Raw genomic sequence first — 143,658 nt, forward strand, 5'->3', positions numbered from 1 at the left:
TTTGACCTTATATATTGATCCAATAAATCTGAACTTTCAGGTGAATAGAGATTCTTGGGCACAAGATGGATCACAAGATGACCTTATTTAGAAGAATAAATAATGTAATCATATACAGCCCTGAAGAGAAAGACATCAACTCTGGACTGAAACAAGTTATTTAATACTTGAATTATTGGCAGGTTTAACACTCATCAGATGGACCAGAATAATGAGAAAGTATTATAGGGGTTATTTTATAAAGTACATTTCTAGCAGTTATCTGATCAATAATTGCTGTTGATGGAGTACCTACTAGGAAACAGTATCAAATAGAAAAAAGCATAGATGCTCTGCTTTCCACATTGAGACAACCTTCCAAGGTCACTTAAAGTATTTTAAACTAATATAAAACATATATGCATTGTCTTATAAACAGAGGATTTCATATGAAGGGCAAAATAATTAAAATGTTACTTATTTTTTAAAATGTTTTACTTACTTGAGAGAGAGGGGGCATGAGAGGGAGAGAGAGCATGAGTGTGTGGGGAGAGGCAAGGGGAGAAGCAGAGAGGAGAGAGAGAGAAGCAGACTCCCCACTGAGCAGGGAGCCTGACATGGAACTTCATCCCAGGACCCTGAGGTCATGACCTGAGCCAAAGGCAGCTGCCTAGCCAACTGAGCCACCAAGGCACCCCTAAAATTTTAAAATGAAAATCATAGACAGTGATATTTTATTCCATCCCAAATTACTGAGCTCCATTGTAGTGAACGCTGTCAATTCACTATTCAGAATAGGTCAAACATGGGGGTGAAGAGGTACCAAGGGAAAAGAAAGAGCTCTAAATAAATGCTTGTCCTTGCTAAAGAGTTACTCTGGTCTCTCTTTGGGGTGCTGAAATCCACCTGCCCCCACCATACTCTTTCCCTTAACTGCCATTTGTCTCTTACCTCGGTTTGAGTGCCTTGGTGAGAGAGTGAAGAGAAGTAACTCTGGGGATTAGCTGTGTGTTGTAAAGTACTTTTGCTAATAGTGTAGATAAGCACCTGGTTCAGAGGTGGTTAAATCAAGGCCATGGAGCATTCTTGCTTTGCGTGGCAAAATCTCCAAGTTGTTACTGAGCTTAAATGTAATGTAAACTGCTAAAAATCAATAATTAAACTTATGCCTTTAACTGTTAAGTGACTGATCTAAAAGCCCCACCCCTCTCTCTGAAAAAAAAACATAAATTAAATAGCCGAAGTCTGCTGTTGGCAACTGCAGTGAGTATATGGGACATGCAGTCTGGGAGTATTTGGATTAGGAGTAAATTGTATGCATGGAGTGTTCAACCACTGAGAAAATATTATGAGTCTTCTAGGACATGTTCACTATTAAATGATATGAATATATATCAGATAAAGCCAAAATCTCCCCAGAAAGGAAACAATTCACAATTCACAAGACTGTACATCCAAAACAGTAAGAAAAAATTAAATGTGCTTTCTTTTGGGTCTTAAAATAATAAAATTCTCTATTATAAAATTTCCTTTAATGCCACTTGGAAGGAAAATATTATCATAAAGGCCAAGTGGAGGGAAAGTCAAGATTCATATCCAATCTATATTGAACTGTATTCAAACTATACTAAACTGTATTAAAAAGTGTTAAGTTTTTCGTAATATGAAGGCAACAAACCTCACTAGAACACCTCAAGAAACCAAAGAAACAGAGACCTCATTTAATCCAAGGGAGAGACTGATGGCTAAAAACAGTCAGGTGTTCCATTCAGCACCTTCTGCTGAGGGTACAGAGTTGGTAAAGAAGAATCTATGGCCCTGTGTTTTTCCTTCAAATTCTGGCTAAATCGTACGTGTATGTTTGTGCACAATGAAGAATTTCTTTTTTTTTTTTTTAAAGATTTTATTTATTTATTTGACAGACAGAGATCACAAGTAGGCAGAGAAGCAGGCAGAGAGAGATGAGGAAGCAGGCTCCCCGCTGAGCAGAGAGCCCGATGCGGGGCTCGATCCCATGACCCTGGGATCATGACCTGAGCCGAAGGCAGAGGCTTTAACCCACTGAGCCACCCAGGCGCCCCGCAATGAAGAATTTCATTAGGCCTCAGATTCAGCTCCTGCCTCCTTCCTTTGTATGGATTTGTCTTTTAATGTAGATTATAAAATTCTCTCTGGCAGACACCCTAGAATTTTGTCTGCTGTGGTACACACTTCCATTGAGCACTCAGTACACCAGACCTGGCTATCCATGAGTACCTTCTCTCTGGAAGCAAGAGTGCCCTCTACTACTTGATCTTTCCTAGTGCACTAAAGAGTAATCTTCCTGGGAGAAGTGATTCTGCTCAACTAGGCAAGATGATTTTGCTGGGGAAGAGTTTGCCCTCCGTGCTTCTCCGCTGGCATGGCATTAACAGAATTCTTTGAAGGCCATGGCTTCACCAGGGCTCAGTCACCCCACGTTCTTTAGATAATACCACACAGTCATCTAGAGGCATCTCAACTAAGTGAGCATGACTATCCCAAGTAGGCAAGGGTCCTCCCTATTAAATATTATTAGATATAATTTGGTGCCCTGGGAAAGTCTTGAGGAAACCCATTCCACTAAGGACAGGGCATTGTAAAGGCACAAGAACATGCTCAGAAAACACCTCGACAGTCATGCTGAATAAGTCGCAAACAAGATCCTTTGGTGACATGGTCACTAGATATATAGAAACATGAACCATGACAGCCAGAAGGAACTTTGGCAATGTCATCACATCCGACCCAATGCCAGTTTACAGATGAGGAAATAAAAGTCCATGGTAGTGTGGTGGACTAGTTAGGAGAAATGAGGCTCGATTGTAGGCTTCCTGATTCTTCCCGCCCTGGGCTTTTTACACAACACCAGCATGCATCCTAAAACACACTGGTGATTGAAAGCACATCTCTAAAGCTGTGATCTCTGAATGTTGTTGTTGGCAGTGGAATTACAGTCCTTGGTTTTGCATTTCCTTTTTTTTTTTTTTTTTTTTTTTTTTAAAGATTTTATTTATTTATTTTACAGAGAGAGATCACAAGCAGGCAGAGAGGTAGGCAGAGAGAGAGGAGGAAGCAGGCTCCCTGCTGAGCAGAGAGCCCGATGCGGGGCTCGATCCCAGGACCCTGAGATCACGACCTGAGCCGAAGGCAGCGGCTTAACCCACTGAGCCACCCAGGCGCCCCTGGTTTTGCATTTCTAACCAGTGTTTTAACCTTGAGGAATTCAATCTGACTGAATCTCATTTTTAATTTTAAATTAGAGAGAATTCTGTCTATCTCAAGGAGTTGTGTAAAAACGTAACACATATTGCATGACAAGGTGCATTCTGTAAATATAATGTTAAAATGGAAATGAAAATTTTTCTTTGGAAGCTTATCTGTGGCTTGTGTTTCCAGAAGGTGGGTTGAATACATGTTTTGTTTTATGCAATGGGCAAGCCTGATAGCTCACTACTGTCTTCAGTATTAGTGGAATTTATCTTCTGTTCATGTGCTTATTAACCATTTGTATTTTTTATTCATATCTTTTAATTAAAATTATTTTCTTATTTAGCTGTTTGTGGTTTTCTTGCTGTTTTGTATTTTTTTTAATATCTTAGAAATTATTTTTAATATATGATATAAGTATTTTCACCCAGCCTGTTTGTCTTTTGTGTTTTTAATTTGTAAGTGTCACAAACTGCCTATGGATTATCAGAGAAGAAGTCATAGAGGGAAAAGAGCTGGTTTGTTATTTCTTAGAGTTATTTATTTATTTATTTATTTATTTATTTATTTTTAATTTTAATTTTAATTTTTATATATATATATATATTTTTTTTTTTAGCACATCACGGCCAGTGCTTTTTTGTGGGTCAGTCTGAAGGTACAGGAGTGGGCAGGCCCCACAGCCTCTTGCTGGTGCTGAGGCTCACATGGCACCCCCGCCACCTCAGATGGGAGCTCCAGGGCCAAGGCAGGAAAGTTCTTAATATTTTATACACATCAGTTTGCCTTGACTATTGAATTTTTACTATATATGAATACTATATGACTCACATCTCATCTGCAACTTCTTAGTATATATCACATTAAATTAAAAACAAAATTTAATAAAACTCTTTTCAGATTCAATTTCCCAAGCAAAAATTTTCAGAGGTTTTCAAGGATTTATCTTCTGCAAAATGAGAGATGAGACCCAAGAAAAAAGAAAAGCATGAAGTCAAGTGTATCAAAAAAAAGGAGAACAGTTGAAGGAAGACCCAGAAGGGCAACTGCCCAGCATTCTCACAGAGCAACCAGTACAGATGGAAGGAAGAAGGACCTTCTCCTGATGTATGATGTGATTTTTTTTAAAGTATATGCATGTATTATATTCACTAGAAATACTTGAGAAAAAGAGTGGTATGTTTAATGTTGCTAACTTTAAGCACACAAAGCCCTAACTCTGCATTTTTATTTTTATAACATTGCATTTTTTAAAAATTTAATTAAGTGTTGGAGTGCCTGGGTGGTTCAGTCGGTTTAGGGAAATGAATTTGGTTTTTACTCAGGTCATGATCTCAGGGTCTGAGAATTGAGCCTTGCATGGGGCTTTATTGTCAGCGTGGAGTCTGTTTGAGATTTTCTCTCTCTCTCTCTCTCTCTCTCTCTCTTTGTCTATCTCTCCCTCTATGCCTCCCACTCTTCCTCTCTCCCTCTAAATAAATAAATAAAATCCTCAAAAGAATTTAATTGAATGGCAATATCAGTCAATACAAAAGTAAGTATAGGTAAGTAAAATCAAAGTCTCTGGCCACCTCCTACCTGCTCAAGAGTCAGTAACTATTTTCATTATGCATCTTCTCAAACTCTACTGTGCATACTTTTTATTAAGATTATGTTTTACTAAAAAAAATCATACTATCTATATTCTTTCACAACTGTTGTTTTCCCACAAGGCCATGTCACAGATATACTTCCTTATCAATGAACACATGATCAGCTTAGTCTTTTATATAATTGTACAGATTTCTGCAGATGGACAGAACACAATTTATTTAACCTGCACCTTACTAATAGATATTTGGATTGCCTCCAATTTTTCACTAATGCAACAAATGCTGCCAGAGACATTCAGACACATGCTTCTTTGTACAAATATTTTCTTAAGATAAATTTCAAGATATAAAATTGCCAGTTCAAAGGATAGATGTGTTTTAAATTTTAATAGATTAGAAAGTGAAAGTTCCTTTCCCCAAAAAGGGCTGTACTGTTTTACACTCACACTAAAAATAGATAAGTAGTCATTGCCTCACATTTTACCAATTGCTGATATGACTAATCTTTTAAAGCTCTGTGTCATAAACCACAAATTTTTTTTATTATTAGTGGGGTTTATCTTCTTTTCATATGCTTATTAGCCATTGATATTTTTAAATTCATATCTTCCAATTATTATTATTTTACCATTGGGCTGTTTGTGATTTTCTTGTTATTTTATAGTTATTGGTTTCTTAGGTGTACTCCTTTTATTACATACTCTGCAAATATTTTCTTCCAGGCTATTGTTTTTCTTTTAAGTTTTTAAATTATAAGTGTCCTAATATCACCAATCCAGGGCTTGAAAAAACTCAATTAAAATATGATTTTTCTCTTTGTCTGCATTAAAAATAAATCAAAGCAAAATTAAGCTATTGAGAAAATTGTTATTGAAGGCCCAGTATATTCGGTAATCACAGAGGATACTAAGGTAGAAAGATGAGCCCTGATAATAAAGATCACCTATTACAAGGAGGAGATAGACCTGAAAATAGCACAAGTTCACTAAAATAAATTTAGAACATAATTTACATTGGAGACAGGGGAGAATGAATGCCAGAAACTACCTGTGGGTTATCATTATCACATAAGAACTCAGAGAGAGGAAAGAGCTAGTTTGTGATTTCTATGAGTTCTTAACTCTTTTGGACACATCAGTTTGCCTCAACTGTTGAATTCTTATTATATGCTAATAGTGTATGGATCGAATATATTTTGTAACACCTTAGCATATTTCATTTTTAAAAATTGTTTATTCTCAAAATTTTAGTAAGCAAATTCTTCAAATTGTATGTATCTTATTGCCATTAAATCATGTAGATTTTTTAAAGAACAATTAAAGAGTGAGTCATATGAATGTGAAACACAAAAACTATTTCACTTTTAAAATATTCATTCTAAATCAGAGAGGGAGACAAACCATGAAAGGCTCTGGACTCCAGGAATGAAACTGAGGGTCACAGAAGGGAGGGATGTGGGAGGATGGGTAAACAGGTGACGGGTATTAAGGAGGCACATGCAAGGTGATGAGGACTAGGTGTTATACACAACTAAGGAATCATTGAACACTACATCAAAAACTAATAATGTCCCATATGTTAGCTAATTGAACATAATAGAAAATAAAATACTCTAATATTTCAAATTTAATAATTTTTAATAATCTGAAATTCTTCACATTTACCAAAATATGACCCATCTAGCGATATTTTCTAGGAACAATTTATAAAATCATGTTATATGAAAAATAACTCTCCCTCCCAACACCCTACACAGTCCCTCCATCTAAACATTCCCACTTTAAAGGAGGAAAGTATGATAAAGTGTTTCTTTTAAATCACTGAAAGCTTTCTTTTATTGGTTCCCCTTCTCTGACTCTGGCATTTGCCTTGTCTTGCATGAACTATCCCACAACAAACTCATAAAATGATGACTCCAACTGCTCATAGTATCTCAAAACCTCTTCCATTATTCGAGGTGTGAAATACAATTGGAAGGCTAGCCTACCATCAACAACAAGAAACAACAAGGCACTGAAACACTTACCGCATGGCAATCCACAGCCCTGTTCTGCTCCTGTGACCTTTATAGCATTTTTCATTCTTCTCTACCTGATCCCCTGCTTGGTTCAGTTCTTTTCCAGTATTCATCTGAAAAAGATTTTCAAGGAAACTTCTGCTGCATGTAGAAGGTAAAGTGCTGACCTTGGCAAGTTTTCTTCTCTAAATATCTCTCTTTTACCCCATCCCTAGAAAGACGGAAAATAACCTTTGAATACCTTGAATTTTTTAATAATAACAATAAAAAGTCCAAGTAAACTTGCTCTACCTATACTTCTAAGCAATGAGAGATTTGTTTCTAAACAGCTCTGGGGGATTTCACCATATGACTCCTATTAATTGGAAATTGCTGAGCTAATCTCTCCATGTGACATTACAAATATTAGCTTCCCATCCAACTTTGTTTGAACTTTACTGTATTTCTTTTGCTGTTAGAACAAGAACTGTAAACCTGGAAAGAATTTTTAAGGTCAATCCATTTAGTCTTCTAATATTACATATGAAGGAATAGATGGCTAGAGGTTGTTGCTGATTATCAAATGGCTGTATGAGTTTGGGCAATTTGATCTGCTGACTTTATTTTTTTTTAAAGATTTTATTTATTTATTTGACAGAGAGAAATCACAAGTAGATGGAGAGGCAGGCAGAGAGAGAGAGAGAGAGAGGAGGAAGCAGGCTCCCCACTGAGCAGAGAGCCCAATGTGGGACTTGATCCCAGGACCCTGAGATCATGACCTGAGCTGAAGGCAGCGGCTTAACCCACTGAGCCACCCAGGCGCCCCTGATATGCTGACTTTAAAGACCAGCTTGGAATGGAGCAAGCTGTTTGTAGGCACCATCTACATAAAAGATAAGAAGTAAGGAAGCTTGAAGAACCATCTAGATGTTCAATTCTGTGTTGCAAGGGTTTTCTTTTATCCTACAAAGATTATTACTAATGATTGTGTCCATATTTGGAAGCAGTCCATATAAAAGACTGTATTGGGAGAACATGGTAAGGGTCACCAGGTCAGTCAACTAAAGGGTGATTATTATGAATAGGGAATAACCTTGTGGAATGATCTTTATAGAATATATTTTGCAATGGCTGCCTGAATTAAAAAAAAAAAAAACTGCACATTGCAGCAACATCATAAAAGCTTAGTTTTAGGGGCACCTGTGTGGCTCAGTCAGCTAAGCGTCTGCCTTCAGCTCAGGTTATGATCTCTAGGTCCAGCTCCCTGCCCAGTGGAGGGTCTGCTTCTCTCTCTCCCACTGCTTCCCTTCAATCTCTCTCTCTCTCTCTCTCTGTATCTCTCTGTCTCAAATGAATAAATTTTTTAAAAATCTTAAAAAATATTTTTTTAAAGCTAAATTTTAATAAGCTTTGGTTGGGTGGGCTCCTACAGCATGGGTCACTTTGTAAAGCTTTCAAATGCATGATGAACCATTCACTCCATGGTGTAAGATGCTCAGTGGGTATTTTGCCTGCCAATAATTCTCAGTCACATTGCAATCCCCCTTGCAGAAATGGAAATTCTTGCACATTTATAGGTTCAGTCCTTTTATTTAGAGCAAATGAGATGCCAGTTTTTCTTTCATGATATTCTGCTTCTACTTATTTATTTATTGGTTTTGGGTATGGAAGAAATAGGTTATCTTCTGGTGACCTTTTTACAACTGAATATTTTCATACATTAGTCAGATTACACAGGGCATATGGCATACTTTACAAGCTATTGTTGCCTATTCAAATGTCTCCTCAGGTGGAGAGAAAACATTTGGCGTTCATTCCTCTATGATTCATGATCTTGTTTTTTTTAATTTTTCAATTTATTTATTTTCAGAAAAACAGTATTCATTATTTTTTCACCACCCCCAGTGCTCCATGCAATCCGTGCCCTCTATAATACCCACCACCTGGTAGCCCAACCTCCCATCCCCCGCCACTTCAAACCCCTCAGATTGTTTTTCAGAGTCCATAGTCTCTCATGATTCACCTCCCCTTCCAATTTACCCCAACTCCCTTCTCATGATCTTCTGACCTTGTCTTTGTGGTGGTCATAGTGACCCAGGTGTGAAAAAAGGACAATTCAAATCTGACTCTTATGTTTGTCTCTTTAGTTTCTATTCCAATGAAAGTGGAATATTGTGAAAACCAATAATTCATGCAGTTAGTTTTTCCTCAGGGAGAGGCAAATGTCTGACTAATTAAAAGAGAGCCCATCAGTACTGGTGCTGGATGTTTAAACCTAACAGTTTCTAGAAAAGATATATTTCTTGTGCAGATATTTGTATCTGGAAAATTGTTTGTTCATCAAAATATTTCTTCTGAATAATGAGTGATCCCATACTTAAAGCCACAAATATCACAATGTTACATGTGGACGTTTTTTAGCTTTGTGTTTAGAGACCTTATTTTCTCTCACTGCATACAGAACTGATGATTTTTATTTTACCATATATGGGGCTTTATCACAGCGGAAACATGATTTAGCAACTGAAGCATAACTCTTCACTTATTTCTACTTTGTAGTTCCTTAGAAATGGCTCATGACATGACATCAAATGACATCAAAGCCAAATTCTGCAATTAGAAAAGGGTTTGCATCAACTGGACTTTGAAAACAGAAAACAACAAAACCACCCCCAAACTCTTGAAATAACAAAAGAAAAAAATGCAGCCAAAAAGGGGAAAAAATTAGTCTTGGCATTTGCTCATCTCTTTTAACCCTTGTTCCTTCATCAATAAAAACACACCAGAAAAATTGTTGTGAACAAATGGTCTTCAATTGCAAACAACTCTTTAGGAATGTTTGCAAAGAAATGGCAGAGTACATTTATTGAGCCTGGATCAAACCCACTTGTCTTCCATGATTTAGCTTTGATAGACTTAAATTTTCATTGAGAATTGACATTATGGGACTCTTTCACATAGGCTATGTGGAGACTAGCAGTGAACACGAGACACCAACCAACCAAAGAAAGAAGAGCATATTTAGAAGCACAAGCTGTGAGGCACATCTCACGCAAAGAGATTTCATCTCTAGGTATGTATGCCCTTGAAGGCAAGAATCAGCACCTGAAAGCCAGAACCGCTGTGCTGTTAGGAATGAGCCTGGCTTCTGGCAGTGCCAGAATTCTGTTTTCCCAAAGTAGTTACTTGGTGTAGAAACCTAGTTTCAAACACATCAGACATGTGGAAAATTGGGGTCTTCCCCTTCTTGAACTTCACAGGGTAAAAATCTCTGTCCTTCCACTGCATTCTGCAGGCATAGCTACAAAGCTGGTCTGAACAACTTAGAAAAGCCTTAGTTTCATCGGCACCTGTCTTAGGAAGACATGGGCATGTGACTTAGCTGGACTTATCAGGATATGAACTTGAGCACATATTACAAATGAAAATCAAATCACATTTTTTTTTCAGCCTAAAAGGCATGAACGTAAATTTCTAAGATGATTCCACATTAAACGACGTGGGATAACAGTAGTATGTCTTTCTATGGACCTGTTTCTCCTCCCATACAACTTAAAACTTCTTTACCTCTCTTGAACTTGTCAGCGCAAGCCCATATGCATTTACCTGTGTATCCTAACTAGATACAATACAATATAATTTGTATATAATAATTAATATAATATATAATAAATATAATCCTAATACATATAATAAATAAAATATCTTAATCCTTCCACAAGTAATTATATTGCGTATTATTCAACCCTTCACAAGAAATCCCTTTAAGATCTAAGGGATGACAGCCTCATCAAGTATTCATTGCCTACCTGGATGCATTTCCATTTTTGGAAGTATCCTCTCACTTTCTGCTTCACATACAGGAACACAAAAAGAAATACAAAGGAAGGCACCTTGAAAGAAGAACTTCACTAAATAGTTATCAAATGAGAAAATTACATATCCAGATATCCCACACATTCTAATAAGACGAGATATACATGTGTTTGCATGTCTAGATGGGATATACAGTCTCAGCATATAGAAATATGCATAATTTTCTCCTACAACATCATTAGAGCCAATTACATATCTAGCCAATTAGTCTTCAGAGCAATTTTCTTCATATTTTCTTTCTCGTCAGCTAAAATGGCCCTACAAGCACACGGCAACCTCCATGTTCAGCAATCTGACTCTTCCCCACTCCCCGCTGTCAGCTCTCCTCCACCATGCTTAATATTTTATGCCTTCCTTGCAGGGCCACCTTCCTCCTCCCTCTCTGGTTCTGTTCATTCTCCCACCCTCTTCTCGAGTCTCAGATACTGGGCAAGACTCCAGCTATTTGTAAGTGGACAAAACAGTTACATAGAAATTGTAATAGAAACAAAGAAGACTCCCTATCTGATGTCATGGATGGCCCCAGACCTCTGCTGGTTCTCTCCATCTGTTTGTCCCTCAGTTACAAAGAAGAGAATATGTCATCACTCAATGCAGAATTTGGTTACCAAAGTGTTCTTCCATTCCAGCCTGCTTCTCGAATCTCTCCCTACTCCATGAGAAGGGAGACTTACTGGTTCTGGAGAGAGAGAGCATTCATGGCTAAGCTCAGCATTGCACGTTTGTCCCCAAGTACAGAGTAATATCGGGGAAATTCAGCCCTGTCTTGTAAGCCTGAACTCTAATGCGGGCCCTGGGAAATTCCCACCTTTAAGTTGAACACACATTTGTAAGCTGGCGGAGCCTGCCCCTTCCTCATCCGAGGCTCAGCCAGCTCACTCCAGAGCCTGGGAAGACCTGGGTAGCTCATATCCTGCCCTCAGCTCTCTGAACACCTACCTCAGCCTTATCAGAGCAGATGCTAAGTATCAGGACAGCTCTGCCTTGGCTCAGAGGATAGAATCAATGTGGGCTTACAGATTTCCCTGTCTCCCGCTGTCCATTTCCACAGGGGCAAGTCTGAGGCTCCTATGCTTCTATGATAGTGCTTCTCAATCTTTTTTTCAACCTTGTTCTCCTAAGGTGCTTTGTAAGACATGTTTTTTATTTTCCTTAATAAATTAGTAAGTTAATTAAATTTCCCTCATGATACTTTAATACCACAGATATACCATTCTGTTTATACACCGTATGTGTTTCTGTGTTTTATACGTAACACAAATATGAGGCTTTTCCTTCCCAAGAACCAATCTTCACCCTTTGGAGGTGATATCATCCCCAATAGTTTGTACACTCTGTGGATTTGTGTCTCCAAGTTACGACTGGCTCTGAGTTTGATGTAAGCAAGGGTCTCTAGCCTTTAGATTTTCTACTTGACATATTCTCCTGTGTGCCTCACCCCACAGCCTTCTCAGCCATGGTGCATTTCACTTTATAACCTCTCAGCATTAGGAAGTACCAGGAATGTCCATGAGGTTTCTTGGCAGAGGTAGGGCTATGGGGAAACAATGAAATGTGGACAACATTTCTTGCAGTTAACCACTAGATTAGCCAGAAATCATCTGCTGATACCAGGCTAATTGTCTCCTGGTTCCTTATCTAAATGCCTGGGGATACAGATGTGTGGCCCAGCATATGCACTGTTTATGAAACCTTCCCATTAGAATAGAATCAATGTTGGAGGGGCTTATCTGGACAGCTAGCACAGGAAAATTGACTGGGGGGCCATTCAGAGTGAGGAAAGAAATGTGGGGCAACCTAGAGACTAAGGAGATGACAGTCCAGTCCAGTCCCCACATAGATCCTTCTGAAGATCACCTCCTCTTAACCCCCCACTTTGCACTTGCTGTAGACAATGTTCTTTGTGTTCAAGATACAATATGGTCAGGACTGCATTTTTATTTTTATTTTATTTTTGTTATATAAAATTTTGTTAAATTTATTTATTTTCAGCATAACAGTATCATTATTTTTTCACCACACCCAGTGCTCCATGCAATCCGTGCCCTCTATAATACCCACCACCTGGTACCCCGACCTCCCACCCGCTCCCCGCCACTTCAAACCCTTCAGATTGTTTTTCAGAGTCCATAGTCTCTCATGATTCACCTCCCCTTCCAATTAACCCCAATCCCCTTCTCTCTAACTCCCCAAGTCTCCATGCTTTTTGCTATGCTCCACAAATAAGTGAAACCATATGATAACTGACTCTTTCTGCTTGACTTATTTCACTCAGCATCATCTCTTCCAGTCCCGTCCATGTTGCTACAAAAGTTGGGTATTCATCCTTTCTGATGGAGGCATAATACTCCATCGTGTATATGGACCACATCTTCCTTATCCATTCATCCGTTGAAAGACATCTTGGTTCTTTCCACAGTTTGGCGACCGTAGCCATTGCTGCTATAAACACTGGGGTACAGATGGCCCTTCTTTTCACAACATCTGTATCTTTGGGGTAAATACCCAGGAGTGCAATGGCAGGGTCATAGGGAAGTTCTATTTTTAATTTCTTGAGGAATCTCCACACTGTTCTCTAAAGAGGCTGCACCAACTTGCATTCCCACCAACAGTGGAACAGGGTTCCCCTTTCTCCACATCCTCTCCAACACATGTTGTTCCCTGTCTTGCTAATTTGGGCCATTCTAACTGTAGTTAGAATTTGTAGTTAGAAAATATAGTTAGAAAATGTAGGTGTTTTTAAAAGATTTTATTTATTTATCAGAGAGAGAGAGGGGGAGAGACCGAACACAGGCACACAGAATGGCAGGCAGAGGCAGAGGGAGAAGCAGGCTCCCTGCTGAGCAAGGAGCAGCTGCTTAACCAACTGAGCCACCCAAGCATCCCAGAAAATGTAGTTTTAATTTGAATCTCCCTGACGGCTAGTGATGATGAACATTTTTTCTTGTGTCTGATAGCCATTTGTATGTATTGATTGGAGAAGTGTCTGTCCATATCTTCTGCCCATTTTTTGATGATTGTCTGTTTTGTGTGTGTTGAGTTTGAAGAGTTCATTATAGATCCTGGATATCAACCTTTTGTCTGTACTGTCATTTGCAATATATTTGACATTTGCAATGTCATTATAATGACATTTGCAATGTCATTTGCAAATATCTTCTCCCATTCCGTGGGTTGCCTCTTTGTTTTCTTGACTGTTTCCTTTGCTGTGCAGAAGCTTTTGATTTTGATGAAGTCCCAAAAGTTCATCTTCGCTTTTGTTTCCTTTGCCTTTGGAGACATATCTTGAAAGAAGCTCTTGTTTCTTTATTGATTTTCTGCTTCGATGATCTATTTCTGAGAGAGGCATGTTAAGATCTCCAACGATTAGTGTATTCATATCAATATGACTCTTTATCTTGATTAACAGTTTTCTTATGTAATTGGCTGCTCCCATATTGGGGGGCATAGATATTTACAATTGTTAGATCATCTTGGTGGATAGTCCCTTTAAGAATGATGTAGTGTCCTTCTGGATCTCTGACTACAGTCTTTAGTTTAAAATCTAATTTGTCTAATATGAGAATTGCTACCCCAGCCTTTTTTTGAGGCCCATTGGCATGAAAGATGCTTCTCCATCCCTTCACTTTCAGTCTGGGTGTATCTTTAGGTTCAAAATGGGTCTCTTGTAGACAATATATGGATGGGTCCTGTCGTTTTTTCCAGTCTGCAACCCTGTGCCGTTTTATGGGCGCATTTAGGCCATTCACATTGAGGGTGATTATTGATAGATACGTTTTTATTGACATCGTGTTACCTTTGAAATCTTTCTTTCTGTAGATTGTCTCTATATTTCTGTTCAATGCTATTCTTGGGATTTTTCCTCCTTTAAAGAAGCCCCCTTAATATTTCCTGCAATATCGGCTTGGTGGTTGCATAGTCTTTTAAGCCTTGCCGGTCCTGGAAACTCTTTACTCTCCATCCATTTTGAATGTCAGTCTTGCTGGATAAAGTATTCTTGGCTGCATGTTCTTCTCATTCAGTGCCCTGAATATATCTTGCCAGCCCTTTCTGGCTGCCAGGTCTCTGTGGACAGGTCTGACGTTATTCTGATGGGCTTTCCTCTGTACATAAGGATCTTCTTTGTCCTAGCTGCTTTCAAGAGGTTCTGCCTACAATTATAATTCTTCATTCTTACTATTAGGTGTCTCGAGGACTCTCGAGAATCTGTAATCTTGGGGGGAAACCTTTTGGCCTCTAGTACATGAACACTGGTTCCATTCACAAGATTTGGAAAATTTTCATGAAGAACTTGTTCCACTATATCTTCTAGACTTCTTTCTTTCTCCTCCCCTTCAGGGATTCCAATAATTCTGAGGTTGGAACGCTTCATGGCATCATTTATTTCCCTGATTCTGTTTTCGTGGTGTCTAAGCTGTTTGTTCCAGGCTTCCTCCTGATCCTTTCTCTCTATCTGTTTGTCCTCCAGATCACCAATTCTATCTTCTGTCTCAGTTACTCTAGCATTGAGAGAATTTAGATTAGATTGGAACTCATTGAGAGCATTGTGAAGCTCATCCCTGGTAGCTTTCAGCTCTTCCCTAATATTGAAAACATGATCTCTGGTCATTTTCAGTTCGGCCCTAATCAATTCCGTTTGGTCACCCATGGCTTTCTTCAACCTAGCTATTGCTTGGATAATTGTTAGCCTGAATTCTCTTTCCGACATATTGTCTATGTTGATAGCCATTAGCTCTGTTGCAGAAGTCCATCCTCTGTATTTTTTTTCTGTTGGGCATTCCTCCTCCTAGTCATTTTGGTGAGAGCTGATGAACGGGTGTAGCTGGGTGTATTGACTGTGGTGCAGTCAAGGTGCACCCTGGAATGCTTCTGAGCAATCAGGGTTCCCCACCCATTTGAGAGGAAAAAGAAAAGGAAAAGAAAAAAGAGAGAGGGAGAGAGACAGGAAAGAAAGGTGAGATAAAAGAGAAGATTTAGCCCAAATGGGCCCCAAGGTAAGATTTATGGAGTATACAAACAGACACAAACAAAAAGACTGATAAAAATATATGACAAGAGAAAAAAATATATATATATATATTTGCATATATATATATGCAAATAAAGGAAGCACCTCGTCAAAAAGTACCCTGAGTGTAAGATTTATATACTATCAGGACAAACACAAAACACAGAAATACTGATGGAAGAAAAAGATGGGAGAGTGGTTGTAATTTCTCAGTGTGGGTGAGGAAGGTTGTTTTGATTCTTCCTGGATGTATCTTGATATCTTTGTTAAAGGACTCAACTTTCCTAAGATAAGGGGGGGATTAGGAATTGGTTTACCTATGGGGTGGCATTTATTGGGGAAAGGGGATTACCTTGAAGTTTAACTCTATATGAATATTAGAAAATAAAAATTTAAAAAGGATTAACTAAACTAAACTAAAATTAAAAAAAAGAAATTTAAAAAATAGAAATGCAAAAGGAAAGCACAGGTGTATGTATCCAAAAGTTCAGGTTAGAAGTTTCTTATGGAATTTGATGTACTGGACATCTCACTGTGACGGTAAATAGGTTAAAAAATTATCTATATAATAATAAAAAATTAACTATATATAAAAAAATGAGCCAGAATAATGGGATCAAATTAATAATAAAAATTGTCCTATGAAGTAGTGGTGGTTGTTCTCTTGTCGTCTTTTTTTTTTTTTTTTCCCCTTTCCTGGTTGGTTTTCTGGGGGAGGGGCCTGCCACGTGGGTTTTCAGTCCCTGAAGTTCTCTCAGCTAAGTCCTGCCGCCCCCCCTCAAGGGGGTGGGCTCTGAGGAAACTGGTTTTTTCAGGCTTTTGTTCTCTGGAGGTTTTTATATTTGTTCACTTTTGTTTTTCTCTCTCGACTTGACCGCTTTTGATGGTTTTGTAGGTTTAGAGGAAAGCAAACTGCACCCTGACCTCCCTCTCAGAGAGAAGCCTCAGTCTGGCTGCAGAGCCCATATAAAACCCTCTTGGCCGCTGGCAGAGCAGGTTCCCAGTTGCGGTCCCCGGGGACTCAGGATATTTTGCTTGTACCCAAAACCACGGCAGCGGCGGCTGTCTGGGCAGCTCCAGACTACCAGACAAGTTCCAAGCAGTGATCAAACACTGAGATATTCCCGCTGGCCCGGGCTGGGAGTGCCTGGTCTTTCCGGTCCAAGAGCACCGGGCTGGCGTTTATGTGCACCTCTCTCAGGGGAGGGCGCGGGGCACAACTCAGACTCTGATTGCACAGCAGGGCACTTGCGTGGGGACTGCAAAAAGGCTGTGCTTCTGTTGGCTGGCGAGGCTCCAAGCGCCTCATGGGATTCAGAGGCACACATAGAAGGCCAGATGAATTGCAGGAAGGGGTGGGACGTGGCCTGGAGGAACACTCCGAGGAGGCCTGGGACCCGGCTTTGTGTCGTTTTGGAACCGTCCCTTTCCCTCTTGGCGTCATTATAATGGGGCACCATGATGGGGTGGAAATGCACGCAGATGCAGACTTGGTCATCCTCGGTAGTGAAATGGTTCAGTTGTTTCCCACATAGCTTTAGAATGAGACCTCTTTCCCTCGTTCTGGTATATGAGGGGAGCAGCCTTCACAGTGGCTCCCAGGGATCCTGACCTGTGGTGGAGGCATCACTCTCCAAGCTCTGGGTGGTTAGCAAGTGGCTTCTGAGCCACGCGATGTACTTACTCAACGTGATGAAATAGCATGCCTCGTGTTTCTCTAGATGTCAGGCAAGGAGTTTCGCACTTCCTAGTTTCTTTGCTCATGGTCCACTTCTCCCTTGTTCCCCTTTTCTTCTCGGACTCTGAAGCGAAAAGCATGCCCAGATGATTGGGGCTGCCATCCATCGAGGCTCACAGTGCCAGGAACGGAGGCAGTGGCAAGGCCAACATGCGCCCAGAAACTCAGATTCTGAGTTGAATGGCTCCCCGAATGATGGGTGCTAAGTTGGGGAAAATCCTCTGCTAGTCCAGCCTCAGTCACAACCACGGGCTCACAAGTATGGTGATGTGGAGGAAGCATGCGAAATTGTGCTTCCATTCCTCTTCTGCAACAACCATGGGGCATTCAGTCCGTGCATTTGAAGATGCAGGGTATTGGGGCAATGCCATTGCAGAGGGACAAGAGATCGCTACCTGTCTCCCAGGCCTGAGGCCCTGTCCCTGCCTTCCTCACTACCCTCTGCTCTGCTCCCAGTTGCTCTCCAGCCACACTGGATGCCTCTTTCATGTCCTCTGGCCAACCCAGCTTCTGGTAGTGAGGCTCTAAGGCAGAGGTGCCTTCCCTCTTCATGACACAGGGCAGCCAGACTTGTGCGGGACTAGCTCCCTTGTTTTCATTCTGTCCTCAGCGCTGTCCCCCTCAGTGAGGCCTTTCGGGCCTTTCTCTCCAATGACTCTGCAGCCTTCTTTCAGAGTATTCTTCGTTTGTCTCACGGAACGCTTGCTCTTTTCTTTCGCATGGCACTGTTTGGTGCGTTGGTCCATCTCTAGACTGTGGGACCCTCCATACTGTGTTGCATAGTGACTTGTCCCAGTGTGCATTCCCATGGACGGTGTCCAAGGGTTCCGTGTTATCCATGTCCTCATCCGGCATTTGTTAGCTCCTATGCTCCCAACCAACAATCTACCGTAGGATCCCAGAGTTCCACGCCTGGGAACATATTCCTAGACAGCCAAGGAATATGTCCAAGAACTCCCTACGCCCACCCCCATGATCAAGAATCCTTATGAACACCACTTATTCTGGTCATCCTTTTAGGGCTTAGGAAAATGAAGTCATTGTGTTGTGTAGCTGAGACGTGCACAGTGCTCGATGTCAGTTCTTTCAATCCAACTGGGGCCGAAAATATTTTACTATTCATAATGAGCCTCAGGAAAGTTGACTTGGTAAAGGAATGACGCGTAAGCAAAACTGGAAACAGCAGAAGCTAAAGTCAGTAGATGACGACAGGCATAGGAACACCCAAGGCCCTTGCATCAACAATGGGTTCTGAGTGGGGGGAAAAATCAGGGAAGGAAAAATCAAGCAGACGAAGGAGAATGTTCAGTTTGGGTTCTGTTTCAAAACATGATCAAGAAATTAACTCTTAAAAATACCTTCTCACATAAAGTTGTCCCGGGTGGGGCAATTCTGTTTTTCAACCTCGAAGTAGGCACAGAAGGACATTTTGTTGGCTCCATGTTGTCTCAAGGAAAATGGCAAAAGTCGAATGGCTGAGAGAGGACCTACCTGGAAAGGGTATAAAGGGCCAGATGAAATGGTCCTGTGTTCATTTCTCCATCTTTGCAGCTTTTCAGTGCAATTTATTTTTAGGTCGTGAAATCCATGAAGTTCACGGAGTACATTCTAAATGTCTTAAAAAGCATTAATGTCTTTGTCCAAGCTCCCTGGAACCCACCTTCCCATCTCCTTGGCATCTTGTCCATCTAAAGCTCTTTAGCATGCGTCAGACTCTTCCCGCGAGCGCCTCCTTCCAGCCCTTGGCAAACACCATTCTACTTTCTGTCCTTCGGAATCCACTCTAGGTAGGTCCTCAGAGTGGAGTCAAAGTTGGTTATCTTCATGCATACTCCTCTCACTTAGCATACCCTCCTCAACCTTCGCCCACGGGGTGGCGCATGTCAATGTTTTTGTCCTCTTTAGCGAATGAATACTATCCCAACGTCTGTATATACAACATCTGTTCCTCCCTGGACAGATACTTGGATTGCGTTCATGGGTTAGCTTTTAGGAACCATGCTGCCATGAGAAGGTGTGCTCAGATAAGTCTCCAGGACCACACTATCCTGTTCATGAATGTGGGTACCTAGCACAGAAGGGCAAGTACTAAAACACACGGTAGTGCGAAAGTTGATTTTTTAAAAACAGTTTATTCATTCATTTGTCAGCATGAGAAAGAGGCATGCAGAAGCAGGAGAAGTGGCAGGCAGAGCAGGCAGGGGAGAAGCAGGCTCCCGGCTGAGCAAGAAGCCCGATGCGGGACTCCATCCCCGGATCCTGAGACCGTGACCTGAGCCGAAGGCAGGCACTCAACAGACTGAGCCACCCAGGTGTCCCACTAAAGTTGATTTTGTGAAGAGCTGTCTTTCCGATTTCACAACCATACCCTTAAACATTCCTACCACACCCAATCAGCAAGGTTCCTAATTCTCTGTATCTTTGCCATGGCTTGGTCTTTTCCTTTCTCCCGAGTGTGTTGTTTTGTTTTGTTTTGCTTTATTGTGTTTTGTTTTGTTTTTCTTTTTCCATGGGGAGCCAACCTCATGGATGCATAAAGGTATCTCATCGCTTGCAATTTCGTTCCTTGCGTATAGCTTTGAGGTTAGGTCTCTTGCCCATGTGTACATTCACACATCACATTTGACTTGTTTTTCTCTTGTTGTTGATGTTGTTGAGTTCCTGGGATCTCTAGCTATTGTGGATATTGAGAACCTGCCAGATCCATGGTTTGCAAACATGCTCTCCCTACTTCTGGACTGTGCTTTCCCTTGGTTGATAACGTCATTCAAGTCACAAAGATTTTAAGTGTCCTGAATGTCCCGTGTGTGAGTTTCCTTTTCTTTTCCATCCTGTGCCTTGCAGGCCGTATCCATGAAATCATTGCGCAATCCTGTTTTGTGAAGGTGAGGAAGATGGATGCTGCTGCGCTCGGAATTCAGAGATGAAACAGGATCGCTGGTGGAGGCAGGCAGCAGCAGGAACTGGAGACGCACAGGCCTGATGCTGGGGACTGACCAGATGCAATGGCGCGATGATAGGAATAGGTACGGTGGGCGAGCAGGAGCCGTGTACTGGAAATTGAAAATCAAGGAAACACAGAACCTTGGATTGTATTTTGTTGTTGTTGTGGAAAGTCAGTAAGCCACCGTACAGTACCTCATCAGCTTCCGAGGTAGTGCCCAGCTGTTCCTCAGTTGCGTTTCGCCCCCAGTGCTCATCCCATCGCATGCCCTCCTTTAAGCTCCAGCCCGAATTGTCCCATACCCACACCCACCTCCCTTCCAGCAACCCTCTGCTTGTTTCTTTGCTTTTTTTTAAATTTAATTTTTCTTTATTTTCAGCATAACAGTATTCATTATTTTGCACCACACCCAGTGCTCCGTGCAATCCGTGCCCTCTATAATACCCACCACCTGGTACCCCAACCTCCCACGCCCCTGCCCCTTCAAAACCCTCAGATTGTTTTCCAGAGTCTATAGTCTCTCAAGGTTCACCTCCCCTTCCAGTTTTCCCCAACTCCCTTCTCCTCTCTAACTCCCCATGTGCTCCCTGCTATTTGTTAGGCTCCTCTGCTTGTTTCTTAGGGAAGAGCCTCGCATCATTTTTCTCCCTCTCTGGTGGGAGAGTTTTCCCTCCCTTCCCCTGTGATTATCAAATGGCTTCATGCATAGGTGGAACTTAAGACCCAGGGCAGGGGATCCCAGTGGGCTTTCTTTCAGTGAGGTTATTGTGTACCTTTCCATGTTTGGCCGCGTTTCGCTTTTCCTGGGAACTGACCCATTCCAGTGATATGTGTCCATTGTGTGTGGGAGGACGGGGGTTCTTCATTATTGCTCAGGGAGTTGGGATCCTGAAGCTGGTGTCAGGAGAACCTCCTCTGTGTTCCTGTTCCCCTGGTGCCCTTGTGGGGCCTCCCTTTCCTTCTCTGGAAGACGATGAGAGATCCAGTTGTGCAGTGTTTTCCAGAAGGCCCTCTAGCTCCAGTCTTCCAGGGGCTAGAAATAGCCAGCTTTGCCTTAGTCCACCAAACACAGGGTAGCAACATTTCCTTCAACTACTTCATGAAGACACACAACCAAGTAGAATGGAAATACCAGAGGAGCGTAGCTCCAAGGGGACGTGGGTGAAATGCTTTTACGACAGCCAATATCATAGGAAGGTGTGTTTTTTCTGTGATCACAGAGGTGGGCACTGGGCTTTCCATATCAACAGATGTCACTTTTGTCTTTGGGCTCTTTCACTGATCTTTAATGTGCATTCACGTACAGCCTGAGGAGACATGATTGGGAAACTCTCAGAGCGTAATCTGATCTTCGATTTCCCAATACCCACCTTTCAAAGACAATTTTGAAAATACAGTCTAATGGACCTACAGTATTTTTGTCATTTCAGTTGAAGAGTAGGGATTCAGGAGTTCTGTATGTGACTCCGTGCTCAGCACAGTAAGTGTCTTCTTAATCCCCACCCCCACTTCCACCCCTCCGCCCACCTGGTTCCCACCAGTATGTTCCCTATATTTGAGCCGGTGTTTTTGATCGCCTCTCTTTCCTGATTCCCTTTATTCTTTTCTGTTTCTGAAAAGTCACACATGAATCAAAGCCCATGTTAACAAAACACCCACGGATATTAAGTCTTCCGTCTGTATCTTGGTCTGTGTGAATTGTGGAGAAGAGACCACCAGGTTCGGTCCACAGTGGCTCCCAGGGTTCCCCATCCCTGCTCTGTACCTGCCTGTCTCTCCTCTGAGCGGTTGCTGAAAGGTTTCTGACCAAGGGAACATAGGGCAAGAGATGGTCTTTGACAGCTTCAAGCTTTCATGACCAAACCCGTTGTCACTTCCCTGGGACTCTCTTGTGTTCCATCGCTTTCTGCCCAGTATCCCGGAACTTGGCAAGCCAGCACTGGTGTTTCGAATGGCCTTGCACAGAGGCCACAGTGGAAGCAGCGTAGGAGTGCCCAGGCTACTAGGGAGAAAGGGACTCAAGCTCAGGATTTCGCTTCCACTGAACAAACTGTCTTTCCTGCCATCCTGCCTCCCTATACTCTGGAGGAGAAGAGGAGGAGAGGCCTGTGGGGGTGGACCAAGCCCTGCCTGGCTGTTGATCTTCCTGACAATCAAACACCTCTTTGTGGCTGCCAGACGGTTGCGCATCGATCTCTTCCTGGTGGTGAAAGAGAGGACGTTTTGTCCAGTGGTCCGCTGGCAAGTTGTCTCTCCGTGTGCTCCGGGGACAGGTGGCCGGGGCATTAGCTGCGAGCATGCTGGAAGTGCAGAGTGTCAGGTCCCTCCCAGGGGTACTCAGTCGGAATCTGCCCTTTGCCGAGAAACCCTGGGCATCAGAGCCTGAGAGGGTCGTCCCCCCAAAAGCACTGTGGAATGTTCCACAGAGGGAACGCTCATGGGCCACCTTGATCCACCAGCGGGGAAGGGGTGGTTGTTTCCTGGGCCCTTTGGGCCATTTCTCTCTGCCGAGAACCCCCTGAAGAGTTGATTCCCCAGTGGCCCTGGTGGGGATGGTTCTGGGAGAAAGGAAAGAACACCCCCAGGCTGGGACTTAGAGTCGAGATGGAAGCTAAGCCTGCACCCAACAGCAGGAGCCTCAACTCACCCAGGCTGAGCGACTGCTCAGGAGCTCTGTGTTGTGCTTTGTCTAGGTCCTTATGTGTCAGCTGATGGAATTGGGGAATTTTCTTGTGGTGCTGGTTCCTGTCTTCTTAGATTCCCTGGCACTGTATCTGCAAGGTTGGGGACCCTTGGCATGTCCTTTTGCTTCCATGTAATTTTGGACATCCTCTTTGGATTCCGGGTTGACCCAGTGCTGGTTGGGTAGCATGTAATTGAACTTCCATGGATTCGTGGTCTCTCCAGGGTTGCTCTTAGGGTTCATTTGGCGTTCCATAGCATCGTGCTGAGAAAAGATGCGTGGGATGATATCCATTGCTTGGAGTTTGTTGAGACTTGGGTTGTGCCCTAACGTGTGATCTACTCTGGAGAATGTTCCATGTGCACTGGAAAGCACTGCGGATGCTGCTGTTTCAGGCTGGAAGGTTCTGCATCTATGTGTTCAAACGGGTGCATCCCTCAAAGCCATAGATTCCTTGTTGATTGTCAGTTTGGATCCTGTGTCCTTTAGCAGATGTGGGGTGTTAGAGTCCCCCACTGCATGGTACTGCTGTCAAAGGTGACTTAATTTGTTATGCACTGTTGGATGCCTTTGGGTGCTCCCCTGGTGCGTGTCTACATATTTCGAGATGTTCTCTCCTATTACATGGCCTCCCTTGCGAGGAAGTAGTGTCCTTCTCTGTGGCTTCGTACCTCCCCCCTTTGGTTCAGAGTCTGTTGTGTCTGGAGAGAAGGATTCCTACCCTTGCTTCGTTTCGCATCCATTTGCATGACAGATAGTTCTCCCCTGCTCACATTCCCTGTGTGTGTTGGTCTACCGCGTCAGGCGAGTTCCCCATTTCAGACAAGTGAGTGGAACATGGGTTTGTCACCTGGTGGATGATGGAGACCAGCGACTTCAGAACCACCTGGACCTGACAGTGCCCTTGGCCAGCCAGGAGAGTGTGGGGTTTCTCTGGTCAAGGATCTGAACCTTTATCCTGGCAAGGGAGAACCAATCTCTGCTCCATCAGGCCCCAGCCAGGGAGCAGTGGCTACCATGGACCTGACCAAGACGGTCAGGGGCCTGAAGGGCCCCACGGCCTTGCCAAGAACTGCGTAAGGAAATGCAGGATGGCTGGACATCCTAGTTCCTAGGTCAGCATAGATGTGAATAGAGCCAGGGACACCTCCCAGTGTCTTTAGTTTTTCTCCAGCCTCACCCAAAAGAAGCAGGGAAAAGGAATCCAGAGATCCTGGATAAGGATCCCAGGGGGATTCCAGTCTTGGTAAACGGTGAACCTGGAGAGCCTATAGGGAAACTGAGGACGGGATGTCCTGCCTGCCCTTCTTCCATTTACAAAATATCTTGCTCAGATTTTGGAGCTTCCACAGGCAGGGTTGGATCTCTTTGCATGTGTTTTCCCTACATCGTGCTGATGCAATTCAGGAGACTGAACTCGACAACCGTCAGTCCCAAATACTGGGTCCAAACCCACACAAGCACACGCACACATAGCATATCCCCAAGGAAGCAAGACATCGTCCTCCTTGCTTTAGAGGGGAGAGAAGCAGCCCCTCTCCTGGGCAGCACATAGTTCTGGGGAGGGGAAGGAACTCTCCAGGACTCTCCTGGTCAGGGTTTGTTGCCTTCCTGGGGTGGGACCTGCAATGTCTCCATCTCAGAGGTCCTGAGGGCTGTCTCTGCTGTTTGCCCAGATGCCTGACACAGAAATGAACCTGTCCTCTGAGGAAATGGCATTTGGAGGTGCCACCAGTATTGAGTAGTGCCACCAGAAGTGAGGAGGGCTGGCTCCTCTGCTTTCTGCCCCATGGAATAGCTGCTGACTCTGTAAGATTTCTGGTTTCAGAAATGAAGAAGAGAGTCTGTACACGTTGTCCATTACCATAGGAAATAAAAGGAACCAAACGCACACGTGGGCAGGTAGAGGAGAAAATAAAAATCTTTATTATTATTATTATTATTATTATTATTATTACTATTATTATTTTGGTAAGAAAACTTTAATCCCAAGGGTTCTCATTCCTTTTTGTTGTTGTTGTGGTTAAATAACAACCCTTTAATTATATTCAATATTGCCCCCTCCAGAACAAGTAATTCTGTAGGGGAGAGGAAGGGGTGTTGAGCAGCGGATGGGGCTCGTGCACCACAAGTAGCCCAGGGGCCGAGGGGCAATCCTTGGCTCAGCCAGTATGCACGGGTTCAGGTCTGATGGTGGCTGTAGCCAGTGGTCCTGGTGCTTGTGTTCTGCTGGCCAGCTAGGACCGCGGCTCCAGCTGGCATGACAGGGTGTAGCTAAGGACAGAGGGACACCTGTGAGTTGAGCAGCAGCTGGCATTCAGGAGTCCCTCCCAGGGTTTTCCCACAGCTGGTGTCTGGCTGCCCAGGGAGCCCTAGAAGGAGGATCCCAGGCGGGGCCAGCAGAAAGAGTCCACCCCGACGTCACCTGACCCAGCTCCTGAGTGGGCCTCACCTGTCATCCTCGCTGAGCCGCTCCACAGCCCAGAACCAGGCCGTGAATGGATGCTGGGGCTCTAGGCAGTAATTCTCTGCCGCCGCCTGGAGCAGCATGATGTCCGTGAGGACTCGGTATTCCTGGGCCGGGAGAGAGGCACAGGATGCACCCCGAGCCTGGGTGGGGAAGCTACAGGGCCAGGTGAGGGCCGAGCAGCGGGACAGGGGACGGGTCCTGGGTCTTGGCACACATGACCACCCTCGTGCATGCAACTTCATCTGGTCCCAAACTGTTCTCAGAGGCTAGTAGAATTAGCCCCTCCTCCATCAAGGGAAGTTCTCCTTGATGCCCTTCTGGATCCCTACTGACTGACTCGATGGGTCCTGCACTTCATTCTTAGCAACCTGTCCCAGGAAATGGGAGATGGAGGGGAGTGGATGGAGCCAAGCAATGTTCTTCCCAGGGGCGTCTCTGATAGGGGTTGCCTGCCCTTCCCTACAGCCTGGGCTACGTATGCTCACCTTATTCTTTTTTTTGCGGTGGTTGATCTCATTGCCCTGGAAAGCAGACAACCGTTGTCCTTCAGAAAGAGGCCCCCGGTCAGTCCTAGCACCTTACACCCGCCCGTTCTGAGGCTGCGCGTAGGCCAGGACCCAGGAGGGGGCCGCCAAGCCACACACACAATGAGACTGGGGTTAGGGCAAGCCCTGGGGTCCAGAGGAAGGAAGACTGGGGGCTGGTGAAAGGGCTCCAGGTCAGCCCCCTGCAGCACAACAGTCTGTGGTGACTGAAGGGAGCGGCAGACGCCTCAGGCAGGCAGGGCCTGCTGGGCTCCTGAAGTGTGGCTGATGTGCAGGGTCCTGACTTCACTGTCCCCGACAGGCAAGGTCTGAGGGAGAGGCTGCAGCCCATGCACACAGAGCGCATGCAGCTTCACCTTCAGGATGCGCTGGTGCTTGCCCAGTCTTGGGCCACCCGTCTGGGTGCAGACTCCCTTCCCTCAGCACTGAGATGGGCAAGAGATGCCAGTTCTTAGGGGCGGCTGTGAGGCTGTGGGGAAGGGAGGTCTCCGAAGGACTCAGAGCTCAGGGCTCAGTCCGGGGACTCTCTGCTCCTTGTCCTCAGGACTCTGGTCCCTCCTCCACAATCCTCAGGCTCACCCACCTCCAGGTAGTCCTCCATTGCTGTATCCAGCACCACCAGGTCGCAGAGGAAAGTGCCAAGGTATGGGACGACACCCTGTGTCATGAGGGGTAGGTTTGGGATGGATGAGTCCCTGCTGTCTGGTGCTCACAGGGGCCCTCCCCGAAAAGACTTCAGCGTCCTGGCCCACCCCTCTTTCCCACATGGAAAAGGGCCTAGGACCCTTAGTTGCTTCCCCTGGATTCACTTTCCCCTCACCCTCCCAGAACATCAGACTCCTCCTATTCCCCTCCAGGGCCTGCTTTTTGAAATTCAAAAAACCCCTGGCTATGGAGCCCTGGGCCCCTCCCCAGCCTCAAATCCATTCTCTACCCAGCCTGCTAGACTACTTCCTCCTGGTCACGGGGGAAGAAGACATTGAGCAACTGTGGTGGCAGGAGGTGGAGCTGGAGTGGCAGGTCCCACCTGTCCTGATCTGGATGCTTCTAGCCCTCAGGGAGGAGCCCCTCTCCCCTGGCCTTGGAGGCCCTGTCCCTCAGGCACACTCACCTTCTTGGGCAGCCCCTTCCGCGCTCTCTGCAGCTGCCTCACCAGGCTGGCCAGTTTATTCGAGGGCCGCTTCTAGAGGGCCAAGGACAAGATCCTTGAGAGCAGAATAGCCTCAGTCCCCTTGCGCCCACCGTCTTTAACTGCAGACCCTAGACGTCTGACCTACGTCTGCTGATACTGACGCTCCATTCCCCTGAAGCATGCCACGAGTCCTTGTAGAACAATCTCAGCTCCCCCATTCAGTCCATGGGGGACCTGGAGCTTGGAGCCTGGCCTCCCTGAGCCTGTTTTCCCATGGGCAGAAGGGGGAACTCCACCTACCTCCTGTGGTCTCCTGAGCACTCAGGATCCTCTTAGGATCATCATTTTTGTGGCCCACAACCCATCCCCACCCCATCTGTGAGCAGGGGCCTGTCCTCTGGGCTGTCTGCGTTCATGTGGGCCCCCAGGTGGACCTTCTGGATGGACACAGAGAGACCTGAAATCTAGCCTAGGGAGTGTGGATGGGCAGCACCCGCTTGTCCCAGCCCCAGGGGGAATCTTCAGCCCAGGCTGTCAGCACATTCCTGCCAAAGGCTTCTGCTCCCCGAGGAATGCTTCAGGCCATTCCCTACTTCATCCACACAGGATCATGCCTCCTCACACCCCTCTCCTGTCCTTGGAGCCCTGCACCTCCCGTGCTACCTTGATGAGTAGTTCCCTGCCCTGGGGGTTGTCTTCTCTGCAGAGCTTTTGGAATGTTCGGAAGCTCTTCCTAGAAGAGAGGGAAAGAAGTTAGGCTCAGGGGAGTCCTAACGTGGCAGGGTAGAGTGCGAGTCCCTTTTCTTGGAGAAGCCCCGCATGTCCACGGGGCTGGCTGAGGGTTTGCTCTGGGCTGCTCTGAGCACTGGGGTCTTCGTAGGACATGGGAGGGAGTTCTCCTGGGCGTCCCCCTGGGCGTCCCTTCCCAGCTTAATTGAACAGCTCGGTTTGGGTGGGGTTCTGGCTGAACCATGGGCAGAGACTTCAGTGGCTGCCAAGTCACCACGTGGAAATATGGGATTCAGCTGAGGCCAGGGTGGGGCATGGAGGACATTGGATTTCTCAAGCAAGAGGCCTGGTGGCCTGTTCCCCAGGAAGGCTGAGAGGAGCAGCCCCGGGCCCAGGTCCTTTGGTCGGGGTTTGCTGCCTCCCAGGAGGTCCAAGCTGACTGAGGGGGGCAAAGGACAGGCCTGTGGGAGATCCCGCCTCCATCCTGGTCCCTCCTGCAGAGAAGCCTCCTCACCTGGAAACGTTGTCCCATGTCCTCTGTGCAGGCGGTGGATGGAGGCACTCTGCAGAGCCGCCAGGATGGCACGCAGGGAGGAGTAGTTCCCTAGGATCTGACAGGCCTGGGGGAGGGAAGAGAAGGAGCTGTCAGTGGGAGAGCAGGAGCCCCAGATGCTCGAGAGCTTTTGTGCCCCCCTCGGTTTAGGGCTCCCCCACGGGTGAAGCTGATGTCCAGGGAGCTGCAGAAGGGCACAGGTCAGCCCTAAAGAGGAACACTGCTGGCGAGAGGGAGGATTTTCCCTCACTGCAAAGGAGGAGTCACGTGGGAACTGAGCGTCCCAACGTTGGGCCATGCCCCCGGGAGGAAGAGCCTAGGGACCACAGGCCTTAGAGCAGGGCCTTCAGCCCTGAGAAGGGAGCAAGACAGAAGAGCAGTTCCTGAGGCTCAGGAGAGCCTCAGGGAGCTGGGCCTCCCACAGCATACCTTGGCCACCCGGATCCAGTGGCCCACCACCACGGCCCTGTCCCGGGCTGTCATGCTTGGGTCGCCAAGGCACGTGGTGACGATGCAGCTGGCCACAGCATTGAATTGGGTGATGGTGGCCCGGACTGTGGGTGCCAGGTGCTCATTGCCAGGCCTGTTCCTCCGGGACCAGACGGAGCCCAGGCACTGATGGGGCACCACCTTCTTGAACAGCTCCTAGGGGACAGGGGGAGGTGTGTTGAGCCCCACACATGTTCGCCCATGCAAGACTCATGTCCTCGGGAGGGGTCCCAGGTCAGAGCTGGAGCTCAGGAGGCTGCGAATGTGGCCGGAGCCTGCTAAGAGAGCCTGGATTTCATGCCCCTCTTCTTCTCCGAGGGAAGCCAGTGTGGGATGCCCCAGGAGCCAAGAGAGGCAAGGGAAGGGAGGAAGGCATGTGCACCCTGATCATTCCATGTCCAGGGGGCCGCTCCAGGTGGTGCTCCCAAGGGGGCATCTCCTCCTCCAAATGCTCCTCCCTGCGGTCTCTGTCTCCTTTCAGGTGCCCATTGTCACCTGGTGGCTGAAAGCATGGCTTTCCGTGTCTAGCCTGTCCTTCAGGACGCATCAGATGCCTAAGCCCGGTTGATGGTGCTCAGGCTCCCAGGCAGATGGGTGGGCGACCCATGGACGGGATTGCACACAGGGAGCTGCCCTCCTCCCCACGGGGGACCAGAGCCTTCCCATTTACAGGCTCTCGCTTCTGACTCATTGCATCTGCGTGGTACCTCTGCCTCAGTCCTTCTCAGTGCCTGTCTCCACAGTCCGCAGCTGGACAGTGAAAGCTCAGTTCTGTAAACCATGATGGGTTTCAGCAGTTTGTTAGGGCTGCAGCTGAGAATTGTCCCCATATCCTAGGAGTCCACATCCGGGAAAGGACGGCACAGTTGAGCTGAGAGCAGTAGAAATGTTTGACCTGCCCTTCATCCCGGAAGGCCCAGATGCTCACTGTATACATGCAGTTCAGTTGTTCTGCCACCAGTTTGGGATGGAATTCTGGAGGTCAGGCTTCTCTTTCAGCTCATTCTTGTTTTGGCTAGAAACCTCTAGTGTTGCCGTTGGCTCAGTGGCAACTGGGATAGCTGGAGTGAAAATTTCCATGCATACTGATGGCCTTGCTGCTGGGGTTAAGACCTGTCATCCATAGAGGACATGGTAACCCCTGTCCCAGTTCTGGAACAGCTGAGGAATGGGAGGCTGGTAATGACCCTGAAGTTGACTGCAGATGCAGAGCCAGGAATTCCTCTCATTTAATGGGATGCCCTTTCGCTGGCTCAGCTGCTTGAGTGAGTCACAGAGCTGTCACTGAGTCAGGAGAAAGGGAAATTTTCAGCGATATCACTGACATTACATGTGCCTTTCCCTAAACAGGACAGATCCCATGGCCTCTCCAGGAATACCCAGTGCATGAACTCCATCCCATATAGTCTTCTCTGTTTGCAATGCCCCTTACCCTCCACCTCTGCCTCCTTGAGCTGCAGAATTTCATGCTGCCTCAACAGAATGGGGGCATGGGTGTTCAGGTCTCAGTCATGCCACTTAAGGTACACATAGGCCCCTTGACCTGGACATGGGCACTGTGCCTGGACTGCCCAATACCCTGCAGTGTCTTCTTAGTCCAGGTTCCCATAATGGGACACAGAGTGCTAGGGAGAGTCATATGTGGAGCAGAGTCAGAGACCTGGCTTTTCCTTCCCCACACCATACCCACAAAACCATTCTTTCTGTCTGAGCCCCACAGAATGACCCCAGCCCTCTTCCAATCCCTCTGGAGCTGTCCTTGCTTACAGCTGACCAGGATGGATAAATGACCCCCCATAGGCAGATCTCTTTCCCCCTCAGTCATGCATCCTCCATGCAGACTAGTATCAAGGATATATTGGAGGCCAATTGGTAAGTGGTCTGGTCCCCACACCGTTTCTCCTTGGCCCCACTTGCTGTGGTCATTGGAGGCAGACATCCAAAGGGGCATGTAGAACAAGAATGAGCCACCCAAGGGATGGGTGTTTAAGGCACCAATTCAGCCCACAGTGGGCTGTGCTTCCCAGGGAGCTTGGCACCTCATCCTCAGCTCTCTTGGATTAATTGGCTTCTTCATAGGAAGCCACCCATTAAGCTCTCCCATGGAAATCAAGAGTTCTGGGAGATCCATGGTTCTGAACATTCCTCCCCAGCAACAACCCTTGTCATATCCCACACTGCTCTGTGGAGACAGCAGGCCCTCCTTTGGGATCCAAAGACCTATTGTGTTCTTCCTGATCTTACAGTGTATCCTCATGGTTCCAATAGAGGTGGATCCATTTATCACATAAGTAGGCTGCAGAGATGGCCCATCTGATGAACTCTAGACCTGCATTCTTTGGATGTGGAGAGTGCCTATCTGACCCTTGGACATAATTTAGACCCAGACATTGTGTCTACTTTACCCATACACTGCTCTTGGTGACTAGCGAGTGCCTGTATTCCTAGGTGTTTAAGACCCATGATTGAATGCAATCACCCAAAGAAGACTTTGCAAGTCCTGAGTGGCCCTTGGGCTGCTCTGCCTACTCCCAGTCTCCCCTGAACTGGACACTTAAAGGACCACAACCAGGACAAACTAGATGGAATCCCAGAAGTCCTTGGTAATAGAAAACCTGCTAGCTTTCCATTTCCTTTTCATACCCAGAAGGGCCTCAGACTTGTGAGGGTTGAGCCTGGATGCATTGTCCCTGGAGAGAGAATTGTTCAGAGGGAAGATGCCCAGCATGTCCAGCAGCCCTTTCTACAGAGCCGGGCCCCAGAGAAGCACATGCCATGTTTTCTCCCATGACTTCCCACAGTCGCCCTATGAGGTTCATCTTCTTAGCCCACCCCACTTTTCAGTAGAGGAAAGAGAGGTTCAGAGAGGTGCTTTAACATTCCTAAGACATACAACTAGTAGACAGAAAGCTCCCCCTTGTGCTGTGTATGGAGTGAGCACTCACCTATTGAACTGCTGATCCTGGACCTGCTCGGCCTACGTGACCATCTGGTAGATGGATCACATTGTTGCGATGTTTGAGAAGCTCCTATCCGGGAAGGATAGGAGCAGGGAACGTACGCAATTTTGCACTGTGCCTTCTCTGAGCGCCAGCATTGTGCAGGCCTCATCCAGGGACCAGAATTATTTCTTTTCCACCGGGCAGACGGGGGTGGGTTTCGGGGGCTATATAGTCAGCTTCAACACCATGAACCACCAGGAAGAGCAGGGTCTGGAGCTCAGACCGCATCCTCCCATCCCTTTGGGAACTTGGGCAAGACGACAAGGGACTTGAGTGCCTACCTAGAAAAAAGGTTCTAGGCTGAAAACATAAAACCAACCAATTGTAGGTTTCCAAAGGACCATCTAGGCTTAAATGTACTGGTGACTTCAACATGTTCTGTTAGCTGGACGACGATAGCATATCTGTCTCTTCATAACCTGTATGAAGAGACATGTGCCTTGGAGTCATGAGGAAAGATCCCTACTGTCGAGAGGAGAAAAGAGAGGCTGAGAATCTTCAAGTCTGCTCAAGATCATCAGCCCTGGTCCTGATAACTGTCCAAAGCATGGGCTGCATGGGCTTTCACCTATGCTGATGAGGCTTGGCCTGTTGATTTCAGGGGTTGAAAGATTCAGGGGAAAACCACCTTCCTTGGCAGGACCCCTTGCAGCCAGTTGTGTCTAGCCTGAGTTCTGGCCTTCCCCTTATCATCTCTCCTTCCACACTCCTTGGTCTGGGCTCCATCTTGCCACCCTGTGGCTTCTATTCCCTTCTAAAGACCCCAGGGCAGAGGGAAGAGCTCCCACAGGAACTCTCCTTAACTGTTGGTCTGGCATGCTGGGAGAGACCTCCCCCAACCTGGGGATGGCTTCATGGCACCTTCTCCTTTTGCTGAGGAGGATGGAGCCTTCAAGGAACCCCAGCCTGAGTACCCTAAACCCCAGGCTCCCAGGGATCATTGATGGCCTTGAGTAAGTCCTGGCCCCCCACTGGGCTTGACTCTAGCTCCTCTCACTGGTCTGGGGCCCCAGTTCCTTTTGGCCACAAATGTCAAACATGCCCATGGCATCCTCCCACAGACCACAAGCTGCAAGGCAGCGGTAACGGACAGCCCAGCCAGTGGCTCTTCTGCTAGGGCGCCTGTCATGCCTAAACTCTCAGGCCTCAGGCCTCACCATGGCCCAGTGACCACAGACTGGGAATTGTTCAGAGTTATATATGACACCCAGATGGCAGATCTCAACAGGGTCAGTCCTGGCCCTTAGCTTCACACTGCACCGCACTCCTGCCTCTGGTCCCTCCCCAACACCTGCACCTGGCCCCACCCTTGGGAGCCTGCATTTGCCTGGCAGCTCCCCCACGATATAAGGGCCCAGCCAGGATGCATTGCGAGCCTCTTTCCATGGAGTTGGGTGGTCTTGGGCTCCTCCCTCCTCACCTCCCCCACCCCCCACCTGCACTTGCCCCTCCTGGGCAGGGAAGGAAGTTAGAGACCTGTACCTCTGGGTGACTTCCTCATGCTGAACCTGGGTCACCAACTCACTCACACTTCCCCCAGGCTTCATCTGGACAAGGCTGGTGAGCAGGGGAGCCTCACTGCCTACCCATCTGCTGTGCCTTGACCTCACTGAGTCCTCACAGTGGAAATTTTGATTCACAATTGAGGTCTTTTGGGGGCTGAGGTGTCTTCCAGTTGGCACAAAGCTGATAATTAGGAAGATAAGTGGTCATAAGTAAGGCTTAAGGATACATTCATTCATTCAACAGATAGTATCCAGATCCTACTATGCGCTAGGCCTGAACCCTGATGCTGGCAATAAGTTTTATTTTTCTGTACACAGTAAACCTCCCACAGCCCTGGTCCTCTGGTCAGAAACCTCTCACAATGTTCTCTTCCATCTCTGCCTATGCCATGCATTATCCAGGGGTCTGGAGGAAGGTGTGTGGACGCCTCCAAGTCCAGGCAGCCCTCTTCATCCAAAGGCTCTTCCTTTTCTAAACCTCAGAATTTCCCTGCCTGGAGGCCCCTCAGAACCACCCAACTCGGGGTGCCATGGGAAAACTGTAGGCTGGGGGACCAGAGTGCAATAGGTGAGGCCCCGCTCAGCCCTGACCAGCTGGCGGACTTGCCAAGGTCATGTGGCATCTTGGGGCAGGGCAAGGGGAGGAGAGAGGCATGACCACCAACCATCCATTCCACACACTTGAGGGGCATGGCCCTTCCTGCAGAACAAATAAGCATTTCATCCCGGAGAGACCTCCGCGCCTCCATCTCCACCCATCACTGCAGATGGCTGCTGGCAACAGTGTGGTGTTCTCCAGAGCAGTGTCTGGCTTTCCAGCCTGGCTACAGATCCTAGAAAGCTGGGGCAAGCCACTGTCCAGGCACAGACTCCTGGGGCCTGGAAGACAGGATGGAGTGTGCAGTGGGGAGCCTACACCTCCCAGACCTATGGAGGGTGGCTGTTGGAGCAGCTGGAGGAGCCAAGGGTGGGGGCCAGACTGCTTGGCTTCAGTAGTCATGGTTTCTGTCATGTGGCCTTCTGCAAGCCACTCATCCTCTCAAGCTTCAGTCTCCTCCTCTGTACAACCCGCAAAGAGAAGCCAACCACCAGGCTGAGCAGGAACAGTAGGACTACATGAATAGCGTGGTGGGTTGGTGCTTATTCCCTCTGTAGTGGTCACCCATGCCACCTTGTCAGACCACCCCAGAATCTGGTTAGTTTGCAGAGTCTGAACGGCAGCATCCAGGTGGGTATTGCTGGGGTGGACACCCTCATTTGGGAAGAGATGGTAATAGGGAGATGAGAGGGTTGAGTTTGTGAGGGCCCTTGAATGTCTCTTGGGAAATGTTCATCCTGGAGGTAGCTGGGAGCAGCGAGGAGGGGGGTGAACAAGGGCACCGTCTATGTCCAACACCAGCGATGGTCTCCAAGGTTGCATAGGGATTCTAGAATCAGCTGCACCTTGCTGAGCTTCACTCCCCGGGGCCAGGTAGATGTGGGGGGAGACAGGAGGGCCTTCCCAACCCCCTCAGATCTGGGGCCTCCCACCAAGAGTGTCAATACACCACCCCCATCATCACTCAGGTGTCTTGGGCATCTTTCCTCACTACATGGACTGCCTGTGGAAGCCCAAGAGGAGCTGAAGGAGGTTGCTTGTGCTTCTTCTATGTTTTTGGCTCAGACATCCACTTGGGGTCCTGTCAGAGAGCTGAGGCAGGTTGGGTGGCCTCTGCTTCCTCCATATTCTGGGGGAAGTCCATGTGCCCTCTGAATGATGCTGTGGATAACTGCTCCTACATGCACACCCCCACCTGCTCTTCACAGATCCCACTCCATTCCCCCTCTCTCCAGGGACTGCATCACCCCAAGTCCTCCCATGAGCCCAAGGATGTGGAGCTCGATCCATTGGCATCTCCATCTTACAGATGAACAAACTAAGGCTTGAGGGGGTGGTGAATCTTGTGTGCAGGGCCTTCACCCCCCTGCAACCCCACCACAAGGGACAGGAGGTGAATCCACCATACCGTACAGCGGCCCAGAACAGGGCTCTGGACTTGGAGGGCCTGGGTTCAAATCATGCCTCTGTGCTTAGCTGCTGTGGGACCATTTGCTGGAAGGTCCCTCTGTCAGAGCCTCAGTCTCCTCTGCAATAGGTGCCAAGATGAAGGACTTGAACACATCCATGGTGGGTCCAGTGTGGGTGCCAGGCTGCCTGCTAGGGACCCAAGGACTTGGGTCCCTTGTACGGAAACCCCACAAGGCAAAGGGGTATCTGGGAGGATGGCCCAGGATCATAATTGGGAGCATAAATGGGGTGGGGATGGTGTGGATCTAGCAGCCCTTGGAGTAATATTGGGAGCGACTGGCTAGAGGGACCAAGGATTCGAGCAAGAAGGGAGTCTGGGAATTCCGGTTAGAGGGCAGGGCAGGGGCCAAGGTTCATTTGTGAGGAAAACCTCAGCTAGTTCTGTGAACCTGCAGAGACCTCAGGCCCAGTGACAGAGCCTCACATGTGGCCAGGAGGGGTGCCCCGCAGAGGATCATCATGTGTGGGAAGGAGCTGTCCCCCCGCTCCCCTCCATCCTCTGCACCCTCCTTGTGCATCTCCCATGTGGGACCTGACTCGCAGCTTCTAAGCCAGGCTTGCTTTCTGAGGGTGACAGCAAGAGCCAATGGGATGACGCCTTTAAAAACAAGGCTATTTGGAAATTTTCTTTGGGGTGTACAGTGGAGCCCCACCCCCAGGCACTCTGTTTCCTTCACACCTAGAGCCTTCCAGCCCTCTGGCCCCTCTGAAGATTTAGGAAGCCAGAGGCCACAGAGGATCCCCCTGGTTTTCCCCCAGCCCCAGCAAGGTCATGCATTCCCTAATGCTGAGGGTCTGTTTGTTTCATTGTAACTCATTTTTTCCCCAGCCAGTTACTTGGGATGCTCTGGGAATGAGTGCTTTGATTCTGGGCCAGATCCACCTGGGTTCTAGTGTTCCCTGTGAAATGGGGCAATGATAGAACGTCACAGGGTCACTAGGGCTTCTAGGGATGCTGTGGCAGAGGGTGGGCCACACAGACCACAATCCCAGGGCTCTGTTATGCTGACTGGCTGTGCAGGGATCCCTAATCTCTCAGAGCACGAGCATGGAATGGGACTTGCTTTGCTTAAAGGCTTTGGTAAGGAGAGCTCCGGGTATGGAGCCCTCATACAATGCTTTAGTGTGCTTCTCAAAGTCTTCTCATTACCCTCTAGTGAGCATCCTAGCTCATGTTTAAAAACAGAGCATATACTTGTCCTGGGGAACTCTAAGTTTCCAAACAGATAGGGACAGAAGACCACTGAGTGTGCTCCAAGACTCATTTCAGTGTTTCTTTGTCTTCATGCCTGTGAATGATGCATATTCCATTTCCTTTGCTTATAATTTATTTAAAATTCAGTATTACTCTTGTGATTTAAGCATTTCTTCTGTGCTCCAATAAAAGTTTTTTAATGGCTGTGTATGAGTCTCTCTGTTTAATCTCCCCTGTGATCAGATATCTACATGATGTCCATTTCACTATTGCAAATAACCCTGGTGAACATCTTTTTTACACTAGTCTTTGCCTGAATGTGGGGGTAACTGTCTAAGGATAGCTCCTTTCTATGAAGAGACCAAAGAGATCCTGCATGTCACACTTTTTTCTTTTCCTTCCTTATCTTCTGGAGCCACACCTCCTCTTGTGGATGATATTGTTGCTACTAGAACATCTGCCCCCCTGCATTCATCGAGTTTAACCTAGTGCAGGTAGGAAACCAGTAAGTGCACCTGCTAAAGCTGGGAGGAAGATGTCAGTTGATGGCTCTGGTGTGAGGGTCTGAGGGCCACTTCTTGCAGCCAAGTGCAGAGGCTTGTGATAGCTTTTCTGCTGGTTCCATCTCTGTGTTTTTGGCTGTCTTCTCTGGGCTGAAGTTGTGGGAAGCCTGACCTCCAGCTCTCCCACACTCCCCCTGCCTCTGTTTTTATTTATTTATTTGTTACTTTTAGATTATTGCTCAATTTCCAGAAGCAACAAGAAAACCCCAAATTCCAGGCATTGTTTCCAAAAAGTAAACACTCCCATGTCTGTGGTGAAGGAGGTAACCCTCCAAGGACTAAAGGCAGAAAGAATGAGGTTTCTGGTGGATTTCAGAAAACATTTGGGCTGATGGGAAGCTCTTTGGAAATAAATGGAGACTTTGCAATCTGCCTCTGCCCCAGGGGGATGGTCTGGCTCTGGTGGCTCAAACAGAGGCTGGAGACAAGGAGGATGGGAGGGAGGGTGGCAATTGGTCATGGGCTTCCAGACAGTGGAAAACATGCTGTGAGCCCTGGACCAGGGAGCCTCACCACTGAGCACCTGTCTCCTTATCTGCAAAATTCAAGTCACTGTGCAAGCTCGGCAGGTTGTGGGGCTCAGCTGTGGTAATGGGGTGAAGCAGCCAGGATGGCACAGGGCACCTGGGATGGCTCCAGTACAGGAGCAGCTATGAACAACATTTATTCATCCATTCAACAGATATTTATGGAGCTCCCATTTGGAGGCGGGGTGGGGAAGCCAGGGACAAAATGTGTATTTGGGAGACTAGATCCCCATATCTCGTAAGAAGAGACGCAAAAGGGTTTTTCAGAGCAAAGAGGCCTCTGGCCTCATCCTGTGACCACCTCCTATCTCCCTGCCCTTTGGACCTCAGTTCACCCCGCCTACCACCCAGGGATGGGCTGGAGGATCTGTAAGAATCCTGACACTGTGCTTATGACCCACCTGAGGTCTGCATCTGGTCATTGAATCATTTTCCTTGCAAGGAGATGGGGCTGGATTCGTGAGGTGACAGGTCTACCTGCCCCTCAAGACTGGGGATCTGCAAGGACAGGGATTATGGGCTGTCAGTCACTCTGGTGTGTCCAGGGCTCAGCATGGGGCTGGCATAGGAGTGGTTTCCACAGGTATCTGTACCTGCTACTACTTAGTAAGGCCTGGGAGGCTCAGAGGTCAGGCGTGAAGTCCCTCTGTGGGCTCTCAGAGGAGGCCCACATCTCCCCTCACATTGGCAGGCTGGCCAACATACTTTCTCTACACCATATTACTGGGGAGGTACCAAGAACTCCCCAAACAGACCCCAAACGGACAAAACCAGACAATTCTTTACAGCTAGCCATCACTGCCACTTACTCAGTCTCCAATCCTCACACAGCCTAGGAGATGGGGAAAGGCTTCTGCACACCATCAAGGACGGGTCAGCCAGTCCTGGGCCTGGAACTGAGCCGAGGGAGCTGATGGCACATGCTTGTCTTCCTCCAGCAACAGCTTGCAACAGCCCTCAAAGGAAAAACTGGGGTGAGAATCATTCTGGGGGTCTCAGGGTTCAGTCTGCATGGGGGAAGCTGGATGGCTTTGCCAAGGCAGTCAGCAGTGAGCAGCAGAGCTGGGATTCGCACGGGCCACCCTAACATAGTTGTCTCATTATTACGGAGGGGTGCTGGGAGGCACTGAGGTTCTCACAGATGAGGGGAGTGCAAGTGTCCACATAGCTTATCTCACTCCTATTTTTAATTCTTAGGCTCACTGATGGGCCCTGGGGAAGGGCTCTGGGCTGGGGCAGGGAGCTGCGGGTGGGTGGCAGGACAGGGGAGAGGGTGAGGAAAAGGCAGATAGAGGGTGTCATGTAAATCTGTGGGCCATAATGTTTTCATCTTTTGTTTTGTTTTGCTTCTGGATTCAGAACAATGGTCGCTAGTCATTGTGGGGTTTCAAAACCCTAAGACTCAGTATGACGGCTGGAGAGGACTTGGGAGAGTTGCCAGGAACACCATAAAGGTGGATTTATTAATTCTATTTGTTACATAGCTAATTAAGTCAGGCCTGAGGCAGTATGTACTCTTCTGTAGGTGTTATCTTAAAATAAACAGAGGAAGGTATATTGGGGTTTGAAGGAAACTCAGCATTTTTCCTTAAAACCACCCAGAAATGTAAGCATTTGTAAAAATGCTTATTTATTATGTATTATGCACCAAGTACTGTAAGAAGTGTTAATATAGTCTCTTAAGAGATTGCTTTTTTTTTTTTTTTTTTAGAATTTCTCACCCCTCCTGCCATCATAATTAGCAGGTGCTACGAGTTTTCTTTTCATTTCTTTTTCCTTAACTTTTTAAAAAATTTTATTTAACAGCACAAGTAGAGGGAGAGGATGAAGGAGAAGCAGGCTCTGCACTGAGCAGGGAGCCAGATGCAGGGCTAGATCCCAGGACCCTTGACAGATGCTGTACTGAGGGAGCCACCCAGGCACCCTGTAAGAGTTTTTAGACCTAGGATGCAGGTGGGAGAAGCAAGTCAGGGGTTCCTTGGCCCAACACTAATGACCATGGCTCAGACAAATCCATCTTCCACTGCAGGCTTCCAGATACTCTGCGAAGGAGACATTCCCCTTCCTGTCTCTGAATGCTCTGCCAGTTCAAGGCAGATCCATGTTTCTGACGGTTCCTCTTTGGTCATTCTGCCAGGGACAGCCAAGAGGGCTCCAAGCCTTGTGTGGACCCCAGGCCTGGGGTTCCCAGCCCTGAACTCTTTTCTCTGCCCTTGATGACCCCAGAATAGATCAATTCAGCGACTGTCAATCCATGCCAGGCCAGGGAACAAACACAGCAGTACACAAGATCAACTCGCTTTGGCCCCAGGAGCCTGGATTCCCCAAGGAGGGCTTCACCTGGTCTCTGAAGGGAATTCAGGGGTTCCAAGATGGCCATGGGTGGAGCCCACCAGGTAGAGAGGCCCCTGGACGGTGTCCACTGGGGCTGGGCAGACAGAAGATCCCCTCAGGCCTTCCCTCGCGGCTCCACTGTGCCCTGGGGAGAGAAAAGGGCTGGCCACGCCGCACCGGGGCAGGCGAGCCGCCCAGGAGCGGCAGCGGGGCGAGCGTGGAGCTCAAGCAGCGCTGGGGAGGCGGGGACTGGGCGGGGGACTGGGGTCCTGGAGTCAGCCGGGCAGAAGAGCGGCGGGAGCCGGCAGGGGGCGCGGCCAGCCCCCTCACCGGACAGGACAGAACAGGAGGCTGGGCGAGGGACCACGGGCCTGCGGAGGCGCGCGCCGCTGTTTGCCGCCCCCTACCCGCCTCAGAGTGCGCGCACCTGCCTGCCCCGCCCACCGACTTCCGTGGGCCTAGCGAACTCGCTGCGCAAGTAGCGCCTTCCGGGGAGGCAGGGGTTCTGCGCTGGCTGCGCAGGGCGCGGATGATTGCATCGCAGCCCCGCTGACTCAGGTAATGAGGGGCTGGGGAGGGGTAGGGGCGCTAGGGAGAGAGGGAAGCTGGGGCCCTCCTGCCCGCTGCCACCTGCTGCTTCGTCCAAGGGAGTGGGAGGGGGGCCTGGCGGACAGGTTCCTGGCGGCCTGGTGCTCCTACACCCCACAGCCCTTGCCCCACAGCCTTCGCTCCACTTCTCTGTATCCAGGGAACCCGTGGGGCCCTACTGACATCAAGGGGCCCAGCACCACTGGGCTCGTCTGACCCCCGGAGAGACACCTGTGCTGACAGGCTTCTTTTCCAGAACTTGATGGAAAATTTTGTCTCTCAGACTCGCCGGGCTCCCCAGCCCCAGAGGAGCTGGCTCTGCCGGCGCAGCCTGGGCCCCACTGGGCCCCCTCCACCTCTAGTGCCTTTTACCCAGGAGCCCCAGGATACCATTCCTTTCTGGCCCATGGACCCCTTCCCCCCACCCCTCCACTTTGGGGCTGCGACCATCCTGGGATCACTTCCATCTCTGGCCCCCTACCCCACAGGTCCTTGTCCACCTCCAGGCCTGACCCCGGGCCTCTCTCACCTCTGGAGTCACTGAAACCCTTCCACTAGGGGGCCACTGGCATCTGGGTCTCCCCTCCACCTTGGAGCTCCCTACCCTGTTTCCTCTAGGAACTGCTGTGCCTAGAAGCACAGAAACCCCACATTCTCAAGCCAGTTGTCTTCCGGCCAGGGACTCAGATATCCTCAGGGACCCTCCTTTCCGGGGCCACATACTCCTCTCTGTGCAGGACAGACCAGAGAGAGCCCGCTTGGGGATCCTTCCCTCCAGCTGGATGGAGGGGCAGAAGCTGGGGTGTGGGGGGGGGCTGCTCACAGGTGGCCTCCCTGGGTAAGGAGCTACCAGGAGGAAACTTCAGGGCGAGGCCATGATGTGGAAGCCTCAAGAAGCAGAAGGACTATCTGCACAGACTCCAGGCTCCTGGCTTGGGCAGTGGGCATTTAGTGGCCAGAGCCCTACAGGGCCAACCCCATCCAAACCCACCTTCACCCCCCCACCCCACCCTGGCCGGCTTTTTTGTCTTGAACTTGCACAGCACCCTTTTCTCCAGTACGAAATTGAAAGCTTTGCTTTGGTAAGTTTTGTGTCCAGGAGGCTCCTGGGCATCCACTTACATTATTTCCGGAGGCTAGTTGAGGAGGGTGGAGTCTTTGGGACCTTAACAGCAGGTCTCCTGATCCTTCCTGTCTTCCTTTTTGTTGTTGTTGTTTTTAGATTTATTTATTTGAGAGAGAGAGAGAGAGAAAGAGTGCACCACAGAACACATGCAGGCACAGGTGAATGGGCCAGGCAGAGGGACCGAGAATCTCAAGCAGACTCCCCACTGAGTGTGGAGTCAGGTGGGGCTTGATCCCAGGACCCTGAGATCATGACCTGTGCCAGAACGAAGAGTCAGATGCTCAACCAGCTTCAACCACCACCCCCCGCCCCCCTTTTACAGATGGGTTCCATCTAAACACAGTTAGGTGCTTTGCCTGGACTCAGCTAGTCTTACAGCAGTCTTAGGACACCGTCTCTTACCCAGTGTCTCTGGTCAGTACCAACCCATGCCTCAAGTGTGGGAATGACTTCTTCCTGACTCCTTCTTAACTCCCTGTCCAGCCCGCATTGCCCACCCCCCTCCAGGCTGTCCTAATTGTATATATTGGATCCCTGTAGATTGTGGGCACCATTGGATCCTCACCTGTCGTGGCCGGCGCAACAAATCAACCAGGAACTTGAGGGTAAGAGGATGAAGAGAAGAACTCGAGAAGCAAAGAGATGGGGGGCAGGAGGAGCACTGAGGAGGATGTCCAACAGTGCTAAGTTTATTCAAAGCATTAAGGCCATATATATAGTGACATTACATCTGTGTTTAGTTAAGCAACTACGGTTCCTCATGACGCCAAATGGCTGATGCCAGTACAAATACAGCAAACCTGACAGTAATTTATGGGCTGTACTAAGGCAGCAAGGACCAGCAATGAACTTTTTAGCCTAACCGAATTGTTCTCATTTGTTTAGTAAGCGTGTGGGAAGTCACGTAGGTGAGCGCACAACACATAGCACAGACTCTTTCCCAGTGCTACTCAACTTTTCCCGTCCTAAACCTTTTGTTAGGTTATTCAGACTTTAAAGGAGGCACAAGTCAGGGTCTGGTTTGGTTCTCGTCTCAAGCCTTATTGCGGCCTCCCACACTCACCCAAATGAGAACATGGCTCAGGGTTATGGAGTGAATATACCCTTTAGGAAACATTAAAGGATGTAGCATAACTGGTCCGGGGTCACACAGCCTGTGAGATGCATGGGTGAGATTCAGACTGCACTGGGTCCTGCAGCCATTTTCAGCTCACCTTAGTGTCCAACCTGGTCCCAGCAGGTTCCTGCTCAGGACTTTGCTTTGTGCTGAGCTGGGCTTGCTTCCTGCCTGTGAAGCCATTTTCACAGTGTGTCCCCAGCCCACCCTCTCACATTGAGCATCAGTGCTGCCTTGGCTGGCCTCTGTTGATTGTGCCGTTCCTCTCCATCCCTCTGTCACCCCTCCGGCCCACTGTCCTACTGCCCTCTGTCCAGTGGGCCAAGTTCTGAGTTTCTTGCCTGCACTTCCTCTTAACTGTGCTCTGTTGAAATCCTCTCTAACAGGGAGGACCTGCTTATCAGAGCAGCTTGATTTGGAATCCGTCTCCCCTGTGGGTCAGAGCTTCTGACCATCATGTCCCCAGCCTCAGCACTGGGGATGCCTGCCCAGCCTATTCTGGGTGCTCGTGGAGCTCTGGGATCTTGGAGAAGATTTGCCATGAAAATAAGCATTTATACATCATACAGAAGAGAAGATTTGAGGAAAATGAGTGGGTGTCATCTGGTAATGTTTGTGTTAGGATGGTTCTGAAATTTCTGGGCCCTGAGTTACCAAGAATCCTAGATTGCCCAGCTGGAAGGATCTCAGATAGATCAGCTGGGCTCCTCACCTCATTTGACAGATGGGAAGTTGAGGCCCAGAGCTTAGTGCCACAGAGCAGGAGTGAGGAGAGATGTTAGTGACAGGAAGAAACCATAGGGTGAGCACAAAGTGGCTGAGCCTGGGCTTTGTTTATGCAAATGAGTTGCTAAAAAAGTGGGCCTGAGGCTGCTGGCTCTATCTAGTGCCCAGCAGGAAGTAACACAAGCCCACACCTTCTGAGGTTTAACTCATGCCAGGAATGATTCTCAGTGTTTTATTTGTGGGCACCTGGGTGGCTCAGTTGTTCAGCTGAGGTTATGGTCCCAGGGTGCTGGGATCTAATCCTTACCAGGCTTCCTGCTCAGTGGGAAGCCTGCTTCTCCCTTTCACACTCCCCCTGTGTGTGTTCCCTCTCTCCCTGTCTCTCTCTCTCTCTGTCAAATAAATAATAAAATCTTAAAACAACAACAACAACAACACCAAAATGCTTTATCTGCCTGAGGAGATAGGGACTGTTATGGCTACCATTTTAATGCATGGAAATATGGGTACAGGGGAGCTAAAAGAGTCCAAGGTCACACAGCTTGTAAGTGGAGGAGCCAAGATTTGAACACTGGGCAGCCTGCCTCCAGAACCTGCATTATTTTTTCCCCTTGTGCATGTCATTTTTAAAAACCTTTCCCTGAACTATAACAGAGATGTGTAAACGTTGTTAAGCATGTAGTTTATTGATCATCAGAAAGCTTAGGTTCTGAAGCATTGCAGCAAGCTGGGGTGGGCTTTGATTTCAGACCTGGTTGGAATCCAGTTTCTGGTGCTGCATGACCTTAGGTGACTTACTCAGCCTCAGTTTCTGCACTGAGTTTGGCAGCCTTGTGATGAGTAGAGCGTGTGACAGTGCCTAGAGGGTTTGGTGCCTGGCGAATGTTTAATAAATGGTTTTCTCTTCTTAATAATGAAGATTCTAAGTTGTGCTGGTTTTGTTAAGTGGTCCAAATACCTTCCTCATCGGTCAGTTGCCTGTCAGTCGCCTTGTAGGTACTTGTGATGAGTCACTTTGGTAAGTCACTATATATAGCTGAAACATTTGGGGGTAGTGGGGGGACACCCCCCTGTCCCCACTGCCCCTGTATTGAAAGTCTATAATTTAAAGTGTTCCACCTGTGCCTATTTTTTTTTTTTAAACATAACCACTTTGGGACAGTGAAAGTTATATGTCTTCTCCTTAGGGTTGTGACGGAGCCTTTGGGGACCTGCAACAGCTTACTTCCAGTTTCTGTCTGGCATGCTGATGGGCCAGAACTTATTTTAACAACATTCCATTACATTCCAAGCACCTGGAAGGAGGAATATGTTGAACTTCTAGGAAATTATTTTTTGGGACTGTTTTTATCCTGAGGAATAACCCATTTAAAAATCGAATGACCTTTATGGTTGACTTTTCCACTCTACATAATGCAAACTGACCCGTTGTTTTCAGCTGCTTCTGCAGCAGTGGGAAGACAAGCCTATGGGAGTCCTCCCCAGGTTTGCCCCAGCACAGAGCTGCATCATTCTACACACCCCTCATGCCTTGTCTCCTTGTCTGTGAGGTGTAATGGTGGTGCAGGGAGCTCCGGGGGTTGTCGTGAAGGTTACAGAGATGGGGGGTGTAAACTTTGAATAGTGTGCCCCACATAAAATGCAGATCTGGTGAGCAGAGGCAGCTGCTCACATTAATTGTTGATGCCAAGGCACTGGAGTTCCACAACAGCCTATGCCTTTCTTTCCTGGGTCCTTTTTGTCTCCACCACCACCTTAGAGAAAGTGACTCAGCAAGGCTGGTGCTTGTGGAGCCCTATACAAAGCCAGCTAATTCACATGGGTGATGCCCTGGAGATAAGGGGGTTTTCCTGGGTGGTAGGACCCCATTTCAGAGGCTTAACTAGCCGGTTTCTCCTAACTGGTCCTGTCCTCCAGGGTCAAGATGAAGGCCTGCCAGGAGACTGGTGGTCTCACCAGAGTTTTCCACTGGAAGCATGAAGGACCCCATGGGGCCTCGTGTAGAATGACATGGGTGTTGGAGGGAGAACAGGGGGGACATCGCCTGTACCATCATGGGCAGGTCACTGTATCTGGCTCAAGCCGGCTTTCTTCCCATCTGGGAAATGGCAAAAGACCATGCTTTTTCACAGGAGGGATCAAGGTTTAGGGAGGTATTTGATGACTGTGTTGAGGCTGCATGTGTAGCAGAGTTGACCGAGGGGCCTTGGAGTCACAGACTTGGGGTCAGGCCTCCACTGCTGCCACATAAAAGTAGATTGCTTGGGTAAGCCATGGACCTCAGTGTCCTCCTCTGTGCTCTGGGGATAATACCTAGCATGTAGGTCTGTGAGGGGTACAAAATAGAAGGCCATATTAGGAGCTTAGAGCAGAGCCTGGTACTCACTAGATTGTAGTTTTATGGTGATACTCTGGCATCACTGATGTTGCAGACCTGTTCCTACCCTCTGGAAGCTTTGGCTGTGTGTCAGATGGCTTATGAGGCCGTGGCTGACAGAAAGAAGCGGTGTCTGTCTTTTCTTAAGATTAAGGGTACAGAGGGGTGCCTGGTGGCTCAGTCGTTGAAGCATCCAACTCTTGGTTTCAGCTAAGGTCATGATCTCAGGGTGGTGGGATTGAGCCCTGAGGGGTGCTCTGCTCTCAGTGTAGAATCTGCTGGAGGTTCTATCTCCCTGTATTTGTGTGTGTGTGCTCTCTCTGTATCTCTCTCTCTCTCTCCCTAAAATAAATAAATCTGTAAAAATAAATAAATACATACATGCATAAGTTAATTAATTATGGGTACAGAAATCAGTGATGGAGCTGGGTTGATGGGACGCTTGGCAGCAAAGACAGGTGCACCCTGCTTGAAGGCTTGGGGGTAGCTGTGGTGTCACCAGTGGTGATGGGGGTGTGAGGAAGTTGCCTTGTGCAGCATCCAGAGAGGAACTTAGATGGGGAGGGTTCCAGAGAGTAAATGCCCATGGGCAGGAAGCATCTTCAGTCAGATGAGTGTCAGAGGGTGTCCTCATGGGTGGGGAGCACCCTTTCTCCCTGAAGCTGCCCATGAGTGGAGGTGTGCCTGCGGGGGACATAACTAAATCATTGGGGTTTAGCTTCCTAAGCTTTTAATTTATGAAGATGTGGCCAAGAGCTTGTCTTACTGCTTTTTAAAGAGAAGTAAATTAAACTGTTGTTTGCGATGGTGTTGTCTTCCAAAGGCTCATTCAGAGTCAGTGGCAGAGCTGCTGTGGGCTTTCCAACTTGTCTTGAAAGCCTGGTCCAGGCAGGGTGAGGGATATTCCCATCTCTTGGGGTCTCTTGCCCTCTCTGCTTATGGCAGAGACTGTGACTGGTAAATAAACAGGCATCTTGTGCATATCCTTCAGCTCTTCATGTGGCTGCAGTAGAGGAAATTCCCATTCACTGGGCACAGACTGTGGCTGGACGGGCGGTGTGGCGGGGCTCTCACTGAGCATTCTCCTTTCACATAATCCCTGACCAGACATGAGTTTTGTGGTGTTGCCACTTTCCTGCTGGCCAAGAGGGAAGTTGAGGCCCAGGAAAGTTACACTTTCTCGCTGTGGTGAGCGGCAGAGCCATGTCAGCCGGTCCAGGCCCTGGCTTTCAGGTCTGTTTGCTGTGAGCATTTTCTCTGGTGTTTCCAGCTTTTGGCCTGTTTGACCTATCAAACTATTGATGGTGTAGTGATAATTCTAATACTCTTGACATTGTGAGAGATTAGCTCTTCACTTTGTGCTAGAAATGTTTCTTGCTGTATTTTCCTTTTAATTAAAAAAAAAAAAAAAAGTCGGGATGCCTGGGTGGCTCAGTTGGTTGGACGACTGCCTTCGGCTCAGGTCATGATCCTGGAGTCCCGGGATCGAGTCCCGCATCGTACTCCCAGCTCCACAGGGAGTCTGCTTCTCTCTCTAACCTTCTCCTCGTTCATGCTCTCTCTCACTGCCTCTCTCTCAAGTAAATAAATTAAAAAAAAAAACAGTCAAAATCCCACGTTTCTGCCCATTTGAATCTCCCTGAGTCTCCCTGTTGTGAAGTGGCTGGGGATTTCTAGGGCAGGGGCCCTGACATAGTTGGTGGTGGCATTGCCTGGAGGAACCCAGGGCTCAGGACTCAGAGTGGGGACTGGAGCAGTGTGAACTGTGGTCTGAAAATGTGTTCATGTGTCCTGAGGTGGTGCCCAGATTCTTTTGGAGGAGGAACTGAGGTTTTGATCAGTAGGTTAGAGAAACACTTGATGGAATAACACTGATAATTTTGTTTTTGTATTTAATCCTAATTTTGTGTTTTTGTTTTGGTGTAGTGCAGTGTGCTCTGTTCTAAGAAAAAAATTGGCAATAAATTCATACAGTATCATGATTTAATAATCCTTCCTCACTCACCGGGTCATATTTCAGGTTTTTATATGTAGTTTTTATATCTGTAGTTCTGTTTCTGAATTCTGCATTTTGATTCATTCCTTCATTTTTAAATTTCTTATTTTAAAGATTTTATTTATTTGAGAGGGAGAGAGAGAGAGAGAATGAGCTAGGAGCAGGGGCAGAGGGAGAAGGAAAGGGAGACTCCTCACTGAGCAGGGAGCCTGATGTGGGGCTCAGATCCTAGGTCCCTCAGATCAGGACCTGACCCAAAGGCAGATGCTTAACAGACTGAGCTACCCAGGTGCCCCCACATTCCTTCATATTTTTATTTTTCCTCCAGTGCTGCACTGTTTGGCTGGTTGCTTCAGTTTCTGGGAGGGAGGGAGATGAACACCTCCCCTGTTCTTCTAACAAGTTTGCTTTTGCTGCATTGACTGGAGAAGGGCCAGGCTTCCTGAAGATGAGTAGGATGATTCAGTGACACCCAAAAGGCAGTGGCTATCATTGTTCCCACTGTGCTTCAAAACCTTTGATGATGGCAGCCACCAGCAAATCTCCTGCAGAGGACTGCTGCCTTGGGATGCTTTTCTTGTGGTGCTGGACTTCATTCCCCCTGGCAGCCAGTACAGCTAGGATTAGAACCTAGGAAAAATCCCATTAGAACCCAAGAAAGTGGGGTGCCTGGGTGGCTTAATCGATTGTCTGCCTTTGGCTCAGTTTATGGTCTTAGGGTCCTGAGATCAAACCCTGCACTAGTGTCCATGCTGGCTGTGGAGCCTACTTAAAATCAAACGAACAGAAATCAGCCCAAGAAAGTACCATCCTTTGTGTTGTTCCATACTGTGGATCAGATTTTATTTTTCTTTTTTTCTTTCTTCTTTCTTTTTAAAGATTATTTATTTGTCAGTGAGAGAGCACAAGCAGGGGGAGCAACAGGCAGAGGGAGAGGCAGGCTCCTGGTTGGGTAAGGAGTCTGATGCCGGACTTGATCCCAGGACCCTGTGATCATGACCTGAGTCATGTTAGGCTGCTGCCTAACAGACTGAGCCAACCAGGCATCCCCCGGGATCAGACTTCAATAACCCTACCAGATTTCAGTTTTGACATTTTAAAGGACAATGAAAGGCAGCTAAACCCACACCAGGGTTCTCCATCTGCTGGTGCTGTGCTGTCCAGGCCTATGTGCCTCCTACCCCATCAATTCCACCCATGTTTTAGCCAGAGAACTGTAGGCAGGTGTGTGTGTGTCACTGAAAGCTTTGACTCATCATTCATATCTTTATTGTAAGCTTATAATCTTTATTTTTCCTTTTTTTGGGGTAAAATTTTACTGATTTGTTTGTTTATGAGAATGAATGGGGAGCAGAGGCAGAGGGAGAAGCAGACTCCCTGCTGAGCAGGAAGCCTGACATAGGGCAAGATCCCAGGACCCAAAATCCCAGGCTTATGACCTGAGCCCAACGCAGATGCTTAACCAACTGAGCCACCCAGGCACCTCTTTATTTTTCCTTTATTGATTATCTGCCTTTCTGAGGCAGCGTTCTACCTGGGTTTTCATAACTCCACACTAAGGTATTCTTCCACTAGTGTGGCCTGTTTTGAGGTAATTCCTATACATTCTGGCTGTGCTGCTAAATGATGCTATGATCTTGGACCCTTTTTTTTTTTTTTTAACCTCTCTAAGCCTTGGTTTCCTCTGTGCTAATGGGGATAATATACCCTCTCTTGCAGATGTGTGGAGGGCCATGGCTGAATTGGATGCAGGTGGGGTCATCTCACAGCACATGGAATACACAATTTATCTTGCTTCCTGTCTTGATAATGACATCTTGGTTTTCATGCTGTCTTAGAACAAGTAGAACTTGACTTACATGTAAGTTGTGAATTCACATACTTTTGACAGAGGTGTTATTTTAGTTTAGTTTAGCTTTAAGCAGGCTCCACACCCAGTGTGGAACTCAAACTCACCACCATGAGATCAAGATCCGAGCTGAGATCAAGAGTTGGTCGCTCAACCAGCCTAGTCACCCAGGCATCCCTTCTGTTTATTATTTTTCAAAAAATGTGACAAGTAACACTTTCTATGCCTGGACCTATCCTCACACCTGCTATGCTGGCCTGGGGGTCAGAAGTGTAACTGGTGTGGTGGTAGTGATGATGAGCAAGACAATTGTTAAGTCTTTTTACCCTAGCTGCTGTTGTCCTATTATTTCCCTTTTTTTAAAAAAGATTTTATTTTATATCGTGGTGATATATGCTAAAACTGTTGCTTTTGGTCCTGCATTAAAACTTGAATATGTAGGGCATTTTTCAAGGATTCATCCCTGGAGATACAGTATTTGTTTTTCTCTGTTTGACTTATTTTGCTTAGCATAATACCCTCTAGGTACATCCATACTGTTGTAAATATCAGGATATCGTCCTTTTTGATGGCTGAGTAATATAACATTGTGTGTATGTACAACTTTGTCTTCTGTTACTGGACACTTGGGCTCCTTCCATATCTCAGCTATGGAAAAAAAATGCTGCTGTAGGCTTAGGGGTGCCTCTGTGCTTTCAGAATGTTGAGTCTGATGTGTCAACTGCCATAACAGTCATGGCAACTCAGGAAGGGAGCCAGGTCCAGGAGGTAAGAGGAGGAGTGCAGCTTTAGGCAATCTGAGTTGAGGTGTCTGTGGGACCCGCAGGTGTAGGTTCTGGTTGGACAGTCAAAATGTAGGGATGGGTTCTTGGGGGAAGAGAGATGCAATCATGCTGTTGCCAAGGGATATATTCCTTGTAGAGAGAGTGACAGTTAAGGATTTAGGGTAATTCCTTCTTTTCTTGGGCAGATAAAGAGGACAAATAAAGGAGTAGTGGATGGGAGGGGAGGGATGTGGCTTTGATGCCAGGAAGGCATTTTTGCACAGATGTCTAGAGAAGAGAGATTTCAGAATGAAATGTCAGCAATGTTCGATGATGTTAAAAGTTGCAAAGCAGCTTGATTAGGGGGTGGGGGTAGATCGAGGAGGTTGTCACTGAGTACTGAAAGAAAAGGCGAGTGAGTAGTGGAGTCCTAAGCCAGACAGGAGATAGAGTGACTGGGCGTGAGACCATGGAGGCCACACACAAGAATAGCCTTTTAGAAAGTTTGATGGTAAAGACAGACGATCATAACTCCAGGCATAGCTTGGTCAAGGGTGGGTTTTACAGGCTGTGTTTACCTATTTGCAGGTTGACTGAAGGGAGATGACAGGTGGTGCATGGTGCTGGGGATTGTGGGTTGAGATGGGATCAGATATACAGAAAAGCACGCAGAGAGGAGTGTATGGATGCCCTGACTGCTTCTGTAGAACGTGAGGCCATCATTAGTCATGGAGGGAATGGAACATGGCTCAAGGAGATGTGCAGTCTCAGATACAGACCACATGGCTCAGAGTCTTACAGGGCTCTCCTTGCCTCTGCGTGGCCCTTCTCACAGGGTTTAAGTTTTGAACAGTCCTTTTGTTGCTCTGGGTTTGGGGTGTGACTGGAGAGACAGAGCAGAGAGCAAGGTCTGAGGAAAGACCAAGAGGGCAGGAACTCACAGAGGGGAGTCTACTACCCTCTCTGCCTGCCCTGGTATGGGCTCTCTCCTGATCTGGATGGACGGATGACCTGCCATTACTTCTTTTAAAAATGCATTTGGCTTTACCCTGCCAGAAAGCAACACATGTTTATTGAAGAATAGTGGGAAACCCCAGAGAAACTGAAGGAAGAAAATAAGCACTCAGCTGAAGACAACCATTCAAGAGTTCTGGCACCTTTTCCTCCCAACTTTCACTGAAGTTGAACAGATAAATGTGTATATATATATGAAGTGATTTCTGGGAAAGACCAAAAAAAAAAAAAAAGATACCAACAATAAGAAAACAAAAAAGAGAACAAAACAGAAGAAAACTGTTCATTTTCTCCCTGAGGCTGCCCTTCCTCCATACTGCTACTTGGTTTTACTACCTGCTTTTCTCCCTGGGCTTTCTTGACAAAACATGGTTCCACTATTTAACCTTCTTCAAAGTGTTTGACAGAGTCGTTTGCTTTCAACATGGAGTTTGAGCAAAATGGACTATTGTTTTAAAATATTCTATCACATGTGCTGTAATATCTCATCCTGGACATGATACAAATGTTATGATAAAAAGAGGAGATGCTTTGAAAGTAATCACCAGAGTTGCGAAATTCATTGGCATGATAATTCTTTTGAGGGTCATAATTCGTTTAATTTTTTCTGCTCCAGATTAACCTTCACAGTCTTCAGTTGTTATGTGCATTAGACACAGTATTAGCAGTAGTGGCAGTAAAAATACTCCTGTCACTCTTTACAGGTATCATTTTACTAGCATCTCCTTACCACTGTAGCAGCTTTAAACCCTGTTTCCACCCTGTTCATTCCTTTAAATGCCTTTTCTCTCTGGCTTTCCTTAGAACCTTTTTCTTAGTTTTTGGTATTCTATAGCTTTACCACAAAATGTCTAATTGAAGATTTCTCGTCTTGCTTGGTATCTGTGCATTTCCTGTATTTCTGGATTTATCATTTCTGTAATATGCTCAGCTGTTGTCTTCTGAAATGTTGACTCTGTCCTTCTGCTGTATTTCCCAGGATTCTTATTTAAACCTCCCATCTGTTGTCCATGTCTCTCAAGCTGGTGTTCATCCTCTTCTCCTGCCTCCTTGTGTTGCATTCTGGGGAATGTCTTCACTTCCTGTGTGCAGTGTGTGAAGTCCTTCATTCGGGGCTCACCTACTGCCCCACCATTCTGGTGTGTTTTCTGTTGTGTTTTACGTCTCAGTGATTTTTGGTCCCTGTTTAACTTCCTTCAGTTCCATGTTCACACTTGGCCTGTTGCTTTTGATAGGCTCTTGATCCTTCTTCATTTTTAAACCTCTTTTGTGTTCTTAAACAAATAACATGTAATATTTCCTATTCTGTATCTGATCATTCCAGTGTCGAAAGTCTTCATTTTCCCTCGGTCCGCTGTCTCTCACAGTGGCCTCATTTCTTGCATGCTCTGTGATGGGATTTTGAGACCAGATTTATTGGAACATAGATGTAATCTCTTTTAATTCTGTTTTTTTGGGGTTTTTTTTGTTGTTGTTTGTTTGTTTGTTTTTTCCTGGAGGGTTTGTCTTTCCTTTGCCAGGAGGCTGGGAGTGTTCTTGGTTGGGATCACTTTGGTTGCATTTGAGGGTCCTGGTTTATTAAGGAAAGCTCAGGTTCAGTTCTCCCAACTTACCATGTGGTGGGAACGGGGTCTGGAGGGCACAGGCCTGTAGAGATCCTGCAGTGAAAATGGCATTTGTTCTCTGGCACCCTGATTTGTTTCTCTTGAGCTTGTTGCTTACATATTAGGTTTTGGCTCTCTTGTTTCTGCCACCTCCCTTCTTCCTGCTTCCTCTCCTACCGTTTTCTAAGTCATTTGTTAGTTTTTTGATGTCCTCTAAAGCCCAGAAATGTTTTGTGAATTCCATTTGCCATCACTAATTGCAAGTCTCATCCTGCAGCAGGAAGGCCAGAGCCAGACACTGTAATTCTCTGCCTCCCACAGAGGAGATTTTAATACCCTCTCCTTGTGTCCAGAAATTCTATATTGGAGATGGAGTTATGGATACATTACCATCTACAGAGGATTAGTTGCCTATATAATAGAACAAGTGTGCATTATTCTAATCTTCCTAAAACTTCCATTTTGCACAATAAAGATGAATGAATAAGGAACCTGCATTACTTTTGTTTATGCAGATGTTCTCTTTCTGTCTCTGGCTTTAGATGGTAGGTTGTAATTTGTATGGTTCATTCTGAAAATTGGGTAACTTCATTCTTATTTTCTACATGTTGGTGCCATATAAAGTTATGATTTATGGAGATTCAAAGGTCAATATTTATCAACATATAAATAATTGGGGAAGGCTTCCTTTACAAAAGGTAGAATTATTAAGACCTGTTTAATCACAGAAGGGATATCCTGTAAAGCTAGCCCATAAATAAAAAGTGGATCAGAAGAAAGCAGAGAGAGGAGTGAGTTTGGAAGGAGCATGTGTAGGGACACCTACTGCCTATCCCTGTAAGTCAGGGGCGATCCGGAAGGGAAACCTTGTTAAAGGAGGCAGTAGTGTTTAGATGTAATGAGCTACTGGAAACCTCACAGTGTTCTGGTGAAGCAAGTGGTGTGCAATCAAGGCCGCCAGCCCAGTTGAAGTTGTGGCTTCAGGCAGCAAGCGAGCAGGCCTTTCTGTCTGCCTTTATCTCCAGTGGGAGCAACTTGTCCTCCTTGAAGTTGGCCTCCAGACATCTTTTCCTGTGGCTACACATCTGTGCATCACTGAGAATTTCTGCGGTTGCTGCTTCATGAGGATGTTTGTCAGTTTTGGGTTTGTTTGTTTTGTTTTGTTTTTTACCAAGGTTCACTTGCTAACTTTACTCTTCTCTTAAAAATATATTTAATCTAGGGGTACCTGGGTGGCTCAGTGGGTTAAAGCCTCTGCCTTCGGCTCAGGCCATGATCCCAGGGTCCTGGGATTGAGCCCCACATTGGGCTCTCTGCTCAGCAGGGAGCCTGCTTCCCTTCCTCTCTCTCTGCCTGCCTCTCTGCCTACTTGTGATCTCTGTCTGCCAAATAAATAAATAAAATCTTTAAAAAATATATGTATTTAATCTAGGGGCACCTGGGTAGCTAAATGGGTGGGTTAAGCCTGTCTCTTCAGCTCAGGTTATGATCTCAGGGTCCTGGGATTGAGTCCTGCATCGGCAGGGAGCCTGCTTCCTCCTCTCTCTCTCTCTGCCTCTCTGCCTACTTGTGATCTCTCTCTGTCAAATAAATAAGTATGTATGTGCTTAAATCTTTAGCCTTCCATGGCCTAAGGGCCTCTTTACACCATTTATTGGCTTGCTCATAGGCCAGTTGTTTAATTAGAGGCATGGCTGAGTCAACATCCCCAAATACTGTCCCAGCTGTTTGCATCAATCTTGCAACAAAATCAGCATATGCTTCATTTGGTCCTTGTATCACCTTAGATAGTTGACCCTGCAAGTCCCCACTGCCCTGGAGGGTTTTCCATGCTCTGGTAGCAGCAGCCGCAATCTGCATGTATACGGCAGGGTTGTATTGCAGTTGGTCATGTTTACCAGTGTATGGCCCCATGCCCATAAGCATATCCAGATTCCATTGTGGATTGCCTGCTACAGCATTACGCCGTGCAACATCCTGGGAATGCTCTTGCCATGCTGTCTTCCAGACCAAATATTGCCCTCCAGAGAGGGCTGCCCTTGCTAAATTCCCCCAGTCTTCGGGGATTAAATTCATGCCTGCTATGGACTCCACTAGAGAAATAGTAAATGCTGCCTGAGGGCCATACTGCATGACCGCTTCCTTTAATTGTTTAACTAATTTAAATTCCAAGGGCTGGTGATACCATTGATGATTTTGGTCTTCTAGAACTGGGAAAATCGAGCTGCTATTGGCCCCCCTCCATGCGGTCTTCCAATCCTCATTAGCAGAGGTATGACATTTACATGTTATCTCCCCCGCCAGGGGATTGTAAGGAGGCGGAGCACTAGGGGTCACTGCTGAACAGGGAGGGTCTGGTTTTAATTTGAACTTCCACTCTAGCTCCTCCCCCGACATTTCTTCTTCCCCTTCACAAGAATTACTCCTTTCCGAAGCAAGAGATGAGCATTCTTCTTTAACTTCCTCGAGTGCCTCAGCGCCCTCCTGAATAACTGAATCACATTTCGGCTTATATCCTCCCAGGCACCCTCTGACTAGAGTCCATATAACTAAAGTTCCCGGTGGCAATGGTTTATTTTTATCCCTCTTCTTAAAATCCTCACCTAACTGGTCCCATTGAGGGATATTTAGCAAGCCCTCGTCCAGAAACCAAGGCGCCACTGTCTCAACTGTATTCAAGAATGTCCTAGCAGTATTCGTATTTAATGGCATGCCATTGGCCTTTAGAAGGTCCTTTAGGGAACCCTCTAACCTCGACTTTGACAGTCCAGATCCCATAATTAGAATTCCAACCTAATGGCTGTTCCGTGTATACTCGCTGCTTAATCCCGGCTCTAAGGCCACCCCGCTTCTTATTGCAGACTCACTAAATCCCGGCTCTAAGGCCGCCCCACTTCTTATTGCGGTCTTGTACAAGATTCCCACCACTTTGATCGTGGTCCCTTCCCCGCTTACCTGCAGACTTCTCCCTTGCAAGGTTTTTCTATTTTTCTTAATATTTCCCGGGTCTCAGCACCATTTGTCGCCCTCGGCCCGCAAGGATGACGAGCCTGGTATGGTGTTAATGCTTCATTTCCGTTTATTTAATCAACTTCCTTAGCTTATATACAGCAGGGTGACCAATAAGGGGTCAAGCAATGGGGAGAGCCAATGAGAGTCCTGTTACTATGCTGATTAAATTTGATACAGCCAATAACTATGTCCTCCTTTAGGCGGGCTTCACCAGAAAATTCATTGTATACTTGCAGCATGTTTTGCTAGCAGTGAGCCAAGCACCTTCTTGTAATGGCGGGGACTTTCCCGGCCGGAGGCAGTCCCCGACACAAAGTGACCTTTGTTTATTTTTAAGCAAAATAGTCACTTTATTCTTATATTTAATAGTAACTTTATTATAAGAGGTTTAAAGTTTCCTAATTAATGATTTTACCTATTTGTACAAACTATTTATTTGTACCTCAGGAAGACTGTGGCTCCTAAAATAATTCAACATGTGTTATGATTCTTCTTGGTATAATTATATTTAAAATTATGTTTTAAAATTTTAATTTTTTAATTGAAAGTGTTTATTGAAGGCAGTGTTCATTTTCTCATGCAAAGATGTTGAAATAAACATTCTTGTTGAAGTCTTCTCTTAAAGGTGTTGAGGTATGGTGACCCCAGACCCCAGACCTTGCCCACTGGTGAGGCAGACCATCCCAGGCCATGCAACTGCCCAGAGTAGCCGTTCCTTATATTCTGGATCTTTCATCCACTAGGTGCTACTTAAACCTTCTTATGGAGGGGCCAATATTTGGGCAACTGTGCAACCTAAGGGCAGTACGCTCCAGAAAGGAAGGAAACATGAGGGAATTTCTAGTTTCACTGCTCAGGGATTTTTGGGGGGTTTTTTGTTTGTTTGTTTGTTTTCCCCTATGAAAAATGGAGGCTCACAGGACAGAAGTATCCCTTTGATTAGTGCTAGGGTGGGAAAGCAAATTTTCTTCTCCCTGTTATTTGAAAGCAGGCAAAATTAGTTAAAGTGAATAATCAGAAACAATTTTGGAGGGGAAAAGATCACAACAGGCATTAATCCATGTAGTGAATGTGGACTACTAATTCAGTTGTCTTTGGGTGTTTACTTACATACTCACAAATGTGCATGCTTGGATCAGGGGAAAACAGCAGAAACTTGATGCATTTTGAAAGATGTGGAAGTACTAACCTTTAGAGGTACTGGGCTGTGTATTTTTTAGCTATCTGTATATGGGTATTTTTTTCAGAACTTGCTTCTGATTTGATAAATAGTCTATATTCGCTGTGGAAAACATAGTATACTTTAATATATTGAAATTAAAGTTCTTTGTTGAGACCTTGTCTGCCTCATGCAAGTACCTCCAAGTATATAAATGGTGGGAGGTCGGGGTACCAGGTGGTGGGTATTATAGAGGGCATGGATTGCATGGAGCACTGGGTGTGGTACAAAAACAATGAATACTGTTATGCTGAAAATAAAAAAAAAAGTCAGTAAGAGAGCTGGACATACAGCAAGTAGTAGCTCAAGTCCAATACCATGTAATTTTTTGTATTGATTATGAAATTTAAAGAAGGAGAAAGGGAATTCTTTTTTTTATTCTATTTCTTTTCAGTGTTCCAGAATTCGTTGTTTATGCACCACACCCAGTGCTTCATGCAATACGTGCCCTCCCTAATACCCATCACCAGGCTCACCCAACCTCTTACCTGCCTCCCTTCTAAAGCCCTCAGTTTGCTTCTCAGAGTCCACAGTCTCTCATAGTTTGTCTCCCCCTCCAATTTCCCTCAACTCACTTCTCCCCTCCATCTCCCAATGTCCTCTGTGTTACTCCTTATGCTCCAGAAGTAAGAAACCATATGATAATTGACTCTGCTTGACTTATTTCACTCAGCAGAATCTCTTCCAGTCCAGTCCATGTTGATACAAAAGCTGGGTATTCATTTTTTCTGATGGAGGCATAACACTCCATATTGTATATGGACCACATCTTTATCCATTCGTCCATGGAAGGGCATCTTGGTTCTTTCCACACTTTAGTGACTTTGGCCATTGCTGCTATGAACATTGGTGTACAGATGGCCCTTCTTTTCACTACATCTGTATCTTCTCGGTATATACCGAGTGCAGTTGCAGGGTCATAGGGCAGCTCCAATTTAATTTTTTTGAGGAATCTCCATTGTTTCCCAATGTGGCTGCACCAAGAAAGGGACTTCTTATTAATTCTGTGGAACTGGTCAAGTCTGATACCTCAAAAATGAATTCTTTCAGACATAAAGTAGTTTATACTGATTCTATTCTTCAGATTCATCTACAAGGAAAAGGCTATAAAACTAAAGTCCCATGGATTTGATTAGGGTAGTATTGGATGTTAAAGTACCTGAAATGATGAAGAATGTCTGTACATTCTTCTAGATTTGTTTCAGTCCTAAAATAATATTAAATTAGTTGTAATGTATGTGAAAATATCCTTACTATTAGAATTGCTTACCCTTTCTCAAATTTCTTAGTAGCTTAGTACTTAGTACTTCCACTGCTATATGCCATAGCTGTAATAAGCAAGCAGTAACAGGAGCCACCATCCCACCTTTGTCAGGTCACTAGGCAGAATCAGAAACAATTCTACCAAAAAATGTCATCCCTAATAATTTCTGGTACTTTAATTTTAAAGCTTTAGTTGATATTCATCCAATCAAATATATGGCTGAGGTATATATTTGTGAGAAATTGAACTGTTTAGGGTGATGGGTTATACTCACTCCCCTAATCACGTATTCTATTTCCTTCTAGACATCCCCCATTTGAGACCAACACCAGTGTATGTGCATTACTACAACTCAAGATAATGAAAACATTTATAGTATAAAAATTCCATACATGGCAGTTCACATTGTTTTTATTAAATGGATTATAAATTTCTTTTTGGAAAAAAAGTATCTAGCTATAATCTAAAACACTCAAAATCAAGTTGATGTACTGCCCAAAATCAGACGGGTATGTCATTCCTCTTTTTCTTATATTTTACATAGGTAAAAATACACTAACACATACCAAGGTAATCGACTCATAGGGGTTTTGGTTCCTAAAGGATACTGGTTCTAGGGATTATGTTTATGGTTGGGCTCTCTCTCTATTGCTGAGGTGTCAGAGGGACTTCTGAGGTAGCACTTGCCATGCTCTGCTGACATTGCCATGACAAGGTGATCTTGGGGGCCAGGGAGATATTCTGAGAAGATGGTGTTGTGTGCAGTCTCCTGGACCCTCTCATTTTCCTTCCTTTGCTCAAGAACCAGTGACATCAGAGCACAAGACCAGGGGCCTGTGTTGCCTTCACCCATCCCCAGCACTAGGCAGGCCCTCAAGAATCATGCAGGTGGGTTGTGGGAAGGACCTATTTGACTGCCAAGTGCCTTTTGGCATCTCAGGGGGAAGAGTGGAAGAGCATCTCAGGATTTTGAGATGCCATGATGGAATGCCTGGAAGAAAAGGCCGTCTCTTTTGAAGGCTTTCAGTGAAGACCTCTTTCTGTGTGGGGCCCATTTTATACCTTCCCTCTCTTGTGGTCCTTGGTCATAGAGAACTGGGCTTTCCTAGCAGGTTGAGTTGCTTAGAGACTTTGTGCTGTGTAGAGAAGGACAACTTGGGGAGGTTTGAGAGCAGTTGCTTCATGGCAGGGGCCTGCTTTTATGCACAAAGCATGGCCCCCTTAGAGCAGGTTGGCTGATGCCCTGGAGTTCCCAAAAGTGTGACTAGGCCTGAGCTGGAAGAGTTCACACACCTGAGTGGCAGGTAGCATCTTGGTGGAGGAGCACCAAACTGAGGTCCAGAGCATGTGTCCTCATTGATTAAGAACTGACTACAGAGCTGGAGAAACTTATTGTCAAGAAGTCTGAGGGGGATACAGTTACAGTAAAGAGCAGCAAAATACTTACTGAAGATTTTGAAAGGAAGCTTTGGGGTGCACGGGTGGCTCAGTTGGTTAAATGTCTGCCAGAGATCAAACCCTATGTTGGGGGGGGGTCCCTGCTCAGTGGGGAGTCTGCTTCTCCCTCTCCCTTTCCCTCTGCCACTCCCACTGCCTGTGCTCACTTTCTCTGTGTCTCTCTGTGTCAAATAAATTTTATAAATCTTTTAAAACATAAAAATACAAGAAAGATTCGAAACTTAAATTCACTAGTTGTAACATGTAATAGGAACACTGTAAACAGTAATGATCACTGCTGAGAACAAAATTGATTTTTTAAAATATTTTATTTATTTGACAGAGAGAGATCCCAAGTAGGCAGAAAGGCAAGCAGAGAGAGAGAGAGGAGGAAGCAGGCTCCCCACCGAGCAGTGAGCCCAATGCAGGACTCAATCCCAGGACCCTGAGATCATGACCTGAGCTGAAGGCAGTGGCTTAACCAACTGAGCCACATAGGTGCCCCACAAAATTGATTTTCCAAAGGAATATCCCAGAACACTGAGGAAAATTTCAAAGAGATGGAAATGAGAAACAAATAAATAAGATCTGAGGTCAGGTCCAAATCTTCCTTGCAAGTATCCTGAGGACAAAAGGAGAAAATAACAGAAGTTATAACTGAACTAATGCAGCATTTACTTGAGCTGAAAAACAGTCATGCCTTCAGTTCATAAAGCCTTCAAGTCCCAGGGAGAATTAGCAGAACAGACTCAAACCAAAACAGACACAAACCTATTTGACTTTCAGGGACTAAGAAAAAATTATCAGAGTTCCAAACAGAAACCACCAGTTCCTTCTAGAAAATGAGACAGAGTGTCATTGAATATTGACTTTAAGCTCTATCCCTCAGAGCTGAAAGAACTCTCTTTCTTAGAACCCTTGCTTCCTATCACATATGTAAGCAGATGTCAGATTGATTAACATTGTAAATTGGTTTAAGTTCTAACTCTACAAACAAAATGATAAAGAATTTGGAGACAATCTAGGGACATGTAAAAATTTGGGAAGTGGTAGACTACCTTAGGTAGAGATAAGACCCACAGACCATAGAAGAAATGACATGCCACTTTATTTTAAAAATTTGAAAAAGATTTGTATATCAAAAGATAGAGTGGGGCGCCTGGGTGTCTCAGTGGGTTAGGCCGCTGCTTTTGGCTCAGGTCATGATCTCAGGGTCCTGGGATCGAGTCCCGCATCGGGCTCTCTGCTCGGCAGGGAGCCTGCTTCCTCCTCTCTCACTCTGCCTGCCTCTCTGCCTGCTTGTGATCTCTGTCTGTCAAATAAATAAATAAAATCTTAAAAAAAAAAGATAGAGTAAAGCTGCATGTGGGCAACAAGCTGTGAAAAACATCTGTAACATCAGCTGTTCAAGGAGTTCATGTCTCTGAAGTGCCTACAAATTGAGAAGACAAACAGTCCGATTGAAAAACAGACCAAATGAGAGGAAGGATAAATTCATGGAAAAGGAAATAGAAATGACCCTGGATTTCACATTGAGCCAGGGAACACCATTAGTTATGGACCATGTTGAGACACCTTTATTCACTCATCCTGTAGACAAAAACTAAAAATCATCAGGTAGACAAAAAATTGCATGAAATCATATATAAGAAACTCAGTCCCACTCTTTGATAACTTTTATAGTGTATCTTGTGTGATTGTTAAATCAATTCAAAACAATCTGTTTAGAGACTCTGTTCCCTACTTGGTTACAAATTTTCAGGGAACCATCACTGTATTTATTGAGAATAAGTTCCTCATTCTTAAAAAATACCTTTGAATGATGAAAAATAGCAAGAATAGCAGAATAACCACAAATTCAAGGTTCTAGTTTTCCCCCTGCCCTTAGTTGGAAAGGAAACTTTTCACACATGTGAGTCATCTACTTTTATTATCTGGCTTTCTTAGTTTCTGTAAAGTCTGACCTCCTGAATCAGTTTGGATGGTTGTCTCATCCTAACTCAAACTCTCTCTTTTTTTTTTTTTTAAAGATTTTATTTATTTATTTGACAGAGAGAGATCACAAGTAGGCATAGAGGCAGGCAGAGAGAGAGAGAGGAGGAAGCAGGCTCCCTACTGAGCAGAGAACCCGACACGGGACTCGATCCCAGGACCCCAAGATCATGACCTGAGCCGAAGGCAGCGGCTTAACCCACTGAGCCACCCAGGCGCCCATAACTCAAACTGTCTTAAAGATTAAAAAACAAACAAACAAACAACTTCAATCTCGTGAAGAAGCAGCTCATGGCAGGGCTTGCAGAGAATGTGTTTTATTCACACTGTCCCCATGATTCTCTCCATTTTTCCCTACTCTGCCCTTTCCCTCTGGCCAGTTTGTCTTCCACCCCCTGCTGACTGTGTGATGGCTGCCCGCAGTGGGGGCACCGCTTTCCTTGTTCCCATTCAGAGACAACCCAGATATTTCTGTAAAGCCCTTCCTGTTTGTGTGAGTGGGACATCCTAGGTTATTGTCTCTCGTAGAACCTACGAGACAGGTTCTCGTAGACAGATAGCTGGCTATGTGAATGGCCCAGGAGGAACATGACTGGCTTCCATGACAGAACCCTTCCCTGTAGTGTGGATGGGGCCAGCTTCCTGTGAGTCACCTGGGCTGCCGTGGAGGAGGCACACAGTGCACTGGGGTTCAGGGAAGGGGAGGGAGGAAGGATGCTGGCAGTCAACTATCCAGGCCCAGTACTACCACACCCTACAGACAGTCCTACCTAGAAATGGTCACTGCCATTGTACAGACTCAATATGTCTCACAGTGAGTTCTAGCAGTTTTTTAGTGCCACTGTAGCAAATGACAAATTTTCAGTGGCTTGAAACAACACAAATTGATTATATTGCAGTTCTGGGGGTCAGAAGTTCAAAAATCAGTCTCAGTGTGGTAAAATCAGGGTGTTAACAGCCTGTGTTCCTTCTGGAGGCTCTAGAGGAGAATCCATTTTCTTGCCTTGTCCTGCTTCTAAAGCTGCCTGCATTCCCTGGCTTCTGACCCTTCATTGCACCACCTTTTATCCCTCTGTTTCCAACTTCACATTGCCTTCTGATTCTGATCCTCCTGTCTCCTTATGGATCCTCATGATTACATTGGGACCACCCAGGTAATCCAGGATAATCTCTCCCCCCTCACACCTTAATTTAATCATGCTTGCTAAATCCCTTTTGCCAGGGAAGGTAAAGTACTCAGAGCTTCTTGGGCTCAGGGTATGGTCATCTTTGGGGCAGTCACTACTCAGCTGATCAGTTGCCTCCTGTACTCCCTTTTATGCCTCACACCTCATCTCACACGTGTCTGCTATGTTCCTCCCTTCATCTACATTGCAAATGAGAAATGCAGCAATTTAAACCATTGAATATTAGATTTTGGAGGTAGTTGCAGGAATAAAAACACATATAATTTTATTTGTGTCCTAAACGTTTTTGTTTGGAATTTTAAATTTTATCTAATTGTCCCTAGGTAAAGTAAATATGACTCAATCAGTTGATCTGAAAAATCTATTCAAAGAGTATACCACTGTTGTAAAGGCCCTTCAAAACAGTATTTTGAGTGCTGTTTCCAAATGAAGTTTACACTTTCACCCTTATCACTGTATTAAAGGTCATGTTTGAGGGTTTTGTGTGTGTGTGCTTTTTTCCAAAGTGAACTTGCTTCTCTATCTAAAACTAATACCTCTAACAGTATTTTTCAACAGGGAGGAGAGGAATTAGTGTATCTTCTAGACTAAGTTTTCTTTCCACTTGAAGAATCTGTTAGGACTAATATTCATGGGAGAAGGAAAAGACAGTAGCTCTTACACCTTGTATACTATGTTGACAACAACAGCATAAGCCTGACCAAAACTGTACATCTGGGTGCATCATTTCAGCTGAAACGTATTCAGTGAAGTATGATTTATTCCTTAGTAATTCATTTTTGTGTGAGATAAAAGTACATCAACAGAAATTAGGGAAAGCAGAGTGGTAATTTTAAAATTTCATCAGTGACTGTTTTTTGCCAGTTCTATAAGCACATTAATTGATATTAAAACCCATAAAAGCTCATTTGGGAATGAAAAAGAAAGTTTGAGGTGGTATTGATTTTTTTAATGATATTTGTATTTATGTGTATGATTACGCTTAGTTACACTTTGATTGAGTCCAAATGTGCCCTTCAACAATAATCCATGGGCTCTGGGTTTCCTGAAGTTGTATGTCATGGGGTGAACAGTTCGAAAAAGTGAATCCCACAAATTGACAACCCTATGGGGGCTTATATATTACACAAATACATTTGTTTGTTGACTGCCACTCCAGTACTTTCTGTGTCCTAGAGCTCTACCCACGCGGTGCAGGCTGCCCCCATCTGTGCTGGAGAATCATGACGGGGCATTCAGTGGCCTTAGGCATCCCCACAGAACTGCAGTTGCATCCTCTCATTTCCCACCTAGTTTGTGGGCATCCCCCTTTAGCTTGACCAGTGGACAGGTCTCAGTATGAGCTGTCTGTGTGAAGGAACAAGATGTTGGGGGGCAGGGGTAGTTGTTGATGGGAAGTTTTAAGTGTCAGGTTGTATCTTGCAATTTCCTGAACCCTGGCAGTGCAGGCCTGGGCCAACCTGGTATGTCTGTTTCACCGACCAAATCTTCCTCATGTGCCCAAGAAGTGAAACCATATTTGCATTTGCCACCAGAATCAACTAATACTAAATAATAGTTGCGAATTCCAGCTTGATTATAGTGAGTGGAAAATGGACCTCTCTCTGTGGTTAATTCTTACGTATGATTTTACTGTTCATCTTCATAAAAGGGATAAGAAATGAGGAAACTTGGATTATCAGTTTGTTTTCACTCTCATCACTCACTGCAGTTATAATCGTTTGTCAAAATACCAAGATGTTTTTGGAAAGTAGTTTTTTTGTGGAGGGAGTAGGGACTAAGACTAGGGAAAGCATTGTTCTATCAAGAGAAGTCGTTTTCAATTTATGGTATGATGGGAAATCCATCTCGTATGTCCTATTTGGATAATAGAGCTCAGTTTAATTTTTTTAACTTATTTTGATTTTTTAATTGAAGTATAGTTGACCCACAATATTGCATTAGTTTCAGATATAAAACATAGGATTTGACAAGTCTGTATGTTATGCTGTGCTCGCCATACTGTACCACCAACCGTATTCCCTATGCTGTGCCTTTCATCCTGCAACTTACTGATTTTGTAACTGGAAGCCTGTTGTCTCCAACTGTACTTCACTCATTTTGCCTGTCCACCCACTGCCTCCTCTTTGGAAACGATCAATTTGTTCTCTGTATTTATGGGTCTCTTTCTGTTTTTCTGTGTGTTCAGAGAACTTTTTAAGATAATTTGGTGCCTTTAAACATATTCCTTGATTTACATTATTTTGGATACGTATTTGCCATGTTACCCAATTAGTTATGTAATGACTTTAAAATTTGGTGGCTTAAAACAACACTTTTGTCATATTACATATGTTTTGGGGGTCAGAAATTAGGGCAGGATCTCATGGGGCAATTTTTATGCTTAACATGGCATTAACTGAGGTCAGTGGGTGTGGCCTTCAGCAGCGGCTGCTTGGTCTAGAGGATTCAGGATGACTTTATACACATGCCTGTCACTTTGATGGGTACAGTTGGGAGATGAGGCTCAGCTGGCCCCCCACTTCCGTGCTGTCTTTGTAACAAGGTTGTTGGACTTCTTTCCTGTCCACTCAGAGCTCCAATAGCAAATGTTCCAAGAGAGAGGTTCCTTTTGGACTTGGGCCTGAAACTGACACAGGTTTCTTCCACTCTCTTCCACTGTTTAACACAGTCACAGAGCCCATGTGAATCAAAGGGAATGGGGAGTCATAGGATTTGTGATCATTTTTTAATGTGCTACATAAGTTCATATGTGCATTTTCCCCCATTTCTCTGACCTGTGGGAAAATGGAAGTTACTGATCAAAGAGTCACAGGTTATCAAGCTGTATGAGAGACATTAGACTTAATCCAACCTCCATACTTTATAGATTAAAGAATATATATGTAGGTGCACATGTACATCTCCATATCAGTTATTATATATACACTTGTATATCACTAAAAATGAGTAAAATTATATTTTTCTGTGGAAAATGGTTGATGCATAAATAGGATGAAATAATTTCTATAGGACAGCTCATCTTACAGTATGACACTACCTTTGATAAGCCACACAAACTTAATAGCTAAGGCATGAAGAGGAAAATGTTAGAATCTTCCATTAATTTTCCTTAGAGATTGGTATTTGGATATTTGCTTTCAAATGATCCTTGGTAGTTCCCGAAATTACTACTTTGTATTACTCTTATCATTTGTTGTAAAAATATGCACAGTGGGTAGAATTTTAGTGGTATTTGAGTTGACATTTTTGACACTTGAAAAATAATGGAATTTACAAAACTGAAGCAAAATTATACATGTATTATATTTGGAAGAAACTAATTCTTTGGGAAGATAAGTGCATAAATCTACAGTATACATGAGCATGAATTATTTTATTTCTTTGTGCTCTAAAAGCCTTCTAAATATTTAAAGTTTTATAAATATTTCAGTTAAGTTCAATCTGAGATTCTGAATATAAAGCTCAGATCAAGATTCTTCTCATGAAATACCCTCTAATGATTTTGACACTCCTCCATCAGATGTCACTTAGTCCATGAACCAAATAATGCTTTCCAATATTGTGGCTGCAAAAAACCACTGAACTTTCAGATCTCTGTGACCACAGAGTGAGTGCTGAATTTAGAAACCAAAGGTGATCATAGTATAAATTCTTTGACACAATCTGTTCTATGATTTTGTAGGTATAAGTTAAAGGTTTTGGTTGAGAAAACCTTGGTTGAGCCTCCCTCCGTGCAATAATATAGTGCTGTCCTGTTAAAATAACTGAGTTGGAGAAGGTGAATTGGGGAATTGGTAAGTACAGGTCCTGGAGGCCCTTGTGCTTTGAGCAGTGCTGGTGTCTAGCTTGCCTTCAAGTTGATGGGAACCAGAGTTTTTAAAAATAAATCAAGTCATCCATTTCACCAGGTATTCTTGAGGGCCAAAGAGGCCCACTCAGAAGTGGTATGCCTTTCTTCCAGACTGTTGGTGGTGGCACATACAAAGAGAGAGTATGGGAACTGGATGGCAGTGGTCCCTCAGTACAGGACAAAAACCATTCCATCACCTTCTGCGACCAAAGACTCAGCAACCCCAGCCTTTGTAGCATTGAAGAAGAGCACAGCACTGTGTGCTCATAAGTTGACTTATGTCAACTTTGTGAACAAAGTCTATCAGCAGGTTAGTGTGTGTGTGTGTGTGTGTGTGTGTGTCTGTGACTGTGTGTCTGTATGTATTGTGAGTTCATGAAACTGAAGAGAGTTTTGTTGTTTTTGTTTTTATGTTCAGTTAGCCACTGTAAAGTGCACTGATAAGGACTGAGGCAGAGTTGCCACATGTATGAAATGCACCAGAAATGATAGAACATAAAGGGGCAGGCTCTGGTCCCTCGGGTGGAGGACGGCAGCTCCCTGTGTGCAGCCAAGTCCATGAGTGGCCCACCCATCTGCCTTGGAGCCTGAACACCCTCAGCCTGGATTAGGCATCTGATGTGTCCTTAAGGACAGGGTAGACAGACAAACCGATGGTTTCAGCAATCATGTGAGAATGGGCATCTGAAAGGAGAGAGGGACCACAGGGAAGAACATTTGGAGGAGAAGATGCCCCCTTGGGAGTACCACCTGGATCTGTCCCCTGGAGCTGGGGTGATATGCTAGGATGATCCTTCACTTGCCTCTATTTGCCCCTGGGTTATCCTGTATTGGGTTCCCTCAGTGAAAAAGAATGGAATGAAATCCAGGCTCTCCAACCAGTCTCAGGCCACATTCACAGCTTCCTGCTCTCCAGCTCTGACTTATGACCTCTACCTAGGACATGAATCTTGCACATGTGAACAGTGTTTGGGTAAACATCCTCCCTCTGTTCTCTAGGAGCTGTTCAAGAGGGTGCTGTCCCATCAATACCTTGGCTCCTTTTGGTCCGAGAGGAATAAGTATGGGCATGAGCTCTGGCACCCACAGGATGGGCCCTCATCACCCAGTTCAGTGCTGTGGCCAGCTGTGTCATTACCATGTGTCTTGGCAACCCAAGCATGGCAGCCTGGGACAGGGCCATGGTGGTGGAATACTGGATCAAGGTTGCCAAGATATGCTATGGGAGGCCCAGCTGAGTTGCTTTCATGATCCTAAGAAACTGCTTTTCTATCTTTAAAAACATCTGTCATTAGAGAGAGTTGTGCAGCAGGGTGCCAACCTGGAGCCAATTCATCTGCCCCATGTCTACCTTTCTCTTGACCCCAGGGCCTGACCTTGACACCAGTCCCATTGTCTGTGTCTGAGTGTCCCTCCTGTGTCCTGGCCTATGCACAGCCTAAGGAAGGGTGGATGTAAGGTGCTAGGACTGACCAGGGGCTCTTTCTGGGGCACATTGGTTGTCTACTTTTCAGGGGAATGAAATCAGCTAGCACAAAAGAATAAGGTGAGCATATGTGGAACTTCCTATAGGGAAGGGGAGGCAGTGGGTATCAGAGATGTCCCTGGAAAGAATATTCCTTGGTTCCAACCCCTCTCCTCCTTCTCATATTTCCTGGGATAGGTTGCTAAGAAAGGAGTGGAAGACCCATCTAGTTAGTCAGTAGGGATCTAGGAAAGGCATCAAGGACTTCCTGGAAGAGGGAATAATTATACTTGCCTCTGAGAACAGATTGGGACTGGATGAATTTGCAGGCAGGAGGGTGGGCATGTGTGCCAAGACCCAGGACCGGTCCCCCGCCCCACTGCTCAGCCCTCACCTGGCCCTGCAACTTTGCCACTCAGGCTCTGTCTGCATCCGTTCTTCTTTCTCGGCCCAGCAATATCAAGTCCTCATGGAACATCATACTGCTCTAGGTGGCAGAAGAGAATTACTGCCTAGAGACCTACCATCCATTCGCAGCCTTTTTTCAATGTGGAAAACACAAGATGATTTCTTTTCTTCCCTCAAGCAATGAAATGAGATAGCCTGTACATGATGCAATTCTCAGGGCACAGTGCCATTTTTATTTCAGCTCTAAAGAGATTTTCAAACATACTTTCACCAGTTCCTGTCTTCTTGCCTTTCTAGTCAATTTGCAACACTCTTGATAGGGTGGCAAACACTCCAACCCCCCAAGCTGAGTCACCTCAAGCAGGTAACATCTGTACTTGCCACAGGAGTTACTACACAGGAGTGTGCACCCTCCATCATATATAAGGGCCTCACTACACGTTTTCCAGGCAGGTGGCATGGACACTGGCAGCTGATGCTTTTATCATTCATGACATCAATCCCTTTTGTTCACTTGTGGGATAACTATAGTCAGGGTCTCCATCTCACTCATGGAGGTACCATAGCTCTCTAGCTCACCAGCAAACAGGGCTCTCCCCTCTCTCCCATAGAAGAACCTGCAGAACTAAGTGACCATGAACTGGGAAAACACAAGAAGTATACAAAGTTCCTATGTGAATTCAGCTCAGCATGGCAATTTTAGACTGGTCCCACTTTGGGTTTGATCCCAGTGTCCTTGAGACATTCTAACCTTCTTGGCAATTGACTCTAGACAGTGGCTCACCATGATAGAGGGATTAGAAGTTCTTTGGAGACAGGTGTCAGCACACCACTTTCATCACCCTTTGTCGTGGAAGACTATGTCCCTCATTTGATTAAGATACTCTTCAAACATTAGTGGATCAGAGTACAAAAAAAGGCTCACTTTGAAGAAGAGCTTAGCTTGGGGACATGTCCAGTAATATATCTCACTGCTCCCATCATCCACATAGGTGGTACCCAAAATGGGCAGGGTATCATTTTGAGTACACGTCTCCTGCTGGCCCACCATACCTATTCCTATCATCATGCCATTGCATTAGTTAGAATCCCAGTATAGACCTGTAAACCTCTTTCATCTCTGAAGTTGGAGCTCAGCAATAATCATCTTCATCAGCTTCACAAAACAGGATTTGACAGTGATTTAATGGATAGAACCTGCAAAGCACAGGATGGAAAGGAAAAATAAATTCACACACTGGACATTCAGAATACTTAAAATCTTTGTGACTTTAAAGACATTCAAGGGAAAGCATAGTCTTCAAGATGGGAGAATGTATTTGTAAACAATGTATCTGGCAGGGGCTCAATATCTGCAATATCTAGAGATCCCAGAAACTCAACAACAAAAGACAAACTAAATGTGATGTGTGAATGTACACATGGGGAAGAGATGTAACCTCAAAGCTATGCATATGGAAAGAAATTTGAAAAGATACTTCCCTTCACTAATTTTTCAAGAAATACAGATTATAAGAAGGAATGAGGTATCACTTCATATCCCTGAGGAAGACTTGCCCCAGAAAAAGAAAAAAAAAAGACTTAGAAGAAAAGACAATATCAAGTATTGGCAAAAAAGAGAGACAGTGGAATGTTGTTCATTGTGTGTGATAGGAATGTTTAACGGCATCATTGTAAAACCAGTATGGCAGTTCTTCAAAAAAATCAATTATTAGAATTATTCTAGTAATTCCACTTCTGGAGTAGACATCCAAATGGGCAACATGGCCTTGAAGACATACCTGAACACACCTTTTCATGGCAGTATTATTCATAAAAGCTAACCCACGAACGCAATCCAAGTGTGGGTCCAGGGAAGAACAGATGTTGCATATACACATGTTGGTATAGTATTCCTTCTGTAAAGAAGAAAAAAACATTGACATGTACCACAACATGGATAAACATTGAGGATATATGATAAGTGAAATGAGTATTCATAAAAATACAAAATTTGACTCCACTCTTAGGACCTACCTAAAGTAGATCCCTAAGGACAGAAAGGAGAATGGTGTTTGCCAAGGGCTGGAAGGAGGTGCTCATGGGAAGATTCTCACTCATGCTAGAGAGTTTTAGTTTTACAAGATGTAGTGAAATGGGAAGATGGGTTACAGGGGGGTTTACAAAGATAATAATGTATTTAAAACATTTAGAACTTCATGGACTGCCTGACCTAAAAATAAATTACACTGAAAGGCTGCAAAGATGGAGAAATGAACACAAGACCATTTCATCTGCCATTTATATCCTTCCAGGTAGGCTCTATCTTGGGCATTTTACTCCAGCCATTTTCCTTGAGATAACTTGGAGCAAACAAAATGTTGTCCTTCTGCGCCTACTTCAAGGTTTAACATCAGAATTGTCCCAAACAGGAAAATGTTATTTGAGAAGGTAATTTTCAGTTAATTTATTAAGATACATTTTCCTTGAAAATTTTTTGAAACTCAACCCAAATTGAACATTCTACTTCATCTCCTTGAGTTTTAATTTACTGTTTTTTCAACTTAGAATCCATTATTCATGCAGGTGGCTTGGATGGTTTTATGCCTATCATAATCTACTGACTTAAGGTTCTGCTGTTTTCAGTTTTGTTTACGTGTCACTCGTTTACCAAGTCAACTTTCCTGAGGTCCATTATGAATAGTAAAATATTTCTGGCCCCAGTTTTATTGATATAATTGATATAGAGAACTGTGTACATTTTGGGTACAACATAATGATTTCACTTTCACAGGACCTAAAATGATTACCAGAATAAGTTTAGTTGCCATAATCTCTAAGAGGTACAAAAAGAAAAGAAAGAAAAAAGAAAGGGAAGGTTCTTTGTGTGATGAGAACTCTCGAATTAAGAGAGTTAAGAACTCTAGAGAACTCTTAACACCTCTGAAATACACCATAGAGCATTATGAAGAGTAGTCATCATGTTACAAATATTACTTATTTATCTTAAAACTGGAAGTTTGTACTTTTCACCATTCACTCAATCCTTGCTCCATCCTCCAACCTCTGCTTTTGGTTCCTTTAAGCTGATGTCTTTTTCTAGTTAGTTTTTCTCCTTTTCTTTGTTTCTGATTCTGAATAGAAGGGGAAAATATCTATCTATTCATGTATCTAGTATCTATCTATGTAATATCTATCTCTATCTCTATACCTGAATATAGATAGTATTTACTTTCCTCTGCTTCACTCATCTCACTTGGCATAATGCTTGAGTAGTAAATTACTATTGTCACACATAGCAGGCTTTCCTTTCCTTATGGCTGATTCCTATCCCAATATATAGGTAAACACTTCTTTATCCAATCATCACTAAAGGGCACTGATGTTTTTGGTGTCTTGGATCTTGAAAATAATGCTTCTTGAACATGGAGGTGGGTTCCTGGAGCTCTTTGTTTTCATATTCCTTGGTTTTCTATGGGTATGTTCCCAGACATGGAACTGTGAGATCCTATGGTAGATCTATTTTTATCTTTTTCCAGGAATCTCCATACTGTTTTGCATAGTGACTTTCCCAATGTGCATTCCCACCAGTGGTGTCTAAGGGTTCCCTTTTCTCCATATCCGGCCTTTGTTACCTCTTGCCTTTCTTAGGATAGCTTTTCCAGTTGATGTGATGGGATAGCTCATTATGCTCTTGGTTGCATTTTCCTGATGGTTAGTCATGTTGAGGACCTTTTATCCTGCCTTTTCCTCATGTGCTTATGTCCTCTGGGAAAATGCAAGAGCACTCCAAACACTGTGTTTGGAACCCAGTGACAAGGCTAGTCTCAATGAGACCTTGAGGGTTGTCCCAGGCACATATAGGGGTCGGTGCAGAAGCACTCTTCTGGCTGAAGTGAGGGTGCTGTAAAGAGCACACTGAGAGAGTGCACAGAAAAGGAGGAAAGGGAGGTTTCTGATGTCTGTTCCTCTGCCCTTGGAGCCTGGAGATTGTACTCCTTTGCTCCTGTGACTCTGGAAAGCCAGTCACTTGAGGATCCCCTTGCCAAAACAAAACAAAACAAACAAAGGAAAACAGCATGTCTTTCCTGGACTTTCTGCTGGCCTTGGGCTGTCCCAGGACAGCTGGAGAACAGGATGCAGTGCACACCCCGTCCTCAGTACCTATGCAGTACTGCTGGAGGAACTGGAGCAGGAAGAGTCAGGCTGAGACCATTGCGATTGTCCCCCTGTTCAGAAACAGCTTGAAACTTGGAGTAGCACTTCTCCCCCACAGTCTAGGTGCTTAATAGGGAAGGTGGGCTCCAAGACCATCTCAATTATTCATTCACTAACTCTACCCTAAAGTACTCCCCTGTGGCCAGGTACCTTGGTGGTCCCATGCATGGCACTGGAGATACCTACGGCTCCTCCCCTTTAAGAGCCCACAGTCTAGAGATGGATCAGCACAGGAAACAATGCCATGCAAAATAAAAGGGCAAGTTTTTCATGTGGCAAACAAAATGTGCTCCACAGGAAGGCTGCAAAGTCATTGGATAGGAAGGCCTGAAAGGCCTCACTGAGGGTGACAGTGCTGAGGACAGAATGAAAAAAAAAAAGAGCTATTCCTCCACAATCTGGGTGCATTGTGTCAGGAAGAAGGTACCTCTGTTGCAGAGCCTCAGTACCAGAAGCTGGTTTGGCCAGAGGGGATGAAAAAGGCATCCAGTGTGGCTGGAGAGGAACTGGGAGGAGAGCAGAGGGGAGGGTGGAAGTCAGGAATTGAGAGATGCTGGTGAAATTGAGGAGCCAGGGGAACCATCTGGCTCTGTTGCCTGGAATGTAAACTGGTACAGCACTCTGAAGAATTTCCTCAAACAGTTGAAAATAGTGAACCAGCAATGCACTACTGGTTTTTACCTCAAATATACAAATGTAGTGATCCCAAGGGGCATGTGAACTGAATGATCATAACAGAAATGTCCACAGTAGTCAAAGTATCAATGGAGCCTAGATGAGCATCAACAGATGAATGGATAATGATGTGGTATATATGCTAATTGAATACTGTGCAGCTATCAACTGCCCCCCCAAAATCATTGCAGCAATGTAGTTGGAACTTGAGGGTGTTATGCTACACAAAATATGTCAATCAGAAAAAGAAAATCATCATCTCACTTATATGAGTAATTTGAGAAACAAGACAGAGGATCATAGGGGAAGGAGGGAAAAAGGAAACAATTTTAAACCAGAGAGGGAGACAAACCATAAGGGACTCTTAATCTTAGGAAACAAACTGAGGGTTGCTGGGAGGGAGGGCAATGGGAGGGACGGGGTGACTGAGTGATGGACATTGGAAAGGGTATGTGCCTGGTGAGTGCTGTGAATTATTTAAGACTTATGAATCACAGACCTTGTACTCCTGAAAGAAATAATACATTCTAAAAAACAAAATAAGAAATGAAAATATGTACTTATGAAAAAGATATAATTTTTGAAAAATAAAACTGACCTTCAGAAACAAAACAATGTCATGGGAAAGACAGATATCTTTAAGATAAAAGTACTTTAAGTATGAACCTCTTTAAAACTCTTAAAAGAGTCAAAATGATTGCTATTAAAGTAACATAAATGCCCACAGCAGCTTAAGTGCAAATATCTCCTCATGCATAAAATAAATGATCTAATCTCTGAAGTTAAAAATGAAACTACTGCTCCCAAAACATTTTGACATAAACATTCTGCAAATACTCAAAATATGTTTCTTTCCCTGTGCTGACGATTACATTTAAAGTTTCAGTCCTCTAGCAGCATCTTTGGTCACCATCAAGGAGACAGAATCAAAGGTTACTCAGAAGTACACCAGTAAACTGCAAAAACTCTGTGCTACAGCCCACTTCAATGAGTACAGTCTCTCTCATGAGGATGGAAACATAGTACCTATCATTCCATAAATGTGATCAGGTCTCAGTATGGAGATGGCTTGGCAAAGCCCACCTAAATATCAGATGTAGGCTCTCAATGGGATCTTAACCTGAAAGAAGGAAGCAATCTTTAAAAAGAAAAGTGGACCGGAAGTTAGGCAAGAGGACCCTCTCTTCCAAATTTTTCTGGGGAAAAACAAACAAACTACTTAGATCTCCTGATGACAAGTTTGAGGCAATAATTAAAATTTGGACATCAAACCATATTTTCCCCCAGCACTGTATTTCAAAGAGATGTTCCACCACTGTATTTCAAAGAGATGTTCCACCAAAAAACAGCAAATTCTTATAGGTCATCCTGATGTAGATACATGCATGCATGTTAGTCAAATGCATACAATTTTGTAACTGCTGTGCCATTTAGAATACTGGGGCTTAGTGGAAACTCACCATTGTTAAGACTACCTGATAACACTAAAGAACTAGTGGCTTTTGATTGAGTAAGGGAAGTTAAAGTGCCCTCCTCCCTCTCCTTCTCCTCTCACCAAAGCGTATCAATTAACTTTTGGTCTAGAGCCAGCCCTCACTGGGCTAAAGCTCTCTCATAGCTATGGTTCAAGTGCCTGTGCTCATGGGGCTATTTTATCCCATACCTCTCCTTAATCTGTGTCCTTGTCTTGTCTCCATGTTCATCTATTCCTGGGCAGAGTCTGGTGTGCCTCAGTTTAATATTGGCTCCAGTGTGCCCATGAGGACCTCAGGTGGTTGGCAGGTCAATAAACTCTCCACTCCTCAAGAGAGTGTGTGCCTGCACACACAGCTCTCTTCCCGGACATCTTGCAAATCCATCATCATTACAACACATTCTTGGAAACACCTTCTCCTGGTCATCATCGTGCATGACCACTGGGGCTTATTAGCCCTTCCTCTTCTTAGAATAGGTCCACACTTTTACTTTGAACATTTGGCTTACCCAAAGTTGCCTATATCCACTCATTTCTACACACACAGAGAGAGAATACTCCCAGAAAGGATAGACTTAACAAACAGACATACAGAATGTCTGATCCATATCTACCCATAGTCCGTGACTTTTCTCTTTAAAATTAACCTGATAATTTGTTAGAGCATCAATGGAAAATGAATGCACATATATTTGATCTATCCCATCTTGTTGCATTCAGATACTCCTGTATGTGTAAAGTAGCACAGCTTGGCAATTACAAGGCAGAGTCAGAAGTCAGACTGCTAGGGTCCAAATCTAGGTTCTGGACTTACCGTATAACCTGAGTCAGTTCCTTAATCTCACCATGCCAGAGCCTTCTCATCTGTAAAATGAGATACTAACAATACCTACCATAGTGGATTGTTAAGGAAGTTTAAATGAATTCATATAAATTCATATTCGTATACAAGTGAATAGTGTCTGGTACATGAAAAGTACATTTTCCCCACAAGATATGACAGCAGCTATTTTCTAAGACACACTTACTTTAATTTTTTTTAATTCTTTTTTTGCTTTTCTTTGATTTTTAGGAGGCTCCATTCTGAGCACAGAGCCCAAGTCAGGGCCCCATTTCACAACCCTGAGAAGAAGACCTGAGCTTAGATCAAGAGTTGGGCACTTAACTGACTGAGCTACCCAGGTGCCCACTGAGGCACTCTTTTTAAATAAGAACAACACTAAAAAGAAAATTTGTGTAGTAGAGAACATAGCATAGTGTTTCAACATGAAAATCACTGATCAATACCTGAGAACTTTGCATGGCCACTTTAGATATTTCTTAAGGCCCTAAGTTCACCAAGATACTGCTACTCTAACAACCACTGTGAAATCCTTTTTCTTTTCCTTTTCCTTTTTCATTTTAACTTCAAAAAGTTTCTCTTTATGTATCACCCCTGCCTGGACTTGTAAATTCCCCACCCACACTATGGTTATACCCACCCCTTGCCTCTTCAACCCTACTGGCTGCCACTGCATGTATTGATTCATGTGAAGAGAAAATGAATAAATGAGCAAATGAAATCTAGTTGGACTAGATTCTACAAACTACAATCAATTAGTTGGATTGATTCTATGAACTTCCAACTTCTGTGGGCTTTTATTGTATTCTATAAATATTCTTTGAATATATTTTGAGGAGGGCTGGGTCTAGGAAAAGAAGAGTGAGGGGGCTGCACAAGATTTAAGGAGGCACAAAAAACTCAGTAATTAAAAATAAGTAACATTTTGGGGCGCCTGGGTGGCTCAGTGGGTTAGGCCGCTGCCTTCGGCTCGGGTCATGATCCCGAGGTTCTGGGATCGAGCCCCGCATCGGGCTCTCTGCTCAGCAGGGAGCCTGCTTCCTCCTCTCTCTCTGCCTGCCTCTCTGCCTGCTTGTGATCTCTCTCTGTCAAATAAATAAATAAAATCTTTAAAAAAAAAATAAGTAACATTTTAATACAATAGCTTCTAAAAGCCAAAATTAATGCAAAATAAATCCATGATGAACATTATTAAAGTTTTAAATAAGTGCCAGTGTTCAGCAGGTACTGGTTATTGGAGCCTAAGGCAGAAAGAAAAATGTGTACCACTCTAGATATGTTTTTCTGGATTCGGAATAGTTAACTTTTTTTTTCTAGAACATTTAAGTGTTGAAAAAATATTGAAAAAAAATCTCAATATCGAGCCATCAAAAAGTATTACAATTCACAGTGTGATTAAATATTTTGTTTATAACACAGAATGCATTATAATTTTACTTTCCTGGCTTTAATGGAACAAATTCAACAACATTTTTTAAATCTTCCTTACTTATTTCATTTTCAATTGTGAGAACTGCAATGCTTGACAATTTCTCTTGACAAAGTAACAAGTTTTTTAGATATATTTTTAAGGTCACTAGTTCAAAAAGATCATTCTAATCTAAGTTTAACATTATAAAATGGATTCCACCTTGGTTTTAATTTTTAAAAAGCTCTCTCTGAATCATACCTCAAGCCAACTAATAAGCAAAGGCAGTATACCACACCAGGAAAGGGACAGAAACACGGAGAAACAGCCTTTGGTGTGTGCTGGTGTGCAAGGTGTGCCGAAAGTTGCCAGGGAAGCAGGAACACGGACCTTTCTGGCACTGCAGTATCTATGGTAAATCCTCAGGAGCACCAGTCCAGTGGACAAATCTGAAATTAACCTCAAAACGAATCAAGGACCTAAATGTGATACATTTTAGCTATAGAATTTCTAGAAGAAAACATAGATTTTTGTGATCTTGGGTAAGGCAAAAATTCTTTAGGTCAACAAAAGTACAATCCATAGTAGAAACATGTGTAAATATGTGGATCAAAAGGAACCATTAAACACTTGTGGAAAATGTTAATTGGTACAGCCACTGTAGAAAGCAGTATGGGAATTCATCAATATATTAAAAATAGAGTTACCGGGACACCTGGGTGGCTCAGTTGGTTAAGCAGCTGCCTTCGGCTCAGGTCATGATCCCAGTGTCCTGGGATCCAGTCCCACATCAGGCTCCTTGCTCGGCAGGGAGCCTGCTTCTCCCTCTGCCTCTGCCTGCCATTCTGTCTGCCTGTGCTCTCTCTCTCTCTCTCTCTCTGACAAATCAATAAAATCTTAAAAAAAAAATAAAAATAGAGTTACCATATAATCCAGTGATTCTGCTACTGGGTATTTACCCAATGAAAATAAAAACACTAATTTAAAAATTTTAAAAAATGTATAAACTGGACTCTATAAAAGTTAAAAACTGAGTCTGAGGTTTCAGAAAGCCAGGGCGTGTCTAGTGTGTGTGAGGGTTTTTCTTTTTTTTTTCGTTTTGTTTTGTTTTTTTTTTAATTGGGGAGTGAGGAAGTGATTTTCAGAGGGTGTTGTGCGGTGACGTGGATTTTAGATAACCTCCTTGCCCTCTTTCCTTTCTCTGTCCATTTTGTTTGTCCAGAATTATGTCCCAACAGTGTTTGAGAATTAGACGGCCAATTTTGAAACTGACATACAAAGAATAGAGTGGAGTCTGTGGCACACTTCGGGTAAGAGTGTCATGGGACCTTGCGGTGCTTGGGGCAGCTTTCCAGCAGCACGGGGGGCCGGAGGGGGGGGCGGCTGATGCGTGGCATGCCTCAAGCACCCAACAGCGCACCAACAGCGCACCACCAGCACACTCTGTGACCCTGGTTTAACTTTACCTCTTCAGAGGGGTCTCTGATCCGTGAACGTTTTGTCCCTTCTGTGTGGGGTGGGGACGAAGATGGGTAGGGGAATGGGAGTGGGGAGAGAAGGGCGCTGTGTGCCCACCGGGTGTTTCGCGGCGGAACCACTTGTAGCCAGGTGGCCGCTCCTGAGTCACCTGTGGGCAGCCAAGGTGGCCTGATGGGGGCGGGGGCGGGGTGGGGGGTGGGAAATGCCTGCCGGCCTCAGAACTACCTGGCTTGAGGCGGGAGCGCTCCAGGAGCTAACCTGGAGACTGTCAGAGAAGCAGGGAGCACACAGGGAGTGGTAGGAGGTGGGCGAGAATCCCAGAAGCCACGGTATCCGTTCAGATGAGCCCAGCAACAGACACAGATAATCTGTGTTTCTGCAAATGTGTGGTGTACGTGGTATGTGCACGCATGTGTTGAACTGTCAGACAATACAACAAGTATCTGTAGCTGACAGGAGGTCATTTAATAAGACACTTGGTCGGATCAAAAACTGGCAGGCTTTCTGAAGAGCAAGTTCTTAATTCCTAGTAATAATCTTATAATATTGCATAATTTTTACCTAGTCATTTTTACTTTTAGAAATTCATCCATAAGCAAATAATAAAAGATTATTGTAAAGATACTGTTATGAAGAATTCCTTCAGAGCATATTTATAACATTAACACGGAAAGAGCATAAATACTCAATTACAAAGGAGTGGTTGCATAGGTGCTGGTACTACTATGGAATGTTTATCCTCAATATGACCATTGTAAATGTTGTATAAGAACATTTAATGATATGTAAATGTTCTTCATAATATGCTAAGTGATAAGGGAAGTCACAAAATTGTATGTGGAATGATTCCATTTTTGTTAAAAAAGAATAAAGGATGTTTGCATGGAAGTGAAACTTGAAGAAATGTAACAAACCATTAATAATGATCATCATGGAGCAGTGAGAGTACAAATAATTTTTACATTCTTTTTATAAATCAGAGTTTTCAACTTTTCTTCAATATTTATGTTTTCCTTTTGTAATAAGAAAAAAATGCACAGAGAAATTTAATGTGAATCTGTGAACTACCAATTTGGCTGTAAATTTTCATTTTTTTCTCTTTTTTAAATTTTCTTCTTTTTAAAAGTTTTTTATTTATTATTAACATATATTTTATCCCCAGGTTTACACACTTCACAGCACTCACCAAAGCACATACCCTCCCCAATGTCCATATCCCCACCCGCCTTCTCCCAAACCCCCTCCCCCCAGAAACCCTCAGTTTGTTTTGTGAGATTAAGAGTCACTTATGGTTTGTCTCCCTCCCGATCCCATCTTGTTCCATTTATTCTTTTCCTACCCACCAAACCCCCCATATTACATTTCAACTTGCTCATATCAAGGAGATCATATGATAGTTGTCTTTCCCTGCTTGACTTATTTTGCTAAGCATGATACGCTCTAGTTCCATCCATGTTGTCGCAAATGGCAAGTTTTCGTTTCTTTTGATGGCTGCATAGTATTCCATTGTGTATATATACCACATCTTCTTGATCCATTCATCTGTTGATGGACATCTAGGTTCTTTCCATAGTTTGGCTATTGTGGACATTGCTGCTATAAACATTCAGGTGCACGTGCCCCTTCGGATCACTGCATTTGTATCTTTAGGGTAAATACCCAGTAGTGCAATTACTGGGTCATAGGGCAGTTCTATTTTCAACATTTTGAGGAACCTCCATGCTGTTTTACAGAGCAGTTGCACCAGCTTGCATTCCCACCAACAGTGTAGGAGAGTTCCCCTTTCTCCGCATCCTCGCCAGCATCTGTCATTTCCTGACTTATTGATTTTAGCCATTCTGACTGGTGTGAGGTGATATCTCATTGTGGTTTTGATTTGTATTTTCCTGATGCTGAGTGATGTGGAGCACTTTTTCATGTGTCTGTTGGCCATCTGGATGTCTTCTTTGCAGAAATGTCTGTTCATGTCCTCTGCCCATTTCTTGATTGGATTATTTGTTATTTGGGTGTTGAGTTTGCTAAGTTCTTTATAGATTTTGGACACTAGTCCTTTATCTGATATGTCATTTGCAAGTATCTTCTCCCATTCTGTCAGTTGTCTTTTGGTTTTGTTAACTGTTTTCTTTGCTGTGCAAAAGCTTTTGATCTTGATGAAATCCCAATAGTTCTTTTTTGCCCTTGCTTCCCTTGCCTTTGGCGATGTTCAGGAAGATGTTGCTGCGGCTGAGGTCGAAGAGGTTGCTGCCTGTGTTATCCTCAAGGATTTTGATGGATTCCTTTCTCACATTGAGGTCCTTCATCCATTTTGAGTCTATTTTTGTGTGTGGTGTAAGGAAATGGTCCAATTTCATTTTTCTGCATGTGGCTGTCCAATTTTCCCAGCACCATTTATTGAAGAGGCTGTCTTTTTTCCATTGGACATTCTTTCCTGCTTTGTCAAAGATTAGTTGACCATAGAGTTGAGGTCTATTTCTGGGCTCTCTATTCTGTTCCAATGATCTATGTGTCTGTTTTTGTGCCAGTACCATGCTGTCTTGATGATGACAGCTTCGTAATAGAGCTTGAAGTCCGGAATTGTGATGCCACCAACATTGGCTTTCTTTTTCAATATCCCTTTGGCTATTCGAGGTCTTTTCTGGTTCCATATAAATTTTATAATTATTTGTTCCATTTCTTTGAAAAAGATGGATGGTACTTTGATAGGAATTGCATTAAATGTGTAGATTGCTTTAGGTAGCATAGACATTTTCACAATATTTATTCTTCCAATCCAGGGGCATGGAACATTTTTCCATTTCTTTGTGTCTTCCTCAATTTCTTTCATGAGTACTTTATAGTTTTCTGAGTATAGATTCTTAGCCTCTTTGGTTAGGTTTATTCCTAGATATCTTATGGTTTGGAGTGCAACTGTAAATGTAATTTCTCTTTCTTCTGTCTTGTTGTTGGTGTAGAGAAATGAAACTGATTTCTGTGCATTGATTTTATATCCTGACACTTTACTGAATTCCTGTACAAGTTCTAGCAGTTTTGGAGTGGAGTCTTTTGGCTTTTCCACATATAGTATTATATCATCTGCAAAGAATGATAATTTGACTTCTTCTTTGCCGATTTGGATGCCTTTAATTTCCTTTTGTTGTCTGATTGCTGAGGCTAGGACTTCTAGTACTATGTTGAATAGCAGTGGTGATAATGGACATCCCTGCCGTGTTCCTGACCTTAGCGGAAAAGCTTTCAGTTTTTCTCCATTGAGAATGATATTTGCGGTGGGTTTTTCATAAATGGCTTTGAGAATATTGAGTTATGTGCCCTCTATCCCTACACTTTGAAGAGCTTTGATCAGGAAGGGATGCTGTACTTTGTCAAATGCTTTTTCAGCATCTATTGAGAGTATCATATGGTTCTTGTTTTTTCTTTTATTGATGTGTTGTATCACATTGATTGATTTGCGGATGTTGAACCAAACTTGCAGCCCTGGAATAAAGCCCACTTGGTCGTGGTGAATAATCCTCTTAATGTACTGTTGAATCCTATTGGCTAGTATTTTGTTGAGTATTTTCGCATCTGTGTTCATCAAGGATATCAGTCTATAACTCTCTTTTTTGATGGGATCCTTGTCTGGTTTTGGGATCAAGGTGATGCTGGCCTCATAAAATGAGTTTGGAAGTTTTCCTTCCATTTCTATTTTTTGGAACAGTTTCAGGAGAATAGGAATTAGTTCTTCTTTAAATGTTTGGTAGAATTTCCCCGGGAAGCTGTGTGGCCCTGGGCTTTTGTTTGTTTGGAGATTTTTAATGACTGTTTCAATCTCCTTACTGGTTATGGGTCTGTTCAGGCTTTCTTTTTCTTCCTGGTTCAGTTGTGGTAGTTTATATGTTTCTAGGAATGCATCCATTTCTTCCAGATTGTCAAATTTGTTGGTGTAATGTTGCTCATAGTATGTTCTTATAATAGTTTGTATTTCTTTGGTGTTAGTTGTGATCTCTCCTCTTTCATTCATGATTTTATTTATTTGGGTCCTTTCTCTTTTCTGGCTGTAAATTTTCTAACAGACAGCATAGGCCAGAATGTTACCAGGTCCCTGATTCACTATGCCAGTAAAAGGAAAATGAACTTAACTGCCTTGGGGAAACACAGCTCTTTCCATCACTAAGACCTATGAGAAATATATCCTATGGGTCCTCCTAAGGAGGCCACTCTGTAACATTAGAAACAATGTATTTGATGGCATCCTTAAAGGAAATGTGGTCCCGAGTTTTATAGGGCTCACTTTTGTATAGTTCCTTTGGTCCCTCAGCATACTGATGAGAGATTGCTAAAGCACATCAGAAAAAAAGCAGTTTAACTAGGAAAGCAATATGTCACCATTCAATTACATAATTTGTTCATCAGGATTAATCCAGTAAAGATTTTGAATAGCTAAAGGAGTAGATGGACGGCATATCCTTCAGTCTTCTCCTGAGGAACAAAGAATTCAAGGTTATTTTCCCTGACATGTAGCTAGGGTTTACAATTTAAACTTGTCTATAACTATGTATAGCTTTTTCCTCTGTCACTAAGCTGAGCAAAACCTATGAAAAGAGGATAAACTATTACCTCTTCATGAGAGTTCAGAGCCTGAGAGGGAGACATGCCTAACTGGAGGCCCTGGTCATGGTAACTCATGTCGTCAAGATGATCTACAGAATGTAGATGTTGAACCACTTCTTCAGCTTGTAGACAGATAGGAAGGCAAATCATGCCTAAATATTTTTCATAGAACAGTGCCATAATAATGTGGTCTAGATGTTTTTAAAAGAAGTACAAGCAAATACTCACGTCATCTATTAAGGCTGAACAGAACTATATGATAATAGCTTCATTAAGAAGGACATTGACATGAGTAATGCAGTTTCTTGGCACATAGTTCAGGACAAACTGAATGAGTTAAATCATTTAAGTTTGAGTCAATCAGATAACAGAGGACATTTATCAAAACGAATTACCTGTTTCAAAATGCTTTTTTTATGGGTTTTTTTTTTTTTTGGTATTAGTTAGTTGTCATGGCAGCCATTAAGATAACCCCCAGTTCCTTACTATAACCTTGAGTTATCTACCTCTCAATGACCTGGTAGTGATGGTAGAGGAGATATATATTATGACCATGAGGGAAATATCACATGGTATATTTCCCCATCTCCCCTTTTCTGCCATTCAGAAACAGATTTATATTACACAGGGAGCTCCATGCTATATCCTGACCAAAAAGATACACTCCTAGTATAGTGGGATTTAGACTGTTTCTCATCTCCAACTCGGCTTTAAACAAAGACAAACACACGTGCCTGCTGATTTTGTGCATGGTCAAAGAAATGTAATGAAAATGTGGCGTCATTCCTCGAAGTGGGTTTTCTTGTTCATATTCTCTGTCTGTCCTCACTGCTTATCAACTAAGTATTGTAATTGTTTGTGTTACAACAATAAAAATGCTTGCAATATTCATTGATTGAGCATATTAACTGTGAATTACAGCAGTGCTTGGAAACTCAGTGAATTTCTCCATGATAAATATGGTGAAAATGCTTAAGTATTAAGAGGTGTATTAAAAATCCAGATGTTGGACAAGGTAAGCTGGCACAGGAAAGTCAGAGGCCCCTTGATCATATGGGGAGTTTCATATTTTCTGCCAGTTTCACTTAAATTTTCTTCACAGAGAGGGTGAGAGCTGGTACATACACATTGGAATTGGAATTTGGCAAATGATGGTTATTTAAAGATATGGGTATAAGCCTCCTATCATAGCACTTACTGAGAGTTGCTTGAATTACTGCAAACAGACTAATTGGCCTCCCAGTTCCCTGTCCTGCTCTCTTGCAACCTAGTCTGTGCACTAAAGCCAGAGGGATTGTTTGAAAATACAGATTATTGTTACCTTGCAGGGGCTTGCCATTGTTCTTAGGCTAAGTCTGGACTCTTCACATGTAAAAGAGCTGCCATGACCTGGATTCTGCTTTCCTGTCATCCTCACCTCTGAGTTTAGATGCTACCCCACCTATCCTCATACCTCTCTCACGATATTTCGAAGCTGTCTTTCTCCTGGTGTTTTCTTGACCTATTTCTCTACCCGTGGCCATCACCACCACCCAGCCTCTTATCTTGGCTGAATGCTTGCATATTAGTCTTCATCAGAGTTTCCTTATTCTGATGTCTAGGTTAGGAGCCCTTCCCATGTCTTCTACACCAGCACAGGAGCCCTCTGTCTGCTGTGGAAATTTGGTCATTGCATGTTTGGTAGTTCTTCTGTTTAGATGAAGCTCCTTCCTTAAGGATAGGTACTAAGTCAGTGTTATTGGATTAGGTTTCCAGTACCTACTTCAGTGCCTCGCATATATTTGTGGCCAATTCAGTGACTTTGTGGGTGGATATTTGGCGCAAAGCTGTCACAAGCACAAAGAGAAACAAGACACTTTTCCTGGCCACAGAAACTTGATGTAGGACATGTACACATGTCAGATAGTATAGTGTAGAAAGGGATGGTGCAACAGAGTGCTCTGGGAATTCAGAGAAGGGAGAAGGTGTGACCATGGCATTAGAAAGAGCTTCTAGGCAAAGGAGATTTTCAAACTGGGCTTAACCTATTTTGAATAGGGAGGGGATACACTTGAGCTCATAGGAAATGAGCATACATCAGAGGACTAAGGAAAGCAGCAATGTTTGGAGAGAAATGGTGTATAGTTCAGTCGAACTGGAACTTAGAGTGGATAAAAGGATTTTTGGAGAATATGCTGGGAAAGCAGGTCATGTAAGATTCTGCAGGCCAAAAAAGCCAGTTTACAGAAAACACAGACTGCAAGCAGAGCTGGTAGCTCCTATTTTAAAAGATTAAGAGGAACCTAACAGAATGTTGCCCTTCATTGTGCTCTTCACCATCAATTTTAGGTATGTGTGTAGGTATAAGAACCGTTCTTGTAAATTTTAAAAATGTTTATTATGGGTGGTGCCTGGGAGGTTCAGTTGGTTAAGCATCTGCCTTTGGCTCAGGTCATGATCTCAAGGTCCTGGGATTGAGTTCTGCATCGGGTTCCCTGCTCAGTGAGGAGTCTGCTTCTGCTTCTCCCTCTCCTCTGCTTTCTCTCTCAAATAAGTAGAATCTTAAAAGTTTATTATGGAACTGATTGCAAACATGAAGTTTTGTGTTTCTGCTGGGGCCATTCCTTGTATATTGCTGACCCTTGGTGCATTTTAAGTAAGACCATTCAAAATGCTCTGTAGACTGAGACGGGATAGAAATGAATAAAATATTTCAATTGTGTGGTTACCAAATAATAAAAATAAGCATAGCTAGAAAGTTTGTGTGGCTGGTTTTCATAGTTAATCCCTTTCCTTGGTGGTCTGGCTGTTGAACTTCTCTATCTCCCTGTAATACAGCCAGCTGCTTACTAGAGACCTGCTTTGAGTTTGAAACTCTTCATCAGAAGACAGTGGCAGGGTGGAAAGTTTGGGTAACATCCAGAGAAAAGCAATAAAAATGATGAATAGCTTGGAAAGCAAGACTTCAGAGGGACGTTTAAAGAGGTTGAGAATCTTGATCAATAGTGAAAGCACAGCTTACATGTTTTGAAATCACACTGTAGGTGCTTTTTTCTTCATCTTCACAGTAAATACATGGAGAAGACAGCCTAGGTTGCAGCAAGAAAATTCACACTGGACCAAAGAGAGACAAATATGCACATATGCTAGCATTGGCTTAACACTCAGAGGTAAGACTGAAGGTATGGACGGTTAATTTATAATAGAGTTTTGGATGCCAGGGTCTGGGGAAGGGGAAATTGAGGAGATGTCAGTCACAGCATACAAACTTCCAGCTATACCATGAATAAGATCTGAAGATGGAGTGCACCACATAGTGATTACAGTCAGCAATACTGTGTTATATCCTTCAAAGTTGCTAAGAGTAGATCCTGAATGTTCTCACCACAAAAGAGAAGTGGTAATTATATCACAGGATGGAGATTTTGCCCTATGTCAGTATGTCAAATCAGTAGGTTGTGCACCTTAAACTTCCACATGTTGCATGCCCATTATATCTCTGTAAAGCTGGGGGACAAAAAGGTGCAGAGTAGACCCCTATCTGGGGTGTTCGGTTTTAGAGAAAGTAACAAAGAACTTCTCTATTGTCACTGATTCTTCTACTGGGATATGTTGTGGTGGTGGTTGTTACTATTATCTAGTAACATGGGTCTCTTATGCATTTGCTATGTGTCACAGTTTAGTTTCTTTGGAAGCAGATGACAAGGCAGTTAAAAGTGCAAGATATTTACTGGGGAGTAAGCCTGTGAATGGGAATGGGAAGGAGCAGGACCAGGCAGGGGGCACTGTCAGTCTGGCATGCCCACCTGGCCAAGCATCTGCCTGCGTAGTGGGAGCTCAGGAGCACAGCTTGCCCATTGGAGGGATGCCATGTTGGGTGGCCAAACCCTTGTATTTATGCTTTTGTTCAGGCATTGACTGGAGGCTGCTGTGACGGGAACATGTTTTTGGCTATCCCTGTCTGGCTCACTCATTGTCCCGAGGCCACCCCACAAATGTTGTGACCTTCACTGGAAAGCTGATGCAGATCCTGAAGGACTAACAACTGGGGGCCTTGTGTGAACCATGCTCCTTATAGCTGAGCAGGGAGCCATTTTTGGAAAGAGGATCAGAAGGGCCCATCTCTGTTTCTGTCCCATCATGAAGAGCACACTTCTCTTGGATTGCAATTAAATAAATATGAAGTAGCCAGCTTTCTATGTGTAAATGCAATCTGAAAATTACTACTGACATTTTCATTTTGTATGTTGTGGGGGGTGGGAGGGACATGGAGTTACATGTAGCCAAAAAGATGTAAGTATGGTTGGTCAGATTTACCTAATGAAAGATCACAGCCTAAGAATAACAGTAGGTATTCAAAATCAGACATTTTGCCCATATTATTTATAACTTTCACAATAATATTGTAAGAAATGCACTATGATTCAATTTTTCAGTTGAGGAAGTTGCAGACCGCATTGTTCAGGAGACTTTTTGTTCTATGTCATGCGACTAGGACATCCTTTCCATACAATTTGGAGCTGAGATATCTGTATTATTCTAAAGGCACTTTGCATTATATTGGGGTGAGTGATGTGAAAAATTGCAGAAAAGAATATGACTGCTCAGCTTGTATTTTGTCAAAATAGTTCAGTTATTATATACTCTAGTCCAGACTCCAGGGACGTTTGGTATAGTCTTTATTGTGTTAAAATAAAATAGTATGGCTTTTGGCCACACGCAGCATGGGACAAGTTAACTTTTGGCTTTGTAATGTTTGGGTAGTTTTCTACACATGTATAAATGTTAATTCATCACATTTGTGGAGAAAGTTCTGATTCCTTCCCATAGGACCTTGGGGTTTATCGATTTCCTTTTTATTTCTAGCTTTGCATATTATTTACCTAATCTATTTTAGAAATAAGATGTCACAGTCAAAACATAAAGTTCAGTAGATTATGATATCAAGTATAAGGAGTTTTTGAATATAAAAAATAATCCCCTACCTGTATCATTTTCAGTATTTTATACACAACATGTGGTAAGCATTTCAGTAATTGTTCTCTATTTTTTTAACTGTTGAAGTTGATTTCTCTCTTTTATTTAGTAAGATATTAGAATCAGCTGGGTGGCCAGATATTTACTTCTAAAGCTAGAGAAATGATATCATAACTTGTCTAGATATTTACTGGTGAGAAAATTCAGCATCAGGGCAGATCATCAGCTTACCCTGGATTCTTTCTAAACTGAGTATGTTAGGTCACAGAGACCATCAGATAAGAGGATCAACAATCTCTTATGAGGTCATCTTCCTTATGTTTCTCTTAGCCCCATATACCTCCAAAATTTCACTACTAAAAATATAAGAAGTGGAAAATAGGCTGTCTTTTGCCTGGAAGGAAGCATCCTGAGAACTGTATTTAACACTGCTTTCTGATATCCATCCATCTGTCCACCCATCCATTCATAGTGACCTCCCAAATCTCAGTCATATTATCTGTGAAGTTCAGAATGCAGACATAGAAATGGGCCATCACAGGAGTTACTAAAAGTGGGAGTCCTCATGTGTCTCATCTGCTGATTTGGAGACGACCTTGAGCTTGGCGCCACATCAATCTCCAGCTGCTCCCACAGAAATGGCAGTGAAACCAGAGATACCTAGTCTGAGAGGATCTTTTCATCAAAGAGAATATTCTACAGGGCGCCTGGGTGGCTCAGTGGTTTAAGCCTCTGCCTTCAGCTTAGGTCATGATCTCAGGGTCCTGGGATCGAGCCCCACATCAGGCACTCTGCTTGGCAGGGAGCCTGCTTCCCCCTCTCTCTCTGCCTGCCTCTCTGCCTACTTGTGATCTCTCTCTGTCTATCAAATAAATAAATAAAAATCTTTTTTAAAAAAAGAGAATATTCTACATACTGTGATGTGAGTGCTGTCATTTAGGCTGTTCTCTGACAAATAGTGTTGAATATTTTGAGAAGAAACCAGCGCTGATGCTGGATCTGCTGGAATACAAAAACAAAGACAAAAACAAAAACCAAGAAGACCACCTGAAGGTTAAAAGGTTAAAACATAAATTTTACAGTATTTTAAGGTACTTCCGTGGAAATGCTTGAGGAACTACAGGGTAAAGATCAGTAGATAAAGATCAGTAGATCTCAGGGCCTGGTAGTACCCATTACTGTTTGGATGAACCTGATTGGCATATTTGTGGTCTGAAACATTGACCACAACTACATGAGGTGTAGCCATGGAAAAAAAAAATATGCCAAGAGATTTGTCATGGTCTAATGGGGACTTGAAGGAAAGAGAAGGGTGATTTCCAGGTGATCCTGTGACCTTGAGACCATGTAGCTATCTTTTTTTGTTTGTTTGTTTGTTTGTTTATTTTTTTATTTTTTTTTATTTTTTATAAACATATATTTTCATCCCCAGGGGTACAGGTCTGTGAATCACCAGGTTTACACACTTCACAGCACTCACCAAATCACATACCCTCCCCAATGTCCATAATCCCACCCCCTTCTTCCAAACCCCCTCCCCCCGGCAACCCTCAGTTTGTTTTGTGAGATTAAGAGTCACTTATGGTTTGTCTCCCTCCCAATCCCATCGTGTTTCATTTATTCTTCTACCCACTTAAGCCTCCATGTTGCATCACCACTTCCTAATATCAGGGAGATCATATGATAGTTGTCTTTCTCTGCTTGACTTATTTCGCTAAGCATGATACGTTCTAGTTCCATCCATGTTGTTGCAAATGGCAAGATTTCATTTCTTTTGATGGCTGCATAGTATTCCATTGTGTATATATACCACATCTTCTTGATCCATTCATCTGTTGATGGACATCTAGGTTCTTTCCATAGTTTGGCTATTGTGGACATTGCTGCTATAAACATTCGGGTGCATGTGTCCCTTTGGATCACTACATTTGTATCTTTAGGGTAAATACCCAATAGTGCAATTGCTGGGTCATAGGGCAGTTCTATTTTCAACATTTTGAGGAACCTCCATGCTGTTTTCCAGAGTGGCTGCACCAGCTTGCATTCCCACCAACAGTGTAGGAGGGTTCCCCTTTCTCCGCATCCTCGCCAGCATCTGTCATTTCCTGACTTGTTGATTTTAGCCATTCTGACTGGTGTGAGGTGATATCTCATTGTGGTTTTAATTTGTATTTCCCTGATGCCGAGTGATATGGAGCACTTTTTCATGTGTCTGTTCGCCATCTGGATGTCTTCTTTGCAGAAATGTCTGTTCATGTCTTCTGCCCATTTCTTGATTGGATTATTTGTTCTTTGGGTGTTGAGTTTGCTAAGTTCTTTATAGATTCTGGACACTAGTCCTTTATCTGATATGTCGTTTGCAAATATCTTCTCCCATTCTGTCAGTTGTCTTTTGATTTTGTTAACTGTTTCCTTTGCTGTGCAAAAGCTTTTGATCTTGATGAAATCCCAGTAGTTCATTTTTTCCCTTGCTTCCCTTGCCTTTTGCGTTGTTCCTAGGAAGATGTTGCTGCGGCAGAGGTCGAAGAGGTTGGTGCCCATGTTCTCCTCAAGGATTTTGATGGATTCCTTTCGTACATTGAGATCCTTCATCCATTTTGAGTCTATTTTTGTGTGTGGTGTAAGGAAATGGTCCAATTTCATTTTTCTGCATGTGGCTGTCCAATTTTCCCAGCACCATTTATTGAAAAGGCTGTCTTTTTTCCATTGGACATTCTTTCCTGCTTTGTCGAAGATTAGTTGACCATAGAGTTGAGGGTCTATTTCTGGGCTCTCTATTCTGTTCCATTGATCTATGTGTCTGTTTTTGTGCCAGTACCATGCTGTCTTGATGATGACAGCTTTGTAATAGAGCTTGAAGTCCGGAATTGTGATGCCACCAACGTTGGCTTTCTTTTTCAATATCGCTTTGGCTATTCGAGGTCTTTTCTGGTTCCATATAAATTTTAGAATTATTTGTTCCATTTCTTTGAAAAAGATGGATGGTACTTTGATAGGAATTGCGTTAAATGTGTAGATTGCTTTAGGTAGCATAGACATTTTCACAATATTTATTCTTCCAATCCAGGAGCATGGAACATTTTTCCATTTCTTTGTGTCTTCCTCAATTTCTTTCATGAGTACTTTATAGTTTTCTGAGTATAGATTCTGTGTCTCTTTGGTTAGGTTTATTCCTAGGTATCTTATGGTTTTGGATGCAATTGTAAATGGGATTGACTTTTAATATCTCTTTCTTCTGTCTTGCTGTTGGTGTAGAGAAATGCAACTGATTTCTGTGCATTGATTTTATATCCTGACACTTTACTGAATTCCTGTATAAGTTCTAGCAGTTTTGGAGTGGAGTCTTTTGGGTTTTCCACATATAGTATCATATCATCTGCGAAGAGTGATAATTTGACTTCTTCTTTGCCGATTTGAATGCCTTTAATTTCCTTTTGTTGTCTGATTGCTGAGGCTAGGACCTCTAGTACGATGTTGAATAGCAGTGGTGATATTGGACATTCCTGCCGTGTTCCTGACCTTAGCGGAAAAGCTTTCAGTTTTTCTCCATTGAGAATGATATTTGCGGTGGGTTTTTCATAGATGGCTTTGATGATATTGAGGTATGTGCCCTCTATCCCTACACTTTGAAGAGTTTTGATCAGGAAGGGATGTTGTACTTTGTCAAATGCTTTTTCAGCATCTATTGAGAGTATCATATGGTTCTTGTTCTTTCTTTTATTGATGTGTTGTATCACATTGACTGATTTGCGGATGTTGAACCAACCTTGCAGCCCTGGAATAAATCCCACTTGGTCGTGGTGAATAATCTTTTTAATGTACTGTTGAATCCTATTGGCTAGTATTTTGTTGAGTATTTTCGCATCTGTGTTCATCAAGGATATCGGTCTATAGCTCTCTTTTTTGGTGGGATCCTTGTCTGGTTTTGGGATCAAGGTGATGCTGGCCTCATAAAATGAGTTTGGAAGTTTTCCTTCCATTTCTATTTTTTTTGGAACAGTTTCAGGAGAATAGGAATTAGTTCTTCTTTAAATGTTTTGGTAGAATTCCCCCGGGAAGCCGTCTGGCCCTGGGCTTTTGTTTGTTTGGAGATTTTTAATGACTGTTTCAATCTCCTTACTGGTTATGGGTCTGTTCAGGCTTTCTATTTCTTCCTGGTTCAGTTGTGGTAGTTTATATGTTTCTAGGAATGCATCCATTTCTTCCAGATTGTCAAATTTGTTGGCGTAGAGTTGCTCATAGTATGTTCTTATAATAGTTTGTATTTCTTTGGTGTTAGTTGTGATCTCTCCTCTTTCATTCATGATTTTATTTATTTGGGTCCTTTCTCTTTTCTTTTTGATAAGTCGGGCCAGGGGTTTATCAATTTTATTAATTCTTTCAAAGAACCAGCTCCTAGTTTCGTTGATTTGTTCTATTGTTTTTTTTGGTTTCTATTTCATTGATTTCTGCTCTGATCTTTATGATTTCTCTTCTCCTGCTGGGCTTAGGGTTTCTTTCTTGTTCTTTCTCCAGCTCCTTTAGGTGTAGGGTTAGGTTGTGTACCTGAGACCTTTCTTGTTTCTTGAGAAAGGCTTGTACCGCTATATATTTTCCTCTCAGGACTGCCTTTGTTGTGTCCCACAGATTTTGAACCGTTGTATTTTCATTATCATTTGTTTCCATGATTTTTTTCAATTCTTCTTTAATTTCCCGGTTGACCCATTCATTCTTTAGAAGGATACTGTTTAGTCTCCATGTATTTGGGTTCTTTCCAAACTTCCTTTTGTGGTTGAGTTCTAGCTTTAGAGCATTGTGGTCTGAAAATATGCAGGGAATGATCCCAATCTTTTGATACTGGTTGAGTCCTGATTTAGGACTGAGGATGTGATCTATTCTGGAGAATGTTCCATGTGCACTAGAGAAGAATGTGTATTCTGTTGCTTTGGGATGAAATATTCTGAATATATCTGTGATGTCCATCTGGAGACCATGTAGCTATCTTGAAGAGTGCTAATAGTGCCTGTTTCCAGAATCATACAGCCCACTGGACAAAGGATGCTTGCAAAAACTGTGGTGAAAGGTTGGCACAAGGATAAATTCTTCACAGGTTCTCTTCCTATTCTACCTAGCTTACCTAAGGTGACTAATAAATTGGCTGTAGAATGGTGGACAGTATGGCTGGCTTGGAGAGGGACCCTTTCACTCTGTAATTTGAGAGAAATGGTTTACCTTCTCCTTTCTCTGTCTGTGACTACAAACTGTCCTCCTTTTAATAAACTCACTATTTGACTTTCTTTCTCCCTTTCCTCCAGGCTCAGTCTTTTCTAGGCTCTTCATGGGAAGAAACCAACTCTGCATCTTTGCCTCCCACAGGTATTACAGTAACTTCCTAATTTCCTCTCCTTCCTCTCCCATACTGTCTTCTGTGCAGATATGAATTTCTGACCTTGGTGAGGCAAGGCTCCAGTGAAGTTTTTTTCACTGGAGAGTGGGTCTTTGTTATGGAGAATCTTCGGGGAGTATTTCAAATCCCCAGAGCCATGAGGGGATCTTTCTTGGTTCTTTCTTGTGAGAATCTGGGGGATCTTGGAGGGTAAAGTCAAGAAAGTCTAAGAGTCTCCATAAGTCACCAGAGTTATTCACAGCCATACTAGTCTACATTCTGTTTCTGTCAATTTGTCAAAATTACCATTCAGGTGTTCTTACCAGCTTATGGCTTTAGAGCTTCTGCTCCAGGCAAGTAGACCTTGACTGTGATCTCTGTATTCTCCTGTGTCTCCACATTTCAGGGTGGCCCTTTGCCTTGTAACCTCAGTTCTCTGACAAGTCCAGGAAAATTATTGATTTTCAGTTTTCTTCACTTCTTTCTTATGTTAAGGATAGGAGTGATAACTTGTTTACATGCTAATCCTGGGACCAGAAGTCTATCCATACCTTATTTTGAACACAGGAGCCCATGAAATCCCATAATGTATAAGATAGTCAAGTTGTTCCTCTGCTTCCAGCCTATGTTGGAGTAAAAGCCAAAGCGCTTTCATTGGCCCACAAGGCTTCCATGATCTGCATACTTTCTTGTGTACCCATTGGCCACTTCTCTTTTTTTTCTTCTTTCTATCTCTCCTTCAACCTCCTTGGTCTCCTAGCTGTCCCTTAAACATACCAGCAAACTCCCAGCCTGGGGCCTTTGCACTGGCCTGGAGTGATTCTTTCTCCTACGTGTCCACTGTCCCTGAACAAGAGTCACAGATACCTTGTGATGACTTCCCTGACCATCCTATTGAATATAACAACCCCACAGTCCTCTCTCACATCCTAATTTCCCCATCCATTTCCAGCCTTATTTCCATAGTGCTTTGCACCACATGACATGCTTCATGCAGTATTTTTCTAATTTTTTATGTTTATTGTCTCTCTCTCTCCTACCAGATAGTAATGTCCATGAAAGCAGGGATTTTTGCTTTTTGTGCTTGTTTTATTCCTTGCTTTATAGACCAGTGATATTTGTGTTCTAGTATTGGTGTTTATAGGAATCATTTGTAGAGAAACAGAGATTCATGGCACAGACATGATAATCACTTACATTATTAGAATCAAATAAGTGGAAATGACTTAGTTGTTTATCAGATGGTGCTGTTGAGTATTGTCACTGAGAATGTTCAAAGGGACAGCAGAGACAGTGCCTGTCCACTGTGGGTACATCAGGTTGAACAAAAGTGCAGTCCTGGATCCTTCAGGGACCCACTCTGTCTCTCTCTCTCTGCCACACACACACACACACACACACACACACACTACACTTAGAGGGAATGGCGGGGAAAAGGACACCGTGTGTTATGGGCGATTATTTCTTGGTAGAAGGAATCTGCTTCTTGTTTTTTTCATATATAAGTCATTATTTACTACATAAACATAGTCTGGATAAAACCTAAATAAATATTTACTTTATTACCTAACTTGCTAGCAAAAAATGAGAATATTTAAGATATGATTTTAATATTTTATAATATGCCTATTAGAATATTTGAAATGTAGACTACCCAGGAAAATGAAAAATTAAAGGTGTCTCATAGAGCCAGACATTTCTCTTGTTGTTTCTACTTTTCAAGGCATCCTTATGAAAGGAAACCCTATTACAGATAATGAAAATAGTTCATTTGGGGGCTTCCCATGATCTTTGTACTTTCAGGAACATACCTTTGTAATAAAGAGTTATTTGTATAAAACAATTAAAAATGTGAATCACTCTTAAGTTCTGCAGACAGACACAGAAGACCATATTGTAGGATTCCAGGCACATGAAAATCCAAGAGGAAGTAAAGTACCAGAGACAGAGAGAAAAGCAGTGGTTGCAGGGACTGGGATGAGGGAATGAAGAATGAGTGTTAGTAGCACAGATGTCTCTGAGATGGAAATTTTGTAGAAGTAAATGGTTGTGCCAAACTCTGAGTGTATCTAATGAGACCTTGATATACCATTGAAAAGGAACTAAGTAAAATTTTATGTAAGCTGAAATTCTAATTTATTTAAAGAACAAAATCTATTAAGTCATTATACAGGTGTACACAAAACACAAATATTACAAAGAGGACAATGACAGGGGAGGGGAAGACATTGTTTGGGGCTGCAACCTGCACCAGCTGCTGCTCAGGGGCTAAGACTGTTTGTTCCACTGAGGCAGCTGGTGGTTCATGCCATACAGGTATCCCAAGAGCAGGGGCAGGACCCTGCTGGACCTTCAGGTCAGGCAAAGGGACTGAAGGCTTTTGCATCTCAGGAGAGTGAATTAGAGCCCTGACTACCAGGGCAGGTGGTGTCACTGGTCATCCTGACAGGTGAGCCATAGCAGTAGGGATGGGGTGAGCCAGTTCAGGCTCCAAAGATGCAGCAGGTGCCAGAATGGGTGCTGGGACGAGTTCCTGAGGTGGATCAAAATCTTGCTCTGGGGCTGGTTGTGTAGCTCCAAGAAGAGAAAGTATCATTAGCACGACTGGCTTCCCTTTTGCCTCATACATAAAAGAAACTTCCCACCACTTAGTGTGGTCTGCGTTCAAGACCCAATCTCTGGAAGGTTTCCCCAGCTGAAGCCTATGAAGACAGAGATCCGAGACTACTCACTCCTCTTGGCCCAACTACAATCTATGGAGGCTTACTCAGTGTGGCCCACCCTGTCTCTTCCTCAGGCCCACATAAGTCAGCCCCAGTCCTCCTCACCCCAGCCTCTGGCTCCGTGGGCTTGAGGTGTTGCAGCTATGAGAGCAGAAGCTGGGAACAGCGCTCCAGGTCTGAGCCGGGCATATTGAGACCCAGGTATGCCTATACGCAATTCAGGCTGGGAAATTCTGGGGGATGGAAAAAATCCTTGGGATATTGTTCCAGCAATGTGCTCAAGATGGAATAGATGGTCCTAGGGACAGACAGGTAGGCAGAGAAGTCAGAGGACAGGGCACCTTCTCAAACCAATATCCTAGGGAACCCTGTGTGAACCTGGGTCCTGGGCTTCCAGCCTCTGTCAGAGACCAGTCCTACTCCTTGTTCACCTGCGATCTAGCAGTCCTGCCTGAGACAGACCTTTTACAGATGGAAAGGTAGCTGAAATTCACTATGAATGTGTGTCCTTGATCAATTGTGTGAGCATTTCTGTCCTCCTCAGGGGAGCTGGACACACTCCTCAGCCTGTATCCTTGCCCACTTGTCACTTGAATTCAACGGCATGTGCCCAGGGAGGTGTGATGTCTGGCCTTTTCATTACTCTCACTGCACATGCCACTACTCTGGGGAGATACAAAGAAGATGGGAACCAACGGACTCTGTCTCTAGCCAGGCCTACCCAGGACCCTCCCAATAGCTCAAAAGTGACCTCCTGTGCCCATGTGCTTCCTTATTCACTAGGTGCCATGAGTAGGTCTCCTTCCATTGACACTAATCTCCCACATGTGTGGGACGTCCGATCCCTGAGCTCTCACTGGGTCTCCTGAGCACTCTCTGAGCATCCAGTGTCCAGATTCCAACAGACTTCTGTGTGATTCTTTCAAAATATTCGGTTCTGGGTCCCAGAATTAAGGTAGAGATAGGGCTGGGAGGGGGCAGGCATGGAGAATGACCCTCTCAGGGGTTGAAGCTGTCCTCCATCCCCCTATGCTCTCCCACAGTGCTCACACACCATCCACATCTCCCCAGGACATCTTCCCATTTTCCAGAAGAAGCTCTCAGACCTTTACTCTAAAGCAGGAATAACAGATATGTGGATGAAAGTTCAGCAGCCCCTCTAATTTATAATACCTCGCTACCCTGGTGGAGAGGGAAGGCCCTCCTTTCTCAGGGCCATGGATGTGCTCTGGCACAGATAAGAGGCACCTCAGACATCCTGTTTTCACCCTGCCCACAATGACATTGGTGTGAGCAAGAAGGGATCACTAGGGTATCCACTGTGCTCAACCTCCTCCAGCCCATGGGTGGGAACACCCACATATTCCTCTTTCCCTATAACTCAAGAGGAAGGGATGGGGCTGCCCTTGGATAGTTCAGAGGGGTGGGCATCACCTAGTCTGCTCAGTATTAAGTACTATGGCAACTGTTGCCAAATGTTCTGAGGCATTGAGGGAGAGGTTTGAGCCAGTATCTGCAGCATGTGAAAAAGCCATTTCCCTGGGGTTTCCAGAAGCCAGAACCCCAGGAAGTAGGAAAGCAGCAAGAGGACATCTTTCCATATCAGATGTCTCTAGCCAAGTAACCCTGATACGGACTACACTAGAATCTGGATGCCTGGTTGCAGGGGTTCCAAGTTCTGTTAGGGTCTGTGGCCAAGGAAGTGACATCATTGCCTGGGATCCCCTACCACAGTCCACTCCTTGTTTGACACCTACACAAACAGTGCTCTGGTCTGTCATCTCCTTATTGCCTTTCTGCATGAAAGGTCACATCTGTACACAGTGATGCCAACACACTTCTCTCCACAGGGCCCCAGGGAAGATCTGGGTGCAGCCAGGGCCTCAGCTTGGAAACACACCTGGTTTCAGACAGAACTCTATTCTTACCTGTTTTTGACCCTGGATAAACCATTGTACCTGACAAAGATGGTCTTCTCAGTAAAATACGGATGATTCTAGCATGTCCTTCTACCAGATATCCATAGGTGTAGGTTGGATAATATCTATGATGTTAGATGACCGGTGTCACATGTAGAAAATACCTCCAACCAAATTTCCTTCGTCTTATCAACTTCTTTGAATCTGCTACTAGTCAGATACCACCACACAGTCCCTACTGGTTTGTGTGGTTTTGTATGTACATGCACACTCTCTCCTATGTGAACACATGTGTTCATCAGTGCTCACATTCTGGAGTCCCAGAAGAACAGGGTAATAGTTTTGTTATTAGCTTCCCAAGATCTTAGGCTTCTAATTTTCAATGCAAACCCTAAAGAAGTGATTGGATCCTTGTCCCTTGAGGGTCAGAATCCACCCTTACCCATAGAGATGGCCTTTCCTGTGAAGTAAGCCATTACCCTCTTTCCAAAGGGTGTGATGTCCATTCAGTGGTTTGCCATGACATGGGGGCCTCCTAAGACAAGAACATAGGGCGATGTCTCCTATCTAGGATATCAAAAATCACCCTCGTTGGGGCACCTGGGTGGCTCAGTGGGTTAAGCCGCTGCCTTCGGCTCGGGTCATGATCTTAGGGGCCTGGGATTGAGTCCCACATCGGCCTCTCTGCTCAGCAGGGAGCCTGCTTCTCTCTCTCTCTCTCTCTGCCTGCCTCTCTGTCTACTTGTGATCTCTGTCTGTCAAATAAATAAAATCTTTAAAAAAACACCCTCATCCTGTTACCATTTCCATGCCTATAGCCACTTCCTTCTAGACAACCTTTTCCTGAGCCACCAGTGAATGGCTAGGTGTATCTAGGTCCTCACCTTTGAGGACACTCAAAGAGCTGGGTTCACGCCCAGTAAGCCTTCCTTCCAATCTGATCCCGGGCAAGGCATGGACCCAGCAGGGATCATCACCTTCTTCCCTCAGGGGTACCATTGGTTCCCCAAATCCTCCATAAACATCCTTGTGTGACCCCCTCTGCTGAGCATGATCTGGATTTAGTGATTCACTTTTATTCCACAGAACATGGTAACATGACCCAAAGGCCCTGCTGAAATTTAGTCATAAAAGCTCATTGCTCAGCTCCAAGTTCACTCTGACCCATGTTCTCTATCAGATCCTCATACCTGAGGACAAGCCCTTAGGTTGAACCATGACACAGATATATGCACGTGGCCTAGCACTGTTGATCACAAAAGACAGTGGAAATCTCAGATGGGTCATATCTAGCCAATGCCCCTAAGTGAGCTCAGGTTCTCAGTGAGGCAGGTCCTCCCTTGGTGTTGAACAACAGCCCCAACCTAAAGAGAGACTCTGGAAGGAGCCCCCAGGTGAGCACTGTTGGATTCTTGATCCCTTGAGACTGGGAGACAATGTTTGTGGGTTCAACCACTGAGTATGGAGAAATGTGGTCACACAGCACTGGGAGAAGGGCACTGATACTGTTAAAATGCCCGAGGCCCTGGTCCTCCCTCTCTGCTCTCTGCTCTCTGGCCACCCTGGCCTCCTCTCTAACCTCCACTCTGGGAATATCAAAGTCTGCCTCTGATCCTCTGCTCCATGGTGACCTCTGACAGGCTGAATACACTCAGGTTTGTGCAGGGCTGTCTCCTTTTCCTGCCACAGGAATTCTACATGTCTTCTCAGTCTATCCATGTCATACCCCCACCTGGTGGAGCTCAGGACTTCATTGTAGTCCCTTGCTCTTTTCCTATGGAGCAATTGCTCTTTTCATTCACAATTTTGTTTCTTGTTTGTCAATCTTCTCTTATAGACCCTGAGCTCTAGAGGGAGAACCTGGTTGGCTGATAAGCATTGGTACCATCTAAGTGTACAGTGCCCAGTGGCAAAATGAACACAAAACAAGATCCATCCCAACACTGACCAGCTCCATTGTTTGAGCCTCATTGATTTTGCTCATGTGTAAGTCCTTTTGTTTTCTTTTTTAGGCTCAAACTCATAACCCTGAGATCAAGTATCCTACTGTCTGAGAAATACAGGTGCCTCTTTGGTCATTTTTAAAAGATTTAGGTTGGTAGCTATTGAAGTTTGGTGATTTCAACATGTTGTAGGCATATTACATTATGTTAAATTACCAAGTAACTCTCCAAATTTTGGTAGCATGTCACCACAGATGTCCTCCCATGACAGTGTTGAGTGGCTCTTAAAATTGGGAGACTGAAATCCTTTATGTGATCTTTTCGGAAGGCAGATTCCCTCCACCATCACTCTTCTCACTCCCTGGGTTGTCATGCACCTCTGATGCCATCAGCACAAGAGGAAATATGACAAATAAATACACAAAGGAGGGTGTTTCCAGCCAGGTCTTGAAGGCCTAAATGTACACTTTTATGCTCAATATTTTATTTATTTTTAGGTATTTATTTCTTTATTAGAGGGAAAAGAGCACAGGAAAGAGGGGAGTGGCAGAGGGAGGAGAACCAGAGAGATGCTGAGGTGAGGAGGACAGGGTTTGGCTGATATAGACCTGTGGAGGGAACAGTTTAGGCCACACAGAGCAAGTCTCCATCAACTGGTAAGCCATGAGTAATCAGTACTCTCTCAGATCCCTGTGCCCATGACCGGCCATCAGGGGAGACCTTCCAGGGATTGCTTCATGAACTCAGAGAACATTGAATGATGGGAAAATTTTCCTTATATAGGAGGGGCATGAAAAGTCAATCATGGTGATGATTCTTTTCTTGGACCAAGCCACAAAAAAGGGCTTTTTGTGGCACGAGCCACAAAAGAAGATCCCGAACCACTTCAAGAGCTCCTCTAGCTCTCACTGTGATGCCTGTGGCAGCTTCATACCTCAAGTGGTGTGGGTGGGAATAAGTTGTGCGGGTGATATGGCTGTTGATACAGCAGAGGGGAGGTGCCTACTGCAAAGTTTTTATCAACAACGAAGTGCATGATTGAAACACTCAGGAGTCTACTACTGTGGGGAACATTCCTGGCTTAAAAATGTTCAAGTGGTGAAGCAGGTTGGAATCCCAGGTGTGACAGTATGATCTCAGGATCCTGAGGGGTCAGGAGAAGAACAGGTGTGGCCCGAATGCTTCAGAGTTTCCAGACATCAGTTAGGGAAAAATGGCTGAAAACCACGAAGCTAGCTCCCGGCTTTCTGTTCTGTATAGCCCTATACCCTGAATCACAGCATGGTTAGGCATTCCCTTTTCTGGGAGGGGTCAGCACAAAACAGAAGCATGGCAAGACCTACAACACCCTGCAAGTATCGTGTGGGTCTGTGTCACAGGAATGCATAGAAATTGGAGTTGGTGATGCTTGGGTGCCTCAGTTGTTTAAGCAACTGCCTTCAGCTCAGGTCATGATCCCAGAGTCCTGGGAGCGAGTGCCATATCGGGCTCCCAGCTACATGGGGAGTATGCTTCTCCCTCTGACCTTCTCATAAATAAGTAAATAAATAAATAATAAAATAAATAAATAAAATAAAATACATAAAATAAAAAATGTGAATAGATAGATAGATAGATAGATAAATTAGTTAATAAAATCTTTAAAAACAAAAAAAATTGGAGTTGGAACTCATTTGCGTGTCTGAGATAAAAATGCATTTTCACTGTCAGCATGAACACAGAGTTCTGGCAGAGACTCAGGAGTTAAGACTGGTGGATTGTTTTTTTTCTGTGAGGGTTCACTGAAGAGCTGGGGTGCAAATTTTCAGCTCCTGGATAGAGAGCCGGGTGCAGCAATATTCATCTCACCCATTGACGCTACAAGCCTTCAGGGAGTAAAACACCACCACATACTGGAATCCAGAGCTGCTTACACAGAGGGCTGTCTCTGCTGCTTAGGAGAGCTGCTTTTGCACTAGCTGACTTACACCTGAGGATCAAGGCAAGAGATCCCTCCCCTTGAACACAATCACTTGAACAACTTCCTCCTCTCAAGTTTACTGATAATAGAGGGTTGCAAAGCTTCAGAGCTTAGGGAAAACACTAAGTAACATTCTTTTATTTTTATTTTGTAGGCTTTTTAAATTTTTTCAGATTTTTCATCTCTTTTAAAATAATTTTTATTAGAAAGAGAGAGTTGGGGGGGGCTTTGCCACTACTAAAGTGTGGCATGAGGCAAAACTAGAAAGAAAGAACTTTATTATTAGTCTCTTCGTGGTATAACCAAATGTTTTGTATTTATTCTACATGCTTGAAAAATTATCTTTCTATTTTTTAAACTATGCATGAATTATTTCATTTTTATCTTTAATATTGAAAGAAAAGACGTTATATAATTTACTTTCTCAAATGTCTTAGGACTTCTGGCAGGGATTCTCCTCAACCACACTGTATCACCAAAGGTCTTGGAGGTGATCCTTGACTGTGTTCTCGAACATGAAACGATAATAGTAGACATTCCTGCATCGTGTTTGTTTCTTTTTTGTTGTTGTTCTTACTGCAATGATAAGTACTAATTAATTTAGTTACGTACTTATTAAGTGTCTTTTTCTCTATCACTTATCAACTCCAAAAGGGCAGTCACCTTTTCTGTTTTATTCACCAATATAGAATCAATTGCCTAGCACAATGACACATGAGTTAGGAACTCAATAAATACCTTGGAATGAATAAATATGTAAAAAAAGAAAGAGAAATTCTTTCACAGTTTAGAAGTATAATTGAAAATCTGTAAATACGAAATAAAGATTGATTCAACAGAGTAAATGGTTGCAAATTTGTTGTCACAGAATGGGCCATTAGTGTCTAGATTTTTTTTCTTTTTACTATTCTTTCATTACTATTTTCACTAAGATTTGTTAGTCTTCAAAGTGAAAAATAGACATATTGTCTGAGAAAAGAATAAATAATTATTTTAGATGTAGGGTAAATACCAGAACCAGCACTAAGTTGAGGCAATTGATGCATCCAGAGCACAGGCTGTCAGGAGACATGTACACCTAGGTTTGCACAAGCCTCATCCATGAATCTTCATGACCCTGCAAGTGATTGGCTCCTTAAATTTTGTATCCTAGGGGCCTCACTTGCCTCATTCTGGTATCTATGTTAATTTATCTATTATTTATTCTTTCTATAAGCTTATCTTTGAAAGAGAAATGAGTGCATTTCCAGGCTATCTCAGCTTGCCAACAATAGGTTCATGAATGTCCTTCTTTTCATACACAAGATTTATTTCCTTCTCTTGACTGCCTGCCAAACCCACATAACAAAACTTCCAGATTGGTGACAACAATCTATTTCCTTTCCTCCAATTCCATACTGCTAATTGTGACCAAGCTTACTGGCTGCACTAAACATTTTTGTTATTCAGCCTTAGGTGGTGTGTAATGAGACTTGTTACTCTTTTCTTCATCACTTTGTGCAGGCCAGAGATTATAAATGAAGTGTTGGGTCTCAGTGCATAGATACTTTTTTTTGCCTTCAGCATACTTAATGTTAACTACTTCCCAACATTAAAAATTATCAATTTTGTAGGAAAATCCAGATGTACAAAAATCTCAAAAATAAAAAAAGCATTTTAGCAGATTTTCCTTATTTATTTTGGAGAAAGAGGGAGAGGATGTGCATGTGCATGAGTTGGAGGAGCTGCAGAGGCAGAGGGAGAGGAAGAGAAATCTAAACAGACCCCATGCTGAGCAGGCAGCCCTGATGAAGTTCTAGAACCTAGGTGAGGTTCAGTGGGCTGAAGTCTGGAGTCCATGACCAAGAAAGAATTCTTGAGACATCTTTGGTGCAAAATGGTAGTTTATTAAAGCATGAGGACAGAACCTGTGGGCAGGAAGAGCTGCTGCCCTGGGTTGTGAGCGATGGCAGGTTACCTACCCTGTGGTTGGGGGAAGGTGAAGGGAAGGGAGGTTTCAACAGAGTTTTCATATCCTAAAGAGGGCCTACAGGGTGCCGGAATACCAGAGGCCTTGCCCTTGTGGCTTGATCAATGTTGTCTTTAGGCCAGCCATTAACATCAAGATAGTTGGGAGAGGCTTGGTGGGATGTCACAATCCTACTATCAATCCAATCGTCTTCGTGGGTGAGATTTAGGTTTAGAAGAGATTTAACTATATTTACTATATTCCCTTCTACCTCAGCCTCATTCAGTTTTGTTTATGGTGGGGAGGGAGATAATTAGTGCTTGAGGAACTGAGTTATTTGCCTCTGGCTATTGATTTGTAAACCAAGGGAGACTCTTGTCTTGCAGGATTGTGATCTCTGCAAGTTAACTATTTGTTTATCGTTTATGGCTGTCAGGGGTGCCTGAGGAATGTCACACACATTACCGAAGGGGAGCGGATAGAGAGGGGGTCCAAGGTGCTAGCTTTTGCTTTGTCTTCAGCCAGACTCCTGCTCCCTCATCAGCTCCACATAAGTCTTGATCTCACAACCCTGAGATCAGGACCTGAGCCAAAGCCAGGAGTTGGATGCTTAATCAACTGAACCAACCAGGTGCCTCATAAACCACATTTTTAAAAAAATAAAATCTGACAAGGGTCTTTTAATACATTGCTCCAGTCAGCTGGAGCTTTCTTAACATTCAGCTGAAATAAATACCTTTCTTAGTGACGAGGGAGCAGGAGGCTGGCTGAAGACAAAACAAAATCTGGCACCTTGCACCCCCTCTCCACCCGCTCCCCTCCGTAATATGTGTAGCATTCCTCAGGCACCCCTGACTGCCATAAAATGATAAATAGTTAACTTGCAGAGATCACAATCCTACAGAACAGGAACCTCCCTTGCTCTACAGATGTCCTAGAGAGCTACAAACAGGAAGGTTACCTTATCAATAGCACAATTTTCCAGAGGCAAATAACTCTCAGTTCCTGAAGCCCTCATGTCTCCCTCCCCACCATAAACTGAAGGAGGCTGAGGTAGAAGGGAATGTAAATGATAGCAGGATCATAACACTCCACCAAGAATCTCCCTTCCCTTCACAACCTCCCAACGGCAAGGTATATAACCTGCCATCTCTCACAACCCAGGGCAGCAGCTCTTCCTGCCCATGGGTCCTGTCCCCGTGCTTTAATAAACCACCATTTTGCACCAAAGATTGAAAGACCCGCGGATCCCCTTACCCAAGAATTCAACACTGCCACAGGATGCAAACAGCAAGAGGTTCTTTATTGTTATGCAGGCGCCTGCAGGTGGTCAGCGCGCTCCTGCGGGTGGTCAGCAGCTCCTGCTAGCTGAACACACCTGGCTGAGGTGGTGCAGGATTTTTATAGACAGGTACAAATAACTCCCGGATGGGACGGGGCCGATTGGCTGACAATTTGAACATTTGAAAAAAGGCATACTTGGTGTTAGCGGATTGGCTTTGGAAGACCCCCTCGCGCGAAGAGAAAGGCGGGAAGGGGAAACAAAGAGGGGAAGTTTGACCTTATTACTCAGCAGAAAGACATCCTGCCTACGTGACTATGCAGCCCCCTGTCTATGTGACCTACGTGACCATGCAGCCCCCTTGCTTATGTGACCATGCCTCGGCTATTAGGAGAAGGTATCTTGTTCAAACAGGAGACAAGTGTCATGCCCTAAAAGCCAAGCAGTTACAGAAAGGCAAAAGAGCAGTTACATTGAATTCAACCCTGGGGGAAGGGTCTTTTCACTGCAAGGGGAGGAGGGGTACTCTTACACAACAAAAGAGCAGTTAATTAGTTAACGATGGGGGCGGGGGGGGGGTGGTCTTTCAAGATGTCTCAAGAATTCTTTCTTGGTCCTCGGCTCCAGACCTCAGCCCACCGAACCTCACCTAGGTTCTAGAACTTCATCATAGGCGCCCGAACATGGGGCTGTGAGTCTTTACATTTGGATTCTGAGCTTCGGTGCAAAATTGGTGAGTACCTTCTCTCCTTTTCCTTGACTCTCATTTCAGGGCTTTTCAAGGAGTATGGGCTTATTGGAACACTTGCATGTCAATTACTCAGGCTGTAATCCTATAGCCTGTGGCTGCTCTACAGGGAGGAGAGCGTCTGCCTTTTGGCTGTAAGTAGTACCCTGGCCGGAATGGCAATAAGACCCAGAAACTTGATGGCCTCTCTGTATTCCTGTTCTTATGGAAAGTTGTCTCTCTTGGGCACGGGACAGCCACCTAAGTCACCAGGATGGCTGCCAAATCTTAAGACTCCCGTGTGAGGTTTCCTCCTGATTGATCTAATGTGATCCCCTCACATCCCTGGTCTAGCCACTTCTCTTCGCGCGAGGGGGTCTTCCAAAGCCAATCCGCTAACACCAAGTATGGGACATCCACTGGGAGCCGGCCGAAACCAGTACCCGATTGAATTAAAACGCAACCGGGGACTGTTTCCTAGGGAAGTTGGCTGCAAGGACCACATGTGTTGAAATGTTGCTTAGACCATGATGGAGTTCAGTCTTTACTGTTTCTTGTCAGTGTCTTCTACAGACTACTTAAAGCTATGAAATTGGGTAATTTCCCCTTGCCAAACTTTTCTAGTATTTCCATGGGTTAAAATGGCAAAACAGTATGCAGTCTTCAGGACAGACAATGGCATGGCATGGCACAGTATTTTGGTCCATTCACCAGGCACCCATCAGCAGCTTAGGATGCGATGGGGAAGAGGAGTGATGCTGATGAGGGAGCAGGAGGCTGGCTGAGGACAAAGCAAAAGCTGGCGCCTTGCACCCCCTCTTCACCCTTTCCCCTCCATAAGTGTAGCATCCCTCAGGCAGCCCTGACTGCCATGAACAATAAGCAAATAGTTAACTTGCAGAGCTCACAATCCTGCTAGACAGGAGTCTCCCTTGGCTTACAAATGTCCTAAATCTCACTAACAAAGACGATTGATAGCAGGATTGTGACACCCCACCAAAAAGTCTCCCAACTATCTTAATGTTAATGGCCGGTCTAAAGACAACACTGATCCAGCAGCAAGGGCAAGGCCTCCAGCAGGCCTGGAACATCCTGGCACCTTGTAGGCCCTCTTTAGCATATGAAAACTCCACTGACACCTCCCTTCCCCTCACCTTCCCCCAACAGCAGGGTACATAACCTGCCATCCCTCACAACCCGGGGCAGCAGCTCTTCCTGCCCACGGGTCCTGTCCCCATGCTTTAATAAACCACCATTTTGCACCAAAGATGTCTCAAGAATTCTTTCTTGGTCGTCGGCTCCGGACCTCAGCCCACCAAACCTCACCTAGGTTCTAGAACTTCATCAATGCCAGCACCCTTCCAGGGCCTTTTATGGCAGGAATGTCTTCCCGGGTAAGGCAGGATGGTGATCAATAGGGATTTTTGTTGAGGGACGCCTCTGGACACTTTTGAGACATGGGAACCTCTGACATATCCTGCGTGGGATGCCACCCAGGAGTCTGGGGGTATTTGGTAATGGACCTTCTTTACTTTTCTGGAAGCATGGCCTCAGTAGGCTTCCTCAGTTCCCAAGTACTCTACCTTGGGGTGCCTTTTAACCCACTGGAAATAATTTGGGTTGCAAAACTTAGGAAAGGACTGAGTTCCTGTAACACTGCATGGCCTCAGTGGGATCTATCAGTTAGATCTTCTCTGCAGGAAACAGGGCAAATGGACCTTGGATACTCCTTCATTGCTCATACCTAGGCCTTCATTGCTCTACACCAGGACACCAAACTAAGGGGCTTTTGCAGAACATGTTTGCCTGAACAAGTCAGCTAGTAAACTTCCTCCTAACATATTGGATGATAATTATGTACATAAGCCTTCTAATAAACCCAGGTTCCTGGGCCATCCCTAGCAAAGTGTACTCTGACTTTATTTCTCTCTGCTTCTCCTAATAGATGTGGGGGCTTCTCCCTCACTCATTTCCCGTGTCAATGGCTAGAACTGGAGCCAACTGGGGTTAGTCTAACTCAAGACAGAGACCGTAAGGAATATTCCCAAGCAGCTGCCGAAACTTTGTTTCGGGGAAGTTTCCCTGTCTTCTCTGGCTTGACTTGGACTGCTTAACCCCTCCTCCCTTGCTGGTGGGAAAGTATGGCGTCTGCTCCTCTGTTGGGGCTTATGAGCTCTAAAACCGGGAATCCTTTCTCTGCCTCCTGGCAGCACTTTGTTTCTTCTGTTGCCACCTTCTCCTGTTTCTGTACCAACGTGCATTCAGCCTGCATGACCAGCCTCTATCTAGATCATGCACCATGGCTCCTCCTCTCCTCACTGTCAAGGAGCAAGAAGAGCACCCTCTGGACCTAACACTCCCCACTCCAGATCTTCCTACCCGTGTCTCTGGTAAACATTCAAAGTGGAGTGGGCCCAGGTGGAATGTAAATAAGTATTGGAATTATACTTGAGTTTGGAACTTACACTTAAGTTTGTTGGTTTAATTAAGATAGACCTGTCTTTTAAGTTATCAGCAGTAAATGTGAAACTTTGAAGTTTACTAAAGGTTAAATAAGCTTGTGTTATTTGTTAAAATCTGTTAGCAAAGAAATGAATAAACTAATGGTTAATAGTCTATCTCAAAGTTTTAATGGGTAATTGCTGAAGTAGCTTTCAAAGTCTTTGGTAACCTGAAACTTTAAAGTTTTGGTTGGATGACAAATGGGATTAAATTGTGGACATCTAGGTCTTAACAGGATAAAATGCTAAGTCGTTAATTACTGGATGTAGGTTTGTGCTTTTGACTTCTTACTGAAAAGAAACTAAGAATATTTAAATCTTTTGGTAAACATGTTTTGCACTTAACTGATTCATAAATTTTCCATCTAAAGAATTCTGTTGTAACAGTTCACAATTGATTAATACTTAGTCTTCACTAGAGATTAAGGTGTTTCTAAGAATACAAAATGCTTTGTGTAACTAAGACTGATGGAAATAAGGGAAACAACTCTGTATGGAGGAAAGTAGGAGATATGTAAGAAAGACTCAAGGAATGGAGGTACATTTTGTTGAGGATAAGAGAAGGTAATTTTGTCTTAAATGAGAAGGTTGTTTGTAAGGAAATGACTTGGGACAAAACCTGAATGCAAAAGAAAGTTGTAGAAGGTGTGAAGGGAAATCTTTTTTTTTTTTTTTGAGATTTTATTTATTTGGCAGACAGAAATCACAAGTAGGCAGAGAGGAGGCAGAGTAAGGAGGAAGCAGGTTCCCTGCTGAGCAGAGAGCCTGATGTGGGGCTCGATCCCAGGACCCTGGGATCATGACCTGAGCTGAAGGCAGAGGCTTTAACCCACTGAGCAACCCAGGTGTCCCAAGGGAAATCTTTAGAAAAGAAACTTTAGCTATGGTCAGAACTGACTAAGATTGAAATGAATGGGCTTTAAAGGTACATTGGTATAAGATTGAAATTGTCTCTGTCCAAAAGGACAAAGTTTTCTTAGATAATTGATCTGCTGTTACGAAAATGTAAATGGTTTTCTCTTTGCCTGCCCAGAAAACCCAGTTTCTATGTTTTGTTTTATCACGTGTTTAACATCCCTAATTATATTTAGGCATGTGCTTTAAAACGTTATAAGATTTTAGCAAATATTGACAAGATTTAAGTTTTAATTCTCTTTAACTGAGGCTTTTCCTTGGTATGCTAAGTGACTCATGAAGTACTACTGTACCAATGATAAACCTTGGGTTACATTTGGGAAAATGCTATAACTATTCTAGAGATTATGCATTTCCTAACGTTTTAATGTTTTGAGAGATCATCTCTTGATATTGTAATTATGGAAATGATATGTGTCACAGAAATAAGCTGATTTACTTGCCAGCTAAATTGTAAACTCTCCTGGTCAGCTCAAACCATATACATTCTGAGTTTTTGTCATTTATAATTGTTTTAATTCTCTTGTAAAATGAGTTTTATCTCCAAGGAGATTCATATAAAGGACTTTCAGGACAAATACAGATATTTTATACACTTGAAAATAATAAAACTGAAATGGGTAAGAATTTCCAAAACTAACTAAAGCCGCATTCACCAGATTTAGTAACATGGGACTAAATGAACTAAAAGATTATAGTGTTGTGTCTCTTAATGTTTTGTCTTACTTTAAACATTGCTGGTTCTCTCTAATGTTTGCTCTTCCAGACTAGGGATACTTTTTCTTAAGTTATCTGTAACTTATAGAGATGTAAAAGTGCTCAAGGCATTCAAATTTTCTATCTGAACCCTCTGAAACCAAAAGGTCTCAGTAAGTATTCTTTCTTCCATGGCAATCAGTCATTTGCATAAGTTCAATAAGAATCTGTTCTCCTTTAACAGGACACCATTGAGAACTGGTTATTTTACCAAGGCTTTGACATATTTGAGAAAGACATGCATAGACTCAGATATGACCAGACAGCTTTAAGGAACTAAGGTTGACTTTATGAAACCTGGAGCCATAAAGCCCCGTGGGACTGTTGGCCTGATACCTTGCTTACAGAGTTCCCAGCAGCCTCACCAGGTGAGTAAAGAATGTCACTCTTTGGTAGGTGCGGACACTCAGAAGAGGAACTCGCCCAAATCAATTACCTAAACATCATAGTAAGTGAATCAAGGCCATTGTCAAGCTTCCGTCAAGGAGAGTCCTTAACTAGAGGGATTTCCCATTGCTCTCAGGATGATAACCTCTGAGTTACAGGTTCCATTAGTTGGCCACACACATTTGGAGCCTTGTGGACTTTCTTTTTTTTTTTTTTAAAGATGTTTATTTATCTATTTGACAGACAGAGAGAGATCACAAGGAGGCAGAGAGGCAGGGGGAAGTGGGCTCCCCGCTGAGCAGAGAGCCCGACGTGGGGCTTGATCCCAGGACCCTGAGATCATGACCTGAGCTGAAGGCAGAGGCTTAAACCACTGAGCCACCCAGGCGCCGCGCTTGTGGACTTTCTGACAGCTGAGCAGCATATCTCTGTTTCAAGCATTGTGATCCCTGTTCTTACTGCAAGAGGGACAGTTGTCACTTTTCCTGTGACCCCTGTCTTTAGGAAAGTGTCTGACTCAGAAAGTCGAATCAGTACCCCCCAAAGGGATTTTCAGGAGAACCAACTCAAAGATGATCACCTGAGATACTGTCAAGAAAAAAAAAAAACTGAAATTCTAAGCAACATCCAACATAAGTCTTTTCATGTTGATAAGGAAAGATTTTCCCCTAAATACCAGATAGGCTCCATGAAAGTGAGATCTTTACCTGTTTTGTTCACCGTGTCACCAGTCCCTAGAAGAGCGCCTAAGACATCACTCAAGATTAGGTTGCTTTGAATGAATCAAATGAATGAATAAACTGTGGCCTTTGATAGTGAGGTAGTTTATGGTCCTTAGGGCAAGAGATGGGATTTGTGTTGGGATTTCAAGAATGGGAGGGGCCGGGGCGCCTGGGTGGCTCAGTGGGTTAAGCCGCTGCCTTCGGCTCAGGTCATGATCTCAGGGTCCTGGGATCGAGTCCCGCATCGGGCTCTCTGCTCAGCGGAGAGCCTGCTTCCCTCTCTCTCTCTCTGCCTGCCTCTCCATCTACATGTGATTTCTCTCTGTCAAATAAATAAATAAAATCTTTAAAAAAAAAAAAAAAAAAAAAAAAAAAAAAAAAAAAAAAAAAAAAAAAAAAAAAAAAAAGAATGGGAGGGGCCGAAGAGAAAATTGAGAAGCTAAATGTGAAAGTATGCAATTTACTGACTGGAGTAGGTCTGAATACATTTCAAACATAATTAAACTATGGCTGTGGGTCTCTATGCATTTTCGTGATTTTCCCTTGAAAATGTAAGGCATACAGATGTCATCTCCAGTGAATTCTCCTTGTCCATATACAGAATCACCAAAAAAAAAATAATAATAAAATAAAATAAAATAAAATAAAATAAAAGCATTCTAACTGTCCTCAGCCCATCCACTCCAGGATTGTAACTCATGTTCTTTCTGACATCATGGACTTTCAGGTTGACCTTTCCCATCTTGGGTCCCACTCTCATTAGCTGTAGAAGTCATGTGATGTTTGCGATGTGAAGGTGGCAATATTCTCTGACCTTTGGTTACAATATGTCTTTGAAAGCCAGTGTTTATTCTGCTTTTACAGCATTTCTCCATTTGAACTGGCCACCATTTAAGTGGTCATTAGCCACATGTGGCTACTAGCCATGGGACTTGGACAGCAGAGGTGTGGAAAGTCTGCACATTCTTCCACTCAAAGGATATTGTGAGTTATGCTACATCTTTTTTTTTTAAGTGTCTTTTTTAGGTATTTAAATTCAGTTAGTCATTAGATCATCATCATTGGTTTCAGAGAATTTAGTAACTCATCAGTTGTGGATAACGCCTGGTGCTCATCACATCACGTGTCCTCCTTAATGCCTATCACCCAGTTACTCCATGTCTCCCACTCCCCTACCCCCCCCAGCAACCCTCAGTTTGTTTCCTATAGTTAAAGGGCCTCATGGTTTGTCTCCCTTTCTGATAACTCCCATTCAGTTTTCCCTCCCTTCCCTCTGATCCTCTGTACTACATCTTAATCTCAACAGTAAAGTCAAGCAGTGGTAGTAATTCAGTCATGGAGTCATGCATATTCTAAATCTGATGAGGTGGATTCCTATACTGCCTTTGTCTCTGCTAGAGCGCTTACATTTGTTATTATTATTGCTGCTGTGTTCATGTTTCTCGTTCACTGAATGTATGATAAAAGAATTAGTAAAATGTGTGACTGCAGAAAATACAATGGTCATGGATGATGAAGATTTTCTCTTTGACCAGACTTGAGTCAAGTTCCTCCGAGTCCTCTTTCAGTCCAGCCTTGACCTCAGGCTCTGCCCACTTAGCCCAGTTTTAGCAAGAAACCTGCTTAGTCAATTTTAAGCAATCTCCTATCCTACTCTTGATATCTGATTAAATTCCTTATCTCTCACCCCTGGTATCTTACCACTATTTTTTTTTAAGATTTATTTATTTTGACAGAGAGAGATCATGAGTAGGGGGAGTAGCAGAGGGAGAGAGAGAACCAGACTCCACACTGAGCAGCAAGTCCAATGCCAGGCTTGATCCTGTGATCAGATCATGACCTAAGCCAAAGCCAGAGAGTTAACCAACTGAGCCACCCAGGTGCTTCAGTATCTACAACGCTTAATATCTGATCAAATCCCTTATTCCCAGGGCACCTGGTTGTTGCAGTTGGTTGAACGTTTGACTCTTGGTTTCTGCTCTGGTCATGATCTCACGGTCCTGAGATTAAGCCTCACCTCAGGCTCTATGCTCAGTGAAGAGTCTGATTAAAATTCTCTTTCCCTCTCCCTCTACCCTTACCCCTGCTCCCTCTCTCTAAAATGTATTAATAAGTCTTTTAAAAAATTCCTTATCCCCTGCTCTCAATAGTTTATGACCCTATCCTTCCTTCAACAATATTACTGTCCAGATGGTTTAGCCAGAATCCCTTCATCCTTACCCTTGATGTTCCATCTTAATTTTACATTCAGTGACCCCCACCATACTCTTTAGTTATAAATCTCCATTTGTCTGAGGTGAGCCAGATTTATCTCCCATACTATAAAATAAAATCCCATCGTAGTAGCATCCCTTGAATAAAATCTTCCTTACTGTCTTTAATGGGTGTCACAATTTTTTTTTTTCTAAACAGTCAGGAGGGTGCTAATGGAGTACCATGACAAAAGGCCTAACTTCCTTTAATGGACATTTCCTGGGTTTACCTGACAAATACTCTTTTTCTCTTCTAAGGAAAATTTCCAGTTCTCAGTATAACTGCCAGCTGGCCCAGGGGTAGACAAGTGAGTCAGATGAGACCAAAATGAAAATTCTGTTGAGACACTGGACCTTGAGGATTCAAGCCAAGGATGATAAAGTGTTGGTACTCCATTATTCTGATGGTCCCTTAACTCTTACTTTTTTGGTTCCTGTGTCTATCACAGCCCCTGCCTTTTTGAAGATAATGACCACTCATCTGAGTACACAGTTCACAGAATCCCTTTGCAGTGGCCCATGCGGGCCAAGGTAGTAGAGCATAGATCTCTGTAAGTTTTTAAAAAATGTCTTTGTCCCTGTTGCCCATGGCCATTAAAAACACATACTCCCTGCTGGATAACTCTGATCATTATTTGATTGTTACTTATTTTATTTTAAAATTATTTTTAAAGAAAATTTTAATTTAAATACAATTAATTAACATATAATACTAGTTTCAGACATACAGGTTAGTGATTCATCAGTATTTTATAACACCCAGTGCTCACTGTATCACATGCCTTCCTTAATGTCCATGACCCAGTTACCCCATACCCCTATCCCCCTCCCCTCCAAGAACCCTCAGTTTGTTTCCTGTGATTAAGAGTCTCTTCTGAGGGGGACCTGGCTGGCTCAGTGGGTTAAAGCCTCTGCCTTCAACTCAGGTTATGATCTCAGGGTCCTGGGATCGAGCCCCGCATCAAGCTCTCTGCTCCCTGGGGAGTCTGCATCCTCCTCTCTCTCTCATCCTGCCTCTCTGCCTATTTGTGATCTCTGTTTGTCAAATAAGTAAATAAAAATCTTTTTTTTTTTAAGTCTCTTCTGGTTTGTCTCCCTCTTTGACTTCATCTTGTTCTATTTTTCTCCTTTCTTCCCCTATGATTCTGTTTTGTTTCTTAAACTCCACATATGAGTGAGATCATATGATAATTGTCTTTCTCTGACTGACTTATTTCTCTTGGCATAATACCCTCTACTTTCATCCCTGTAGTTGCAAATAATTGCCATTTATTTTAACTCGACAGAGAAGGCCACTAGAAACAGCAGGTGATGGCCCCAGCTCCTGTCCCTTCATGCAGAGCATCTGTCAACACCTATGGATATCTTTTCTTCCCCATTCCTATGAATGTTGCTCAGTTGTTACGTGGCATGGGCAAATGTTGCTGGCTGGTGGCATGGACATACTGGACAAGCTTGGCCTTCGGTAAAACAAAGACTGGATTCAATTACTCAAACTGAAACAGGAATGCTTGGATGAACAAGCCTGCCAGGAAGTCCCACTGGAGGTACTCAACGTGTGCCCCTTCCCTCTTTGGACCAAGAACCTGAACTTGAGAGATGAATGGCTTATCCAAGGTTATGGCAAGGTTACACAGAGCTGAAACTAGACACAGGTGTACATGCTTATTGATCAAGGCTGGCTGTGAAATCGAACTGCCTCAAATCTTGATTCTTTTTGCCACTTCTTATTCTCTGACCCTGTTTTTCATAGTTTAGGATGTAGGAATAATAAAAATATCAGCTAATGGGGTATCCTGACTTTTTGATGTTTTAGTTCTTGTCAGACATTTACCATAATGCTTAGCACATGGATATGTGTGTGCACACACATGCACATGCTTGACACTCAAAAAATTGTTCCCTGATATTAACTTTATCAGTGCACTTTGCATCCACCACCAATTGGCTGTTTTGTCACAAACTGATTAAAGCAGAACTGTCAAGTGAGGAACTTTAAAGCCAAAGCATTACGTACTTTGAAAAACCAGCACCTGGGAGGATTTGTCTCAGCATTTTTGATTAGAAGGCAGCAAAAAGAGACTTTGGGGACACAGTTCACCCCTTCATGAAGCAGCCATTCAGAACTTTCTCAGAAGGGCTAATGCCTAATCTTCCAAAGACCAGCAAGAACAAGCTTATGGTCTGTTAAAATCAGATTTTTAAAAGATTTTTATTTATTTATTTGAGGGAGAGAGAGAGAGTGAGAGAGAGAGCATGAGAGGGGAGAAGGTCAGAGGGAGAGGCGGACTCCCCATGAAGCTGGGAGCCTGATGCAGTCCTTGACCCTGGGACTCCAGAATCAAAATCAGATTGATTGACTCAATACAGTCAGGGAGGACATTCCTCAGGAGTCACAGAATGCTGGCTGCCATGAGGGAGGAGTCTTTTACAAAGTCTGGGCTCTCACAGAAGGAGTCTGAAGCACGTGTATGGAAAGCAGAGGTCAGTTCTGGATTAGAAGCTCTTTCTGAGGGGAAATGAGTAGAAGCAGAGATTAACCAGGACTTGGGCTCTGTCTTATTCAGTTCAGGCTGCTGCAACAAATGATGACAGACTGGGTGGCTGAAACAGCAAAACATGTACTATTCCTTGCAGTTCTAGAGGCTGAGAAGTCCAAAAGCAAGATCCTGGGAGATCTGATATCTAGCAAGAGACTGCTTCATTATCTATAGATGCCCATATTTCTGTTGTAGCCTTGCATGGATGACAGCTGGCAGAACAATCTCTCAGGTCTTTTCTCAGAAGTGCTTTTATCTCATTCACAAGGGTTCCAATCTCATGACCTCTCAAAGCCCATACCTCCTGATGGCACTCCTTGAGGGTTAGGGCTTCAACATCTGAATTGGGACAAGACACAAACATTCAGTCCATTAGCAAGTGTTGTCATGAGGACAGCATAGCTTATCAACTGGGTATCCCCGGGAATCCATGGGACTAGCAAAGCAGAATCTGGGGGCGTCACTGGTAGAAAGGCAGGAGTTCCCCAAGAGAGAGTCCTCATAGCATTTTACAGAGACAGCATGACCCTTGAGAAACAATAGTTTCCGTGACTCATACAGCAGTCTTTATCTATGCCTGTCCTCCCTGCTGGATTCACAGCAAGCCTGCTTCTTTCTTTTCCAGTACAAATGGATTTCCACTCTCTGAATCCTGATGAATTTTTGCTCTTTTGCAGTTAGTAGGTTGTCCCTCAGGATTCTGCATGTCTGGATTTGCAATTGTGGAAACTGCCAAAGGTCTAGGGACCTGCGTGGCAGATCCCCGCCTCTACCACTATTGCCCAAGGTAGGGACTCTGGTCCCTTGAGCATCCTGTGCTGCTATCAAAGGTCTGTGTGCATTGGCTTGTTGTTTTTTTAAAAAAATGTAATTGCTTATATGTGTGTTTGATCATGCTCGAGTGGCCTTTCTGTGGAAACAGTGGCCAAGCTACACCTAGAAGTCACTGAAGAAAGTTCTAAGAACTCCTGGTTGGTATGAGGCTAGAGAGAGAGAGAAAGAGAGAAAAGAAATCTGCCTCTCTGCATTTTGCAAGTCCCTGGGCAAAATCCGTTGGCTGTGCACTCCCTACACGGAGATTCCAGGCAGGGAGGCCCTCCTGAGCCTCATCTCCCTGGGTTCCTCCTCCAGGAACAATCCCTAGTTTGAGACCAGGGTTAGGGAAGGAAGAGCAGCAAAGCAGGGTCCAGAAGGAAGGACTGCCACAGACCACGGAGCACCAGAGGGCCAGGCTGGTACCTGCTCACTGTTGGGGTACAAATGGGCTCAGCTCAGCAGGTACAGGGGTGCCCTTGGCCCATCTGGTGGGCTTTGCAGTGCCCCAAACTCAGGAAGAAAAAAGGCTGGCTCAGGTGACTTATTTTTGGCTGGGAAGGAGCTGACAGCAATGGAAATAAACAAGTAGGGAATGATGTTGGAAAGTTGGAGGGTTTGTCCTTTATATCTCAGCTTTCTCTCCTATCTTCCCTTGCTCTGTAGTGTGTTCTCAAAGAAGTTTTTGGCATGATATTCCTGTTCACTGATTTACTCCTGAGCTGTGTCTTTTCTGCTGTTCAGCTCATCTGGTGAATTCTTTCACTATAAAAAGTATCTTGCCCTTACAAGGGCAAGGGCAAGACCTGAGAAATCCCAGAGATTTCAGCTTGCCACCCAGAAGGAAACCAGGCTATTTGGAATGCTGGAAAGGATTCAGAGTAGGGGAAATCGGCTTGGACATCTGAGACCACCCCCACATTCAGCGGTACCCTGGACACAAACCCAGACCTTGATACTGATCATGAACCAGGCTCTCAACTCAGACCCCTGTGATCCTCACCACAGTGCTTTCAGATCAGTGCAGCCATGCCCATAGGCACAAACTCTTAGGCCTAGATTCTGTCCTGAGAGGTCTGTCCCCAACGGCCTGGCTCCAAAGCCTCAGAGATTGGGGACAGTGAGGAACACCATAGGACTCACCCTGCCACCCCGAAAGAAACCATGCCATTTGGAACTCCAGAAAGGATTCAGAGGAACTGAAATCTGCATTCCCACCTCTGGACACCCCCATATTCAGCAGCCCCTGGATGCAAACTTGGAGCTTGACACTCACCCCGAAACAATCCCTCAATTGCCACCCCCCCCCCAGAAAGATGGACAGAGTGCTGGCAGATCGGGCCTGCCATGTGGTGGGCCCTAACCATAACCTTTGGTTTGGTTCTCAGGGTTCTGACCCCAAAGGCCTTGAAGTCGATGCCCTACAATTTGGGGACACCTGGGCAATCCCAGAGGACTCAGCCTGCCGCCCAGAAGGAAACTGTGCCATTTGGAACTCCGGAAAGGATTCAGAGGAGCAGAAATTTGCATGCACAGCTGAGGACACACCCACACAGAGCTGACTCCTGGACACAAAGCCAGAGCCAGACACTCACCCTCACCTACACTGTCAACTCAGCCACCCAGACAGCTCTCCGTGGGGTCTTCAGGTCAGTCCTGCCATGTCCCTGGTCCCTAACTCTAACCCTTGGATGGGTTCTGTAATGATCTCCTCATTTCAGGTTATGTGGTGGTTCTGCAGGACATTGTCCTGGTGTGGGGTCAAACACACAGAAGCATCCCGTGTGAAGTGGCAAACGTGGTAAAGAAATGACGGCTGGGGAATCTGACTGTGGAGACAGCACGTATTTGTGCTGCTATAACAAGCTGACTGCACTTTGAAATCACCGCAGAGGAAATGACTCTTCCAAACATCCATGTTAGCACGACGACATGGAAGCAAAGAGGACATCAGACTTTGGGATGGAGGCCAAGCCCTCCCAGACCCAGGTCACCCAAGATGGAGAGGACACATGTTAGCAAGAGGCTCGTGGGAGGATTAAATCATGGGCCCCTGTATCTCAGGTGCAGTAGAAGCAGTGGATTTGGAATTCCAGTTTTCCACAACGTTCCACCACAAGCTGGTTAGAACTGTACAAAAGCAGGAAGGGAAGCCCCAGTAAAGTGGACTGGGGATGCCAGAAGGGGAGGCTGGAAGGGGGCGCCTGGTGCTCAGTGCCCATTACAGACCCCACATTGCAATCCCCACAGGAGAGACTCACCAATTCCAGGCTGGAGGTTTATCTCCTGACTTTTTGTAGGAGCTTTGCAGCTCAGCTGGTGAGAATTCACCATCACCCTGCCTTTCTCCAGGGGACTTTCTTTCCAAGCACCCCTCCCAACTTCTTCCTCCTCCATGAAATAATGTTCCTCTCCTTTGTTTCTCGCACTTGCTTGTGATGGGACCATAGCTTGCTCAGCCCAGACTGCCATTCTCTGCTCTTCCCAAATAAATCCATGCTGCTGGTCAAATAACTGGCAGATTGAGTTTAAGGCAAATCGAACTAATAAATTCAAGAACTTGCAAGGAACAAAATCAATATGCACAAATTAGTGGCACTCCTACGTGCTCGGAAGGAACCATCAGAAAGAGACTACGGAGAACCATCTCATTTACACCTGCATCCAAGAGAGCAAGATACCCGGGAGGCCCCTGAACCAAGAAGGTGACAGACCTGTCCTCTGACAGCCCTGCAACAATGACGAAAGACAGGGAGGGGGACACACAGAGATGGGGAGGCACTGTGCTCAGGGAAGAACCCACACCGGGAAAATACCTACTCTCCCCAAAACCATCTAGAGTCCTCACTCTGGCTCCTGAACTTCCGGACTCGGCACCAGCCCGGAGTGGGTGTGGACATGGGAAGGACCCTGCAGGGCTGAGGTGGGGGGAGCACAAGCACCATGGCAGGCGGACGCTCCCTGACTGCAGACCATCTGAGGAGCCCCAGGAACCGAATCCGCGAGCACACAAACACAGACGAGGACCGAGGAGCACCCAAGCCCAGAAAGGGTGGACCCCACAGCCCTGTGCACAGCACAGCAGGAGGCCATGTCTCCTCACACAAAACGACGGAAGCCCCAGTGTCTACACAGGGCGCCCTTCCTCTGTGGGGTCCTGAGACCACGAACCCCTTGACAGTCCACTCAGGCGGCTTCTCCTCACCTCCTCCAGCACCTGGTCCTTAGGAGGGTGGACTGCTGTCAGTGTGGGCGCATCCTCCACAACGGGTCCGGTCAGTGTGGATGCAGAGCCACACCCTCCTCAGCTTGTCCTGTCAGGGTGGGAGCCGCCCCACATTCTCCAGAATTCTCCACAGTGGGTCCTGAAGAGGCGGGGCTCCGGTCCCAGGTGTGGCTGCGCAGCCTGGGCTCAGGGCGGGAGCTGGGGTCTGGTGCCCTCTGCAGGCGGTGGAAGGCAGTGCAGGACTGTGAGAGCTCATCCTTCAGTGGAAGGTCCTGCTCCTTCCCGGGGTCCAGCTGACGCCATTTCATTCTGGAAATTCAAGCTGCATGGAGCCTAATATCCCCCAACATCCCCCAAAATAGCTAAGGAACAATGAATTGGGAACAATGTGGAATTACAACAGTCCTTGACCCAAACAGTGGTACTGAACATGGCCCTGATGCAGACCCACACTCTGACCTCAACTTGGTCTCAAGTCTGGACCCTACCCTAATCCAAGACCCTAACCCTAGCCCCCAACCCAAACAATGTTCACAAGAATCAAAAGGTAGAAACTGCAAATATCCATCAATGGCAAGCGCATAAGCAAAGTGTGGTGAAGGGTTTGAATTTGGGTTCAGGTTCAGGTTTTAGTCAGAGTTCTAGATCAGGCTTTGGGTTTGGTGTTAGGGTGAGGATTTAGAGTGAAGGACAAGGGAACAGAATTATAGTTTAGGGCTTTAAGTTTATGATTTAGGCCTTAAGACTCAGGGCTTATGGGATAAAGTTCAAGGTCAAATTTGGGGTTTGGCTTCATGCTGAGATTTGGGTTCAGGGTTCATGACTTGGAGATCTGTTTTAGGGTTTGGGTTCGTGGTTCAGGGATTGGATCCAGGGCTCAGGTATAGGCTTTGGGTTCCATTTCAGGTTTGGGATTCAGGGTTCTAGTTTGGGCTTTAAGGTCAGCTTAGGTTTCAGCGTTGTTAGGGGTTAAGTTTAGGTTTAGGGATGACACATTTTCTTCAGTTGTCATCATGGACAAAAAATTTCTATCTGAAGTTTCTAAGTCAGAAATGTATTTCATCTTGGGGGCGCCTGGGTGGCTCCGTATGTTAAGCCTCTGCCTTGGGCTCAGGTCATGATCTCAGGGTCCTGGGATCGAGCCCTTCATCAGGCTCTCTGCTTGGCGGGGAACCTGCTTCCCCATCTTTCTTTCTGCCTGCCTCTCTGCCTACTTGTGATCTCTGTCTGTCAAATAAATAGAATCTTAAAAAAAAAAAAAAGAAATGTATTTCATCTGGGTGTCAGGAGCTGGTTTGGAATTTAGGATCCCAGTAACTCCCTACCAACAGCATTCTGATCCTAGAGTCTCCCAGTCACCCAGAAGCGGCTCTTGTCTTGGCTCAAACTTGGCTCTCTGCCCTTGACAGAGAAGGGCAAGTTGGTGCCAAAGTTGGGATTTCAGATATTGTGGAACTATCATGGAAAATGAGACAGGACACAAATAACTGGTTGACTCCTGATTCTTCCACAAAAACAAAGAACCAAGTTTCCAATAGAATCTGATAATGTTCCCTAGGAAGGCCTATGGTACTCATTACCAGTACCAAAAGAGGACCCCTCCCCTGGTTTAAATTAAGAATCACAGCAGGATATTTCCTATTCAGTGTCAAAAATAAAATTTTATTTTTTGGCTGTTCCAGTGTACAATTTGTGGAAGCACTGACAACCTTTTCATGCTCAAATTCCCATCAACGCAATGCAGGCAACGTTGTAATGCATTGCTTCTTGGAATACCAAGTACAAGGAGGGTTATTAGAAGTAGTAAAAAGATACCAAATATGAAATTCAGAAAAAGCACCATTTATGGGCACCTAATGTGGATCCCTAACCATAAAATCTAACATATCCTATAGATTTCACTTACAAAAATCATCAATTACAGTAGTCTACTGACCACTGTAACAACCCCACCATTGACCTCTAGGCCTGTAATACACACTCCAACCACTGGAGACACGATTCTCAGCAGCAGAATGGGACTTGCCCAGTCCGGGTGGACCAACTCTTAATGTAAAGCCAAAAAATCCTGCTTCTTGGAAATCCCAGCCATTAGGACACAGTCACAGAAACCATACCCAGAACTCAATAAAAGACAGACATCCCATGGGGCGGATGCTGCAGATCACCCCCACTCCCATGAATTAGCTCTACAGCAGACTCCAGGTCTGTTCTCTTCCCGGGATCACACGTGGCACCACTCCCTCCTCAGAACAAAACCGTGAACTGTCCTCATCAGGCATGTGTGCAGGCTCACAGAAAGCCAGACACTTTCTTGAGAGCACTCAGCCTTTCATGCCTATCCCAGCAGATGGAGGGTACTGTCTTCACAACTTCTGTACCAACTAGAGAAGACTTGGAACAAGTCTTGCCAGACTCTATGCAAAGGCATATTCTCCATCTGCAAAATGATGAATGGTGAAAAACCAGTTCCCTGCACTTTCTTGAACCTAGGTAAGTTAGAGCTATAGCTTGCCCAGAGCTATTATCCCCAATCCCCTAAACACACACACTTCTCTTGTGCACTCTGGGCCAGTTTCCATCCACTTTGCTCCTCAGCCATTGTCTCTGCAGAGAAGTACATCAGTACTGAGGTTCTGGGACTGAGGTGCTAGGTGCCAAGCCAGCACCTTGGACCCACTTACTATCAGAAATTAATATTCGTTTTATTAATAGAAGCATCCCATAAGATCTTGCCACCACAGCCATTAGAAAATTCATTACAACAGAGGTCCTAACAACATGTGCCAACCTCCATGGCTCCACTCCCTGGCTCCAGGGATTGGTTCATTCATGGGCATGTGACCTGGTCCCAGCCAATTAGGTGGGAGGAACCTTGGGTCTTAGACTGCAGGGCCAAGGATGGGGTGAACTGCCCAGGCCAGGGGGCTTTTCCATCATGACTGCAGAAGTGGCCTCAGCCAGGCCTGTGCCAGTGCCACAGAGAGCTCAGGAAGCCAGATGCTCCATTACATTGCTGAGGGCTGAATCAGACTTGTCCGGAAGCCCACACATGCTACAACCTCTGCTAACTCAGGAGAACCCTAAATGTGCTCATGGTCTTGGCCTGAACAAGATGACCATCTATGCGGTATATAACCTGCAAGATAAACCCACCAGGCAATGGGGACTGTCTCGGCCAAACAATACCTACATGGAATTCAACCACAGACGAACGTCTTTTGGCAAACTTGGGGCCTACAGAGAAAGGCAGGAGAATTCCTGAGGCCTTCATTGTTGGCCAATCTCACTATCATCTTTTTTTCCTTTCAAGTGGAGGGGCCAGGGTCAGGCAGGATATGTCCCAGTGTACTCCCACTCTGCCACTGGAAAAGAAGAGCCCTCTCCCCCATCATGTTGCAGATCTGGAGTGTGGGAAACTATCACCCATGGGCCAAATGGGACCTCTCCCTGTATTCTGTCAATAAAGTGTGGCTGGAACATGAGTTATGGCTGCTCTCAAGCCACAGTGCAAGAGTGGAGTCATTGTCAGAGACAACACATGGACAGCAAACCTGACAGAAAATTTTTACAGAGACCTTATGGAAAAGTCTGTGTCAATCCCTGGTCTCAAAGGTCCTAGGATCATGTCACTTCTTTGGACAGAGCATAGCGCCTTCTGGGTAAAATGTAATTTCTTCACACCCAGAGGCAAGGACTTCCATCCTTTTAGCCAGAACTCCATCTCCATCCTCCTCTATTTAAACCTTAAATGGCACATCTACATGTCTGCAGCCCAAAAGGAATTCACTGTACATGATAGTGATGCGCAGAAACAAAGGTGTAAGTGTAAACTTATGAGAGTGAGCTTGTGCTTCCCCTTTGTTAGCCACAGTGTGCAAGGAGGACATAATACAGTAGCGTGCTTTCTGTCCCACAGGAATGGCAAAAAAATTAACCCTAGCACAACCCTAAACCTACTCCTACCTCAACCCCTGACCCTAACCCTACCCCAAACCCCTAACCTTAACCCCTGAACCTAACCTGTGACCCTAAACCCTGGCTGTAAACTTGATCCCAACCCTGACCCTAGGCTGGGCTCAGAGGAGTCTGTTCCCAGAGACCTGATGCCAAAGCCCCAGGGACTAAGGATACCTGAGCAAATCCAGAGGATTCCACCTGCCACCCAGAAGGAAACCATGCCATTTGGAACTCCAGAAATGGTTCAGAGCAGGAGAAATCTGCATGCCCACCTAAAGCAAACCCCACATTCAGTGCTGGCTGGACTCAAACCTGGAGCCTGACACTCACCCTGACCATGCCCTTCAGTAGTCTTGCCACACAGCTGGCAGATTGAACCTGCCATGATCCTAGGCCCCAACCCTCACCTAGATTGGCTTTTTAAAGGACCATGCCCAGAGGCGTGGCTCCAGATCCCCAGGGAATGGGGACACCTAAGCAAAGCAGAGGCTCATCCTACAACAAAGTCAGAAATCATGCCTTTTGGAACTGCAGAAAGGATTTAGAGAAGAAATCTGAATGAAATCTTGAACCAATCCCTGCTTATTTATAGTTCCAAACCATACTGAATGCAAAGCCTGAACCTGATACTCTCCTTAACTCTAGCCCTCAATTCAGACGTCTGTGAAGTCTCCACACCTAAGCAGATCACACCTTCCATGCTCCTTGGAACACCCCTATCCTAGATTAAGACGTAGGTATAAACATGAACACAACTTTCTACCAAAAGGACATACAAGAGATCAAAAGACCCATGAAAAAGTGCTCCACATCACTTAGCATCAGGGAAATACAAATCAAAACCAAAATGAGATACCACCTTACAACAGCTGGCATGGCTAAAATTATCACGGCAGGGAAAGACAAATGTTGGTGAGGACGTCATGAAAGGGGAATCCTCTTACACTGCTGGTGGAAAAGCAAGCTCGTACAGCCACTCTGCCAAATGTTATCAAGTTTCTTCAAGAACTTAAAGATAGAGCTACCGTACAACCCAACAATTGCACTCTACTAGGTATTTACCCCAAAGACACAGATTGAATAAAAACTAGTGGCACCTGCTCCCCAATGTTCATTGCAACATTATCCTCTCTAGCCAAAGTATGGAAAGAGCTCAGATGTTCATGGACAGATGAATGGATAAAGAAGTTGTGGTTCATATCTACAACAGAATATTATTCAGCCATCAGAGAGGATGAAGACCTAGCATCACATCCACCTGGATGGAATTGGAGGGTGTTATGCTGAGCAAAATAAGTCTATCAGAGAAAGACAGTTGTACATGGGTTTATTCCTATGTGCAATAGAAGAAACACCACAGACGATCCGAGGGGAAGGGAGGGAAAGCTGAATGGGAAGTCATCGGGAGAAAAACCATGAGAGATTCTTCAGTACAGAAACAAACTGTTGGGTTTGTTACAGAAACAAACTGAGGGTTGCTGGAGGGGAGGTGGCTAGGGGATGCGGTAACTGGGTGATGGACATTAAGGAGGGCACGGGATGCAATGAGTACAGGGTGTTGCACACACCTGATCTATTATTGACCACTACTCTGAAACTAATGATGTAGTCTAAGTTGGCTCATTCAATTTAAGTAAAACAAAAAGAACTCAAGCAAACACTCCTAAAAATCTGCATGGAACCAGCAGATACTGAAAAGTCAACACAATGCTGAGAAATAAAGACAAAGCTGGAGGAGTCACAATTCCAGATTTCAAGTTCTACTACAAGGCTGTAGTCATCCTAATAGGATGGTCCTGGCACAAAAATACGCACAGAAACCAAGGGAACAGGACAGAAGCTCAGCTATAAACCTGCAGTTGTGTGCACAATTAATCTTTCACAAAGCAGGCAAAAATATAAAAAAGGAAAAAGAGAGTCTTTAGCACATAGGTTAAGGCAAGCAGCAATAGCAGTCCACAGAACTAACTCTGATTTCCCAGCGCCACCTATGCTTTCGCAGAGGTATGGGTTTGGCGCAAACCCCACACCGCCGCTGCTTCCTCAGCAAGGCTTTGGGCGTTCCTTCTGTCCCGTCAGGGAAGAAGAGCTGCAGGAGAGCTGGTGCCTCTTGGGTCTTGCTTTCTCAGGCTCCATGTTCGCGTGCTGGGTTCCCCCTGCCAAGCCGAAATAAGCAGACACAGCCTCGACCCTGCAGCAGCGTGCGTGGCCTAGGATGGCACTCTGCTCATGATGTCATCTCCCGGCGTAGGCAAGGCCTGCCCTTTTGCTCTGGAGTTCAGGTGGACAGGGGACTAGGCCAATGCCTTCCCCAGCCGAGAAGAGACGCCACAGGATCCCTGCACACCGCCCGCGCCCTGGGATGGGGAGTAATGTGTAACTGTCCCTCCATCCCCGGGAAACCCCTTGCCTCTGACAACGATGCTACATCCTGGAAGAAGATGGCATTGACCGCCCATTCTTTCAGGGAGCTGTTTCTGTGAGTTCAGGGTAGGCGCCTGGTGGCAAGCCCATGTCTGCACAAGGGACAGGTGGCTAAGGAGCTGCTGTCCCATTGGGCCATGAGTCCCAGGACAGTGATGCCTTCTGCCCAGACTCCTTCCTCAGAGTGGAGCACGACCCCCTGCACTAGTCGTCCCCTCGGTCTCCTTAGCAGCCAGGCTTCTTTCTCTCTGCACACAGAGCGGGTGACACTTTGTTTGCCATTGGCCTGCTTCTCCTGCGAGGGCCGGCTCTCCACCATCTCGACCATTCCGAAAACAAGGTCAAAGGCCCCTTCTCTTCTCATGGGGCAATGTCCTGCACATTCGCCTGACATGCTCCTGGGTAGCACAGTGACAGACTCTCCGTTTCCTTATCTGTTTACAGGCGCAACCAGTCTTCTCTCTCAGGCAGACGGATATTAGGGCAAAGCGAATTTCGCTCCATGTGGATTTCTTCCACCGTACATCGGAGAATAGCTCAGGCAAGCAGCAGTAGCAGCATCCCAGAAACCCGACTCTGCATTTCCAACAATAGATGTGCTGTCCCAAGAAGTTGCCCGGGAAAGGAGGCTTTCACTGTATGTGGGTTTCCCCACCATGAGAATGGGCTCAGGCAAGAAGCAGCAGCAGCCCGCAGAACCCACTCTGATTTATCAGCGAAAGCTATGCTTTCCCAGAGTCTTTGGGCTTGGCGCGAGCCGCACTTCGCTGCTGCTTCCTCAGCAAGCCTTTGGGTGTTCGCTCTATCGCGCCCTGGTAGAAGAGGTGCGGGAGAGATGTTGCCTCTTGGGCTTTGCTTACCCTGGCTCCATGGTCGCATCCTGGATGCCCCTTGCCATGCCGTACTAAGCAGATACAGCCTGGACCCTGCAGCAGCATGCTTAGCCTAGGATGGAACTCTGCTCACAATGTCATCTCCCAGCGTAGGCAAGGCCTGCCCTTTTGCTCTGGCGTTCAGGTGGCCAGGGGACTCGCCCAGTGCCTTCCCCAGTCGAGAGGAGATGCGACAGGATGACTGCACACCGCCCGTGCCCTGCGATTGGGAGTAGTGTGTAACTGTCCCTCCTTTCCCGGGACACCGCCTGCCTCCGCCAACGCTGCCACATCCTGTAGGAAGACGGCATTGACCGCCCGATTTCTCAGGGAGCTGTTGCTGTGAGTTCAGGGTAGGCGCCTGGTGGCAAACCCATGTCTGTACCAGGACAGGAGGCCAAGGAGCTGCTGTTACTTTGGGCCCAGAGGCCCAAGACAGGAATTCTTTCAGCCCTACTCCTTCCTCAGAGTGGAGCACGCCGCCCTGCACTAGTCGTCCCCTCGTGTCTCCTTAGCCTGAGGGCTTCTTTCTCTCTGCACACAGAGCGGGTGACACATTGTTTGCCACCGGCCCGCTACCCTTCGAGGGCCGGCTCTCCTGCATCGCGACCATTCCCGACAACAAGGTCAAAGGCCCCTTCACTTCTCTTGGGGCAACCTCTTGCACTTTCCCATGACATACTCCTGGGTAGCACAGTGACAGACTTGTCCGTTTCCTTAAGACTGTTTACAGGCGCAAACAGGCGTCTCTTTCAGGCAGAGCGGATGCTAGGGCAAAGCGAATTTCGCTCCATGTGGATTTCTTCCACCGTGCTTCTGAGAGTAGCTCAGTCAAGCAGCAGCAGCAGCATCCCAGAAAACAGACTCTGATTTTCCAACGATAGCTGTGCTGTCCCAAGGAGATGCCCGGGAAAAGAGGCTTTCACTGTATGCGGGTTTCCCCACCGTGAGAATGGACTCAGGGAAGCAACAGCAGCAGCCAGCAGAACCCACTCTGATTTGTCAGCGAAAGCTATGATTTCCCAGAGGCTTTGGGCTTGGCGCGACCCGCACTTCGCTGCTGCTTCCTCAGCAAGCCTTTGGGTGTTCGCTCTATCGCGCCCGGGTAGAAGAGCTGCGGGAGAGCTGTTGCCTCTTGGGCCTTGCTTTCCCTGGCTCCATGGTCGCGTCGTGGATGCCCCTTGCCATGCCGAACTAAGCAGGTACAGCCTCGACCCTGCAGCAGCGTGCGTGGCCTAGCATGGCACTCTGCTCTCAATGTCATCTCCCAGCGTAGGCAAGGCCTGCCCTTTTGCTCTGGCGTTCAGGTGGCCAGAGACCTCGGCCAGTGCCTTCCCCCGTCGAGTAGAGACGCGACAGTATTGATGAGGGAGCAGGAGGCTGGCTGAGGACACAGCAAAAGCTGGCGCCTTGCACCCCCTCTTCACCCGCTCCCCTCCATATGTGTAGCATTCCTCAGGCACCCCTGACTGCCATAAAACGATAAATAGTTAACTTGCAGGGATCGCAATCCCGCAGAACAGGAATCTCCCTTGCTCTACAAGATGTCCTAGAGACCTAAACAGGGAGGTTACCTTATCAATAGCACAAATTTCCAGAGGCAAGTACCTCTTGGTTCCTGAAGCCCTAATGTCCCCCTCCCACCATAAATTGGAGGGGACTGGGGTAGAAAGGAATGTAGATGATGGCCGGATCATAATGCCCCACCAAGAATCTCCCAATTATCTTGATGTTAATGCCTGACCTAAAGACGACAATTGATCAAGCCATAAGGGCAAAGACTCCCCCCACCCGCACCTTGTAGGCCCTCCCTAGCATGTGAGAACTCTGTTGAAATCTCCCATTCCTTCACCACCTCCCCCCAACCGTGGGTTATATAACATGCCCACCTTCACAACCCGGGGCAGCAGCTCTTCCTGCCCACGGGTCCTGTCCCCGTGCTTTAATAAACCACCATTTTGCACCAATGACGTCTTAAGAATTCTTTCTTTAGTCGTCGGCTCCGAACCTCCTCACCCCACTGAACCTGACTTAGGTTCTGGGACTTCATCAGTATCACTGCACAACGCCCGTGCCCTGGGATTGGGAGTAGTGTGTAATTGTCCCTCCTTTCCCGGGACACCGACTGCCTCCGCCAACGCTGCCGCATCCTGGAGGAGGAAGACGGCATTGACCGCCCGTTCTCTCAGGGAGCTGTTTCTGTGAGTTCAGGGTAGGCGCCTGGTGGCCAAACCATGTCTGTACCAGGGCCAGGAGGCCAAGGAGCTGTTGTTACTTTGGGCCCAGAGTCGCAAGACTGGATGCCTTCTGCCCAGACTCCTTCCTCAGAGTGGAGCACGACCCCCTGCACTAGTCGTCCCCTCGGTCTCCTTAGCAGCCAGGCTTCTTTCTCTCTGCACACAGAGCGGGTGACACTTTGTTTGCCACTGGCCCGCTTCTCCTGCGAGGCCCGGCTCTCCAGCATCTCGACCATTCCGACAACAAGGTCAAAGGCCCCTTCTCTTCTCTTGGGGCAACGTCCTGCACATTCACCTGACATGCTCCTGGGTAGCACAGTGACACACTTCTCCGTTTCCTTATCTGTTTACAGGAACAACCAGTCTTCTCTCTCAGGCAGAGCGGATGCTAGGGCAAAGCGAATTTCGCTCCATGGGGGTTTCTTCCACCGTGCTTCGGAGAGTAGCTCAGGCAAGCAGCAGCAGTACCATCCCAGAAACCCGACTCTGATTTTCCAAGGATAGCTGTGCTGTCCCAAGGAGATGACCGGGAAAAGAGGCTTTCACTGTATGTGGTTTCCCCACCATGAGAATTGGCTCAGGCAAGAAGCAGCAGCAGCCCGCAAAACCCACTCTGATTTATCAGCGAAAGCTATGCTTTCCCAGAGTCATTGGGCTTGGCGTGAGCCGCACTTCGCTGCTGCTTCCTCAGCAAGCCTTTGGGTGTTCTCTCTATCGCGCCCGGGTAGAAGAGGTGCGGGAGAGATGCTGCCTCTTGGGCTTTGCTTTCCCTGGCTCCATGGTCGCGTCCTGGATGCCCCTTGCCATGCCGTACTAAGCAGATACAGCCTGGACCCTGCAGCAGCATGCTTTGCCTAGGATGGAACTCTGCTCCCAATGTCATCTCCCAGCGTAGGCAAGGCCTCCCCTTTTGCTCTGGCGTTCAGGTGGCCAGGGGATTCGGCCAGTGCCTTCCCCAGTCGAGTAGAGACGCGACAGTATCACTGCACACCGCCCGTGCCCTGGGATTGGGAGTAGTGTGTAATTGTCCCTCCTTTTCTGGGACACCGCCTGCCTCCGCCAACGCTGCCACATCCAGGCGGAGGAAGTCGGCATTGACGCCCGATCTCTCAGGAAGCTGTTTCTGTGAGTTCAGGGTAGGCGCCTGGTGTCAAACCCATGTCTGTACCAGGGACAGGAGGCCAAGGAGCTGCTGTTACTTTGGGCCCAGAGGCCCAAGATAGGAATGCCTTCCTCCCAGACACTTTCATCAGAGTGGAGCTCGCCCCCCTGCACTAGTCGTCCCCTCGTGTCTCCTTAGCCTCCAGGCTTCTTTCTCTGCACACAGAGCGGGTGACACATTGTTTGCACCGGCCCGCTGGTCCTGCGAGGACCGGCTCTCCTGCATCGCGACCATTCCCACAACAACCTCAAAGTCCCTTCTCTTCTCTTGGAGCAACGTCCTCCACATTCCCGTAAAATGCTCTTGGGTAGCACAGTGAGAGACTTGTCCGTTTCCTTTAGCCTGTTTACAGGCGCAACCAGTCTTCTCTCTCAGGCAGACGGATGCTACAGAAAAGCGAATTTCGCTCCATGGGGGTTTCTTCCACCGTGCTTCGGAGAGTAGCTCAGGCAAGCAGCAGCAGCAGCATCCCAGAAACCCGACTCTTACTTTCCACGATAGCTGTGCTGTCCCAAGGAGATGCCTTGGAAAAGAGGCTTTCACTGTATGCGGGTTTCCCCATCGTGAGAATGGGCTCAGGCAAGCAGCAGCAGCAGCCCGCAGAACCCACTCTGATTTATCAGCGAAAGCTATGCTTTCGCAGAGGCTTTGGCCGTGGCGCGAGCCCCACTTGGCTGCTGCTTCCTCAGCAGCCTTTGGGTGTTCGCTCTATCGCGCCCGGGTAAAAGAGCTGCGGCAGAGCTGTTGCCTCCTGGGCCTTGCTTTCCCTGGCTCCATGGTCGCCTCCTGGATGCCCCTTGACTTTTCGAACTAAGCAGGTACAGCCTCGACGCTGCAGCAGCGTGCGTGGCCTAGGATGGCACTCTGCTCACAATGTCATCTCCCAGCGTAGGCAAGGCCTGCCCTTTTGCTCTGGCGTTCAGGTGGCCAGGGGACTCGGCCAGTGCCTTCCCCAGCCGAGCTCAGACGTGACAGGATCACTGCACACCGCCCGTGCCCTGGGATTGGGAGTAGTGTGTAACTGTCCCTCCTTTCCCGGGACACCGCCTGCCTCCGCCAGCGCTGCCACATCCTGGTGGAAGACGGCATTGACCGCCCGTTCTCTCAGGGAGCTGTTTCTGTGAGTTCAGGGTAGGCGCCTGGTGTCAAACCCATGTCTGGACCAGGGTCAGGAGGCCAAGGAGCTGCTGTTACTTTGGGCCCAGAGGCCCAAATATGAATGTCTTCTGCCCAGACACTTTCTTCATAGTGGAGCTCGCCCCCCTGCACTAGTCGTCCTCTCGTGTCTGCTTAGCCTCCAGGCTTCTTTTTCTCTGCACACAGAGCGGGTGACACATTGTTTGCCACCGGCCCGCTGCTCCTGCGAGGGCCGGCTCTCCTGCATCGCAACCATTCCGGACAAGGTTAAAGGCCCCTTCTTTTCTCTTGGGGCAACGTCCTGCACATTCCCCTGACATGCTCCTGGGTAGCACAGTGACAGACTTCTCAGTTTCCTTTAGCCTGTTTACAAGCGCAACCAGTCTTCTCTCTCAGGCAGACGGATGCTACGGAAAAGCGAATTTCGCTCCATGGGGGTTTCTTCCACCGTGCTTCGGAGAGTAGCTCAGGCAAGCAGCAGCAGCAGCATCCCAGAAACCCGACTCTTACTTTCCACGATAGCTGTGCTGTCCCAAGGAGATGCCTTGGAAAAGAGGCTTTCACTGTATGCGGGTTTCCCCATCGTGAGAATGGGCTCAGGCAAGCAGCAGCAGCCCGCAGAACCCACTCTGATTTATCAGCGAAAGCTATGCTTTCGCAGATGCTTTGGCCGTGGCGCGAGCCCCACTTCGCTGCTGCTTCCTCAGCAGCCTTTGGGTGTTCGCTCTATCGCGCCCCGGTAGAAGAGCTGCGGCAGAGCTGTTGCCTCCTGGGCCTTGCTTTCCCTGGCTCCATGGTCGCCTCCTGGATGCCCCTTGACTTTTCGAACTAAGCAGGTACAGCCTCGACGCTGCAGCAGCGTGCGTGGCCTAGGATGGCACTCTGCTCACAATGTCATCTCCCAGCGTAGGCAAGGCCTGCCCTTTTGCTCTGGCGTTCAGGTGGCCAGGGGACTCGGCCAGTGCCTTCCCCAGTCGAGCTCAAACGTGACAGGATCACTGCACACCGCCCGTGCCCTGGGATTGGGAGTAGTGTGTAACTGTCCCTCCTTTCCCGGGACACCGCCTGCCTCCGCCAGCGCTGCCACATCCTGGTGGAAGACGGCATTGACCGCCCGTTCTCTCAGGGAGCTGTTTCTGTGAGTTCAGGGTAGGCGCCTGGTGTCAAACCCATGTCTGGACCAGGGTCAGGAGGCCAAGGAGCTGCTGTTACTTTCGACCCAGAGGACCAAGATAGGAATGCCTCCTGCGCAGACTCCTTCCTCAGAGTGGAGCTCGCCCCCTGCACTAGTCGAACCCTCGTGTCTCCTTAGCCTGAGGGCTTCTTTCTCTCTGCACACAGAGCGGGTGACACATTGTTTGCCACCGGCCCGCTGCTCCTGCGAGGGCATGCTCTCCTGCATCGCAACCATTCCGCACAAGGTCAAAGGCCCCTTCTTTTCTCTTGGGGCAACATCTGCACATTCCCCTAAAATGCTCCTGGGTAGCACAGTGACAGACTTATCCGTATCCTTAAGTCCGTTTACAGGCACAACCAGGCTTCTCTCTCTGGCAGACGGATGCTAGGGCAAAGCAAATTTCGCTCCTTGGGGGTTTATTGCACAGTGCTTCGGCGAGTAGCTCAGTCAAACAGCAGCAGCATCATCCCAGAAACCCGACTCTGATTTTCCAACGATAGCTGTGTTTTCCCAAGTAGATGCCCGGGAAAAGAGGCTTTCACTGTATGCGCTTTTCCCCATCGTGAGAATGGGCTCAGGCAAGCAGCAGCAGCCCGCAGAACCCACTCTGATTTATCAGCGAAAGCTATGCCGTGGCGCGAGCCGCACTTCGCTGCTGCTTCCTCAGCAAGCCTTTGGGTGTTCGCTCTGTCGTGCCCGGGTAGAAGAGCTGCGGCAGAGCTGTTGCCTCCTGGGCCTTGCTTTCCCTGGCTCCATGGTCGCCTCCTGGATGCCCCTTGACTTTCCGAACTAAGCAGGTACAGCCTCGACGCTGCAGCAGCGTGCGTGGCCTAGGATGGCACTCTGCTCACAGTGTCATCTCCCAGCGTAGGCAAGGCCTGCCCTTTTGCTCTGGCGTTCAGGTGGCCAGGGGACTCGGCCAGTGCCTTCCCCAGTCGAGCTCAGACGTGACAGGATCACTGCACACCGCCCGTGCCCTGGGATTGGGAGTAGTGTGTAACTGTCCCTCCTTTCCCGGGACACCGCCTGCCTCCGCCAACGCTGCCACATCCCGGAGGAGGAAGACGGCATTGACCGCCCGTTCTCTCAGGGAGCTGTTTCTGTGAGTTCAGGGTAGGCGCCTGGTGTCAAACCCATGTCTGGACCAGGGTCAGGAGGCCAAGGAGCTGCTGTTACTTTGGGCCCAGAGGCCCAAATATGAATGTCTTCTGCCCAGACACTTTCTTCATAGTGGAGCTCGCCCCCCTGCACTAGTCGTCCTCTCGTGTCTGCTTAGCCTCCAGGCTTCTTTTTCTCTGCACACAGAGCGGGTGACACATTGTTTGCCACCGGCCCGCTGCTCCTGCGAGGGCCGGCTCTCCTGCATCGCGACCATTCCGGACAAGGTCAAAGGCCCCTTCTTTTCTCTTGGGGCAACGTCCTGCATATTCCCCTGACATGCTCCTGGGTAGCACAGTGACAGACTTCTCAGTTTCCTTTAGCCTGTTTACAGGCGCAACCAGTCTTCTCTCTCAGGCAGACGGATGCTACGGAAAAGCGAATTTCGCTCCATGGGGGTTTCTTCCACCGTGCTTCGGAGAGTAGCTCAGGCAAGCAGCCGCAGCAGCATCCCAGAAACCCGACTCTTACTTTCCACGATAGCTGTGCTGTCCCAAGGAGATGCCTTGGAAAAGAGGCTTTCACTGTATGCGGGTTTCCCCATCGTGAGAATGGGCTCAGGCAAGCAGCAGCAGCAGCCCGCAGAACCCACTCTGATTTATCAGCGAAAGCTATGCTTTCGCAGAGGCTTTGGCCGTGGCGCGAGCCCCACTTCGCTGCTGCTTCCTCAGCAAGCCTTTGGGTGTTCGCTCTATCGCTCCCGGGTAGAAGAGCTGCGGCAGAGCTGTTGCCTCCTGGGCCTTGCTTTCCCTGGCTCCATGGTCGCCTCCTGGATGCCCCTTGACTTTTCGAACTAAGCAGGTACAGCCTCGACGCTGCAGCAGCGTGCGTGGCCTAGGATGGCACTCTGCTCACAATGTCATCTCCCAGCGTAGGCAAGGCCTGCCCTTTTGCTCTGGCGTTCAGGTGGCCAGGGGACTCGGCCAGTGCCTTCCCCAGTCGAGCTCAGACGTGACAGGATCACTGCACACCGCCCGTGCCCTGGGATTGGGAGTAGTGTGTAACTGTCCCTCCTTTCCCGGGACACCGCCTGCCTCCGCCAACGCTGCCACATCCTGGTGGAAGACGGCATTGACCGCCCGTTCTCTCAGGGAGCTGTTTCTGTGAGTTCAGGGTAGGCGCCTGGTGGCAAAACCATGTCTGTACCAGGGACAGGAGGCCAAGGAGCTGCTGTTACTTTCGACCCAGAGGACCAAGATAGGAATGCCTCCTGCGCAGACTCCTTCCTCAGAGTGGAGCTCGCCCCCCTGCACTAGTCGAACCCTCGTGTCTCCTTAACCTGAGGGCTTCTTTCTCTCTGCACACAGAGCGGGTGTCACATTGTTTGCCACCGGCCCGCTGCTCCTGCGAGGGCCGGCTCTCCTGCATCGCGACCATTCCCGACAACAAGGTCAAAGGCCCCTTCTCTTCTCTTGGAGCAACATCTGCACATTCCCCTAAAATGCTCCTGGGTAGCACAGTGACAGACTTATCCGTATCCTTAAGTCTGTTTACAGGCGCAACCAGGCTTCTCTCTCAGGCAGACGGATGCTAGGGCAAAGCGAATTTCGCTCCTTGGCGGTTTCTTCCACAGTGCTTCGGCGAGTAGCTCAGTCAAACAGCAGCAGCATCATCCCAGAAACCCGACTCTGATTTTCCAACGATAGCTGTGTTTTCCCAAGGAGATGCCCGGGAAAAGAGGCTTTCACTGTATGCGGGTTTCCCCATCGTGAGAATGGGCTCAGGCAAGCAGCAGTAGCAGACCGCAGAACCCACTCTGATTTATCAGCGAAAGCTATGCTTTCGCAGAGGCTTTGGCCGTGGCGCGAGCCCCACTTCGCTGCTGCTTCCTCAGCAGCCTTTGGGTGTTCGCTCTATCGCGCCCGGGTAGAAGAGCTGCGGCAGAGCTGTTGCCTCCTGGGCCTTGCTTTCCCTGGCTCCATGGTCGCCTCCTGGATGCCCCTTGACTTTTCGAACTAAGCAGGTACAGCCTCGACGCTGCAGCAGCGTGCGTAGCCTAGGATGGCACTCTGCTCACAATGTCATCTCCCAGCGTAGGCAAGGCCTGCCCTTTTGCTCTGGCGTTCAGGTGGCCAGGGGACTCGGCCAGTGCCTTCCCCAGTCGAGCTCAGACGTGACAGGATCACTGCACACCGCCCGTGCCCTGGGATTGGGAGTAGTGTGTAACTGTCCCTCCTTTCCCGGGACACCGCCTGCCTCCGCCAACGCTGCCACATCCTGGTGGAAGACGGCATTGACCGCCCGTTCTCTCAGGGAGCTGTTTGTCAGAGTTCAGGGTAGGCGCCTGGTGGCAAAACCATGTCTGTACCAGGGACAGGAGGCCAAGGAGCTGCTGTTACTTTCGACCCAGAGGACCAAGATAGGAATGCCTCCTGCGCAGACTCCTTCCTCAGAGTGGAGCTCGCCCCCTCACTAGTCGAACCCTCGTGTCTCCTTAACCTGAAGGCTTCTTTCTCTCTGCACACAGAGCGGGTGACACATTGTTTGCCACCGGCCCGCTGCTCCTGCGAGGGCCGGCTCTCCTGCATCGCGACCATTCCCGACAACAAGGTCAAAGGCCCCTTCTCTTCTCTTGGAGCAACATCTGCACATTCCCCTAAAATGCTCCTGGGTAGCACAGTGACAGACTTATCCGTATCCTTAAGTCTGTTTACAGGCGCAACCAGGCTTCTCTCTCAGGCAGACGGATGCTAGGGCAAAGCGAATTTCGCTCCTTGGGGGTTTCTTCCACAGTGCTTCGGCGAGTAGCTCAGTCAAACAGCAGCAGCATCATCCCAGAAACCCGACTCTGATTTTCCAACGATCGCTGTGTTTTCCCAAGGAGATGCCCGGGAAAAGAGGCTTTCACTGTATGCGGGTTTCCCCATCGTGAGAATGGGCTCAGGCAAGCAGCAGTAGCAGACCGCAGAACCCACTCTGATTTATCAGCGAAAGCTATGCCGTGACACGAGCCGCACTTCGCTGCTGCTTCCTCAGCAAGACTTTGGGTGTTCGCTCTATCGTGCCCGGGTAGAAGAGCTGCGGCAGAGCTGTTGCCTCCTGGGCCTTGCTTGCCCTGGCTCCATGGTCGCCTCCTGGATGCCCCTTGACTTTTCGAACTAAGCAGGTACAGCCTCGACGCTGCAGCAGCGTGCGTGGCCTAGGATGGCACTCTGCTCACAATGTCATCTCCCAGCGTAGGCAAGGCCTGCCCTTTTGCTCTGGCGTTCAGGTGGCCAGGGGACTCGGCCAGTGCCTTCCCCAGTCGAGCTCAGACGTGACAGGATCACTGCACACCGCCCGTGCCCTGGGATTTGGAGTATGTGTAACTGTCCCTCCTTTCCCGGGACACCGCCTGCCTCCGCCAACGCTGCCACATCCCGGAGGAGGAAGACGGCATTGACCGCCCGTTCTCTCAGGGAGCTGTTTCTGTGAGTTCAGGGTAGGCGCCTGGTGTCAAACCCATGTCTGGACCAGGGTCAGGAGGCCAAGGAGCTGCTGTTACTTTGGGCCCAGAGGCCCAAATATGAATGTCTTCTGCCCAGACACTTTCTTCATAGTGGAGCTCGCCCCCCTGCACTAGTCGTCCTCTCGTGTCTGCTTAGCCTCCAGGCTTCTTTTTCTCTGCACACAGAGCGGGTGACACATTGTTTGCCACCGGCCCGCTGCTCCTGCGAGGGCCGGCTCTCCTGCATCGCAACCATTCCGGACAAGGTCAAAGGCCCCTTCTTTTCTCTTGGGGCAACGTCCTGCACATTCCCCTGACATGCTCCTGGGTAGCACAGTGACAGACTTCTCAGTTTCCTTTAGCCTGTTTACAGGCGCAACCAGTCTTCTCTCTCAGGCAGACGGATGCTACGGAAAAGCGAATTTCGCTCCATGGGGGTTTCTTCCACCGTGCTTCGGAGAGTAGCTCAGGCAAGCAGCAGCAGCAGCATCCCAGAAACCCGACTCTTACTTTCCACGATAGCTGTGCTGTCCCAAGGAGATGCCTTGGAAAAGAGGCTTTCACTGTATGCGGGTTTCCCCATCGTGAGAATGGGCTCAGGCAAGCAGCAGCAGCAGCAGCCCGCAGAACCCACTCTGATTTATCAGCGAAAGCTATGCTTTCGCAGAGGCTTTTGGCCGTGGCGCGAGCCCCACTTCGCTGCTGCTTCCTCAGCAAGCCTTTGGGTGTTCGCTCTATCGCTCCCGGGTAGAAGAGCTGCGGCAGAGCTGTTGCCTCCTGGGCCTTGCTTTCCCTGGCTCCATGGTCGCCTCCTGGATGCCCCTTGACTTTTCGAACTAAGCAGGTACAGCCTCGACGCTGCAGCAGCGTGCGTGGCCTAGGATGGCACTCTGCTCACAATGTCATCTCCCAGCGTAGGCAAGGCCTGCCCTTTTGCTCTGGCGTTCAGGTGGCCAGGGGACTCGGCCAGTGCCTTCCCCAGTCGAGCTCAGACGTGACAGGATCACTGCACACCGCCCGTGCCCTGGGATTGGGAGTAGTGTGTAACTGTCCCTCCTTTCCCGGGACACCGCCTGCCTCCGCCAACGCTGCCACATCCTGGTGGAAGACGGCATTGACCGCCCGTTCTCTCAGGGAGCTGTTTCTGTGAGTTCAGGGTAGGCGCCTGGTGGCAAAACCATGTCTGTACCAGGGACAGGAGGCCAAGGAGCTGCTGTTACTTTCGACCCAGAGGACCAAGATAGGAATGCCTCCTGCGCAGACTCCTTCCTCAGAGTGGAGCTCGCCCCCTGCACTAGTCGAACCCTCGTGTCTCCTTAACCTGAGGGCTTCTTTCTCTCTGCACACAGAGCGGGTGACACATTGTTTGCCACCGGCCCGCTGCTCCTGCGAGGGCCGGCTCTCCTGCATCGCGACCATTCCCGACAACAAGGTCAAAGGCCCCTTCTCTTCTCTTGGAGCAACATCTGCACATTCCCCTAAAATGCTCCTGGGTAGCACAGTGACAGACTTATCCGTATCCTTAAGTCTGTTTACAGGCGCAACCAGGCTTCTCTCTCAGGCAGACGGATGCTAGGGCAAAGCGAATTTCGCTCCTTGGGGGTTTCTTCCACAGTGCTTCGGCGAGTAGCTCAGTCAAACAGCAGCAGCATCATACCAGAAACCCGACTCTGATTTTCCAACGATAGCTGTGTTTTCCCAAGGAGATGCCCGGGAAAAGAGGCTTTCACTGTATGCGGGTTTCCCCATCGTGAGAATGGGCTCAGGCAAGCAGCAGTAGCAGACCGCAGAACCCACTCTGATTTATCAGCGAAAGCTATGCCGTGGCGCGAGCCGCACTTCGCTGCTGCTTCCTCAGCAAGCCTTTGGGTGTTCGCTCTATCGTGCCCGGGTAGAAGAGATGCGGCAGAGCTGTTGCCTCCTGGGCCTTGCTTTCCCTGGCTCCATGGTCGCGTCCTGGATGCCCCTTGACTTTCCGAACTAAGCAGGTACAGCCTCGACGCTGCAGCAGCGTGCGTGGCCTAGGATGGCACTCTGCTCACAATGTCATCTCCCAGCGTAGGCAAGGCCTGCCCTTTTGCTCTGGCGTTCAGGTGGCCAGGGGACTCGGCCAGTGCCTTCCCCAGTCGAGCTCAGACGTGACAGGATCACTGCACACCGCCCGTGCCCTGGGATTGGGAGTAGTGTGTAACTGTCCCTCCTTTCCCGGGACACCGCCTCCCTCCGCCAACGCTGCCACATCCCGGAGGAGGAAGACGGCATTGACCGCCCGTTCTCTCAGGGAGCTGTTTCTGTGAGTTCAGGGTAGGCGCCTGGTGTCAAACCCATGTCTAAACCAGGGTCAGGAGGCCAAGGAGCTGCTGTTACTTTGGGCCCAGAGGCCCAAATATGAATGTCTTCTGCCCAGACACTTTCTTCATAGTGGAGCTCGCCCCCCTGCACTAGTCGTCCTCTCGTGTCTGCTTAGCCTCCAGGCTTCTTTTTCTCTGCACACAGAGCGGGTGACACATTGTTTGCCACCGGCCCGCTGCTCCTGCGAGGGCCGGCTCTCCTGCATCGCAACCATTCCGGACAAGGTCAAAGGCCCCTTCTTTTCTCTTGGGGCAACGTCCTGCACATTCCCCTGACATGCTCCTGGGTAGCACAGTGACAGACTTCTCAGTTTCCTTTAGCCTGTTTACAGGCGCAACCAGTCTTCTCTCTCAGGCAGACGGATGCTACGGAAAAGCGAATTTCGCTCCATGGGGGTTTCTTCCACCGTGCTTCGGAGAGTAGCTCAGGCAAGCAGCAGCAGCAGCATCCCAGAAACCCGACTCTTACTTTCCACGATAGCTGTGCTGTCCCAAGGAGATGCCTTGGAAAAGAGGCTTTCACTGTATGCGGGTTTCCCCATCGTGAGAATGGGCTCAGGCAAGCAGCAGCAGCAGCCCGCAGAACCCACTCTGATTTATCAGCGAAAGCTATGCTTTCGCAGAGGCTTTGGCCGTGGCGCGAGCCCCACTTCGCTGCTGCTTCCTCAGCAAGCCTTTGGGTGTTCGCTCTATCGCTCCCGGGTAGAAGAGCTGCGGCAGAGCTGTTGCCTCCTGGGCCTTGCTTTCCCTGGCTCCATGGTCGCCTCCTGGATGCCCCTTGACTTTTCGAACTAAGCAGGTACAGCCTCGACGCTGCAGCAGCGTGCGTGGCCTAGGATGGCACTCTGCTCACAATGTCATCTCCCAGCGTAGGCAAGGCCTGCCCTTTTGCTCTGGCGTTCAGGTGGCCAGGGGACTCGGCCAGTGCCTTCCCGAGTCGAGCTCAGACGTGACAGGATCACTGCACACCGCCCGTGCCCTGGGATTGGGAGTAGTGTGTAACTGTCCCTCCTTTCCCGGGACACCGCCTGCTGCACTCCGCCAACGCTGCCACATCCTGGTGGAAGACGGCATTGACCGCCCGTTCTCTCAGGGAGCTGTTTCTGTGAGTTCAGGGTAGGCGCCTGGTGCAAAAACCATGTCTGTACCAGGGACAGGAGGCCAAGGAGCTGCTGTTACTTTCGACCCAGAGGACCAAGATAGGAATGCCTCCTGCGCAGACTCCTTCCTCAGAGTGGAGCTCGCCCCCTGCACTAGTCGAACCCTCGTGTCTCCTTAACCTGAGGGCTTCTTTCTCTCTGCACACAGAGCGGGTGACACATTGTTTGCCACCGGCCCGCTGCTCCTGCGAGGGCCGGCTCTCCTGCATCGCGACCATTCCCGACAACAAGGTCAAAGGCCCCTTCTCTTCTCTTGGAGCAACATCTGCACATTCCCCTAAAATGCTCCTGGGTAGCACAGTGACAGACTTATCCGTATCCTTAAGTCTGTTTACAGGCGCAACCAGGCTTCTCTCTCAGGCAGACGGATGCTAGGGCAAAGCGAATTTCGCTCCTTGGGGGTTTCTTCCACAGTGCTTCGGCGAGTAGCTCAGTCAAACAGCAGCAGCATCATCCCAGAAACCCGACTCTGATTTTCCAACGATCGCTGTGTTTTCCCAAGGAGATGCCCGGGAAAAGAGGCTTTCACTGTATGCGGGTTTCCCCATCGTGAGAATGGGCTCAGGCAAGCAGCAGTAGCAGACCGCAGAACCCACTCTGATTTATCAGCGAAAGCTATGCCGTGGCGCGAGCCGCACTTCGCTGCTGCTTCCTCAGCAAGCCTTTGGGTGTTCGCTCTATCGTGCCCGGGTAGAAGAGATGCGGCAGAGCTGTTGCCTCCTGGGCCTTGCTTTCCCTGGCTCCATGGTCGCGTCCTGGATGCCCCTTGACTTTCCGAACTAAGCAGGTACAGCCTCGACGCTGCAGCAGCGTGCGTGGCCTAGGATGGCACTCTGCTCACAATGTCATCTCCCAGCGTAGGCAAGGCCTGCCTTTTGCTCTGGCGTTCAGGTGGCCAGGGGACTCGGCCAGTGCCTTCCCCAGTCGAGCTCAGACGTGACAGGATCACTGCACACCGCCCGTGCCCTGGGATTGGGAGTAGTGTGTAACTGTCCCTCCTTTCCCGGGACACCGCCTGCCTCCTCCCAACGCTGCCACATCCCGGAGGAGGAAGACGGCATTGACCGCCCGTTCTCTCAGGGAGCTGTTTCTGTGAGTTCAGGGTAGGCGCCTGGTGTCAAACCCATGTCTAAACCAGGGTCAGGAGGCCAAGGAGCTGCTGTTACTTTGGGCCCAGAGGCCCAAATATGAATGTCTTCTGCCCAGACACTTTCTTCATAGTGGAGCTCGCCCCCCTGCACTAGTCGTCCTCTCGTGTCTGCTTAGCCTCCAGGCTTCTTTTTTCTCTGCACACAGAGCGGGTGACACATTGTTTGCCACCGGCCCGCTGCTCCTGCGAGGGCCGGCTCTCCTGCATCGCAACCATTCCGGACAAGGTCAAAGGCCCCTTCTTTTCTCTTGGGGCAACGTCCTGCACATTCCCCTGACATGCTCCTGGGTAGCACAGTGACAGACTTCTCAGTTTCCTTTAGCCTGTTTACAGGCGCAACCAGTCTTCTCTCTCAGGCAGACGGATGCTACGGAAAAGCGAATTTCGCTCCATGGGGGTTTCTTCCACCGTGCTTCGGAGAGTAGCTCAGGCAAGCAGCAGCAGCAGCATCCCAGAAACCCGACTCTTACTTTCCACGATAGCTGTGCTGTCCCAAGGAGATGCCTTGGAAAAGAGGCTTTCACTGTATGCGGGTTTCCCCATCGTGAGAATGGGCTCAGGCAAGCAGCAGCAGCAGCCCGCAGAACCCACTCTGATTTATCAGCGAAAGCTATGCTTTCGCAGAGGCTTTGGCCGTGGCGCGAGCCCCACGTCGCTGCTGCTTCCTCAGCAGCCTTTGGGTGTTCGCTCTAT

At 46.1% G+C, this 143,658-nt stretch overlaps 1 protein-coding gene and 3 long non-coding RNA genes across 9 annotated transcripts; 2 read left to right on the top strand and 2 right to left on the bottom strand.

The window, feature by feature from the left end:
* Positions 1-26,006: 26,006 nt before the first annotated feature.
* On the bottom strand, positions 26,007-27,240 carry LOC123392904. Its single transcript, XR_006607596.1, has 3 exons — positions 27,171-27,240; positions 26,643-26,717; positions 26,007-26,035 (listed from the first exon to the last, which is right to left on the bottom strand). It is a non-coding gene; the product is annotated as an uncharacterized LOC123392904 (long non-coding RNA).
* A 97-nt stretch (positions 27,241-27,337) lies between these two features.
* On the bottom strand, positions 27,338-29,398 carry LOC101694600 (ral guanine nucleotide dissociation stimulator). Its single transcript, XM_045083409.1, has 4 exons — positions 29,345-29,398; positions 28,903-29,118; positions 28,435-28,540; positions 27,338-27,924 (listed from the first exon to the last, which is right to left on the bottom strand). The coding sequence occupies exons 1-4, from the start codon at positions 29,396-29,398 to the stop codon at positions 27,851-27,853; spliced, it is 450 nt and encodes a 149-aa protein (XP_044939344.1). The 3' UTR covers positions 27,338-27,850.
* Positions 29,399-40,394: 10,996 nt separating this feature from the next.
* Positions 40,395-111,052, top strand: LOC101690477. Of its 5 annotated transcripts, XR_006607599.1 has the most exons (8): positions 40,395-40,714; positions 42,411-42,475; positions 49,806-49,947; positions 86,863-86,964; positions 96,934-97,060; positions 100,616-100,764; positions 106,684-106,793; positions 110,995-111,046. It is a non-coding gene; the product is annotated as an uncharacterized LOC101690477 (long non-coding RNA). The 5 variants fall into 5 exon arrangements; XR_006607597.1 differs by lacking the exon at positions 96,934-97,060 and having other exon boundaries at positions 40,413-40,714; XR_006607601.1 differs by lacking the exon at positions 96,934-97,060 and having other exon boundaries at positions 40,416-40,714; positions 49,806-49,838.
* A 73-nt stretch (positions 111,053-111,125) lies between these two features.
* On the top strand, positions 111,126-115,764 carry LOC123392905. 2 transcript variants are annotated; one of them, XR_006607602.1, is made up of 3 exons: positions 111,126-111,178; positions 112,784-112,903; positions 115,458-115,764. It is a non-coding gene; the product is annotated as an uncharacterized LOC123392905 (long non-coding RNA). The 2 variants fall into 2 exon arrangements; XR_006607603.1 differs by lacking the exon at positions 115,458-115,764 and adding an exon at positions 114,430-114,847.
* Positions 115,765-143,658: the final 27,894 nt, after the last annotated feature.

This window comes from Mustela putorius, unplaced genomic scaffold (genome assembly GCF_011764305.1).
Source record: "Mustela putorius furo isolate JIRA1106 unplaced genomic scaffold, ASM1176430v1.1 tig00000695_pilon_pilon_pilon, whole genome shotgun sequence".
NCBI classification, from domain to species: domain Eukaryota; kingdom Metazoa; phylum Chordata; class Mammalia; order Carnivora; family Mustelidae; genus Mustela; species Mustela putorius.

What these genes read in the sequence shown, in the direction of transcription:
- LOC101694600 (XM_045083409.1), bottom strand. Translation starts at nt 29,398, where the DNA reads ATGCCCCCTTGGGAGCACCACCTGGAGCGGCCCCCTGGACATGGAATG. An exon ending in CTGGACATGGAATGATCAGG is followed by an intron (nt 29,119 to 29,344) that starts GTGCACATGCCT and finishes CCTGTCCCCTAG; the next exon opens with GAGCTGTTCAAGAAGGTGGT. An exon ending in ACATGGGACAACGTTTCCAG is followed by an intron (nt 27,925 to 28,434) that starts GTGAGGAGGCTT and finishes CCTCTCTTCTAG; the next exon opens with GAAGAGCTTCCGAACATTCC.